The sequence below is a fragment of the Mugil cephalus genome, chromosome 14 (assembly GCF_022458985.1).
Source record: "Mugil cephalus isolate CIBA_MC_2020 chromosome 14, CIBA_Mcephalus_1.1, whole genome shotgun sequence".
In the NCBI taxonomy this organism is placed as follows: Eukaryota; Metazoa; Chordata; class Actinopteri; order Mugiliformes; family Mugilidae; genus Mugil; species Mugil cephalus.
The window spans coordinates 2,457,379-2,601,557 of record NC_061783.1 but is presented as its reverse complement, the minus strand read 5'-3'; the positions used below and the strand labels follow the sequence as shown (position 1 = coordinate 2,601,557).

The window sequence follows — 144,179 nt, the reverse complement described above, 5'->3', positions numbered from 1 at the left end:
TGTGTCTCTCTCTGCCAAGCTAGCACAAAAAGCCTCCTATTGTTTTTTCATTTCCATTTAGCTGCTCTTAAAGAGCCTGGTGAGTGTCAGAACAAGGATTGGGGATCAGCACACAGGAGGATTGGCACCTCTAACAGTGCCAAAGGCTGGATAAACACTACTGAGATTTCTTGAATATTGCCATCCCAGCTAAATTTTCTAGGTCGCGTGCTGACTGGAAAAAACAACCATTTAAGCAAAAGCTATGATACTGGACTTACCAGCTGAGCTGATCACTTGATTAGTTCGGAATAAATCTGTGCAAACTCTGGTCCGGAGTGCTTTTGCAGTGTGATTTGGATTATTACTCTTAAGCTGTACAGTTTATCCCTTAGTGGACCTGGTCTCCTGTCCCCACCTGTTTCCTTTGTTTATCCCTTGCATCTCAGTTTAAGTCTTTATTTCTTTCAAGATGTTCTCTACAGGGCTTTAGACACCTCCAGTGAGTCAGAAATGAAAAGCAGTGGGTAACTGATTGGAAATGCAATTGATTGGGTTGATACCCCCAGAAACTAGCTCCCAGATTGGGTTTGGGAGGCAGACACTCTCTCCGCTTTTAAGGTTAGGATTGAGGTTTTCCTTTTTGATAAAGCTTATCTAATTCTTATCTAACTTCTTTCTCTGTTACATCTCCTGAAATTGTGTGCTACTACAGTATATCATATGTGTCCTTCTTTCCATCTCCCCCTAGGTTAGGGTAAAACTGTAATAATATTTATGGTCTTAGCCCTCTGTTATTCTGTGACTTAGTCGTAAGTTAGGGTTAGGGTTTCCCTACACAATTTTAAAGAGCAATTTATTTGAACTTGTCATATTGACAATTTTCATTGTTCATCTGTAATGTAGAAATGTAGGGAACCAAGCAGTCATGTAAAACACTTAGTGAAAACAGAAATCAGCAGCATGGAGGCCGCTCTGTGTCCACCCTTTGCATTGGCTGCCATCCTGTTCGATATGATCCAGGCCGAATCAAATATTGTAATGGCGATCTATCTATCTATGTAATGTATCTATGAGTTTGTGAACATCTTCATGCGTCCATGCCTCTGTGAACTGCGACATGGGAAAAGTGACATTCTTTCCACTGTATGCAAATCGTGGGCAAATTAGATTGAAACTGTGCTGACATGGTGACGAAGTGGAGCTAAACATAAAACAACCCTTCTCATCAAAAACACTCTGTCATTGTAAGAAAATACTGTCAGCTTAAGAGCTCCAGCATGATTGAAACTCACCACAAACTATTTGCTCATGGAGAGCGTAACAGTGCATGTGACTCTTACAGTGTCATTTGTTGGGGACTTATGATCAGTTATTCTGAAAGACAGCATAAGAAGTACATCGAAGAAGTCGGCAGAGGAATAATGCAATGCCCCTACAGCAAATGATAGCCAGAGGTCTTGTACTCCATCTGCGAGAGGAAAGACGCCTGGGGGTGTGTGCTGTTTTGTGAGTCTTTGTGCTTTCTGCCTTTGTCAGAACCCATTTAAGTGAACTCTTGGATATCAAGATTGTTCATAAAAGATAGGAAAGAGAACTGTTTACCTGTTTACAGGATAGAAGGCGATTGTGGGAGAGCATGTGTTACGGTGCTAGGGGTGTCATATTGCTACACAGAGTGATATTGATAGCATTAAAGGACAGCGGTGGCTAAATGTCATTGCTATCAAAAACACTCAGCAGTTACATTGATAATAGCATTTCAACAGAGCTGACAGGCAGAGCCGAGCTGCAGCTGAGTGTCCTCTTCCCATTTCCATGCGGGTCACAGTTGTACAATAACCACACATGTTTTCTACTACAAAGATATTTGATTTTCAATGAGGAAGAATCTCAATTATGTTGTTTTTCTCTCGGCCCACTACTTCCCTTCAAGAGAAGGCCGCAGAAAAAAATGCACACTGCATGAAAACAAACAAAAGCAGTCTGTCCAGTGGTTCCTGCTGCCAAAACCTACAACGACAGAGCTACTGCTGCCAGGTGACAGTCTATGCATGTGAGTGAAGAAAGGTTCGACAGTCAACACAGATTTTGATTTGGGTACATATACATTTTTATAGCATCTTTATAGTTGACCATTAATTTGGGAAAAAATGTTAAGAATTGTCCTCAGATACTTTAAGAGAAGGGCGTGTCATGACACCTCAGGTCACATTCTTATACCCGACATTCACTGATTTTAACTCACCATTGAAACAGCTTACATCTTTTGAAGTTTCCAAGCATGCGACTGCCATACCACAAATGTTTCAGTTGTTAGATATGCTAATAAATGTGTGATGCTATTAAAATTCCTTTCACAGTGTCACATTTTAAGAAGCCTAATCATTAACACATACAATTAATTTTATAAAATCACTTAAATATACATAGAGTCATTGGAAAATATCTATATCTCCCTCATATGCCTAAAGTAAATGTGAAGCTACACTGATCAGCTGGTTAGTTTGGCTAAGTCAACTTAGCACAAATCCCTTAATTTAAAACAAAGGGCTAAATTACTTAACTTACCAGTAAACAAAAACAAAAAACTGCCAACCACCCAAAGCTCAGGAATTGACACACAATAGTTTTTTTTTTGTTTTGTTGTTTTGTTTTTTCACTTGACTTTTATGCTAGTTTAAGTTAACGGTTGCTAGCCTGTAGTTTTATGATTACAAATGAAAAATACAACAGTAAAAGTTTAACTGTAAATACATATATAATGAGTAGTAGGATAATATATTCCACAACACAACAAACTATTACTTTAATTTAATTTGTGTGTCATCTATGGTTTTAGAGACAAACAAGTCATGGGAGAACTAGTAGTGCATGCTTTACAGTATGTTGTTGCATTTGGACCTCACAGATATTTGGACAATAATATTAAAATATGGAAAAAAGGACCTCTCCCACACATGTCTCAGCTTTGACCCAGGGTTTAACAAAACCGACACTTTTAGAGGCACATTAAGGCAAAAAGCTTGGTGTTGATCAAATGTTCGCAAGGGAGCTGGCCTTCTGACTCTGGCTGATGGAGATGTTTATCACATTTAAAGATGTTGTATGAGTCAAGCGCTTTTCGGCCATAAGGTGTGACTGACACTGTTTATATGTTTGTGAACCAGCTCTGACAAGCATGTGGCAGTAAGTCAGTAGACTGTTTGTTTGTGACAGTGATAAAAACCACAGGGCCAAGCGTGTCTGTGGCCACAAGGGCTGGAAAACCAGGGACCAAAAAAACAAACAAACAACGGGTTTGTATGGGAACTGTCACAATGTGGCAAAGAAAGCGAAAATATCCAAAAATGTTTAGATTCCTTTCATCAATACCATAAGGATGGTGTGTGATTGGTTCAAAATGCAAAGGCTAGGCATGAAAAACTACCCTACGGAGAATAAGGAGTCAGCTTATCTCAGTCTACGATGTTTGGAACCTTCCAGTGTGAGAGTGTACCTTGGAGAACTGATCCTTTTTTTTTTCTTTTCTTCTTTTTTTTTTTTTTAAAGCAGAAAACACAAAATAGTGACAGTATTATTTACACCTTGTGAAGCAGTCTCAATTTTACAGCTTTGGTAGAAAAGCACATCACAGCTGGTGAGATCCCATCACAAGGTGGTCTGTAGTTGATAACATAAGTTGTCATAAATCTGTAGTTCTTCTCAGATTGCAGATGAATTTAAATTCACAGAAATAATGCCAAAGAGTAAAAAGGTCTTCCTAGTATACAAGAGAAAGACCTAAGTAAACAGAAAAAGACATGAAACGACGTTTCTGTGTGGCTGATTTACAACAGCAACAAAGGTTGCGGCAGAATTACATTTCCCATTAACTTTAAGACAAAACCTTTATGTTCAAATATGCTAATATTCAACATTATCACTTTTTTTGTTGTTATGGTTATGCTTAAGCAGGTTAAAGTTAGAGAAAGACCACACTCAGCTTTAATCCCCAACAAGTAGCCCTATAATATACTTAATCTACTTAATCAGAACCACATTCTTCTCCTTATCATAACCCAAGTGCTCTTGTTGTATTAACTAGAGTGGACTGTGGATGCAAAATTCAAATGTCTGATTAGAGAACTGAGTGCTTTGTATGCCCAACACTGACCCCAATCTCCTCCTGCCATTCTGACTGCTCATTCATGAAAAATAACATGAACTCTGAAACCAGCCACTCATTATTTGGAATGTAAGTATTTTGCAGTTGCATGTGAACATAATTTGTAGACTGGTTGGTTGCTAGTCTCATTTGTCTCCTGAAACCCATTGTTCTGCATACATCACATACCAAAGTCTGGAATGTGAAATCACCTTGAAAACTGTGAAAGGGAAAGCACAAAGATAGAAACACTTACAGGAAACCTTTTTGCATGTCTGTTAAGGTTAATCCATTAATTAACTCACTGTAACGTGCAGTTTCTTTATCTTTTAGTTTACCTTGGTCTTAAGACCGGATGCAAAGTTTCCGCCGAGCTTTGATTCTTTCATCAACGGTGCTCTAAATTCATGTTCTTTTTTCAGTCAAGTGGAAAAAGCACAAATGCACTCATGCGAACGATGCTACTCAAATGTCCCTGTTCCCTTGCAGAGCTCCTAGTTGCAGTGCGTCTGGAGGACAGTGACACACATAGCCCTTATCCTTATCCAAATCATACATCAATCAGCTGGATTCAGAGGCTAGGTAGAAGGCAGAGGATTGGAGCCCTGAGAGCTCTTGAAGGGCTTCAATGCCACAGCGACGAAACTGGGTCACTGGGAAAAAGAGCCCGGCACTGGAAACCCCGCTGTCTCCATGGAAACTGCAGTGTTGACACAGCTATTACCTCCTCATCTCAGTAAATACACCATGATAAGACAGGGGAGTGTTGTATTGAATGCAGGACGAATAATGTAATACCCTCAAAGCGTGGCTAATTCACTGCTACTGTCACCCGGCCAGTGGCAGTGCGTTTCACCTTTCTCCCCCAAATGGTTCTGGTGAACCAAAGTGGATCAGTTCACCATGGAGTTTTTGCTTAACACAATTCTGTAAAGTGAACTGTGAAACGAGCTTTGCGAAGAAGAAGTCATATGTGGATCCCAGCTTTGGTTTTGAATACTGCGAATGAAATGGGATCATGTTTGTGATTGTGCAATTTTGGGAAAATTATTATTTTGAACAATTTTCTTTGGATGAGACTGAATGAATAAGAGATTAAATAATCCAAAAATTTTAAATGAAGATAAAGTCAGTCAAATTAACTAATTAACTAAAGGGGTCAAATGCATTAACTGTATGTGTGTATGTGTAGATTCACAATAAAAACTCTGGGAATGTAAAGACAAAATAATGCAAAACTTTGGTTTTGTAACACAGTCATCAATTGCTGCTTAAATGAGTGCAACATTTTTCATCCATTATTTGCATGCAAGGTTGCAAGGCAAGGCATTTACCCACCATTGTATAGGCTACAATTAAAGATTAGCACTGAGACACACAGATATGCTCCCAATGTTAAGTATGAGGAAGCATCAAACTAATCGCAGAAACATTTCATTGCGTCATGGGAAATGCAGGATCTAGGATGTGAAGCTTAATGCCCACTACAGACTAAAAGTCTGAATGTCTCAGCCTCTCTTAACACTTAAGTCGCCTTTTCATCAGTGCAACACAGGACTGTGGCACTGGCCATATTCACAGATGTTTGTGTACATTCATTTGACTGTTCTAAGAAAAGAAATGGTGCAGATAAAGCTGAAATTAAAGTTGGGAAGTAATAAAAGTGGCTTAAAACATGAGAATTAAAGATCAGTCTTCTGTCTATATGTGCTCTGCCTTTAATCTGTTTGTGATATACGTTGCTCAGGCTGCTGGGAAGAGTGACTTCAAGCATATCTATCATTTAATTGATCTACACCAGGAGAAGATGGCTCTCGTTTCCACTGCACACATGGACACAGAAATAAGCACAGATAAACACATTCTTGTATGCAAGCATGCAAACACACCCACACACACACACACACACACACACACACACACACACACACAAACACACACACACAGGATTAAAATCTAATTTTTCCCCTCGAGAATGGTGTACGAAGTTGGACGATGTTGCTGTACAGTGATGTCCTTCTGATCTCTGACTAAGCGACGACAGGATTTCTGTGTGTGTGTGTGTGCCTGTGTGTGATATGCAAGGCCACAGGACAGAGGAGAGGGTGAATCTGGCTGGACTTGATTGAAACTGGTGGTTAATTCCAGGGCTTCCCACCAAGATTAGAAGAGAGACGGGGAGACAGAGAGGAAGAGATTGACAGAAAGAGACAGAGAGGGAGGGCAGGGTAAAGGTTAGAGCAGATCAGATGGGAGCAAATGAAGTGGTCTATCTGTCTGTCTCCATGGCTGTGAACAAGAGGAAAAGATAAGATGGAAGGAGGACTGACAAGAAAGAGAGACATACAAAGAAGAAGCATAGAAAAAAGATTCATGGACGGCAGTTAGTTTTAAGACTAAACGTTGGCTAAGTAAATTATGCAATTTATTTTCATTATACAGTATCATGCCAAGTGATGAGCGCCTCATGACCCTCTGGACCTCCTCAAAATTCCCGAAAATGAAGAGAAACAGCACATGGATGTCCTGAAAAACCCCAGAGTCGTCTAGGAATTGGACGTTGAATTCTTTTGCCGAGAGCAAACTCCCATGATCCCTTTAACAGCTGGCAGCCTAAATGATGCTTAGTGACCAGAGGAAGTTAGAATGAGGGGATGACAAATTACAGGATGAAACACCCAACTAAATTATGGCCCTCTGAGCGCCCCACGATTCATGCCTGATGGATGAAGACAGTGCTAATCACTACTGAACTGACAAGCTGTCAGGAAAAGTAAAGCGTATGATGTAATGCACTGACTGGTTTCAGGTACTGTAAATTGAAAATTGACAAATTATTTAGTAATAAGATAATGGCATCATTTGTGTGTAAATTGAGCAACACAGTGTAATTTTTTGGAACTTTTTGCACTTGAATAACGTCTGTTTTTAACAATGTGAACATTTTATTTTATGAAATAAAAATGAAAAAAAAAAAAAAAGTCCGTCCAGACAATTAAAGACCATATTAGTTCAAATGTTGTTGGTCCGAACCATTGAATGTGTATAAATGCGAACTGACATTATTTTCCCGGGGATATGGGCGGCGCCATCTTGCATCTTTGGGAGCCACGTGGGTCTGCGATATCAATGCCATGTCCACACTTATGTAAGACTGATCACGTTTTTGTTTAATTAATACTGTGTTCTGTTCTATCTCCACCAATTATGTTCAAAGAAAACAGTGAATTATACACTGAACATATTTTTTATTTATTTATTTTTCAACTGACACAGTCCCACAGGGCCACTTCATGCAGCGATTGGCATGGAAACTGGTAGTCATCATAAACTTAGACAGACTTTAATGATCCACTTGGACATTACTTGGTCACAGTAGCTTAGTTGCGCATAAAAAATCTCCCTTTAGGTCCCAACAAGCTCACACAGTTTGTCCATCTTGCCTGCTAAAGACTTCCCATTCCCCATGAGTTCAGAAGTTCAATGGGAAGCTCAGGCTTCACTATGGACAGCACAGGGGGCATGGACAATGCTAGCAGTTGACCTCTTGAATATACCAACGGATGGTGACACCACTGAATGCCACAGACAAACACGAAAAGTCCAGAAAAAATAAATAAGCAAAAAAACTAAACAAACACGACAAATGTCAAACAAACGAATGATTTGGAGTGATTCTAGTGAATCGGATAATTTAACGTGCAGCGTCGGTCCCCACCATCATGTGATATTGTCAACAGACCAACGTGTAGTGAGAACATCAGCACTCAGGAGAGGAGATAATAAACAGAAACGGACATGGGGTGTTAAACGTCTGGGCCATAATAACCTCGTTCTTTACCGATAAACCGAGCGAGGAAGTTTAAAAAGTGACTGTAACCGGTAGATTAAGAACCCCAAAAAGTGAGCAAGTTAGTTATCTGTTGGTGGCCCGCCACTCCTGAATGAATGTAAATGAATGAAATATTGGCCTCTGTCATCATCAGGTAACTCTTAATGCTGAGACCAAGAACAGACAACCAAACTATCTTTGCGAAGGCGAGGAATTAAGAGGGCTTCCCTCTGCTTGTTTCAGATGTCATCTTTCTTCTGCTGGTTCCATGTTTTCAAGAGTATGACTGTGGGAGACACTCCACTAGTAATGATTAGAGAGTCACAGTAAGTCCTCTCACTCATGGTCACATCTCTGGTTGACTTTTTTGCTCTCAATGCCACGTTTTATTCGGGCTTATAAAAAAAAAAAAAACTTTTCAAAGGTAATTCTGCCAGGTATGGGTGAGTAAAACATCTTCCCCTTCACCTTTCAACATCCTCCACAGGCCCTTGGAGGTGAAAAGAGTTTCAAATGAATCGAAGGAACGTAGAGGGGAAACTGAACGAAGGGAACCGCCTGGAAGTGGAGAGGAGGAGAGGAAGCTCCTGCGTCACCATGGGACAGAGGTCGGCACGCAAATCTGTATGTATGTGTTTGTGTGTTGAAGGAGCATTGTCCATTTATTCTCAACTAATATCCTGACGCAGACTCGATCAATATGGCCTATTATCTCCCTGAGGACAATACGCCTAGTGTGTAGGTGCCATCACTGTGTGTGAGAGTGTCTGTGTGAACGTGAGTAAGTGTTGGTGCACGTCTGTGAACGCGTAACTGTGTGTACGCAGACATGGTTTCATATATTGATGTATAAAATGTGCATGAATGCACATAAATTCTCTTGGGGGGAGGGCATGTTTATGAAGGTATAATGATGAGTGTGTGTCCATTCAAGCATGACTGCACATGTGCACACACAGGCTAACAAGATCACAAGGTACTATGTGTCTGCAGGCAGATGTCTTCTTTGACTCTAGTGATAGACGCTCCCTTAGTTAAGACTGAACCGAGATCGTTTATATGAGCGCTTGAGAAATATTGTGACAGCTCTATCGGCGCTAAAGGCTGTGATGTAAAGATCTGATGGGGTACATGACTCCTGGCAAAGTCATGCCAAATAAAAAAGCTGTATCTCTCTTCAGAGGATACTCTGTAATGATATCAGCACAGCAAAACACAGCATGAAAGCTCATAAGTCACACAAACTGGGCATGCAATCCCTTTGTATGCCCCATGTCATATCTATATGGGTTGGCTTCCCATCGCCCTCCCTTATGCACAGTGTGAAAAATTCATGCGTCTTCCTCGCAAAGAGCTAGAATGATTAAACATTCAGATTCCAAGTCTGAAAATGGAAGCTGAAGTGGTCTCTCCCTGTCTCTTTTTTCAGAGTGTGTGTTCAGTCCACGGAGGTCAGACTCTGAGCTCAACTGCCTTGCCCTCTTCTCACTCGGGACTGAGACTCCCTTATGCAATTCTTTCTTCAAATGATGTTATGTGTGTGAACGCAGAATTGAAAAAAATAAATAAATAAATAAAAAGAGTGAGAAGGAGAGGGAAATAGGTTGATCGAAAAAGGGTGAGACAGGGAGATAAATAGACGAGCCGGAGGGGGGAACAGGCTTGAACTTTCTCTGCCCTGGTGATAAGAAGTGAAGTGGACAAGGTGGAGGAACACGAAGTTCACACATTGAACACCTTCCCCTCGTTGGCAGCAGGCAAGTCATATACCGTGACATTTAGCCTTGTGCTGGGTCTGAATTCAAAGCACTTATTGGCACAGTGTAAAATATAGTACTATTTAATACAATTATACATAATTCATGTGCTTCAGATTGCTGGGAATAAGTGTAAAGGTTGTTGATTGTGCCACAACCTTAGTACTTTAAGTGTTGGGAGAAAATATCATTGCTAAACAAAATACTTCCCAGTTCTTTTATGTCGTATAATAAATGCTTTTGTCCTGTCTAGATCTTTGTTGGTGCATTTGGGAACACTACTACTGGGGTGGCTGCAGCTCAGTAGGTGGATCCTCAGCACATGGAAAGCATGCCGAAGTGTCCTTGAGCAAGACACCGCACTCCACGATGGGTCCTTGTCACTGGTGTGTGTGTGTGTGTGTGTGCGTGAACAAATGGGTCGATGGGTCATCGTGACTCTAAAGCGCTTTGAGTACCATTTTGAATGAATAAATGAATAACTCTATTGAAATCCTTGCCAAAAGTTAGACCTGCCATTAACACGCAAGTGCAAGTCATAGCAAGTGATCTGACAGCACACAGCCAGGCTGAAGTGTGTGTGTTTAAGCCCAGCATTAGAGTGCATCTACCAGCTGAGATCTGAACAAGTTTTGTGCTCTGTATGCAAATAAATGCCGCCATCATTTGGGTCGCATCTGATGTCTATCTACATGATAGACATTTTAGGACCATTCTTCATGTCATTGTAGAGATCTGCACAAGTCCCAGATAATAACTTGGAATCTGGAAGCGTCCACACCCACATTTATGTCACTGCTGTGTGGTTTGCAGCAATGAAGGAAGGATTCTCTGGTAATAAATAATGTCAGTAATACATTTTATTTATGGGCGCAAGCGTATATACAAACAATGCAATATAATATAAATACAATAATATAGAAGTATGTGGAAATGAGACAAGAGGGTTCAATGCAGTAAGCTATTTTAAAAAATATGTGTTTTGAGTCTGAATTTGAAGCACAGAATTAAACTTTGGAATGTCGGGTGGGAGAATGTCCTAAAGGCATCGAGCTGAGCAACTGAACGTGCTAGAAACCATGGAGGACGTAAACATTAAACTTGTGTGTAATTGGCAAAGTACGCAAAGATATGATGGAACTTGGTTGTGGAGGGCCTTGAAGGTAAGTAGCAAGATCTTATACTCATTACATGATTTTATTGGAAGCCATCTGGAGATTTTGAAGAACTTGTTGGCCATGGAGGGAGATTGGGCGATGGTATGGCCTCCAGCGTTTCAGACCAATTTAAGTTTATAATAAACAAGGACCACTCACCTTGATTGAGGAATAACACAATGCAGAACATTTGTGTTCCTAAAAACAGCATCGTTAATAGTGGTCCACTGAGGACAGCAGATGTCAACACAATATTCTCCCACTCCCCAAATGAATATTTACTTGCAAATAGAACGCGGAGCACGTGCCTCATTTAACTCTGGGCTAGAAATTAGCGTGTTTAATTATTCCTTTGATAATACTTTTGAGAAATGCTCGCAACTGCACTATCCCATGTTGATAACATAACGAGTTTTAAATTACTGCAATATTTTTTACACAATACAATTCATTTGCAACCCTTACACTGATATGGTTTTACTGAATTATGTTTTCACCGCCCGTTGAGTAAAAGACTTTACGATCCAATTATTTTCCTGCTCAGCTACGGGGTAAAACCATATCGATTCACCCTGACCAGGGACAAGTATCTGACTGAATGTTTGTTCGTTCCATTAATAGTGAGTTTAATATGAGCCATACTCAATGAAAAAAAAAACTAGTTACCTAACAGCAGACGGAAGCAAAAGCAGACAAGGCTTATGTATTTGTGGGATTTGATTTGACATGGGAGAATTGGGTGATCTATTATCGAGCTGGCGCTATTTATCGGCGCAGTATTAAATCCTGACGTCACATGAGCTGCAGAATATTCTCAGATTACTAGGAATTAAGATTAGCCTTCCGAGTTTAATCTCATACAGGTGTAAGTCCGTTTGCTCATCACGGGGGCTGTGATGTTTCCCTGCGCATTGTGATGTCCCGACAAGATGAACTCACAAACACACTGACAAACACGAGCACGGGGCGCGCTGAAGTCAATACATGACTTCATCCTCGCAGTACAGAGGATGTGTGAGCACACATATACACGAGGAGATTACAATGAACTCTTACACACACAGCGCACATGACATCCCACATCAGTACTCACTCACTCACTCACTCACTCACTCACTCACTCACTCACTCACTCACTCACTCACTCACTCACTCACTCAGTGTTAGAGTCAAGATAAAAAGAATGCATATTGCATTTATGCACTATGATGTATGTGCGCTCACCTGCCAGTTCATTAGGTACACTAGTCCTCCCCCACAATTGTTCTAATGTTCAGATGATGTTGAAACAGAGCCAATGAGGTGGCGACCCAACTGGATGATCGTTTGGAAGGATGTGGCTTGCGGTGCTATTAAACTGGTGTGTTTCTGCTACTTAGCCTAGCACTAAAATGGGGTTACAGAAATAACATGTTTCGGTGCTACTCAACACAATTCAGTAGTGCTACAAACCACAGTATGCATGTACTGCAAGCGAATAAACAGCTCTCTTTGTTATTTTAAACTAATCCTTAATACCAGAGCCTTCACGAAGCAAATATTTAGTGCAGGATTGTTATAGTAGAATGGATTATTTTCACTATAGTGTAATTAATGTGTCAACATGGCATGCAAGTAGAGGGAAAGTCACGCCTTCATCGGGGCAGGGGGTTTATCCACAATTAAAATGTTCCCAGTTTGCATTTTTTTTTCCAATTATTATTTTATTTTTGGGGATTTCAGATGAGTGTCAAAGAAAGACAGATGATTTGAAAATGTAAAAATATGACATACTGTATGATATGACATAATTACAACAAATCCTAATACAACAACTACAACAGAAAGTCAGTCTCTAATTACATTTCTAGTCAAACATATCTACCATGTTAAAAGTCATTTTAGTGTAAATTATGTTGTTTTCAAAAGGAACTTGTGAGCTCATGGTGCTGACAGGGGCGTCGTGCGCACAAAATTCTTTAGGCAAAAGAGAACACTGGTGCAAGGCTCAAAAAGCTCATGACCAAGTAACTTGAAAGAAGTCATAATGAGAGGACGAAGTCATGGAGAATGCCAACAATGTCCTCAGATACTATAAAATTACATTTACTGTTACAGTAAATTACTGTTTTTTCAGCAAACACATCACAACTCTATTCACTGGGAGCTTTCTTGCAAACACATTCTGAAAAGTTAGATGAGAGGAGGTCAACTTTTATTTGGAACATCTGTGCGTGGTGCCCTCCTGAAAGTCACATGATTAGAGCCTGCTAACAATCCAATACTAACAATTAAAGGCCGTTGTTCAGATGAAGCTGACTGGTGCTCCCTTCTTCACAGTGAGTGCTACCGTACCCACCTATTAATTGCTCCAGAAAGTCCAGACTCGACGTTTAAATCAGGGTGGAATGTTTCATGAGGGGCAGATGTTCAGACTGTTTCAGTCCTCCTCTACAGTTTAGACTACAGTGGGGTTTTCCGATTTTACATACATGGCTTCCTTCCTTCACTCCTCTTCCAGGAAGTCATGTAAAAAGTTATGTAAAATTGGAAAACCCCACTCAAAATAGAAAATTTAACTTTTGACTTTTTAAGTGTCTACAGTAGTTGACAAGAGAATGCACAAAAATAAGCCAGGAAAAAAGTGTTGAGTTTAAGATCAGACATTGATGAGTCTCTACTTCCTACAAAGCCCATCAAAGAGTCCTCTTTAAGTTATGTCTAAATGTTAGATGTAATCATCAGCAATTGCTGATTCTTCTGATAACTCACACGCTAACATGTCAATGAAAACATGTTTTAATATGTAAACAGACCAGTGGATGAATGTGCCTCTTTTACGGGAGCCAAGTCCTAGTCACACTAGTTCCTTGTTCTGTTAGCCATGTCTGGTCTTAAATGTCTATAAAACTTTACGAGGAAGGCAAGCACTTTAATCACTTTCCCATGTATGATTTCAGATTTGCGATCAGATTAGAGTTACTAAAAAAAAAAAAAAGAGTGGGATGATATAATAATCTCAGAGAGATGATTTATCAGGATGATTTGTCATCCCTGACATCTACCACCAGATAAAAAAAGTATATCAGAGTGGTTGACCCAACACTTGAATGTAATAAATATGAATAAGTAATAAAGAAATTAAGCCTTTGAACATAATGCAATAACATTCTCATAAATCAACCATGTCCCACAAATCCTACATGTACAATGCGGCTTCTGAGTGCCCTCCTGTTCCCTTTTGGCTGTGGCTGATAGAGTAGTGACCGGCGGCTGAAAGCAGGGGTGAATCGACCACTGTGACTTACAGACAGAGCTGCATTGTTCACAGCTGATCATAACAATAGGAGCTCTGTCGGAAGGGATCATCTGTTTTCTTGGCTAGTTGGCCTGTTAATGGGGCAACTAATAGGACTGGAGCCAGGTCACACACGAACGGGCGAATAAACGCACAAGCAGACAAATAAGCAGCCAGATGCATGCGCGTGTTGCGCCAGACAGCGGGTGTTTGTCACTAAATTAGAAGGTACAAAAGTATAGGTGTGTAGTACAGGGTGCAGAAAATGTAGACAGGCTATCAGCAGAAAGAGAATGAAGATTCCAGCGACACTGCACATTCACTTTTATGGGTAGTAACGTAGTTTCTGGGAGTACACTTGGAAGTCTGTTGATGAGGAAAGGTGGGAAAGAGACAGATGAAGAGATGGCATACAAGCCAGAGAGGGACAGAAAAGAGAATGAGCGCACCCAACATTTTCCAGGCCAGCCCAAACGCCCCAGGCTGAACTCGCGTTCTGTTACTGTTTTTCTTCTCCATTTTCCCCCTTCTCTCTCTCTCTCTCTCTCTCTCTCTCTCTCTCACCCAGGGGCAAAGTCGAGCTGCAACAGGATTCAGCCGTTCCCACGGAGACCGGAGAGACGGTGCTGCCATGGCAACCAGGCATCGCTTGCTGGAGCGGAGAGCCACTCCATCTCTCTCCGTCTCTCATCCTTTACTTCTTTCTTGTAGCACTCCACCTCTCACTCCATCCTCCCCTCTGTAAATGTGAGAACCTTTAACTTTAAATACTCTCTTTCTTCTCTTTGTTCTTTTTTCCCTTTACCCCTCTCCACCTGTATCGTTCTACCCGTCTATGTCCGTGTATTTTACGCACGAAAAAAACAAAAAACAAAACAAAACACAAGCACAACGCAATTAAACGGCACTTCTCAGAGAGAGATAGTCAGACCCTCACTTCGCACTCCTCACCCCATACCTTCACAGAGAGGCTGAAAAGAGGAAAACATTTGGATCGAAACGCTAATCTCAATTACATCCTCTCAATTAATTCAGCAGTCCGAGGGTTAAGGAGCTGCAAAGGTTGCAGTCTACGGGGAAATTGAGTTTGTGTAGCTTTTCAAACACGAACCCAATTATCAGAAAATCACTAGGACTGCCACCGCATGAACTTATCTCTCAGCTCAAAACCCAGTTACAGCTTGGGATGGACGATTCAGATCTGTTATACCGGTGTCAACTCCAGTACTGAGCGCACTGCGGACGGAGGGATGATGAAATTGTTGGTTAGTTGGAGAGTTGTTTAAGGTGCAATAGGATTGGGTGAGAGTTAGACTGATCTAATTTACAGGTTCCTGTCAATTTCTCCGCTCAATAAGCTCAACAAACATGACATTTTAGAATAATACCAGCTGTACAATTAGTAAGTATCTATAGTGCCTGCATAGGGATATAAAGAAAATCGATAATAATACTGGAAAAAAAGGACGCAGTAAAAGTCACATGATAAATATGGTCATAACAGAGCCAATCGTGACTACGAAAAAAGTGTATTTCTTCCATGCTCAGTGGTGCTCCCCGTGGCCGTAAGCGGAACTGTGGCAATGTAATGTGATTTACAGCTAAATTGATCTCTTTCTGCAAGTGATCGATTGTAGAAGGTGGTTTTCCTCCTTCTGGTCTGGTCACAACCTTTTGACCAACAACAGAAATACAAAAACTGATGGGCCGCTGGGTAACTCAATGAAATTTAATCAACTGAATGAATCAAGAAGAGGGAATGTTTATGAAAATATCACAGAATAAACCCAGATGCCTTGCATTGATCCCCTCTCTTCCCTTGCCGCCTTACACGACTTACTCTTCTCCTCTCATCCATCGTAACTCATTAGCTGACTGTGGAGCTGGACAGAGGCATGAGGTGGAGACGTTTGAGCTTGACGCTCGATGTGAGGTCGCTTAAAGGAGGTTTTGGCGAAAATGCACATGACAGCGGGAGTCTGAACTTATAGATTATTTATATGGCTGTCAGGGTCTCTCAGCGTCACACACAGTGGGGGTTGTGGGTGTAGGGGGAGTATCTATGTGTGCGTTTCTGTGTGAATCTGAGTGAAGAGAGAAAGAGACATAGAAAGAAAAAGAAAATCAGCTGAAAGAAGTGCGATTGAGCAAATCCTCAAAACCAGAATCTTCACCTTTGCTTGCAGCCAACACTGTCTGTAGCTTATCGTTAAGTGATATGTGTACTGACATGCCCTGTAGACGCGACATGTGGTCTTTGCACACACACACTCAGGTGTCGCTGAAAAGGTCGACTTTCTCTGTGTCACTTTCAATCCATCAACCCTGAAGCATTATGCTTACTCAAATACTCCTATAGCTGATACAGTATAGAAATCTCAGTGGTGTGTTCATTTCCTTTACTGTCCCTCACCTCCACATACACCACTAATGATATTTATGGATTTCAACATACACTATGCCTCTGTCCTACTGGAGCCATTACCAGTGACACATTTATAGACATGCTTCAGGCCTCAGTGAAAGCCAAAGGAAATGTGTATTTGTGTGTTCCCATATGCCGCCCTCAAATGCAACTCATAAGCTTGTGGCTCTGACATGGTCAGTTGTGTACACAATTTTTTTTGCTTTCGAGTGATAAGATTTTGTGTGATGTCATGATAGCACTGCTGCTAGGCAACTGTCAGCGTCTAGAAGACAAAGAAGCTAAGGCCTGTGATACGCCAAGCCATTCTCCAGTGTGTATGAGGGTCTGTGGCCCTGCTTTTTCCTGTGTGTCCTGCACCACTGGCACTCATTGGACTCCTGTTGCTGGCTTTTCAGAGGATACGGTGCATTGATCTAGAGGGGAAACAAGACTTAGACTCAGACAGACTTTATTGATTCACAGCAGAAATTAATTGGTCGTAGTAGCTTAATTGTTACAAAAAGTGGAGAGTAGTTTATCCAGTGTCTTCCTGTCCCTCACTGAGACAAACGTCTCCAACTCCCTACCGATCGCATGTCCAGCCTTCTGGATTAGTTTGTTGATCCCATTGATGTCTTTTTTGCTGGTACTACTCCTCCAACAAACCACATCAAAGTACAGTCACTTGCTACAGCAGACTGGTAGAAAGACTCTAACTGCACACACTCAAAGACCTGAGATTCATGAGAAAGTCTCCCAGAAAGTCTACTCAGGCCCTTCTTGTACACAGCATCACTGTTGTCCCTCCAGTCCAGCCTGTTGTTTATGTGGACTCCCAGGTACTTGTATTGGTCCACTACTTCTACCTTCAGGCCCTGGATGGTGATTGGCTCCACTGGTGTCCTCTTCCTCCTGAAGTCAGTGACCATCTCCTTGGTCTTGTCCACGTTCAGAAGTAGATGGTTTGCCTGGGACCACTCCGGGAAGTCCCCGATCAGTGTCCTATACTGGCAGGACCCAGAGCTGTATCAGAAATCAGAAGTGTAGAGGGTGGACAAATGGAAATGGAGATAGGACAGTCCCCTGTGGTGCCCCCACATTACTGACAACGGTATCTGACAGGGAGCCCCCCCAGCCGCACAAACTGGGGCCTGTCAGACTAGCAATCCAGGAGACAGTGGAGGAGCTGACACCCATCCTGAGCAACTTCTCACTCAATCGAAAGGGCTGAATGGTGTTAAAAGCACTGGAGAACTCAAAGAACATGATCCTCACAGTGCCCCTCCCACCATCCAGGTGAGAGTGAGATCGCTGCAGCTGCTAGATAACAGCCTCATCCACACCAATATGAGGCTGATACGCAAACTGAAGAGGTTCCAAGACAGGGGCCTCCAGGGGTCTCACCTGAGCCAGGTGGCTGAATCTGTCCACCTTGATAATGTGTGATGTCCTCGCAACTGGTCTGAAGTTGTTGAGGCCAGATGGGTTGGGCTTCTTCAGCAACAGCACTTTGCAAGATGTTTTCCATAGCAATATGGAAAACAAGAGCGTGAAGGAATTACTTAACTCAGCAAGTTATTTTATCACAAGCTAGCAAGCTTGTTTTCTGAGTGCAGTAGCTGACGGCAATGTATTACCGGAATGACACACCATGTAGATCCCGCTATGATAGCAAATTGGTTAGGTAATGTTTATTGCACACCAAAGTGCATCTGAACTTTGCTGTAATTTGCTAAATATAAAAACATAAGCTACTGGTAGCTGTATCAGGGCAAGTAATGTTGCAGCAGCAATGCCATTGAGTGCATTAAGGTGAGCAATAATGCATTTGATGTGATGCAGAATTCAACTTTTTATCTTTAAAATGGAGATTAAAATATATTAATTTTTAAAAATTACATCACATCACTAAGGGAATGTCTGACTTGGTGTGTTTCAAAAGTGTGTTTCAAAAGCTGAGGGAGGTAAATAATTCAGATGAACTTCATTTTTAGCGGCTAATGTTACATAACACTCTAAGTAACTTATCATGTCTAACAAACAAAAGAAGCATTTGCAAATACAAGCCCACAACATGAGAGCTGCATTTCCTCAATACAAACATATGAACATGTGCGACACACTTACAGGCATGGAGCACTCGTACACCATACGGCGAAAGGTTGCACAGCTGTTGAATGCAACCACAAAGACACACATGTATTTACTGTACATACACATATAAATCCATAAACACACAAATGTCGACACATACGCAACTGCCCCCTGCTAGGCGTCTAAATAAAAACCCGCCGACCACACCGGATGTGCATCACTGGTTGTCATGGCCACCGGAATATTCTCCAGGGTTGCCAAGGCAACAGTTTGGGGAACGCTTTGCCAGCCTGTCACTCGCCCTGGGAGAAAAGAGTGGATGAATGACTATGATTATATATGTGCTTTTTATTGCTCTTTATAACGAGTCTGTGTGTGTGTGTTTGGTGTGTGTGTGTTTATGTGTGTGTTTGTGATTGATCTGAATGATGGAAGGAGAGTAGTAGTGACATATGAAGCGTATCGAATGGATGAATAGATGGGCTTTGGAAAAGAAAAGCAACAGTGACACAGGAATTATGTAAGAATTTATGTCTACTTCATATTTGTTGAGTGGAGATGCACGCACACACAAACATGCACACGCATAAACTTGCAGAGATATCTCGGTCTTGGGGTCTAGTGCTCTACGTTCATGTGTATGGGAATGTTTGTGCTTGCGTGTGTTTGAAGAGAAAGAGTCGTAAATCAGCGTGTTTATGTGAGAGTGCTACTCATGCTCATATCAAATCGACCGCCACTCAAACTGACGGGGACATGAGGGATGCAGGAAAGAGAAAGTAGGACCCAGTTGCCATGGCGATGCAATCAGCTTTCAGTCGACGCGCTGGTCTCCTGGGGTGCTGTCAACATTCCATACTGCCTGCCTAATGAACATATATGAACACACACACACGCAGCACAATCAGGAGTCAGAACACTTCACATGGAAACATGGATACATTTGCATTACATCAGTCATCAGCTGTCACTTATGACACAGTCAAAACAGATCCCACTGTAAATTCATACCACCTTAAAAAATATGTGTTTAATAGAGTATTCTTCCCCTCTCCTTCCATTTGGCCGCTCTCCCTTTCTCTTTCTCCTGGCCTAAATTCATACTCTAATCTGGTCCAGTCGGAGTTCTTGTCTGACTCCAGTAATCTTGTCAGGACAGATGGCCCACACACAAACACACGCACACACGTGCACGCACTCGTCCCTCTATATCTCTGATAGACATTCACTGCACATTTGCTCTTTCGGTGACCCAGATCGGCTTGAAACTCTCGTTGTGTCACGTTTCCCACCCTAGCACACTTGGATTTTATACCCTCCCCAGTGCACGTACTGTCATGTAACCTGCTCAGGAGTGGGCTGCTGCCAATCAACAGGTCAAAAGAGGAGCCAGATCAATGTACAGTGTTGCCACAGATACCTTGAAAAAGTAATCTGTTTACTGATTACTCGCCAACTTACTTTTTTTTTTTGTGCCAAAGTCTTGACTTAGAAACCGCTATATGTGTGTTGTCCTCATGCTGACAACGTGCCTTGTCACATATGTGACATCACACCTCGAAACGAAAGAGAAAAGCAAATATATAAAATGGAAAATAGTAGTGCACAGTAACTTGGACAAGTAACTTAAATCTGCTTATTGGTTTGGAAATAGTAATGTGTTAGATTACTACTTGAAAAAGTTTTTTTGTTTTTTTTGACAAAAGCACCTGAAAGTGTGGCTGCATGTTGCCAGTAGCTCCGTGAAGAATAACCTGTCTGACTTGTTGTTTTTCTGTACCTTGAACCAATCAAATGGTTTTTGGTATTTTTTTTTTTGTCATTTTGTGCTGTTTTTATTTAGTTTTTTTTTCTGCGGAGCGGCCATTGTGTCCAGTGATGTGTTCCAGAGATCTGCTACTAGTGCTGTCCGTGTCCCCTGAGCTGCCCGGAGTGAAGATTGAGATTCCTGCTGAGAATCAGGAGGAGTCCTTCGGATGCCAGGCTGGAGTTGGAGGTGGTGAAGGTTCAGGTCAGCGGTGCCGTCTGTCCTCATGTGGAATGCGAGGTCTTTGGCAGCAGGATGGATGGACTGTGTGCGCTTGATGGGACCCAGAGGGAGTGTGTTACGTCTGTGCCCGGCTTCTAGATTCTATTGGCGGACACACCCTGTTTGAGTTTACATCCCTCCCTCAGCGACAAGGAAACACCATGACATGATCCATGCCGCTGTTGGTATGCAACTGACCAAACAACCACGTCACCTTGGACAGTGTTTTGTACATTTGTTCATAATGGTAATTCTGTAATTTTTGATTACACTGTTTGTTTTTTATTTTACTTTAATCTAATTTTATTTTATTTTATCTTTCTTGTGGTTTTTATGAGTGTTTACTTTTATGAGCAACAAAGCTATGGTGACAAAGTAATTTCCCTCGTGGATCAAGTCTAAGTCATTGTATTGCATGTATTTCTTATTTTTTATATTATATGTCAAGTGTGAAGTAAACCATGACATTTAAGAACAGATTGCATTATCATCACTCACGGCATCACATCTTGTCAAATTGTGTGCTTGCTGTAACCGAACTACAATGACTCAAGCAATCAGCATCTTACCAAGAACAACTGGCAACAAAGGCACCAAGAATCATCTACAAATGACATAGCAAGCTACAATCATTGCTTGCTAGTTTTCAAAGCTCATACTGCGGCTTGTTGCGCGTCGCTCCTGATAGACGGTGATAGACAGATGGTTCGTCCAAACACCTGCCAAGTATTTCTTTGAAGGTGCCTGCTCTTTTTCCGAACCGTTTCCAAGGGTGACATCCCAGATGGTTCTGTGTAACAAACCATCTGGTGTGTCAGGTTACCTATAACCGATGGAAAACCTGTAAACGCTGTTACCTTTTGGTGTAATCAAATATGTTCCAAATGTCCACACTGAAGGACAGGTGAAAAAATGATGAATCAAATGGAAATTACCATGCCATATGTAACCCCCGGTCACCAGAACCCTGCAAAATAAATTAGAACACACAAAAACCAAGGGAAGATTAATCTGTAGTATAAAGATTTGAAAGACCATAAAAAAATAAATATATAGCTCATGTCTCTTAAAAGAGTGAAAACAGCTCCTCCTAGAGAAACAGCTGTGCCTGAGTAACGAATGAGGTTGTGTGATCCGAAACACATTTTTTTTTTCCCGGTTGAGCAATGACCGAGACAGATGTCCTGACCGGAGAGCAAAAGAGCACAAAAACACAGATTTGATTCAAAAAGGCCTGTAGTATCCTGCTGCTAATTGCCAAAAGAAAAGTCTGAGTTGACTGATAAACTTGAACTGCTAAACCGTAATGAAAACTTTAGCGTTAGCAAAGTTGCTCTAACATTAGTAATGATAATGACAACAATGTTATCATGCTAACGTTAGCAATAGTTAGCTGTACGGGATTATTAAGCTTGTTAGCACATTAGCACTAGCTAGCGTTGTGAGCTATGCATGGTGGTCAGCCGACATTATTAGCAATGGCTAAACATAGTTTGTTTATTATAGGCCTGAAGCCTACTACTGTTCAGCTGACTAGCAGCTATTCACTGTGTTGAAAGCACACTTTGGTGATAACACTTTGAAAAAAGGGGATTAATGTTAAAACGTTTTATTAGCCATGATATGATGAAAATTACTTAATGCTTGTTCAAGCTGAAGTGAGTTGGAACTAAACCTATTCAACTGTTGTGCTTCGTCCGATGTGAAAGGGAGTCGACCCAGGTCGAATGACCCAGCAATCAAACTGGGATTTTATTGGCTCGACTCGGCTTCAATGTGAACAGGAACGTTGTGTTGACCCGCTTATTTACACGATGACGTTTATGTACCTGCACAATCTGATTTTGACATCGGACGGGTTTTCTGATTGTATCATTGCAGAAGCTCCAGGGCTGCGAGCAGCTCAAAATCAGAGCAAAGTTTCCTCCCATCAGAGACCGATCTCTTAAGGGCAGAGATTTTTGTCCAGTTTTTCAATCAAACACATATCAAATGTGTTGTTACGTTAATGGAATTGCATAGATGAATTAGTCCTACGTCATGTTTGGGAAATTGCACCGATCTGGGAATGCATGTGCGATTGTGTTTATGTACAGCTTGTATAGCGATATGGCACTTTTTTTGTATTAAACATTTGTTGAATATTTGGAGTGAGTAATAACATGCTGTAGTAGTTCCAAGAGGGAAAGAGTACATTTGAACTGTGTAGTAATAATTTTTATTTTTTGGCTTTGTGAATACAAGGCCAGGCCTCCTTCCACCTCCTATCTTCCGCCTTTCATCGCAGACCTTTCTCTTGGATTCTTCCCTTTGATGTCTTCAAGTGAGAGCTTGTTTCTGTGGTGAGAGGTGTAGTTGGTCCTGGAGTAGCGCACCAAACCCATGAGCTGAGTTTAGAAAGTAAGGACGAGAAACTTCAATTACTGATGTTCATCGAGAAGTGGTAGGACAAACACATTCATTTGGCCCAGGTCAGGGAGTTAAACAGCGTTAAGATGTAACGATATGAAAATTTCATATCGCGATTACTCTGACTAAAATTATCACGGTATTGTTGAAATGTGCTCAAAATGTTCAAAAAGCACTTATAAACATACTGAAATCAACACATTTTATTTAAAAACTGAGACACTCACATATTAACTTTACTCCTACAAGAACAAAACACATTTCAGTGTTTCCTTTAGGATTTGTTTTTAACATGGAACATTTTCTTCTTAAAATTTACCAGTTCTGTGTCAGACTTCCTGTTTGTATGTTGTTTATTTTAAGGATCCCCATTTGAAGTATATTTAAATATTCATATTCATATTCAAAATGGAGCAGAGGAGTGCCAGGACAGAAACAGACCAAACATGTATAATTAAGTGGCAGAGTTTGTCCACAACAGAAACACATGTTGCTCTGCTGTTGCATGTGTCGGGTCAATAACATGTATTTTTACAGGGGTAACACTTTAAACATCAGCTTCCTTTATTGGCAAACTATAGGAAAGCAAACCATTCTCCACTATCTGTTAAGTCCTCACATCATGCATTCAGCTACAGAATAACTTACCTTGCACTTGCTGTATCGTTGCGGGTGGTGCTCATGGAGATGGCTCATCACATTAGAAGTGTTACCTGCGCCGTGCAGGTGCCTTCCGCCATGTTTTCAGAGCAAACTGCGCATGTGCATCGGCATCTGAGAGAGTGAGTGCTGCTGCCTCTCCAGAAATGAGCCGTATCAACGTGAATTATTCCATGCAGTAATCAGACATGGTTTCAATTATAATAAAAATTGGAACAGTAATATTAACCATTGGGAATTTCACTGTTTACCATGAAACCAGTAATTGTTTTATCCCTATTAACAACGCAGTCTGAGTTGAATTGTTTTCCATGTATGGGCTTACACCATAACCTATTAAACTGAGCTCTTTGGTCTTTTGCTTTATTGATATCACAACAGAAGTTCAACAGTATTTTGGAGTTTTGTGTTTACATCTGAGTAGTGAATTCACTACTACTAGTTAAGAGAAATTATGTTTTTTAGTACATGTTTTATTTGCATGATATCTCAATTGTTAAAACAAAAGAGTGAAAAATTAAAGGGATCATCTGTTGTATAGAGGCACTATGAAGTGAATGTGAGTGTGAATGGTTGCTTGTTTCTGTGTTAGCCCTGGATGGGCAGGGGACCTGATGACAGCTTGAGTAGGCTCCAGCAACCAATATGCATAGTGGTAGTAGAAAGTAGTAATTGAGATGAGATAATGAGATAACTTAATAAGCCTTATTGACCACAGTGAACTCATAAATTCCAACATGGAAACAAAATAGGAAAAAAACGATAAACTAAGCACTTACCTGACAGGTGAATCCTATCTAAACCTAAAAGAAGAACAAGGTGACTGTTACAAAAAAAGGAGGGGTTGTGGCTTGTTTATTACTTTGCACTACTACCTTACAGACTTGAATTACATGTTATTATAAAAAATGTTCATATTTGAAAAAAGAGAGTTGAAGCAGAGCACATAAATGTTTATTTTTCCTTATTTTTCAACCGTAACAGTCAAGTCTGAGTCTTGTTTCATCCTTGCTGCCTGGTTCCCATTTCTCAATTAGTTAACCTGATGTTAACTAGTCATCACTTCATGGGTTCATGGGTCACTTCAGGGTTCATCAGGGGTGATGTTTCTTACCACCCTGCAAGTGTTTTGCTTTTATTTTGCTAGCACACCCCAAACATCACCTGCAAATTCAACCCGTCTGGCAATACCACCTGGTAATCCACAATCCTATTCAACATGGTGTATGTAGTAAAAACCCAAATTCACCTGTGAGTTTAAGCAGAGCTGAATCAAACTGTTTCCATTTATATCTGCAAACATGCACATTACTCATTTCAAGTTCATCACTGCCAGCGACGTATTTCCCATTACACACATCACTGGATCCAGTGTTGATGTAAAATTTCTGATGGCTTTAAGCTGTTAGTATGACAGGTCAATAAAACAAACGCTAAACGGTTTTATGTAACCAGAAGGCAAGTTGGGGAAGGGAAGGAAAAGAGACATTAAACAGGCCATCTGAGTGGAAGACGGAGCAGCAGAGTCAGCCAGGTAAAAGACCTTGCTAATGGATGACAGACAATTAGTCTCGTGGTTACACTGTCCAGACAGAACCCATCAATCTCTGGATCATTTCTGTATCCTTTGGCACATTTCTAATGAGCTAATCCTTTCGACAACCTCGGGAAATGGTCCCATGTACAACCAGTGAAGAACTCACCGCACGACCCATTGTTATGTGTTGCACTGATTCGCTGAGCGTGTCACTAAAATTGTAACCTTAGTAATCACAGCATGTACAGCATGTGTAGGTTGGAGTACACTGTATATTAAACTATAGCCCTCTTCACATCAGACGAATGACCCAGGTCAAATGACCCAGCAATCAACCAGGGATTTTATCGGCTCTGCTTTGATGTGAACAGGAGTGCTGTGTTGACCCGCTAACTTACATGATGATTTTGATGAACCTGTCTGTCACATTCTGATTTTGTCACTGGACTGCCTGTCAGACAGTGTCATTGTAGAAGCTCCAGTGCTGCAAGCATTCAAAAACAGAGCAAAGTTTTGGTCTACTCTCATAAGAGACCGATCTTTGAAGGGCATAGGTGAATTAGCCCTACATCATGTTTGGGAATTTGCACTGATTGGGGGAATGTGCGACTCTGTTTTTATACAGTTTGTATTGCGATATCCCACACTTTTCTTAACAATCATGGCAGTGCACTGGCAAGACTGTGAGGTCCGTGAGCTGCTCTGCATCCGAGGAGAATAGGAGATTCGGCGGTGGACATCAGGCACTGTGCGGGACACGGTGATCTATACAAATATTGAAATATCAGCATATCGGTCCATTCGGCTCGATCTGGGTCTGAAAATCCCATGTCAATGCGTTATTGATGTGAAAGGTGTATTGGAATACAATTATTGTGGGAACGCCTTTCATTTTTAGTCATAAAAAAATAGCTGTTTTGCTGTTGAGATGATGGAGTTAAAAAGTAAATATACAGGACATCATGCTGCTGTGCAAACCCACTCATGCCTCTCCAAATCCTTGTTTTCCCTTCAAGTCTAGATGTTTGATTCCCTCTGGCATTCAGGTAAGGGCTTGGATTGGAGAAAGGAGGGGAGATAAAAGCAAGGGGGAATGCAATGGAGAAAGAGAGGGTGAGAACACAGATGAAAGAGGAGGTCCAGGGGATCGCCTTTACCACGAACTGTGATGGATCATGAAGCTTGAACCTGAACATTAAGACGAGCAGGTCAAAACATTTACAGACGAGGAAGGGAGGCTGGTTTGTGCCTCGTATTGACTAAGATGAGTCACTAGAGCCCGCTACTGCTTTCCGCCAGAGAGAATAAGGGGGAGCAGACAGAATGAAAGCGCAAAACTAAATTTGAAGCCATGGAATTGGAGGTGTTAATGCAAGAGTAACGGCAAAGAAATATTAACATAACCAGGAGAACTGCAATATGGGAAGCAATCTGTGACAAGGTCAGTGCTGTGGGGAAAGCAAGAACACCGTATGAAATTAAGAAAAGATGGCAAGACATAAGGAGAACATGACAAATGAAAAAATAATTTCTAATAAAACGGTCATATCTGACGCCGAATCTCTTCTGCTTCTCAGATGCAGAGATCTCTCGGTTTTACCAGGGCACTGCTATGATTACTAAAACAAAGTGTGGGATATAGTTATACAAGCTGTATATAAACACAGTGGCACGTGCATTCCCTGTTCAGTGCAATTTCCCAAACAGTTGTTAAAATCCTCAAACAAAACTGCGTCGAATGACCCGGCAATCAACCCATTCACATATGGGAGTGGCTAATGACACAGCGGCGTTGTATGAGTGCCGTTCTTACAGAGTGAGTCAGACTGATGAGTACGTAAATACAATAGTATACATTAGTTATCACATGTTAGAAATAAGAGTGGGAGAGTTTTATGCATTATTTTATAAACCTATTTCAGATGGTCCCGGGGGAAACTCTTTTTTGTACAAAAGTACGAATGTAACCGATGTGTCTGAATAGTTTGAAATGAGCCTTACGTTCTTAACAAATTGCCTTATACTCTACTATGAACTGGTTGCGAAACCAAATAAGCATACAAATTATTATTGCATACAAATAATATGTAAAGCATTTGTAAAATGAAAAGTATTTACTTGTTGATGTAGAATTAATTATTTTGACACAAAATAATTGGCAGTTTTAATAAATTATATTTCAATATAATTCATTTAATGAATCCATAAAGACTCAATGACTTTAACAGTGTTGCTATTACCAATTTTCTGCATCAGCACATTCAGTTTAGTTTAATGCTCTCATCATTATTCTTACACAATAATAAGACATATATATTTTTTTTTACAGTGTTATAGTACATTTACTTTAATAAGGGATTAAATAAGATGGTTATTATAATTATTATTATTATTGTTACATACAGTAAATTGCTCTCTGGGGACAAATAAAGTTTTCTGAATCTAAATTATTATAACAGCACAGCTCATCATGTAATTAGAATTATGAGATATTTGAGTTAGCCGGCACAGTGGGGTGCTGGTTAGCACTGATACCTCTCAGAGAGAAAAGGGGTTCAGGTTTGGGCTTTTCTTACATGTTCTCCCTGTGTCTTCGTGGGTTTTTTCTGAGTACTGATTTCCTCCCACCCTCTAACGTTAGGCTAATTGGTGATGCTAAATTGACCCTAGGCGCGAGTGTGTGTGTGTGCAAACGGTTGTTTGTCTCTGTGTTAACCCTGCAATATGCTGGCGATCTGTCCAGGGTGTACCCGGTCTCTCGCCTGATGACAGCTGGGATAGGCTCCAGCAACCCCCAAAATTACCTAATACTGTGTAGGTAATTTCAGTCATTGAGTTGGCAAAATAAATAAATGCGTCATGTAATATGTCTTAACCAAGCTCCCAAACAAAGGCCTGATTCACAGTCTGACTAAGTGACGTACTAACATGCAAATAAAAACCACAGTGCACTCCAGGATGTGTCCTAAACCAACATGACTTCAAAACAGATGGTGCTGTTTACAGTTGGATTGTTAGCAGATAAAAAAGATGAGAACATGTGGGCATGTCATGGGGGTCACCAAGTGGGTACCCTTCTTCTCTTGTGTTTTGTTGAGTTACAGAAAAAAATCCCTTTGGAGCCCCCTGTTTAATTTAAAGCTCCTACACACATAGTGTCCACCCACACAGGTGTTTTTACATGCATAGACCTTTTCTCTGGACTGACTGTGCGGGCATGTGCAGAATATAACCTATGGACTCCTTGTTTAGACCTTTGATGGCATCACAGACTATTTTATACTAGCTCCACCAAGCTTTATCAAGAATCATCAGAACACCTGTGAAGACCTGTGTGGGCAGCATGCCCACATGAGACCTTTCAGTTATAGGCTATAAATAAACTGGGCAGTTAACATGCATTATAATAGTGTCAATGTGGTTATAGAACTGCATGCAAATGTTATCACATTAAATCCTCCCCATTCATTGTGGCCCCGGTACTCTGGTAATAGCGAGAAACCATGGTTGTAGTTGAGAAACATTAGCTCTTTTCTGACATTTTTACATACCTGACCATGACCTATGGTACTCACTATATACTCACTATATACTCACTATATACGCTGATCAGACCACCTTCCTAATACTGTGTAGGTCTCCCTTGTGTGTCCAAGACAGCTGTGACTTATCAGAAAATTAACATGTACCTTCTGAGGGTGTCCTGTGGTGTCTGGTATCAGAACGTTGTTAGTGGGGGTCACTGGGTCCTATGAGTTGAGGGGAGCGGCCTCTGTTGATCATCCCACAGATACTTTATCAGTTTGGGATCTAGTGAATTTGGAGGCCTAGTCAACACCTGGTGCTGTTCTTCATGTTTTTATGAGTTGTTCCTAAACCGGTGGTCAGGCTGCATCCTGCTGGGGATGGCTGCTGACATCAAGGAGTGTCACTGGTCCCATCATCTTTTTTGATATTCAATAATATTGAAAAGAAACTATAAAGGTATATAAAAATGTATACGACAGGTCTTCACTTTCTAACAGTCCATCCAAACCAGCCTCCAGGTGAATTTCTGTATAATTTCAGTTAAACTCTAATAGCCTGAATCCTGAATGACACTAGTTACATAATCATGGCTGCTTTGTGAGTGAAATGCACACTAGTACACTGGTTTGTAAGCCTATAGTGTATGTCTGCAGCAGTGCAGAGCTTTTCATCTGCTTGACCAGCTGTGACTGGCCAGTGATTTCCTGGAGCGTGCACTGATCATTAGCTCTTACATCATCCTGGAAAACTACTTTCATAGGTGCAGCATCGAGGCAGCTGAAGTAATATGAGGTTTCCCCATCAGTCTCTTGGGACCACAAATGTTATCACTTTATGCCTCGGCTCTGCCTTAACCCCCTTTCCTAGTTCCTTATCATCAGTAGCCTCAGGTCCTCATCTTCATCTCCAGCACAGCTGTCACCAAAACCTGCAACCAAACCTGCAGCACCCTTCTGTTAATGTGTGCCAGACAGACACGCTTCCAAATCATTGTCTGGGTTTAGTTATTATAACAGTGAGAATAAAAAAAAAAAAAAAAAAAACATGAGAAAATCCTACAATATTGCTCTTCAGTTTAGTCCAACCCACCTCCTCTGATTAGAAGTGACTCAGTACATTTTAAGATGATTTTTCCCAGTCAATAGTTCTGCTTTTTTAAAAGGCTGTCTCTCTTTCATGGTTTATGCTCATGGTTTACGCTTGGATAGGGACAGGCACATTAACAGTTTATGTCAAAATGTCTATAGTGGGCAGGACGTCAAGGTTTCACTGCAGTCTTGTGAAAGTCCAGTTTGGTGTTGTGACATTTGTCTTGTTTGCGCACAGGGGAAATAGCAACAAAAATGAGTGAAGGAGTGAATTTGGACATTTTTCACTTCACTGGAGTGAAAGATGACTTTTTTCAGTGTAGTGTACAAAGAGGCAAAGAAGTCTCAAGTGGAAGTAATTTGAGGTTTCATGGATGAAAAGATTGATCATTAGTTATGTTCTTCAACTGTTAAGACTGCACCCAAAAGTAAAGAGGCCTATCTGTGGTCCAAAGGTGTGGATCTACGCATCAGAAGTAAAGGAAAGCACAGTTTGAAGTACATGTAGAAACTACAACGTATAGAGCTTAATGCTGGAAAACAAACAAACAACAGACTACGTGTTCTTTTCAATGGAACCCAGCAATATGAGGCAAGAAACTGACTCTGAAGCTGAAGTTTTTGTTTTTTTGGGCTACTCCTAAGCTGTATTGACTATTCGTATGTGTTTGCTGGGATGACAACTTGACAACGTCACCAAGCACTAAAGCAAAGTTTACATTTGTCAAGTGCCCACAATCTAGCCACTCACACCTTCATAAGCACTTTGTTGAGTCACTCTTCTTCCAGCAGGACAGGTAGGTACAAATAGATAGCTAGGTACAATAGGAAGTCAAGAGGAAATTGATGATCCTGTTTGGATTGAACCACAAATTACACACAACATATCTATTTTAAAGTGAAATTTGCAAGTCAATTAAGTCGAAGTTTGTCGTGAAACTATTGATAGTTTGGTATAATGAAATTACCCACAAGCTACCCAGAGCCATCAAAGCTCCGGATGCTCAGGGCACACTTGGATCAGCTGAAGTTGATGAATCTTGTTACTGCCGTCCGCATGAATAGATGGATAGACAGATTAGTGGGTGTAATACATGTATCAACACTGTCTCTTAGTGTCCTTCAGATGATGCATGTCGTTACACTAAATATTACCAAGTCTGATTATTGGTCATCTAACTATTGGTCATAATACTGATGTACCGTTATGGTCCCTTGAAGAGGAACGAAAGAAAGGTAATGAGGGATGCAAAGAGACAGAAGCCCTTTCTGCTTGAGTGAATTTGTATCATTTTAGTCTGCCTTCGCACCCCATCCCCCATACACTGACTTTATGTCTCTCACACACACACACACACACACACACAGACACACACACCATCTAAACACACTCAGTGTGTGGATTCTGTAATATAGCTAGAAAAACCTAGCTACAGCTAGATGTGGGGAAATTTGATGCACAACATTGGGGACGGAAAGAAAAAGCGACAGCGGGGGTATTTTGGGAAGATGGATGATGTTGAGAATGGGAAACAGAGGAGGAGAAATGGAGGAGCGTGTAGACAGGCAGCAACAGAGAGAGAGAGAAAGAGAGAGAGTGGGGGTTAGTTCATATTGGGGAGGGGGGTGGTGGCGGATGGTGGGAGACTAGGCTACATGACGTTTGTTTCCATGGTGATGGTCTCTCTGTCTCCCACACGTAGGGAGATGGTGCTTTAACGTGTGTGCATGGGTGTGTATTTCTGCATCTGTGTGTGTGTGTGTGTGTAATGGCATTTTTTTTGTCAATAGATAACCAAGCTCTTGTTGCTGGCACAGTGGCCATTTTATTGATACTACAGTAAAACCGCAGCTATGAATGATCCCAGTTGATGCTCCCAGGCTTTACACTATGTTATACTGCACACGCTTGTTTGGAGAAGTGAAAGCTTTTTGTTTTCTGGATACAGATGCCACAGAGAAACCAACACATAGGATACAGTTGGAATGCGAATAAGCGCTTCTTTTACGCCTAGTTTTGCCCAGAGGGAGCAGCTCTTGTGTCCGTCACGAGGTCTTAGCATCCAGCTCTTGCATTTTAGGCACCACTTTCCACAGCTTAGATGAATTTTACAGCCAGTGGATCCATTTAATGCTACTGTTGCCATATATGTTCACTATGGAATCCCTAATTTAGGAATGCTACATTCGTGCCAATTCATCCTAGGTTTAAAATCAATCAAAATGTGCAACCAAGATCACTGATCAATTACCTCGAATCGTTCAATGTTCCACCTGTGTTTGTGCCATCCAGGCTTTCTCTCACTGTAATAAAGGAATAGGACAGTGTGGGCCGATGTCTTATCATTTGACTTGGGCAGCACATGCTGCAGTGTGGTGGCAGGCTTTTGACTTTATTGAAAATGGACAAATAAGTGCTGAATTGAATTTGGGGTGTGTGAGTGGGAGGTTAAACGCAGGACTCTGTCCAAGCCCTAAGATGTCTGCGTGTGATAGTCGGTGTGCATGAGCAGTATGGGTGCCCACAAGTGTTTCAGTGTTTCTTAGAGATGTGATAGTGTGTGTGTTGGAGAAACAAGCTGATATCTGCGTGGGGCGTGACCGGCATGGCGAGAGGATCCGACCGTCGAGATGGATCCACAGAGCTGGGGGAAGAGAAGGAGGAGGAGGGAGAAGAAGAAAGGAAAGTGGCTGGGGAACGGTGCTGGATATTGAAGGCAACACTGCCATCTGGTGTTTGAAGAAGTGGAGAGTGGATGAAATCTAAGGAATCACAAACAACAGAGATTTGATGCCCAAAACATTGTTTTCACACACAAATATGTATATGTATATGTATATGTATATGTATATGTATATGTATCTAACTGCACACAGACACAGACACCCTCTGTTGCTTGCTCATCCACTGTCAGACAGACATTCATTTCAGCATGCAGGACCAGCATCATTCATTCGGTGGATTGGCAGACTTCCATGCCTAACACTGGAGCAGATAATTGAGAGGAGACATTCGTTTCACTCCATTGATTTGATCTATCTGTGTTAACACCCACAAGAGTATCACTCCCCATCTCTCTGTCTGTCTGTCTTTCTCTCTCAGACACAGACAGACACAGTTTTTCCTCATATTTTCAATTCCATCCTTTTCCAATCAGGTTCTGTTCGAAGCAGTGTTTTGAAATTAACACATGGCCATCGGTATCCATCACAATACCGAGCAGCTTTGTTGTGGTCCTCCACAAAGGGTTCAAGGCCTGAATGAATAAGATTAGATTAGATTCAACTTTATTGTCATTACACATGTACAGGTACAGAGCAATGAAATGGAGTGTAGCATCTAACCAGAAGTGCAATAAGCAGTAAGTACAGGTATGCATGTAGAATCAATTTTATGATACACTATGATACAACATAATATTTATTTTTATGGACATATGGACAAAACCAGGTGAGAGCATATACAGGTGAGTAAGCAATATATACACAATTATTGATTGAGGTATGAACATATTATTAACATGGATTTGTGCATTAAATGTAAGAAGACTTTAAACAGGAACTATAACATAATTTACAGTGGGGGAAATAAGTATTTGATCCCCTGCTGAATTTGTAAGTTTGCCCACTTCCATAGAAATGATCAGACTCTGGTTTTTATGGTTGTTTACTGGTTACGGGTATAGACAGAATATCAATCGAAAATGCATAAAAAACACACAATCTAAAAGTTATAAATTGTTATGTATTTTATTAAGGGAAATAAGTATTTGATCCCCAAGCACAACACAAGTCAGTACTTTGTAGAGAAACCTTTGTTGGCAAGCACAGCGATGAGACGTTTCTTGTAGTTGGTCACCAGGTTTGCACACAGCGCAGGAGGGATTTTGGCCCATTCATCTTTACAGACAGTCTCTAAATCCTTCAAGTTTCTTGGCTGCCTCTTGGAAACTCGGAGGCTCCTACAGATTGGCTGGTGCGCATGTGGCACGGAGCTGTGCTCAGTCAACTAATTACCAATACTCCTGATCTTAACTCGTCATGTATATAAAGCACACCTGCTCTAAGAATCAGTTTCTTACATTCCAACTTCTACAGCACCATGGGCAAGACCAAAGAGCTGTCAAAAGATGTCAGGGACAAGATTGTAGACCTGCACAAGGCTGGTATAGGTTACAAAACCATCAGCAAAAGGCTTGGTGAGAAGGTGACAAGTATTGGTGCCATTATTCGCAAGTGGAAGACCCATAAAAGGACCATCAACTGTCCTCGGTCTGGAGCTCCCCGCAAAATCTCGCCTCATGGAGTGAGGATGATGATGAGAAAGGTGAGGAGCAGCCTAAAACAACACGGCAGGAGCTTGTTAATGATCTGGAAGCAGTTGGGACCTCCGTCACCAAGAAAACAGTTGGCAACACACTGCGCCGTTATGGATTGAACTCTTGCAGTGCCCGCAAGGTCCCCCTGCTCAAGAAGGCACATGTACAGGCCCGCCTTAAGTTTGCCAGTGAACATCTAAATGACTCAGAGAAGGCTTGGGAGAAAGTGCTGTGGTCTGACGAAACCAAAGTTGAGCTATTTGGCATTAACTCGACCCGCCGTGTTTGGAGGATGAAAAAACGTGAGTATGACCCAAAGAACACCATACCCACGGTTAAGCATGGAGGTGGAAACATCATGTTTTGGGGCTGTTTTTCAGCAAAGGGTACAGGGCAACTTCACCGCATTATGGGGCCAATGAATGCAGCCATGTACTGTAACATCTTGGACAAAAACCTTCTTTCCTCAGCAAGAACACTGAAGATGCCTCGTGGGTGGGTTTTCCAACATGACAATGACCCAAAACATACTGCCAGGACAACAAAGGAGTGGCTCAAGAAGAAGCATATTAAGGTCATGGAGTGGCCTAGTCAGTCTCCAGACCTTAACCCGATCGAAAACCTGTGGAGGGAGCTGAAGCTCCGAGTTTCCAAGAGGCAGCCAAGAAACTTGAAGGATTTAGAGACTGTCTGTAAAGATGAATGGGCCAAAATCCCTCCTGCGCTGTGTGCAAACCTGGTGACCAACTACAAGAAACGTCTCATCGCTGTGCTTGCCAACAAAGGTTTCTCTACAAAGTACTGACTTGTGTTGTGCTTGGGGATCAAATACTTATTTCCCTTAATAAAATACATAACAATTTATAACTTTTAGATTGTGTGTTTTTTATGCATTTTCGACTGATATTCTGTCTATACCCATAACCAGTAAACAACCATAAAAACCAGAGTCTGATCATTTCTATGGAAGTGGGCAAACTTACAAATTCAGCTGGGGATCAAATACTTATTTCCCCCACTGTATACTTGAACAAAAGGCAGATGATAAATTAGGTGAAACAAAATACAGATTAAGTGAGGATTAAATAAATAATAAGCAGAAGCTACCTAATGTTACTAAAAGAAGAAACATTAGCCTGATAATAACCAAGGCAAACTGCCACGAGGGCAGCAACGGCCTCAAAACAGGATTAAGAAATTCTAAAACTTCTCTCAGACAATAGAAGATCTGTGATCTGAGCATTTGCAAGAGATTTTTTGAAATCAGTTTCATGCCCTGTGGAATAATAAATGCAAGGGGAATTACATTTTTTTTTTAAATCCAATAAATAAAAGGATTTAAAGCTGAACTATTCAGTATTTTTATGAGAGCAATCAGTATCAAATAACTCTTCAGTTCTCTTGAGATATGTGAGGGGTTTTAAGTTTGTAGCAGCTAATTCTTTTGGTTTCATGCCCCACGACTTCTCCACTTCTCACATCAGTAATTCAGTGAAAATATGACTTGGCCACGGACAATGATTCTCTCAAGATTCGATGGGAGACATATCAGAGCTTTGAAAGAAAATAACTCTAACCTCATTGTGTACCTGTTTGCTGTGTGCTGTTGTTTGTGGATAATCAGTTGGAATCGGCTGGAATAATCAGCTTTATAAAGCCAAAATGAATCAATATTGTGACTACAACTTTCTGTCTGCCCACAAATGACCAGCATCAGTTTCCATTCATTTATTATCTCATTAAAAAAAATGTTTGTGCTTAAAAGCAACGGGTGTCCTTGTTTGGCGTTGCTGTATTACAAATTACAGGTTATTATAGGAACAGAAACTTGCAACTAAAATCCTCTGAATATAATCTCTGAAGTATAGTGTGAAGCCGCAACGTGACCAATAGAGGGAGCCTGAGGTTAGTTCATCAGCCCTAAAAAGACTCCTCAGCTCAGATGGCCACTTTTCCTCAGAGACAGCTCGGCCCATCTGTTTAGCGCCCTTCAACCTTGAGATTGAGACCATCCATAAGTGGAAGCTGTCAGCCTCTACTCACAAGACGAATAGCTGAGATATCCCAGGACTAAAAGGTCACACACTTGACTTAGCCATGTGCCCCTGCTCAAGTGCAGATATTACAGGCCAGTCCCATTTATTTGATGTGTACATGGTCCTGGAGTGCAGGTAAGTGTAATTACTTAAGACAAGTGCAAAGCATGCAGGCTCTTTAGGAACATGGCAAGTGCTTGAAATTAATGTGGGCTGTTGTTTCAGATCTGCTTCATACAACGTCAGAGCTGCTGTTGATGTTGTGTATTTTTTCAGCGGTGGTTCTCATAAAGGATATGAACTGTCTGTCACCTTTAGTTTGCTTACGTAATGATCTGAATGACCCTGGAGCGGAAGGTCACACGCCTCATTTCATCACCTGATAGTTCATGGAAATGAGAGTCTGAGCTCTGTTCACGCTGCCAGTGAAGTGACGAGGTTGGTTTTACATAATTACTTTGGGATTTACTAAACCACTAAGACCAAGCAAATAAGTTCAGAGCTGAAAAAAGATACACAGTTAAAGCATGTACACTCTTTAGATGATGTTTGTGTGTCATGTCTGGTGACTCTCAAGGCTTTCCTCCAAATGCTCCTGGTAGTTAGTGGAAGACTAATGGTCTGTGTGAATGTGGTTGTAATCATTGCACATACAAAGTCATACAGAAGCACGTGTGAAAAATGGAACATTCATTATATTATGCCTACATACAAAAAGGATCCAAAACATATTTCTCCTTTGCCACTAACCACCAATCACATTTTACCAACGTAAGATCCTATGCTGATCCACCAGAAGGAGGTGGACTTATTTCACACCACATACTGCAGCATACTTTTTCCCACTTGTAACATGATTTTAGTGGAATAGTTGACTAGATCCTTTACTGATTATCAAGTTTTTTAAATTTTTTTATCAGAGACTGTCGATTATCTTCAAAATGTAACATGCAAATAAAAAATAGTTCTATAAACTAAAAGATTTATTCTTTTCTCACTTTAGCCAAAATGCCCAAGCGAACCCTTTTTCCTGTGAATCTGTTCCAAAGTCATTAATTAATGTGTGACATGTGGGATTGCTCATGCTACACTACATGACCACTGACTGCCAAAACTGAGATTAACCTAAAAAGGTATACTCTTAAACTCCTAAAATACTGTATGCCTTTATTAAAAAATATTTTGATTACATTTACCCTTACACCTGATATTGTGGAGCATTTATCACAACAGGGATTTGGTTGTTTTTCCTCAACAGTAGTTTTACTGGAGATGGGGATAAACACTGCGATTACATTTCAAACATTTCATGTTATCAGAGGTAAATTGAACAACAAGAAGTAACAAGCAATTTTTAGACACACTGGTTATTGTTCACCCTGTCTGTGCCTTCTCACAGCTTGATTTAGCTGTGTTGTTAACATTATTTCATCATGAATTTACATAATTACTGCCATGAAACCGATTCGCAATCCTATCATCTTTTATCCTGTCACACATTACTCCTAATGATCCAAATTTCACAAGCTCAATTTCATCATCTTGATTTGTATGTCCTTACCTCCTGTTCTGGAAGCAAATGAATGGCATAAGGTTTGCATAATTACCTCAAAGAAGGAGGGGAGAGACTGCATAAAAGTGAGTGAACTCTTTCAAAAGTTTTGAGAGGTGTCGGGTGAGAGCACGGCCCTGGCAAAACAACAGCAAGGAGGAACTAAAGCTAGAACTTTCCAGGTAGACATCACCTCAGTTGTCTCTGTCTACTGTATATCAATGAAATATAAATGTCTTCATTATGTTTGTATTTTTCAGGATGAGGAACACACTGCTGCTTGTTCTCGGTTTTTCAGGTAAGGCAGTGTGGCAGAAACTCATATTTAAAGTGATAAAAGCTATAATGCATGATACATAATGCAAAGCAATGCAAGACCATCTGAGGGTGTTGCCTCATTAACAGGTACATGCACAGAATTCATTAGTGCTTTTGTAAATTCTGATCATTTCTTGTCTGTTAGGTCTGTCCATTCTGTGTGTAAGCCCGCTCAGGGATTACTACCATGTGAAGAGCTTAAAGACGTGGGCTGAAGCTCAGAGTTACTGCAGGGAGAAGTACACTGACCTGGCCACCGTGGTCAACCATGACAATAACAGCAGGCTGTTGAGTGCAATCCAGGATGCATCAAACTTCCCATGGATAGGACTTTATGATAGCCAGGGTGGGTGGAAGTGGGCACTGGGAAATGTCGACTTCAGTGGAGATTTCCATAACTGGGACCCAGCTGATAGTTACAATAGAGACTTCAACGAGACCTGCGTGCTTCTGAGAACAGATGGACTTTGGCGTGACAATACATGTTTGGAAAAGCATCATGTAGTCTGCTTTGGTAAGAGAGTTTTTCAGTTAACCATTGCCCTATTCCAACTTCATTCTTCAGACACCTGTGAGAATAGCTCGGATTCAAATATTACATTAAATCTTATATGATCTCATCTGTAATGTGGACACTCTCAATTTTGGTTTAGGTTTCCTGTCATTCCAGTATATGTCCAGAGTTAAAATATTTACATGCGAAGTGAAGTTATACATGATATAAATAGATATTTATACGATGCATCTGGCAATAAGATATAAGAACTTCACCTCATGGTCATTTTTAAACTCCCCTTTCAAACATTTCAATAATGAAGAGCACACCTTAACTGATGCAAGAAAGCTTATTGGCAGACAGAACCTAAGGGAAATATAAGGAGGTATCAGAAATGTTCAAGGGATAGAAAATGGTGATGATAGGGTGGATGAAGGCAGGTGAAGGGAAAGGATAAGGAGTGGAGGGGAAAGGGATGAGAGGGGTCAAATGCAGAGATGGAAGATGGACTTAATTTTTTTCTCTTCAAAAAAAAAAAAAGAAAAAAAAACAGAAGATGGACTTCAGATGTGAATCAAGCCAGGGAGTTAGACTCTGGGAATGAGACTGAAGAGGATAGGAGAAAGCAAAGAAAACAGAGAAAGATGAGGAGTTTGGATATTGAGAACCTCGAAAAACAGTGACAGAGGTTAGACAGTGGTGTTGTTGAGCTTAAGCTATGATGCCTTCATTAACAGTGTGTTCCTTCAATCTGCTCAACTCTGATAGTTCTGTTTTTGTTTTTCCTAGAACAAGATCCGTCCAGGTACGTTATAGTGACAAAAGACATGACCTGGTACAATGCTATGGACTTCTGTAGATCTCAGTCCGCCGATCTAGTCAGTGTGAGGAACAAGTCTGAGAATGATCACATCACTTCACTAATCGCACATGACAGCTGGATCGGCCTCCACAGACCTACGTGGCCTGTCTGGTCTGACCAGACTCCCACAAACTTTAGTAACTGGATGAAAGGCGAGCCTAACTTCAGTGGCAACAACATGACATCATGTGCTGTGGTCGACACAAGCACAGGAGCGTGGCTGAATGTTGACTGTGAGGAACAGCACTATTTTGTCTGTGAAAATGCATATTACCCAACAGCCAGCAGTAAAAATTCACTGAAGTTGAAATTCACGTCTGAGGCTGACCTGAACGATCCTGACATCGAACGCCAGATTTTAGATCAGGTACAGTAGTTTATCCATGTGTTCTTGTCCGTACTCGTGTTCTTGTGAAATGTTGAAATTCAAAGTCTGCAACGGATGTATGGTCTGCCTCTTGTGTGAATTTGGGACAGCCAGGTATCTCAGAATGCATTAATCAAATACACCGCTGTTCTAGTTACAAAATGACAGCCTTCCTGCATTCTCACATCATCCATAGTTTGTACTTCAGAGTCAAACTTGTCACAGTCTGGAGTTTGCGCACCTGGTAATGATGCTAGTTGGCCACGCAAACCTTGCAATGCATGCAGCAAATTACACAGCAACCCATCTGCACTGCTGTCATTTGTACAGTACACAAAAAAGTGCATCTAAAGTTATATATTTTCAGTCTACAGTTTTTTTTAGAGTTTCTAGAAAACAAAAAGAAATGTGTGTAAATGGTAGCAATGATGTCATGTCAAAGGTTTTTATTCTTGTTTTTAATGCAGCTGCGTGCAAAACTGGGGAGAAGTGGATTGACAGACTTTAAACTCCGCTGGACACAAAAAGATGGGAAGACTTTCCATAAGGAAGAAAATGAGAATTAAGATCAAGGTGTGTGAGAGAGAAATAGCTTATGAGTGTGCTGTTTGAAGCAGTAGTTTGGCCTATTGTGGATTTGTGCATAAAAACAAGAGACAACAAAAAGCTCAAGCATGGAATTCAAAGGCATGGTTAAAGGATGAGTTTACTGAAAACATCTCTGAAAGTTTAAAAAAAAAAGACAAATGTGTCACTACTCATGAACTTCCTCCCTTCTCATGAGTAAATGAGTACAAGTCTATATGAACATAGCTTGTTGTGTTATTCGCGCCCTCATAACTGGACAGGTTCTAGTTCACAAGTTGTGACATCAGTGCTAACATTTTCAGAAATAGTCACAGTGGATGATAAATTAAAATATTACAATTTAGTCATGTAGTTTTATCATGATTTTGTGTCTGAGTAATGTCCGAAGAACCATTAGTACATTCGATCATTTTATTATACCTTTGGATTTCCTACAGTTAGCCACTCATTAGCTTCCCGAAATGATAGTCTCTGGTGGTTTCTAGATGCCAAAGGTTTGCTAGCAGAATTTTAATGTTAGCATTTGAATGTCAAGAGGTTTGTGTCTTCAACGTCCAGCATTGTAACAACAAGCCCACACGTTTCTTTTGAGGGCAGTGTTGGCCCTTACTGAAATTTTCACCAACTTCCTTTCCCAGCTAATTACAGTAAACACAACACACAACTCCAGTTGAGGGCAGCAAAACTAAACCACAAAAACTCTTAATTGGGGTAACAGTCAGGACATCTTTGGACAAATGCAACCAGGTCTGCCTATGAACACTTGAATTAACACATCCTCTCATTCTCCCTTGTTTCTGCTCATGAACCACAAGTACCACTGTAACACACGCTGTGTGACACGCTGACCACAATGTGTTATTTTTACACTTCAGTTTTTTGTACACCTTCAGCAGTTCCCTTTAAGATTGCTGTTTCCATGTTTAATGGACAGATATAAAATGGTATATATTTATAACATTTTGTCTTTTTTTGGTCTCTTTAAAATGTTGAACTAAACCACAGTGTGATCTTCTTAGGGTCAAGATGCTGAAGCATGCTCCGTATAAACACCTCAATCAGAATAGACAGAAATTTCATTCGGTTTCACAGGGGTAGAATATTCCGTTTCCTAAACCAATCGAAAGTCATGGTGAATCAGAATAAAGTCAGGCTCTGTTCTGTCTTGAGATAAATGCGCAATGACGTTCGAGTGACGTTTCCTCAACTGGTCTGCATTTCCGCGAAGAGCTTGTTTTTAATGACATCTGAATGAACTACACATTATTGCACACTTAAAAAGGCGGAAAAAATAGAAATATTGAACTGTTTAAAAAGGTCCATCAAAAATTAATAGGAGTTGAGATAGACCGAAGCGCTGAACCGCTGGAAAACCATGAAGACTCAAGTTGTTGTTTTAATAATAAAAGTGTAAAAACAATAGAAACTACTGCTGATTATACGAGACATCAGTCATGGGATGTTTTCATCGATCTCAGCATGTCACACGTCTGTAAAACGGTCGTTGAGTAAAAGTAGTGGTACATGTAAACATCAGATCAGAATAGATCACCTCATCATGTAAACAACTGACCTGAAACCTTCAACTGGAGTGAGAAAAAAAGTCTCCATGTAAACCCTGCTAATGTCTGAAGATGTCAATATATATGTTAATGCTCATATGTTAATGTTTTTGATGTCTACTGCTTAACACTAGTTTAATAGATTATGTCCTTTGTTTTTTACATTTGCAAATGTCAGTTTTGATTAAAATCAAACATGTTTGTACTCCTTAAAATATTTATTCCACTGACTGATTTTTGTGTGTGGTTGCAAATTTGAAAACTTAGATTTGTGGTCATAACAAAGAGTGAGGTTTAAAATGATTTGATGAAAATATATGTATAATGTGTTTGTCTTAAGTAACATTTAAATGTATGCATTTTAAAATCATTTTTTTCTTTCTCCACACTTGTAATGGTTGATGTTCAGCTAGATGTGAGCTTATGTATGATTCCTAGCAATGTATCTTTTGATGTTTGTATGGTATTGTATTTAACATGGAACACTGGAAAAGATACTGAGTTATTGATACTGGCTGTAACCCTACAACAAATTATGTTGATCGTGCTGCTAATGAATTAAAATTTTAGTATCGTCATTGTAATGGCTTGTCTTTTGTTATTAACGAGTGACTTGTGACTTTTGATGGGTGTTGCTCCACAAAGCACATGTTATGAAGGAAGAAACATGAGGGTATACAATAAAATAATGAAGTTTGGACTGCATGAAAAAATTGGATCTGGACCCTGGAATCTCTCTACCCTGGAAAATGGTAAAATAATTCTGGCTTAATAAATCTGGCTGCAGACTTCTCTTTAATCAGTTAGCAAACTGACTCCTGGTGATTTACAGAGATTACTCTGTTTGCATTTTGATGTTATGGTGCCTCTTCCCTAAATCTTATAACTAATGAATCTTTATCTAAAACTGACTGCCTTGTCAATAAAAATAATAGTGTGATCAAAATTTGATAGATTTGACCCAAACTTTCTAGATTTTGTACAAGAGATAAAAAGATAAGTGATCAGGGTCTTTCATCCTTGCTAGGGCTTGATGATTAATCGAATTTTGATCGCGATTTTGATTTTGGCTTCTCACGATCATAAAGACACTGTGATAGAAAAACGATTAATGTGCCGAACGGCGTGTATGGAAGTTCCTGCTCCGTGAATCCACCTCTGTTGCGTGCAGCTGCAGCAAGCGTGTGACGTGTGTGAAACAATTGTGAAAAGAGCGATTGACAACATGGCAGAAAGCTAGCCTGAGCCTTTAGCTGAAAGAAAGGTAGGACAACTTCGGTCTTCTTATGGACTGAAATTGCTGGATGTGGAGCAGAAGGAGAAAGCAACATGACAAATTTATGTAACCATTTAAAGTTCTGCCATAAAGTGGTCTATGACAGTATTGAAGGAGCAAAAGCCCCCAAAAAGTGCATCAACTTCAGCCACCACAACACAGTCCTCCATTGAGGACGCTCTTTATAATGAGATATCTCTTTACAAAGAGATAACAGAGGCTGTGACATTTATGCCATAGAAAGTTATATTTAAAGTTGAGTTTTGGTGGTTCAATAAGTACTTTTTTTTTTTAATCAATGAATAATCGTGTTGGTCAACCGTGATTTCAATATCAATGAAAAATAATCTTTATTATTATTTTTTCCTTAAGCGTCCAGCCTTAATTCCTGCTGTTTTCTAATTAAGATGCCTCTCTGAAGGAGCGATGCTACAGATGGACTGGCTGCCTGTCAAGCAGTTTGAAGGACTGTGACGTCTCTCCCATTGGATTTCCCCTTGAACAACTTACTTTCAGCTGCTATCACTGCCCATACTAAGTGTGGGGATCGATACTGAAATTTCTATACTTCCGATACTAGATCTTTGTGATCTAAAATCGATTCTCAAATCAAAATATCGCCACTTTTGATACTCCGTTCACCTGAGGGCGTTTTATTTAACTTTTTACTATTGGATGGTGATAAAATCTCTCTATCTTCTTCCATGTATTTGTCTGTTTAGCTTGATGATTAGAATGATTTCTAGCCTGTCTGCCACTCTTTAGCCTATCATCATCTCCAAATGAAGTGGAAGCACACATATTTGCAAACATAGATCTGAAATATGCATTATAATATGCATGTATGATGTATGTAACTCACTCTTGAAGATCGTATTTTTTTTTCACAGATTTTTTGAATTCCCACCATTGACCACTAGATGGCACTGGGGAGACCTTGACTTTTTTCTTCTTCAAACTTTTTTGCTTCATGTCTAGCGCACATGGTGAAAGGTGATCAGTGATCAATTTTCTTCAGTTAATTTTGTTAAAATTCCCGCATTTACCACATAAATCTTATTATATATTTAGTGCAAAAGGATTTAACATTGTTGAGAGTGTACTAACTGACTATAGCTAACTGGAGGCTAGTTATTAACATTGTTAACTACGGCAGTTTGATAATGTCAGGGGGTATCAACCTTATTTAAAGAAAAGTATGTATGTATGTGTGTGTGCGTGTGTGTTTTAGCCAATGACTTCTGGTGAGTTTTGTGGAAATTAGAAAAAATATGGGTCAAGCCTTCAATAAATTAAAAATATCTGCCACTGCATTGAATAAATGGCTAACACTGGTAAAATAACTGCTGTTGTGCATATACTTATATGTTAGGCCATTTAATATACTGAGCTTACAGTTTAAAGAAGAGCATAATACCTTGATACCTTAATCTATAACACAATTGCTGTATTTCCCAGATCTGGAAAGATGAGAATACTGCAAACTATCTTTGGAATTTTCAACAACCAGTTTTGCTTTTGTTTGAGATAAACGTACATCTGTCATAGACAGATACATCGGATTAAAGCATGTGGAATCTGATCATGATACAAATACAAGCTATAACTGATGATGTGTCCCACTGAACTTGAGCTGAATTGTACGACTACACTGGACCCACCTCTTTAGATTGGATTGATTTGGCTAGTTTTTATTTATTTATTTATTTTTAAATATTTTCATGGAAAATCATAATTATTTATAGTTTTTTCAAGTTTTTTTGATGTTCACAGAAATCCAGGCTGCTCATTGACAGAACTTTTTCCAAGCTGTTGTGGAACTACTTTTAAAAATGTGAACCCCTACTGTCAGTGTGCCTGGTAGTTCTCCAGTTACTGGTGTCCTCAAAGACATTATATTGAATGAATAGAAACAACAACCTTCTTGAACATCCTGTCCAATAATTAACCTTCATCTTCATCAGATTTAATTGACACATCAATTGCCTTCTACAATAAAACATACACATGATCAAACATTAACTTGTGAAACCAGCTGGAATGTGTTGCAGTTGTATTTTATTGTTAAATTGTTTTTAAAGGTTTATTGTGATGGAAAGAAGTGTTGTGTTTTTGGGGTCATGGGAGGAAACCAGAGTTACCCGGGGAAAAACCCACAACAACATGGGGACAACACGTAACTCCACAAAGAAACACCCAGATGGACGGATGGACATGGAGATGATGCTGTGAAGCTGCAATGATAGTCATTGAGCCACCGTGCTGCCCTGATAGAAAGAGGGACCAGAGCCAGGTTTAGGTCATGGAGGGAGGCTGGAGAGTTAAGGTAGAGGGGTCATGGAGGGAGGGTGGAGGATGGAGAGTTGAGGATGATCAAGATGGCTGAAAGAAGGTGGTTAGAAGGAAGGTGGAGTGAGGGTGGAGGTAGAGGGAGCTGAAATACTCTCAATTAACTTATTCTTCTATGAATTTGTGATATATGACAAATCCCTGGTTTTAAACAAAATAAGGCACTGAATGACATCTTCATCTCACATTTTACATTAATTGAAAGCTTTGTTAATTTTGACCACTATTTTGTATTTAGTCTTATACGTCGTGGTAGAGCTACGTATAGGTACATCCTGACCATAATAGATGTATATAGTATATACACCTGGCTAAGACCACTGAAGAGTAAACTCAGCATTGAGATTGCTCAATGGGCTTTTCTAGAGTGGAGAATAGCCATTAGCAAGCTGTGTTGGCTGTCAGTTGTTAACGCCACACAAGACACACTGCGTATAGCGTTTCTTCCTGAATTTGGTCCTGTGTTTACTCCAGAGTTCACTTGCAAGTGAACCGAGACCCCCGTTTCCAAGTGGACCAGAGGTCACTTGTTTGGTCCACGCCAGAGTTCTGTTGAGCTTTCACACCTGCTCAAACGAATCGCACTATTGGAGGAAACAAACAAACTTTAAAGCACACCAAACAGCTCTGGTGTGAAATTGACCTGTTGTAACATCCAGGTCCAAAGGTTTCCCCAGAACATTTAATTGTTACAAGATGGTCAACGTTGTTCACTTGTTCACCTGGCAGTGGTTTTAATGTTGTGGCTGACTGATGTATGTCATGACATCACAAGGAGCTGTTTTTGAGTTTTATTCAGTGAACTGAACTGAAACGAGCAAAACATATGATATGCTTTCAGTTATTATGGTTTATGAAGTGAGTACATTACGTTTGCCGCAGTTTGGAAATTAATTGCACTGCTCCTCCACTCTCCTTCAACACCTCAGTAGGCTAATACCACCCACCACATATATGCCACCAGTCTCCATGGTGATCCTAGATCCATCTGTGTCATGCACACACAGACACAAAGACCACACATGCTGAAACTTAATACAAACCAAGCATTAACGTCCTATTGTCAATGATTTCTACTGTTAAATTCAGAGAAACTCTGGAGCATAGGATCAATCTTATGTTCGTCATTACTGCTTTATGATAATGCGCAAACGTTGTGTAATTGCAAGTGCCTGTCCCAGTTGCAGAGTTTTGAAAATGGCAGTCATTCAAAGTATTTCTCTCCACCTGCTGCTTTTCCTTCAGACATACGCACAGGCAGGTGCAGTGCGAGTAGAAGAGCAGCAGCATGCTAGTAACTCAACTGCACTAGCTGGTGCGAGACCATCTCTGGCAACACCCTAAATGAGTTCTCATGTTCCCCCCCAGCAAGATCGAGCACCGCTGATAAAGAAGAGCCACGGGCCTCTGCTTTCTAGTTTACTCTGCTACTAAATCACTGCTCGCCTGTAAGACTACAGGTTCAATAGGAGGATGAACTGGAAACAAAGGGAAGGGAATCACATGGGAAAAGCCTTTGCTAATGGTTTGTGCTTGGTGCAATGAGGGTGATAGGTGAGGTGCACAAAATGGCTCCTACTAAAGTGACAATGAACTGAAAATTAAAAGAAAGAAACCATAAAGTAGGAGATTAGTGAGTGTAAGTGGGACATTCTGTGCAGCCCTCTGATATTTAAAGGACTGTGAGATGGGTTAATGGTGATGTGTCGTTCGTGAACGAGCCGGCTCTAAGAACCAATTCTTTGGAGTGAACAAGAAGAGCCTACTCCTATCAGTTGGATCAGAATCAGTCACTCATTGACTTCATTTTGATAGGCACACCATGCGGCCAGTCGCATACACGGACAGACTGAAATACCATTAAGAACGTCAGCAAGTGTGCTTGTACAACCTATGGACAGAGAGTGCAGCAGAAATATGGGGGTGACAGATTTAAATGCAAGCGTGTTGGAGAAAAAAGGTGAAGAAATGGAGGAAAACTGGACATCCAAGGTGAGGTATCTGGTAATTCTAAATGCCAACGTGGACTAAAGACTTTTATCTAAAATGTTAAAACTTTGGCTTTTATTTCATTTATTTGCCATATGTATCAAAATATTGAAAGAAAAAATATTTACCAACTCACAAACCATTCATAGTTGCTAAAAAAAATAATAGTAGCAAAGTAGGCTCAAATAGAAAGCTCAGAATGAAACCAAATGAAGAGCCATTAGAGAGCCGTGAGAGCCGGCTCTTCTAAGGAAGCCGAGCCAAAAGAGCAGATTCTTTGAAAGTGGGCAGACCTCCAATCACTAGAGTGGTTATTCCTCCAGGTCATCACCACTGCATTGATATTAGAGCCGTCTATATGCAGTATTTAATTGTAAAATCACACTGGTTTATTGTTCACTCCTGATCTGTTGTTTTTAACGGATGATGAATATTTAATGAAAAAAAATGTTAGTATGTAAATGGTGTCAGTGTGTTGTTTTTAGGCGATTGTGTAGATTTAAGCATGAATTTCATGAAACTCGGGACAGTTGTATTTTATATTTAAATAGCAGTGATAAAGTATGGTTCACCATGTTTGTGACCATGTCACAAATTCACTTATTTACTCAACTTTGAGTTTGCATTTTTTAAGTAAAGTCAGTTTGTTAGATTTTAACTTGTAGGGTAAACGAAAATCCGTATGATCTTAAAATACCTTACAGAATGCAGAGTTTGGAAGCCCCAGACCAAGCACTAAGAGTGCTTGAATGCCGAAATAAAACCCCCATACTCTTTTCACAATGACACTTCTCCCAGAGCACAGAAAAGTTCCCTTTTCCCTGTTCCTGCCATAAGTCACTTCCCCCACATGCTGAAGTTGATGCAACTGATTTGTTTTCTCCCTGTCCTAGTACTTATTTCAATAAAAAGCCTTTAATGGAACTAATAATGGACTCTGGCTGACTCCAGCTCAATCACCATTAGATATAAGCTGTTCCCCAGCACTTCAGTCTTTGTTTCATTTGTGTTCCATGATTCCATTTTTCCATTTTTGGGTGCTAACGTTGCGGCTGATTACAACTTTAATTGAATATTGGTTCAGCGCACATGCCCATTAGTGAGTTGAGTTAATATGGTGTGAATCGGAAAGTAACTTTGCCAAAAGTCAGCTGGCAGCCATCAGCTTCAGAATGTTGGGAGCACTGGGCTGCCAAATCACGTCAGCAGTGTGTTTGAATTCAATTCTCAATAGCAGCGGCTTGTATTTTCACTTCTCTTGGTTAATATAAATTAATGCAGTGAGATCCATCAATGAAAGTGCTTGAAATAAAAAGAGTAAATTGCTTGCCACCTGTCAAAAGTCACATTTCTTAAAAATTCAAATGAGCCCTGATTTTGTCTCATACATCATCGCTGCCTTTGTCAAACCCACAAAGACTAAACACAGTTCTCTTTCACACATTCAGGTGCTGCTGGGTTCATTACCAAGCATTAGCCATGCCGCAATTAAGCCTCATTTCACCGCATTTCGCACAATCACATCTGATGAATGTAGCTCAGAGCTGTCAGCATGCTCAGCCTCCACACTTCAAAAGACACTCTGTCATCGTTTGGTAAAAGTCAAACTGTGAACTCCTTTTGATGGAGCGTAGCTACGTGGCGTGCAATCTGCTTTTGTGCCACCTTTCACTCACTGCCTGTTTGATGAAGAAATCACCTTCTGAATGTAGGAGAGAAGGGGTATTTCCAAAGCAATGCTTTTTTCCCTTAACTACTACATGCTGCCAGAAAAAAAAAAAAAGATGCTTAAAGGGATTTTGAGCTTCTGAGAGGATATTTGATGCTTTGATTGTTGCTTGTGTTAATTTCATTTGGATATCAGTTCCAACACCTGTGTTTGCTCTTGCTGAAATGTCAGTGCATTTTTAAGTCTATTTTATCAAAGCATGACTGAATACCGTGTTTTTAGAAGGATTATTTAAATGCTTTAGATGCATTATTCTTAATAGCCATTGATATCGGCAGGTGGCAGTTTGAACAGATTTTCCCAGGGGATGCAAATGTGTGCTCCTCGACATGCTGGAGGAAGAACTTTGAGCAAGCACAACCTGCCCATATCCATCCCCTAAATTACTACTGTACACCAATCAGGCATAACATTAAGACCACCTTCCTAATATTGTGCAGGTCTCCCTTGTTCCCCAAAACACTGTCATTCATCAGAAAATGGACATGGCCTTCAGAGGGCGTCCTGTGGTGTCTGGTGTAGGACAACATTTTATTTCCTCCCTGACCCACCAGGAGGGGTCACTTCGACTGTTGTTTCTTCCTTTTTGCAGATTTCTGAGACCATAGAACAAAGCCATAAAACAAGCTTTTACGCACATTCCTGTGCCAACGAACAAGGATTTAAAACTTTTTCTCCCAGGCACCACAGATAAGAACGATCAGACTTCTGGGTGCCTGGACCATCTGTGGCAGATAAAGATCGTAAATAATTCAGAACTGCAAGATCTCTCTCTCTGACTAGAACTACAAACTATTAAATGTACACTTGTAACCAAAATTACAATATTTAATCTATACTCAGCTCGTGATTTGTGTCAATTTTGCAGTTGTGTTTGTTTTTCTAGCTAGAAATTTGATAAAGTTAGCCCCTGAGTATTTTAATCATAAGTCTCTACCATGGAGCCATACTGCTATCCAGAGGCTAGTTAATGAAATTTCTTTGGAATGTACATCTATACATCTATGTTCTACAAAGCAAGACTGGTTAGCCTAGCCTGAATATTTCATGCCGACATGATGTTTCATTGAAAGTGTTTTATTTAATGTCTCTCTTATCCTACTTCTGAGTTTAACATTGTGAGAAGTACAACTGTTAGTTAATACTCTCTTATGAAAGCACTGATATGTAAATCATCGGAGGTGCGAAAACCAGTTTCGCAACAAAAGGACACACCCTGCAGAGATGTGGTGATAAATTAGTGCTTGGCCAGTCTTAGTTCAGTTTTTAATTCAGTTCTCTCAGTCCAATTCTGTTCTCTCTTAGTTCTTGTGCTCTTCTCTCTCGCAGCTCAGTGCTCTTCTTAGTTTGTTTTTGTCTTCATGATACTTTTGCATTTTTGAATTATTCTCGCCTTATTTAACGCACAACAAGCTGAATTTTAACTGTCAAGACAGTCACGGATTAATAATATTTTTGAAGATATTTTCGGCCATCGGAAGTATTTTTCAATTCCATCATTGACAACCAATTTTCAACACGCCATCAGACTCTGCTACACGGCAACTTCATAATTGACACTTTTGTGTACGTAACACTGAGGAAAGCTTTGCTGTAACCAATGCTGTTCCAGACCTGGTTGACTGTCCATCAACCTGCTCTCATCGCTTCCGTACCGCTGGTTTCCCCGATGATACTGCCGTGGATGATCGAACTCACCAGGTCACCTGATCCAATTGTTCGGAGCGGCATCCAACGAGTTTCCATAAGTAGACTATCACCTTCATTTTTGAGCAGAGTTGATTGTCGTGTTATAACTAAAGAAACCTTAAACAAATCTAAATCCTCAATTTAAGAAATTATGTTCTGTTTGCATCCTCATTTTCGTTCATACTTCTTATTTCGGTATTCTCATCATATTTTGCATCATATTGTTTATTATTCACTATTCACCATTGTAAATACACCACTTATTTCACTTAAGTCATTGTCAGAAGGTCCTTGTAAGCTGGAAATAGATGATCCCTGTACTGAGAGCTGACGCCTCAGATATGATGAGATTGATTAATTACTAACAATTAATATTGATCCAATATTAATTGATTAATTCTCACAGTGTATGCTAAACCTGTGGCTGGAGCCCCCTTCGACAAGGACAGCTATTACACTTAATTGTTTAATAACTTATTTCCCCCACACTGGTAATTGTCATTGACTGTTCATTTGCTTTGTGTCCATATTTCTGGTTATACATGTAGCATGGTGGTTCTGTTTTCTTTGCAACAAGTGCAAAAAATGCCAGGAGTCTGTTTGCTACACAATTCACACCACTCTGGCCACACATACACCTATCAAGTATAACATTATGTCTCCCTTGTGCCTCCAAAACAGTTGTGATTCATCAGTGAATGGACATGGACCTTCTGAGGGTGTCCTGTGGTGTCTAGCAACACAGTGTTGTTAATGGGGGCCTTCAGGTTCTATGGGTTGAGGGGAGGGTCCTCTGTGGATCATCCTACAGATACTTGATCAGTTTGGGATCTAGTGATTTTGGAGGCTTTTGCTGTTCTTCATGTTTTTTGAGTTTTTCCAAAATTGTTTCTGTGTGTGTGTCTGTGTCAGGCTGCATCCTGCTGGGCATCTCTGCTGCCATCAAGGAGTGTCATTGCTATGGGGTGGGGGTGTCTGGTCCAGTCTAGGTGGGTGGTACTTATTTACTGATGGAAACCCTTTAACATTGTTGTTATTGTATGCTGGTTTTAAAACTGCAGTGTGCATTGGTGTTATGGTTCTATGGTGGGTGTTTTGCTTGAAACACTGGGATTGTTTGTGCATCTAAAAAATATTGCTTTGTCATTGTCTGCCCAACAGCGTGTAAATAGAATATTAAAGATAATGAGAGATTAAAAGTACCTCTAATAAATAGCATAACTGCTACAAAAAACCTTCAAAAATCTTCAAACTGCCTAACACATGACTTCCACATTTACAGCACATCTTTGAATCTATCATCGTATTAAAAATGTTTAACAGAAACATAGACATTGCACATGGACCGAGCATTATGGTGAAGTCAGAAAAAAAGTCACTGTCAGTTTCCAGGTGTACTTCAGGACATCAGCGGTCACGCTTGATACAGCCCTAGCAATAATGGAAGCAAACTTTATAATAAAGTGCACCACTTTGTGTAATCCAATTAATCTTTAAAGCAGCGCGCAGCATGTAAACACTTTTATCAGAAGCCATTTATTGAATCGTGACATTTGCATATGCAGTGGCTTTGAGTAGTCAAAAGGATTTCTGAGATGCAAATATGCAGAAAATGTTGTTTAACCTGTGTATTTATAAATTGATTTGCTTAGAACGTCTTCCATCACTGTCTTTTGTGTCAAGAAAATATACATTTAAACATCTAAAGTGTCAGAAAATACATACTAAGATCCCAGCCTCATTTTGCTTGTTATGCCCAAATGGTGTTTTTTGAACTCTTTTCCTTGTTGGCTAATTTAGTTATTATATACAAACATTAAGTCATTATTCATCACATTTAAATACACTAAAATACTGCTGTAGAGAAAGATGTGTGTGTGTTCTGGATGTCTTTTGACAGCATACGTCCCACAGTTCACAGAGTCTTTGTTGTGAATTAGTAATGGTTCCAGCTCAAGTCCCAGAGCTGGTAACTTATTTGGAAGGCTTGCTGGCAAATACAGGGAGCGCAAAGAAGAGGAGTGTTGCATAACCATCATTTATCATTCTCCATCACTGGACAGTATGGAAATGTTAAATTGGGCTGGACTACCTGTCCACCTTGTCCACCTGTCGTTATTTACTGATTACATCTGAGTGTTTAAACCTAAAGTGATAAACACACAGATCCACAGTATTCATAACCTCTTGAGCATAAACATAATGTCACCCTAGTTTTGGTGAGAACAACCAAGAACACAAAGACAATGCAAATGGTCTTGCTCTTATATAGCGCTTTTCTACCTACTCAAAGGTACTCAAGCACTTTTACAGTCAGAGGAACATTCACCCACACAAGCACACACCAGTGCCAGTTGCACTGGGAGCAACTGGGGGTTCAGTGTCTTGCTCAAGGACACTTCGGCATATGGCACACTTGGGGGTTTGAACTACTAACCCTTCGGTTCATGGACAACCCACTCTACCTATTGAGCCAAAACCGTGCATCATTAACCAATACAACAGATATTCATATACAGGAGAAAAATATTGACCTTTAGAGATTTGTTTAGTTAAGGTGATATTTTTTAGTGTGTGTTGGAGTACTTCCACAGTTAATTCAACTTAAATGACCTTAGAGCAGGGATGCCCAAAACGCCAATCCAGATCTCGGTCAAATCCGCAAACTGCTGCAAAATTCTAGAGAGCTGAGTAGTTAGTACGGTGTCCAACAAGGGCCAAATGGACGGCAATGACCCAATACATCTCCATTCAAGAAAAACAGCTTCAAGTACAGAAACGATGCAAAATCACAAACTCAAACACAGGTCTCAATGATGTACAAAAAGAGGAACGTGGAACGAAAAAAAAAACAAAACATGAAACGGTCTGCAAACTAGGGCTGGGCGTATCGATCTAAAAATCGATAGTATCGATACCAAGGCCAGCATCAGTAAATTACTTGTTACAGAATTTGTGCGAGTGCAGCTTCTCTCCAAGTCTATGCACGGCTGGAGCTTCTCCATCTCCACCTGTACTAAAAGGTGGATATGGACAGAGTTTGATACTCAAATCCTAGCATCACAGCAGTATCGCACAGCTGGAACTGATGCCGTTATTAAAATGCATTGAAAAGTCAACTACACGGGAATCAGACTCACTTCTGTGGTGGAAAATTAATGATCCAACATTTTCCTCTCTGTGCAATTTTTAATATTTGTTATTACATTGTTGCTTTTGTTTACTTATTTGCTCAACTAACTACTATTACTGACTTCATTTTCCATTGTTGTTGTGTTGTCGACATTGGTATATTTATATTTTTGTTACATTGTTCGTATCATATGCAATTTTGTCAATAATGCAAACCATTGTGAGTTATTTCAAAAACTGCGTACTTTGACAGATCGTTAAAGATCCACTCGGTTCTGAATCGTTAAAAAAAGATCAGAACAAGGCACTCATGAATACTGGTAAATTCAGGTAATTCAGACACATTATATCAGCCTGTCCTCTATTTTGCCTTTCATGCTGGCCTGCACACACGCTCTCTCAGCTGACCGTAGTAACCGTATGTAGTAAAAGGGGAATTATTTAAATTTTGTACTGTTAAGTTGTTTTATACTGTAATTAGTTAAGAAAAACTATTTATTTGTTATCATAATCAACTAATCAAAGGCAAAATTACGAAACTATTCAATGATAATGACGTTTCAAGAAAAGTATTGGTATCGGTGATACAGTGGGAATGTTCATGGTTTGCAGATCGTTTTATGGTTTGCATCGTATCTCTATCTGCACTGCATTTCATGATGATGCATCTGTTTTTTTTCATTTGCACCACATTACTCTTTTTGTACCTCAATTAGACACGTGTTTGAGTTTGTGATTTTACAGGGTAAACACAAGGATAAGGATAAAGGACAAGGATAAATGCAATTAGTTAAAATCCTGCACCATCTTGTATATGCTGTACCTGCTAGTCACTGTTAGCCATCAAACCAGCCCGCCTTACCCTGGCCACCAACTTTATTTTGGGGTCAAAGTTTGGGAAATGGAAATGGGAAAATGGAGATGATAACTGGCCTCGTAACCCACCATTCAAAGGGTGGCTGAACACCAGGAAGTTGCACTTTCTGGGGGGAAAAAAGCTACCATTACGGTAATGACGTACCGCTACTGTTGGCTACACGTTGGGACCGACACAAGATTGGGGAGACCCAGGAAAAGAGGGTTGTTTGGAGGAATTTGTTGGTAAAACCGAAGTTAGTTATACCCTTGAGATGTTACAAAGGGTTTCCAGAGAAAAGCACAGCTTCCCAGTGTTCAGTCACACTTTGAATTTTGTCAATAGCGTAAACCATTGTGCGTTAAGGTAATTCAATAACCTGGCCTTATTGGATCGCCAGTGTTCAGTTTTAAAGGGTTAAATTGGACCATTATTTGGGCAGCAACTGATGACAGTTCTTAAGTCCACAAAAACACAAGTAGACAAGTTTACAACAAAATGGCACTGATTAGTTGTGATAGTAATCAGTTAATGATAATAAAATCTCAGTGGTGTGTTACCGGACTGAGTCACTATTAGAAATCTGAAGAAAGGACTCTCTGTCACTCTCTTATTGTTTTGAACGTAGAGAATGACAAAAATCTCAAGTAATTATTGACAGAATCCATCTCTGTGTACTCCTGTTCTCATTTACCTGACTAAGCACAACACGCCTAGATGATTCAGCACATCCAGTCGGGTAAATCCACAGTGGAGGGAGTCATGACAGAGACATTTTTTATACCTTCTTTTCCTTTTCTTGTTTTCTCCCACAGGCTGCCAGCACCAAAACAAACCAAAGTAAAATATACAGTGCCAGAGAAATCTTTCTATTTGTATTCTGAGCAACAAGGCCATGTAACCATATTTTTGTCCTGTCCTGCTTTTTTTTTTTTTTTTTTTTTTTTAAACATACACCACTGAACAGTGATTTCCTTTCCTGCTGGTGGTCTGCAGGCATTTGGCAGAAGATGAAATGATGTGTTCAAGTGCAGCCAGAAGTGATGTCACGCAAAGTTTTGAAAGTGAAAAACCGCTAACACAATGATTTACAGAATAAGAGTCAATACACTTCATTGGCACCGCAGTGCTAATGAAGGAAACATCTACTATGGCAGGATCATGTCTAGCCTGCTGTCACCTGGCGTCCTCATATGGGGACATTATGTTTTAGGTTGGGCAGCTTATTCTGCTTCATTTAGATTTGTTGTCCTCATGAGGAGACACCTTTGTCTGCCATGTAGTGGTAGCGAAGGGGCAATGCACTTGTGTATTTATGCTTATTAACTTTTCTAGTTTGATGACATGCAAATTTAACAAAGTACTTGTTTCCAATTCTGCTTTTGCATTAAAATAAACAGTTTTATATTTTGGTACACACTGGGGACTTAAATTGTAATATACAGTGAAATAATCCCAGTGTCCACATATTTTTTTCAAAGACTACTTCCAGTTTGAGGATGGTTATTTATTTATTTTTTTTAATACTTTTTAGGTCCTACTAATCCCAAATACCCAAAGATCTTAATCTTATCTTAAAAAAATTACGATGGTTGTGTATGAGTGTTTACTGGATATGAAGGCTCCAGCATTTTCTCCATTCAATACAGCAGGGACGGTAAATGTGTCCCGATCCCTGCTCCTAATGAGAGGACACTGGCAGTAATGTTGAAGCCTGGAGCCAAAAGAAGAGGGAGAGGGAGAGAGAAGGGAGAGAGAGAGAGAGAGGAAGAGAAAGAGAGAGAGAAAGAGAGGTGGTGTACTGTATGTGTTTGTGTGGTTCATGGAGGAATCAGTGGTGCGTTGTAGATTGGAAAACAGGGCAGTGTAGTGAAGAGATTAGAAAATCAAGAGTGCTCATTGTCAGCCAGAACCGGTGCCCAATTCATGAGAGAGAAAGGTGGAGAGAGGTAGAGATGACAGAGCGAGGGTCGGGGCTGAGGCAGAGTCCCATCCATCAAACACACTGCCTATCGCCTGGTGCTACTGTTGAAAATTTGTTTAAAACCAGATACGACAAAAACAGAATAGACGCTGATGGATACTGGATTTATGTCTGACAGACAGATGTAGTGGTGACATATAAACACACACACGAACACACCCAGGGTCTGGGACTGAAGTGTGCTGTCAGCATCAGTACCGCAGTTATTCATCAACTCCTCTCCTCCCCTTGGTCTCTCCTCTTCTTCTCCCCTCCTCACAGCCATCCACGTATATGATGCTGCAGAAGCTGACCTGAGGACAACTGCATTTAGATAATGTGAGATTAGAGGTGACAGAACAAATTAACCTTACTCTGGGAGGTCTTACAGGAGATATACTGTAAATTCACTGCTCAGTGTGCTCTACCGTTTGATACAACGTCTCTCACCCAGAAACTGCTGTGATTGTTTTTTTTTTTCAGTCACATTTTTCACTCTTTGATTTCAGACAGAAGTACACAGAATCAAGCTTTTCCATTCTGGAAGCTGGAAGCTATCTGATTAAATTAGTGTTAGCTGTGTGTCTCAATTTCAAACAGCCCTAACTAGCCCTTTCATCTGACAAACAGGGAAGCTTTGTGAGTGTAAGTATGCGCTTGAACACTATGCACATACTTTTCTAAAATACACAGATCATAAAGTTGTTGTTACAGGATTGTGCCAGTTATGGCACTTTGATACTATGAACGTCACTCAACCAATCTGTGATGTCATTGATGGGTGTGTAGAACTGGAACAACAACTACATAAAATGACTGAAATCATCCTTAAAAGAAAAATATTATAATATATAATATAATATGTACTTTAGTGTTTTAGTTTGGTCCATGTACCATCCACTAATCAGCTCCCCTGGCTGAAGTATAGGTCATAAGCGCTGACCAAACTAAAAAACTAAAGTACATATCAAATATTTTTCTTTCAAGGATGATTTCAGTCATTTTATGTAGTTAATATAATGTTCAAGTGTCTATTTTTCTGACAAGTTTCATTTTAGTTCATTATTTGAAGCTATAGAAACAGGATGTGACATCATGATGTAAAGTCTGGATTCAATGCTTTTTTTTAAGTGATGAGTCAACCAATTATATACATTTGCTCAATGTGAATTCCAACTCTAATTGATGACAATTTTACTGACTGTAAAAGCACTTTGAGTATCAATAGGTAGAAAAGCCCTATATAAAAGCAAGACCATTTACCATTTAAACTTTTTCTGTCATTGTGTGAACACAGTATTATTCATTCTGCCTCAGCATGCACCAAATTTTAAAACGTTACATGTCTGCCATGTTCGGAATAAGTTTAGCAGACAGTCACAAAGACATTTTAACAGATGTAGATATAAGTGCAATCGTGTTTGCTAAAGGGTGATCTCAGCATCAAAAGGACTACTAAGGGGTTCCCCCCTCAAGTGAGTTTGATTTCACAATAATTTCCTCCACAAGCGCATATCCCATTAGAGTCTGAATCAGGAAAGATGATTTAATAAAACACATCACCATTACCGCTAATTTGTCCCTGGATACACAGCAGACTGTTCTACAATTTAACAAGAAATGATTATCTGCAACAATATGATGAAAGGGTTCAGAGACAAATCCAGACAGTTGAGTCCATTGGGCCCAATCTCTCGTTTAATTGAAAGAGAGCTTGAGTTTAGTGTTTTTTTATAAACACATTAGTTGACAGATATGCTACATCTCAATTAGTGAAACACACAGCTTTAAATTTATGTGGGTTGAAAGTGACTTTAACTGCTCTTTGCAGTACACCACTCACATGTCTGAGATGTCACAGCACCTGAGCCAGCAGCACCTTCTTCCTGTTAGGTAACAGATGGGTTTGCACCCTCAGCAATGGACATCTGTCCTTGCGGGAAGAAAGATGTAGAGGGATGCTAAGAAAAGGAGCTGACGTCAGATCAACGGCCAATCCCTCTTTCTCTCTCTCGTTCTTACTTTGCATCTCCTTACCCTGTCCCTCAGTCCTCCTCTTGTGTTTCCTCCTCTAAGGACAGGCTACCCACCGGATGCCAGCACTTAAATCAGAACCACTTAAGAAAATAAGCTGCTGCCATCTTTCAACTGCTCTTTGCTGCCACCGTCCTGTGCTGCTACCCTTCAGGGAAGCAAAAAGCAGAATTGCTCAGTGTGAACATCCACCTTAAAAACAATACAAATACAAAGTACAGACGATTTTACAAAGAAGTCTGAGGATATGTTGAATGCAACATAAACGTTTGTACAGAAGTAAGTATGGTGTGTGATAATTGGATTAAGTACATTCATTTAAGGACAAAAGTGGAGGTCTGAAGGTCAGACTAGAGTTTCACATGGTTCTTTTTATGTATGTTAGTAAGCTGATAATATCTTTTATGAAGTAGGGAGGAAAGCTTATTTCATATCAGATCAGTGGTTCCACTGACATAAAAACAATCTGTCAGAGACAGGGACAGCTTTTGGAGTAGAAAGAGAGACCTTATCAAGTTATTTATGCCTCTAATACCAAATAACACAGGGAAATGACAAGTTGTTTGTCGCTTCTGGGGGAGATCAAGTCTGGGTGAGCTAAATTCCCGGAGGCTTCCCCGTAATGTGAATGCTGCATTAAAGGTATTAGCATCAATTTAGACCTTCACCCTGCTGAGAAACTGTCAGGAGCATCCTCCAGCAAGACAATGACCTACCTAACTGCTGCTGGAAAGTAGGCTGCTTTGGTCCCAAGTACCACAATTGTCCTTTAACTGAGCATCATTAACTGCACTAAGCTTAAACTTAGAGGATGTTGGTAGGACATGTTGTTCTGTTGTAGGATTATAACAGTGCCCTTCAGTATCAAACTTAAAATGGATGTTTTAGAGGTACGTTTTGCTTTTTGACAAACACTAAACCTTCATTACAGCTGTTTTTCCAACTTCACAAAGGAGACCACAAAACGCAGATTAGGTGGCAGGTAATGGTTGGTAATACACAATATACTGAAGTTTTCAAACTGACGTCTATAGTTTTACTTCAGCCACCAACGATTAGTTTGCCAGAGCTGAACAAGGGATCAACCATAGTGTCAGAGACGGAGTAGACAACAGCAAGAAGGAAATAGGGGAAAAACCTAGGAAATGATGAGTTTTTGAAAGTCCAGGAAAAAAAGGATTACAGAAGAAATTACGAACGGCAAAGACACCGGAGCACACTGGAAGAATGACTATTTAAAGCACTGTCGCAGATGTAACCCCAGTGCTCTGATATATGTAACTATTACATTTATGCCATCTATTAGTCTTGGAACAGTTGAAATGTCAAGAGCAACTAGGCATGTTTCATACTCATTTGACAAGTGTGTTTGTGTAATTACTCTTTCTGCCAAAAGAGGCATATAAAAGTTCCTCGCTGCAGCTTTAATGTAATCTTGGGGGTAATAAACTGTGCAGTAGTAAGTGGATAGACAACTACAGAGAGAATTGTCAAAGAAAAAAAGTTTGGTCTGTTTCTTCTTCCGTCAAAAGATCTGGCACTTAAGCAGCTAAATCCTCCTCAATCCTCCTGATGAACCCGTGTTCAACAGCTGGTCATTAACTTTTTCTGTCTAGATTTATGTGCTGGCAACAGCAACCAAATGAACATTTCTTTTCTTACGTTACACATTATGTATTTAAAAAGCCAAGTAGTTTAGCTAGTACTAACATTGCAGAACATGTCAGAAAAACTGGGGTTATAGATGTTCAGAAAAGGCTTGAGCTACAAACCATCGGAACCCAATTCGTTCAGGTGTTCTGGTTCCTTTAACTGCAGTTCGAAGTATGAAAAACCTTTAACAGACATTCTACTTGTATGCGATTATGTTTTATTCATTTTGCAGACTTCTCAGTTAACAAGACTGCTTGCTGCTTGTGCACATGGCTTTTGAATGTCCCTGCATCGCCTTGGTCTCAACAAACTGCGTAGAAACTGTACTCTGATTTCATATTCAACTATATTATACACCGATCAGGCATAACATTATGACCACTGACAGTAGAAGTGATTAACATTGACCGTCTTGTGACAATGCAATGTTCTGCATAGAAACTTTTGGACATGGCATTGATGTGGATGTTACTTAAATACGTAGCACCCACCCAGACCAGACCTGACACCCCCACCCCATAGCATCCTCGCTAGGATGCAGCCTGACACAGACACACACACAAAAATATAGGACTCAAAAAATGTACGGCTTGCAATGCTGAAGCAGTATTTTCGCAACAGTCCATTCTCTCAAACCAAGAAACAGGAAACTTACCATTTTGTCGTTTGTCCCTTTGAGTTATTTTAACATCGTTTGGCCGATGTGATCCAGTCTCTTAACTTCCAACTTTAACTCCAAAGACATTGAGGAAAATGGATTAGAAAGCAAGTAATCCACCTCTTCATAGTAATACTGCCATAGCTAAACTTCTTCTCCATCTTCCCACTCTGGCACCAGCAGCACTTTTGACTAATGACCAGCAGCCTGAAGGCTGACTGGATTTAGCCCAAATGATCAGTGATGGGGTGTGACACGACACCTGTCAATCATTTACAAGAATTATGTTCTGCACTGGGGCTGTAAGAAATCAGCCCATTTAGAGATATTCTATGATTTTCTTTTGACTTTTTGGTGCTGTTGCTATCCCTCATTGCACCAAAACTTAACCAATATGTTGTAAGTCATTTAAAAAAGAATTTTCTCATCTTTTTCTGTGTTAGGTTGGGAGGCTTAGCCCTGTTAGTCCATTGATACCAGCCATCCCTGGTTACCAGACACCACAGAACACCCTCAGAAGACCCATGTCCATTCTCTGATGAATCACAGCTGTTTGGGAGGCACAAAAGGAGACCTACACAATATTAGGCAGGAAGTTTTTAAATATTGTGGCTGATCTGTGTACCAATTACTGTGGATTTTAATTACTCACCTACAGTAATGACCAGGGGAGGGATGAGAAGGATGAATCACTTAGGTCTCATGAGTTCTGCCTCAAACTTGGATTGCACGGTCAAGGAGAAAAGGGCCAAATATTCCTGAATGAGAGAGCTGATGAAGTCAGCAACTCTTTGGCATTTTTCATTTCTTTAGGATGGCAGCATGTGTGGGCAATGCGCACGTGTTAGGGTGTATATGACATTGCAGTGGTGCCTCTGTGCAAAGTTGAACAGGTTCAGTTTGGCACCAAGGGACTTGAGCAAGGCACATGCTGAAATTGATTTTACTATCTCTATATCATACCCATAAACACGTTCGTCCTTTTTATCCTTCTCTTCACCTCGTCCCTTCATTGGACTTTTCTCTTCTGTCTCCACTTCTCTATAATTCAGTTTTTGGGGGGTCCAATTTCTACTGTAATTTCTCACCTCATTTCACCCATGATGGATGAGAATCTGTCCTCATCTGCATGACTCAACCATAAATATTCTTCTGCCCAACTCACAAACATACGGTATAATTAAAGTGCTCCAGAAGCAGTCTGGGGGTTAGTAGTGAAAGGCGGCAGGGAAATAGTGAGGGATAAAGCCACTTCAAAGTGGCTGTGGATTCTCTGATTCCAGATGGATTATGACCACTTCAGGCTCGTTTCTTACCCCATCAGTTCCCCTTCACTCCCACACAGGACGAATGTTTAGTAACTTCATTCTGCATACTCTCTAATGTTGGGTATACTGGAGTATCATTACTCTTTGAGGGTAATGTGTCTTTTTCTGTAACAGAAGGACCTGCTAGACACATTTGTCATTTTTTATTCAACACCCTAAGATTAATGCCATACACATTACTGCATGTAGGATGTGTTGGATGCACATTCACATCCAACACAATGATCTCAAACGCAGGAACACACTTTGATAAAACAAAAGCATGCCATATTGACAGTCAAGATGAAACAGACACCCCACACCCTGGAAATCATTATCCACTTAACATATGCAGGTTTGATCGATTAGTAACACCATCACAAAGTTAGTTTCAGCTTTCTCGCATACATCAATGGCATGCCAGTATTTCCTTGGAGGCACAGGTTCACTTTCACGGCATATCTAAGAAAGATGGAAGTTCAATGATGGGTTTGTTACTGTATTATTTGTATTTATTAGTGCGCATTGGAGTAATATCTCTGGATGTCTTAAGGGAATTTCTTCAAATGTGGCAGAAATGTTACCTTGGATTTAAGGATGAACTGATTTGAAATTTGTGGTCAAAGGTCTCAGTGGCTGAACAAGATGTGTTTGGCCATAACCCAGGAATTCACATACCAATTCTCTCTTTTCTCTCTGTTTCTGTCTCTACCCACCCAGCCTTAGGCAGTTAGGTCCCTCCATAGGTGCTGGGTTCTGCTCAAGGTTTTTCCTTGCCACTGTTGCCTTCAGGCTTGCTCTGGGGGACTCAGACCAGATTTTTTAAAGAGTGCAATGTGTATTGTTTTTGACGCTATATAAATAAGATTTAATTGAACCGAATTGAAATTATGATACAAATGTCACCCTTTTTACTCCTGTTCTTCTGGCAACACTGAATTCTCTCTTTTCTTACTTTTCTTACTGAATCCCATCAGGGTCTTCTGAAGAGTAAACTAGACAATGTTTACACCAAATAGTGTTAACAATATGGCTTGTCAAAATAGTCCACTACTATAACGATGTTATTCTGTTATGGTGACATTACAAATAATTGCAATGATACAAAATATAGTATTTCATATTTTCTGGTACTTTTAGCAATGTAAGTTATGCAGTTTGTCTTGTCTCAGTGGCAATAGTACAACAATCTCACAGTAAAATACATTGTCAACATGTAAACAAATAGTGTATTATTGTTTCTAAAGGTATTTGTATTTTTAGATTTAGGTTAGTACCCTGTACCTGATATTATATTTTGCAATTTGTAGTTAAGTTTCTTTAAAGTAACTACTAATTTCCAGGGATGTATATGTGTCTCCGCGAAGGTGACCTCTTCTGTGGTTGATAAGGTATTCCACTCACATCAGATCAGCATACAACTTCTTATCTTTGCTTGAAACACATTAACCTCTTAAAGAAGTTCTCCAAAATATATAAATCTCTCAGCATCGTGTCCCATGAAAATAATGGACGAGGTTAACTGTAGGTGAAAAAGCGATGTCTTTTTTTTCCCTTGCATGCCGAATCCAGAGGTCATTGGAGGAGATTTTGCTCGTCTGAATCTGAGTCAAGTGATAAAACTGTCAGTGGTGGCGCAAAGAGATATGACTGCCGTCGTCTAAAATCGCTCTCGTAACCTTCAAAGACAGTGAAGAGCAAGAGCTGAGGAGGAGGGGACGAGAGTGGCACCTCGGCCTCCTCTCATTGAAATGAAAGAGACATTAAGGGGCCTCTGTTAGGAATGTTAATCGCGTATCGATCTGTGTAATCTATGGCCTATTCGTGTCCCTGGGTCCCTATATATGGGAGCAATGAACATCATTCTGCCACAGTGCAGGAGAAACGGTCGTCCCGGTTTACTCTTAATAAGGGGCACATGCAGCGTTGGGCCCTCTTTCCACTTTATTGACCTGCTGCATATTGCTTTTGTCACCCTTTAACAGACATATAGGATTCACATTTTCCTATTACCAGGTAAAAAGCTGCTATTTCACTTCATCGACCAAATGTGAGATCCATAGTTGCTTCGATTCAAATATGACCCCTTCAAACTTGGCTGGTACCATTTTTCCACTTCATGAATAATGGATTGATTAAAGCTCATTTAGGATACTGCAGGACATACTGTAGATGTTGTAAGCCTACACATGTAGCCAATGCCTGTGTTAGCCATAATACATGCCGTGCTCATCAAACATAATGCCACCCAAACACTAGTTAGTGTCGTGAATTTTGGTCAAAACACTGATACCTGTAGTGGAGATTTTGGTTTGGAAATTCTGGTGGGGCCATGCACTAAAATCTTATAATGCAATCCAGATAACATAAGCAATACCCTCCCAACAAAAGCACAGTAGCAATTGAGAGAGCAGACCATGGCACCTGACAACAAACAGGTGACGACAACAGTGCACCTAACGAGAAAACTAAATAATGCCATCACACAAACCAATCTGACAACATATCATATCAACAGCACCATCAAACAGAAGTGCTCAAGGTCTTACTATATTAAATACTCAAGACGGCGCACATCCAATACACAGCAATCAATAAACAAAGTCACCACACACAATACACAACAGCCAAACAGCCCAGATAAGCCAATTAGAATCGTCTGGGGCACTGAACTTCAGGCCACTACCCAAATTGAAGTGTATGCTGTACGTGAGCTTGTGTGCAGCAGTTCACCATTCCACAACACTGCAGGCCAGGGCCATCTCGGCTGTACCTCAGCTGAAACAGAGACACAGCATCAGGCTCAACCAGCCATTCACACATAACTACACTACAAAAAGTGTCTTTCGATGAAAATGTGTTCATCAAATACAAACTGTGGACATTTCGTTGGGGACAAAGTTTAATTTATTATTAACTCAACAACAGCTCCCCTGCACAGCAGAGCCCTTGTCATTTAACTGATTTATAGCTGATAAGCAAAGGATTACTAAACTGATTAGGCCTGAGCAAACAGGTTAACAATAAAGATGATTTAAATAAATGCTGGAAGTTTTTCTCTAAGGTGAAAGTAGATAAGAGCTGCCTCAAATTTGAATACAAAACAGTCACAAGTATTCAGAGGAAATATTGCCTCAAATCACAACAACTATCAATTTGTCTATGATGTTCAATTTAAATGCCCTTAACCCTTTATCAAGTGAGGAACTATAGTTAGCAACTTCTGCAGACATTATTAATATATTTTTCATTATTATTATTCTTTTGCCACTTCAGGGCAAGAAACCATAGGTGGTAACTTAATTGACCTTCAATGTGAAAATGTAAAATGTCAGTAAGTAGAGTAAAAGTAAAAAAAAAAAAAAAAAAAAAAAAGAAGAAAAAAGGTGTTATTATGCCCTATAATAACCACGTAGGTTTGAAATTTAGAATTTCTAAGCATTTTAATGTGCTACCCGGTTAGTGTAAGGCTAATTGTTTTTGTTGTTGATTAATCTTTTTTAAAAATAGCCCTCATCCATGGAGGTCAAGCCAGTGAAGGTTTAGCTCTTCACCGGCTGATGAACTTCGCTTACCCGAATTTGTGAGGATAGACTCGGTGTCAAACCAAGTGATCTTCGATGATTCACACAATACTTTGTTAAGCAACATTACTGCTGCGTGTGTGTGTGTGTATGTGTGTGTGTGTGAGAGAGAGAGAGAGAGAGAGAGAGAGAGAGAGCACGTTGCACTCTGCAGCACTTGCGCACTCCTGTTACGCTCCGCTCTCCTCTCCTCGTAGTAAGAGCCTCTCCAAGCCGCTGCTCTGTTGGACTGAAAGTCTGCCGGTGGTCTGAGGGCCATCGCTGAAGCTCCACCGGCATCAGATCGAGCACCACCACCCCACTCCACTCCCCTCCCCTTCCCTGCCGTCTCCACCCCCTCCTCCTACTCCTACTCATCCTCCTCCTCCGGCTGTTGTTGCGCTTCTGCTGCTGCAGCGTCCAAGTTCAGGTGAGCCACGTCTCCGGTACAACAAGTCCCCTCTCCGGTACGTAGGACCGGGGATGCTCGGCGGCCCCCTTCCCGTCAAATGCGATGTCATAAATGGGCCACGTAGGATGTGAAGCCTCGCTAGAAGAAGCAGGAGGATGGCTAAACCAGGCTTGTCTGCGACGGTGCTGCTGCTCCTGCTGGGCTTCTTCTCGGCGTCCTCCGTTAACGCCGGTGAGTTTTTAACCACAGGTTGGTGAGCGATCGCCAGTAAACAGGTTTGTTGAAGCACCGGCTCAGAAAACACAGTCTGTTGGTTAGTACTTGTGAGTCTGCACCACAGCTCAATCTCTCTCGGTCTCTTCATGTATGCTGTGCATTTGCGCGCATCCGTTTGGGAATACACCTGACATGACACATGGATGTGTTTGCATATGCGTCAACATTTGCACCAGCAAGGGCAGAAACAATAAGCTGTGTACAGCCAAAAAAATGGCTGACCTCAAGTTAGTCCCACGCTGCATCAAGACTTTCATCACAGTTTAGGGAACATCTCTAGAAAGAGGAGTCATGAAACAATCTGGGCTGCACTGTGTGGTTCGTTTAGTAAGGAAACACAGAAAGGTGCTTTTAACTTAAGAAAACCAGACTGTAAAACTCCACCAAAGACTAAATGAAGAGATAGAGCTGAGACCATTTGTTGACTGATTGGTTTACTTTTATTGTCTTCAATGTGAGTGCCGGTCTAAAAACTTGAAAAACTGCGGTAATCGTGACATTTCTTTAGTCACCGATGTGTTAAAATAATCTTTACTTGCAGCCCTAAAGTGCTCCCAGCTTCAGCATCCATCATTGTCCTGAAGGGATGAGATTAAACCAGAATGTGCTATTCCTCTTCAGATCTCCCACAGCTCTAATCATCATATATCATGGATATTGGAGATAGTGTCTCATCCATGTTTCATGACTACTACAGCAGCTTATATTTAAACAGAGCATGCATGTCTGGCGTAAGATCTTGGTTACATTGTGTGATAAGCCGGGAGATGACAGATAGTTCTTTGAAAAAGCCCAAATCTTGGCGATAAGATCATGTGTGATTTATCTCAGGCTCCAGAGATCCGATATTTGTCTTCCCGAGCCTGGAGATCTGATGGACCTACATTTAAGAGGATTTCTTTCTTAAATTCTGCAGCCATGAAGCTTTTGGCTGTTTGGCAGCAAACAGCTTAAGAATGGATGGGAATCCCTCTCTGCTGCTGTATTCTTTTTGTGTGTCTGTCTGTGTGTGTTGGAAGATAAACAGTGGGGAAAACAGCTAGTCGAACAGGGAGCCATGGCAATGGATCACTCATGCACTTAGAACACATGTACTCTGCATCAACACATACACAGAGCCTGTGGCAGTCGCTGAGAGCTTTTCAGCCATGGAAAAAGAAATAAATTCACCAAAACTATGTCGCACTCGCTCCTATGTATTTCGATGATTGTATCAACAGATGAGGAGGGAGGCAGAGGGACAAAATAGAGAGTACATTATTCTTCATATAATGCCATTATTTGACACTCTGAACAGGTCTCAGGATGTGGCTGCAGTATTTGCAGAGGTGCAATCTAATTTACAAAGAGTGACATACAGCAGTTTCTGCTGGTGCTCTGTCAGGTAGACAGGGAGAAAGACAGATCACTGTAGCTTAAAAACATCACGCACTTTTAAAGTAGCAGCTTGAAAAGTGTTTTTCCTGTTAAATATACAGTAATGGATCGAATGCAAGTCAACATGCATTTAACTGCTAGCAAACATATCAAGTTGGAACTACCATTCAAGAAAAAAAAGAAAGGGCATCATGAAAGAGAATCATAGAACCATTTTCTCTCTCTATGAATATTTTTTCTTTTTGGTAGTGCAAAATCGGTGAACCTAGTATGCGACACTTAAAAACAAAAGTTACCGGAAATGAAAAAAAGGAAGTGTTTGAGTATTTTGAATTTAACTCTGCTAATGTTGTATAGAAGTGAAGGATGAATGTAGGACACCAGCATAACTCTGACGCAGCGTTGCAGTGAGTTAAATCTCTTTCTTTCAAACATTTGAAAGTTTTTTATTAAAAGTGCAGCAGCTGTGTAACTACTGACAGACTGACAGAATTTACAGATTTTCTTGTTAATCTACATATGCTTCTGTAAAAAACACACCAGAAAACACTCCAGTAACACAAAATCACTGTGCAAACATTACATGGCACTTGCGCCATGTAACTCTTTAGTCTTTTATATTTTGTATTTACACACTCAGCAAAGAGCAATAATGACATTAGGAGTAAAGTTTCTGATTTTAACTCCGGTCTGTTTGTCTATTTATAAAGCCCAAAATATAATTACCTAATTCTGTGTTACATATGGTTAGCCATGGACACTTCTTTACAGAAAACTTGAACAGTAGAGCACATTTATATCAAAGTATGTGATATAGAAATATTTAAGACAGGTCAAATTTGCAATCTGTAAATATCTAGTTTCACTCCGCTTGCTAAATGGTCCACGTGATTCCACAGCAGTCGAGGAAAACCAAAACAAACAGCTGAAAGTTGCTAAAATGTTAAGTGAAGCCTTAAGGGAACTATAAATAAATAGCGGTGTGTGAGAGAGGGGGAGAGAGAGAGAGAGGAGAAGTAGCCATTACAAGCACAATGTCAAGGTCTGACTCTGATGTTGTTTTTACAAGATGAGCTCATGGGAAATACAGCTTTGAATCTGATCATAGAAGACCTTGAGTTGGTCTTAGCTCACACACAAAGTCATATATTTTCTCTGTAAGTCATGATGCACTTTATGCATCTTTAAAATTAATAAGTTAAGCAGGATCGTTCATTTGCCAGATCAACAAATGCATTATTTTTTCACACAAATGTTAACATCCATTGGCATTGTGAAACATATCCACATGAGTCACACGTTAATGAGGGGTGCGTGGGAGAAAGAAGTAGTGAGAAGGTAAAGATGAGAAAACGTGTGTGTGTGTGTGTGTGTGTGAGGAAGAAATACCAAAACAGACAGATGAGTAAAAGCTTCTCTTCAAGGGAAACGCTGAGAGACGTGTATGTGGTTAATAAGGCCTGGTAATAATGAAAGAAGAGAGATTTGTTTGCGGGAGTTGAGGAGAGGATGTTAGGGAAGGCGGGTTGAGAAAGGGATAGAACACGGGGTTGAAACAGAGAGAGGTTGGGGGGGGGGGGGGGGGGGGGGTGTATTCAGGCCTACAGTGTAGCATCCATTGCATCTATTACAAGATGTAAGGATAGAATATTTATGACCTGTCTCCTTTCATTTGTTTCCCGCGGCTTGATTTGTGTTAGACACCTTGCTGTCAGCTCCGCTCAATGTGACCATCAGAGAACTCGAGGTCAACTCTGCTGTGGTGACGTGGGAGATCTTGGAGGGAGATCCCGTTATTGGATTCGCCATCACCCAGCAGGTACGTCAGTGGGTGCCTTTATGTGAGTGAAGAGGCAGTCAAGTCATAGTCGAATCTGAATCACAGATAATCACAGATGTGATACGGGCATTTTAAGATGATTTACCCTTTAGGAGAATGTCAGTGCTTTTGATTTCCAGACTGAATAAATGTTAATGAAAACATTTAGAAATCATAAAAAAACAAGACAGTCTTTATGACTTCTGTACTTGCTTTTGGTATTTTGCAGACAGGAACTGCTAATGATTAATTTGGATTTATTTTAATGCTCACCTAAGATGCCAGATGATTTGTTATGTAGAACTATTTGGGAAGGTGCCTTGGAATCACTTTAGAAAGAAGAGGTGAAAAATATTTGGCGATCAAGTCTAGCACAACAAACCATATGATAAAGCAGGACAGCTCCAGTGATGAAGCCACAACCCAAAGAGCTTGGACAAATGGTGCTTGCCTTTTGTCCAAGCTGTGCTATGCAGTTGGCATGTTGGTAGATGATTCTCATCAGGAGGTGGTTGTCCAATAACCGAGAGGTTGGCGGTTCGATTCTGCCCTATCCCTAGTCTGTCCGTTGTGTCCTTGGTCAAGACGCTTAACCCACCTTCCCCCCAGGTGTGTGCTCCCTGGTGTATAATTGCGAGTGAGTGATGTTGGTGGTGGTCTGAGAGGCCATAGGCGCACATTGGCAGCCATTTTTCTGTCAGCCTGCCCCGGGGCAGCTGTGACTACTGAGGTAGTTTACCACCAGGGTGTGACTGTGTGAGCGAATAAATAATGCATTCAATATAAAGCGACTTTGAGTGTCTATGATAAAGTGCTATATAAAACCAGTGCATTATAATTATCATTTTTATTAGAGTTTGTAAGGAAATTTTGAAGAAATTTTGCACGTAAGGGCCATGACACACCAAACTGGTGTTGGGCTGTCTGTGAGTGTTGGCGTCCCTAGCTTTGGTAGTGCCGTCAGCACTGTTGCCACTAGCTGGACCGTTGTTGCCATCTTTTTAGCTTTTTTTTCAGCATGCTGAATTGACTGTTCTGCTATATAAAGCAGAGCCAAGAAGAATGGAAGTGATGAGCGCAAACAAAGTGGAAAAGTTGAAAGGGTTCACAGACATGGCCACCTAGAATGAATAAGCTGTAGGCCAACTGATCGGCATTCAGGAGAGGCCAACTCTGCCTGATGGTTTATAGCTTGTCCTACCTTTCCAGTCTCCCATCTAATAGGATAGCCCAGTTTCGTGAAACAGTCATTTCCTTTTCACACAAATACAGAAGGCAAGTTCCAGTTGTCCCTTGACTGGAGTCTTTATGGTGTGTTCAAGAGCAAGTTTTTCACCAACACACATACGAAGTCACATGTGCCTATGTTGCTAGCAGTTCTTTGTTTTTGGTCACAGCTTGATACAATGTAGGTTTGTGGGTGTGTCCGAACTTAGTCTTGATTGCCTTGTGAACACAAACTGAACAAAGGTTAAATGCAACGTTGCAACCAAACTGTATCATTTACTCCCTGAATCGGATGGAGATATAGGTGTGAAAGCGCCCAGTGCATAGCTTGAAGCCTTAAAGGTGGACTGTTATGTGATCTCATAAATGTCAACCTGCTTTGACAGCTAAACCAAATACCGTGCAGTACAATACTTTCAAACCCTTGATTTACATAAAAATAAACAACATGCTAATTCGTTTTTTATAGCCACATAGTTGTAGATAACTATGCGTGTCTAGATGTGTGTTTTCAGATGTACATTTTGTCTACATTTAACTACTTTACATTCACTACTTTAATTGCCTGGTAAATAAAAAGGGCCCCCAAAGAGCCTTACTCTTAATCTTATTTGACCTGAGTAAGCAGCCCTAGCTGGATAATAATGTAGATTTCTAGCAGAGAATACATGACCAGAGAAGCTTCCTCCTCCTTTAAGCTGAATTACATTATAGAAGAAATTCCCAGGAGGCTTTATTTAGCTTTTCCTTAACTGTTCACCAGGAGAGAGGTATATGCATTTGCACCATATCAGCACTAACCAGGAAAATTGGACTTTGCAACCAGGTTTCAGTATTTAATAAAACATGTGTCTAGGGAATTTCTGCTAACTGCTAAGTGGCTTGAGAGAGGAAGGCTGAAGCTAAAAGTACAGTTTAAGTTGTAGTGATAAAGTTGTTGATGTTGTCACTTTCACATCTTCAAATGTTTTTATGTCCAAGGATTTGTAAGTAGTCGCAACTACAGCAATAACATGATAATTTTTTCTTCTCCTTCTTTGTTCTTTGCGTGGCTGCAGAAGAAGGACGTACGCATGCTGAGGTTCATCCAGGAAGTGAACACCACCACACGCTCCTGTGCTTTATGGGATCTGGACGAGGACACCGAGTACATTGTCCATGTTCAGAGTATTAGCATGGGGGGCAGCAGCCCTCCCAGTCAGCCCGTGCTCTTCAGAACGCCCAAAGAGTCCGAGAAGATGGCGTCCAAGAGTCCTGGTGAGAGATACTAAGACATGTATTTTTATCTGGGTAATTTGTCAGTGTTTACTTTGGTGGTCAATACAAAACTGCAAGAAATCTGATTATCATATATATTCAAAACTCACTCTCTTTGCTTACATTGCAGTTGATCTCATTCAGTGCTTCTCTTCTTCGTGTGCAAATGTATGCAAAAACTTTGTCTTTAGACATTTCTCATTGAAAAACATCATCAAAAGCCACCATACACATATATGACTTTTTACTTGCACAGCACACAAAACGAACACACCCACACACAAAAAATAATAAAAGTTTAATGCATACAAGAGCACACAGATTTAAATGTAAAAGCACACAGAAAACAGAGGCAACCATGCATTAACATATGGGAGTAAACAAACATTCTGCACTGACAGATTTTAATAGCAGAATTTAATAACCACAGACGATAACGCAGCAGTGGACTAATGTTGTGTTTGCGCTTCAGCTTTTTCTTCACAGTTCAATACAAATGAGACACAGAAATTGCCATCTTTGTGAGAAACCCTCCCGTCTCCCATTCAGCGTATTGTTCTCGCTCTCAGATGCAGAGGCTGCTGTTATCTGGAGCGGCTTGCAGTACTTCCAATTTTATCATGTCCGACCCAGTTACAGTGCCAAAAGCAGCTGCTTCAGAGGGACACGGCAAATGCTAAATGCTCATCAGCTGAGAAGTGATAAGAAAGGGGACATTTGGGAGCAGTGTATTCCTTGGAAACACCTCCTTGTGGGAGCTGGTTGAGGGACATGTGAGGGAGGGAGAGTGCCCGATAGTGATATATACGTAGATAGCAAAATGCCTATTAAGGCATTTACAATCTTCAGCAGCCTCCTTATCATAGCAAAAGGCCTTTCCTCTTCTAGCTGCTCTACATCCTGTTTAGTTTTCCCTGCATTTCCTGTTTCTGTATTGAAATTTTGTTCCTTGGTTTCTCCTTGTGGGCTCCTTCCTCAGTTTCACTTGTGTCTCATTAACCCATCAGCTCTTGTGTGTGTATATATATAGCCTTGTCTTTCCCCATGTCCCTTGTCAATCTGTTGAGTAACCTTCTTGTTTCCCAGTTGTTCCAGTCTGTTTTCTCCTCAGTCCGTGTACCTTGGCTTTTGCTTTCTTGGTGGATTAGATTTCACCTTTTGGGGGGCTTAATGCTGTTTTTGGATTTAACCTTCTTACCTCTGCATCACCTTTTGTTAGTCATCATTAAATTTACTTTGAGTAGCTTATCCTGCCTCTGGGCTCTGTCTTGCACTTGGGTTCTCCCTCCCTTGTTACACTTATGTTATTTCAGATTGAGGTAGACTAAAGCAGACATCAGTTTAAGTCTGCTTGCAGATCTAAGGCATTCACATGCTCCATGGATTAATTTTCTGAAATGTTGGGTTCTTTTTCTAACTTTGGTAGGAGCCCAAGTACAATGTTCCCACTATCTGTGGTGCAACAAAGAGCAATTGAAAGCGATAGGGGAAGCCATGACTCATCATTAGACATATGCATGTTGCATTGGATTTAGGGTCACTTACATCCACAACACACAAGTCAACATTTTCAGACTTTCCGACTGGCTCATGTGAATTTTCCCACATACAAACTTCGATTTCATCCAGTGTCACTAGCTAACTCACAGAATAAAATGTTTCTAAAGCATTAGCCAAGTAGGGAAGATAGAAATAAAAAAAACGAATTGCTCTGTTATTGCTGTATAGAGCTAGTTAGTTGAGGGATTATAAATTTTGGGATAAAGTAAAGTAAATTTAGTGTGGAATGTAAAGCCAAAGCTAAAACAAAATGCTAAAGTTAGCTGATGGATTGTGTTGTGCTTGTACTTAACATCTTTTTCATCTCAAACTAAAAAACACAAAGTAGTGTAGTCGCTGCTGTCCACCATTGTGTTAGTGGTAAGGCCCGGCTACTAGTTAAGGTAAGCTAGGTAGCCAGACACGCTAACGATGCTTATACCACATAAAAATGTGTCATTTTTTCCTTGTGTTTCTGGAAAGACAATAAAAACTACATTTTAAAATCTGAAAAGTACTGCAAATCTTGATCAGCTTGTTAGTGCTAGTTAAAGTTGTTAAGTCAGGATTGGTCTGTCCATGAATAGTGGGGCTTTAGTTAACAGTCAGTTGGCTGAATTAGTACCTATTTAGGTATAATACAATGACGGTAAGTGATGGAGTTTATGATTACAGCTAGCTAGTAGCTAGCTACTAGCTGTGGAAACCAGCTTGTGTAAAGAAAGTGTGTTTATATTTATAATCAATTTTTATGTCGTGTCAAAGGCAAGCCCAATTGTCTCAAGACACTTTACAAAACCAAGAACCGGAAAACTGCAGAACAAGCACTAAGAAGATGATGACAAGAAAAAAAAGTAACTCTTTAAAATAGGAAGAAACCTTTAGCAGCTCATATGGAGAGACACATCCAGACAGGGCGGGTAGACACACAAACCAAAGAAGGAGATGGGGAAGAAGAGAATAGAGGAGGCACACGTACATGATACTAAGTGATGCATGAGCCACTCATCAAGTTACTGCTAGAAAAATAAAGTCTTTATAGCAATGAATATTTTAGTTCCGTTAGTTGTGTGTTGCAGTGACTATAGGGCAGGTGTTCAGGAAGACAATTTGTCTTGATGCTGAGGGGCTCTGACTTTGATAGAAGTTCCCTAAATGCAAACTGTGTGTGTGTGTGTTGGTGGAAGCATTCATTAGCTGTCCTGATTAAATCTCCCAGCCATTACTGCTCTCCTCCCCTTCTAAGCAGGTATTAATCAGCCTAACACCATTTAGTATTTGTCGGCGTAGTACAACATAACACAGCCCGTGTCAGTCTGTCTGTGAGTTTGTAGCCCGTATACAAAAACGGGCACTGAGGTTTTCAGAATGTGGTAAAATCATTGATGTAGGCATAATGTTTTTATGTAGGTTATTACATTATACAGAGACCTGAAAATGGGAACTTTTGTGAATCAATCTTTTACTGCAACAAGATATTACAAAGCCTCCTTTCTGTCTGAACTGTTTCAACCTTTAATATGTCTCGGAACAGTCTGCCATGCTCTGCTTGGCTTTACAGTTACACATTTGCACGTACTCACTCACCATGTACACAAAATAAGAGCTTCTTCTCTATGCATTTTGTTCTTTTGTCCATGTGCAAAGACAGTTTGAGTTGACTGAAAATAATAGAAGATATTCAGAGAATGTGTTTGCACTGTTGAGGGGGAAAACTGGGTTTTTGGCCGAGACCTCTTAAACCTCATCTTATAGCTTCGTGTCTAATGTACCGGAGCTCTGCCCTCATGGCAGAAACATGTATTCTACCGTGACCAACTTATTTGAGTAGACCTGCCCTCTGTTAAGCCAGAGGCCTTTGGTTTTTGCTCAAAGGGATTGCCATGGCAACGGGAGACAAGAAGAGCAGGTCGGTGCAGAGAAGCATCTAGGAGATCATTCTGGACAAACAAAACTGTGCCACATGAACTCCAGACACAGGAGTAAAACTCACATCTACATGAACCCATGAATCATCATATAACAAATAAATAAACCGTTACACCTACAACACTGACAGCTGACAGAAAAAATTTAATTAGAAACCTGGTAAGTAAGCTCTTTTTATTCACCTTGCAACACAATGTTATGGCATCTGCATACATTAATTGTCTATATAGAATGTATGTATGAGTACGGTATGCACTGAAGACCAACTCCTTTTCACTCGTGTGTGGTTGTGGTATCAACTCAAGATGCGGGCACAGACAGAGCTTTGGCGTCTTTAATCTGCTTTTGGTCTGTTTTTCTGTCGACCAGGGGGAACATGGTTGGCAACTCACAGTGAGAGGTTGTAGTCCAGATTGTGTTCAAACCTTTACCCCTGTGATTGGTATTACGCTGCGGCTGCCAGAGTAGTGTCAGTGAGAGAAACACTGTGAGCAATCAGGTAGAGATCCAGCTCTCTTGGTCTCAGCAGACCTCTGCTCTCACTTAACTTTAATTACACTGACCAGGTTGGAGAATTTACACCACTCAGCCTCCTTACACTTTTGGCACCCTGTTTGATTCTTTTATCTTTCCCTGCAGAGTTTCAGAGTGATGGCAATTTCAATTTTGCTCTCTGGGACAATGCATGACAGTGTCCTCGGTGGTGCTTTGTTGACTGTGTGTGTGTGTGTGCATTCTCTTTCCAGATGAGGTGACGATGGAGGAGGTTGGTCAGGCTGCCCAGCTGAGGGCTGGGGAACTCATCATCATTGTAGTGGTGCTCATCATGTGGGCAGGTAATATTCTTCTTCAGCAACACCCATTTATCACCACACACCTTACAGGAATCCACTGACTCTGGGGCAAATAAGCTCTATGACTGAGTTCCTGTTAAGAGACAAACACACTGGCAGCAGTGCCATCTCTCCATGAAGAGTGGTTTGTTGCCTGCAGTGCCGCGGGGTGATGTAAAGAGTGTGCATTTTGGGTGATCACAACACATCAAATCCAGCTCTCAGCTATGTATTCTCATCTAAAGAGAACAAGTGTTGAAGTGAAAATAAATGCTATCAGTTTAAATCGTTCTCATGCCTTCTGAAATGATTAAATAGTTCTTTTTAACATTGCTCAGAGCTACACTTGCACAGGGTCAGTAGTACTCGATTAGAAAAGCAAATATTGCACATTGAAACCACATGACCTGTTCTTTTGTACGTGTCCATACGTTTTATATAATTGCATGTACTGTATGTTACACACTCATTGGCCAGTTATTGCATTGTAATATAACTGTAGTAAATCTTAGCTTTGTAAAGATTCTGGTATTCAGCATTTACTTCAAATGACTGAGAGTGCTTCTGATTGAGCTGTGTTTTTATATACAGCACCTCAAACTACATCCTCCAAAACATGTAGTGAACTTTGATGAGTTTAAAACCTAGAACATTTCAGTTATTCAGTCTCTGGGCCTGTTCAGACCTTGCGTTACGATCCGATCTGGGCTATCAGACCGCAAGTGACCAGCTTTAGGTATGTGTGCATGTTAGACCAGGCATCAACCATGCGTCTCCAGATCAGTATGCAAATCAGTGACACCATCTGGTGCGCAGTAGAATATTTAACAGCCACTGCTCCAGAACCATGGACAGCAATGTTTCATGTGTGTGTCATTGTTAGGGGGTGGGGGTGTCCGGTTTAGTCTAGGTGGGTGCTACATGTCTAAGTAACATCCACATGATGTTGTCATAAGATGGTCAGTGTTTTTTACTTCTCCTGTCAGTGGTTTTGACTGATCGTTGTACATGCACACAGTTAACTCTATAAGCCTGCATCAGTCAAAAACTTGACTAACAGCTTTTTGATTTATTTCTTGCCAGATGCAGAATCTCAGTGTCAGTCATATTTTGTCAAGCTTCTTCTCAACAGAGAAGCAGAGTGCTTTGTGTGATGTAAAACATGTGAACACACACAAAGAAAAAGGACAAGGCCAGTCAGCTTTTTGTAGTCACATGCCATTGGTCCATTTGCAAAATATGTCAAACAGTAGGATTATGGTTGCTTGCAACTTCAGCCTTCCAGTCATGATGCGGCTATCATTTTGTGCATCTCAGCACTGTTTTACAGATGCACACGGCTATAAATAACCCACCTCACCAAGCTTAATGACATACAAATGTGGCCCAAATACTGTATATGGTAGATACAGTACACTAATGGGCCTAGATAACCCTCACCAATTACCCAGAGAGGACGAGGGGCTGAGGGAGAAACAGAGAGGGATTCAAAGAAAGTTAGAGACTGAGCAGTGAGGGAGAAGAGTGAAAAACTGAGCTAATCGAGTCTCGAGAAGAAGAAAAAGGAGGGCAGGGTGGTGAAGAAGCAACCGAAAGTGAAGCAGGCGGATTGTATTTTTCAGCTTTTAATTGGGCCTGTGGGGCATGCTGGGGGGATATCACAGTGAGATACCCCATCTCAGCCTTTGGTATGTCAGTGATCAGATGAACAGAGGCTGACATAAGCAGAACAGCCACAGCTGAAGCCCGCTCTGGCACAGATTCAAACATAAACATGCTCCTCTACCATCATGAATTATTCCCTTTCCCCCGTTTTTCCCCTTGCTCTATCTGTCTTCGGATCTGTAACTCCTCTGCCATGACGTTAATCTCTGTAACTGAAGGCAGCCTTCACGTGGCTATCTCTGCATCAAGTTCGTATCTCCGTCTGCTCTGCTCCCACTGCTCAAGTCTCCATTTCTCTCAGTCCAATTTGATTGGCTTTATTGACACATCAGAAGTACGTATCACCACCCATTCAAGCCGATGAAAGGAATCCGCTGCTCTGTGTCAACGTTTCAAGCTGCCCAGGTGTTATCTAGAGAGGTGAACAACAAAGGGGCATTTCAGAGTTGGAGCTCAAAGTCCTTGCTTGTGGCTGAAAGTGGAAAACTAAAAGAAATAACTCAATAACCCCCAATGTCCTATTACTTATTGTTCTGTAGCTTGCAGGTATAGATGTGGAATTGTGCAGTATCATGTAGTCTTGGACAGAAGTATAACCCAAGTTTAAGACAGAGCATTTTCTGTTGGACGCTGTTGAAAATCTATTAATTTCTTGCTGAAAGTGAGATGAGATCAATATCCTTTCATGTCTGTTAGTTAGTTAGACAGTTCAGCTTAGCACAACAAATAACTAAAAAATATTCCTTAAGGAGTAATGAAATTGGACTTATTTGATATTGTGGAAACAAAACACACATCCACATCTGCATAATGTAGATGTTATGAATGTATAAGTCTCACGTCTCTCCACCCTCAGGGGTGATCGCCCTGTTTTGTCGCCAGTACGACATCATCAAAGACAACGAGCCCAACAACAACAAGGACAAAGCCAAGAACTCCTCAGAGTGCAGTACTCCTGAGCACCCACAGGGGGGGCTACTGCGCAGTAACGTCTAAGACCCAGCCCTGCATCGCCTTCTGCAATAACTCTACTCCTCAAACCTCAGGACAGGTGAGAAGCAGGAAGTCATCACTGACTACCATCTTGCAACCTCACACCTCAGAGACACACCTGTTCTATTTTCTCCTGTTAGTTACCAAGCTAAGTAACCAAATCATGAATTCAAATAATGTTCTCTCTCAAATCACTGTACTGTGTTGATTAATTGGTTGTTATGAAGTGAAGTTGGACTGAAAATAGTCACAAATGTGTGATATTCCATGATCCATAAATAAAACCAGTGATATTCAAATTTCCACTGGTCTTCCTTCGGCCTCAGCTCTGTTGAGTTCAGGTTTGGTACTAAATGACACGGATATATCATAGGCAGTATATAAAAATGGACACTGCATCCCCACTTTGTTGCACTGGCCAAACTGATGGTATCTTCCCAAGGATATGGGTCACACCATCTTGTGAGTCAGAGTCTGCGCAGTACAGTCTGAGAGAGGAGCCACATGGATTATCAATGTCCAGATTCACTTGTGTTTTTGTTTAATTAATACTGTGCTTTCCTCTACCTCCACCAGTTACAAAGAAATGTTAGATTATACACTGTACTTTTGTTTTCACTCTCACAGCCCTACAGGAATGCTTCGGTTGGCATGGCAACTGGTAGTCATCATTGTGTTACATCCTGTTTCTAAAACAAAAATTATCAGAAAAATGGACACTTGAATATGAATCAGTATTATATTAACTACCCAAAATGACAGAAACCATCCAGGAAAAAAAAAAAAAAAAAAAATTTGACTTTTATTTTAGTGTTTTATTTAGTCCCAAGTCCCATCCACTAACATGGAGGGAGTGGATCTCATGACCTATACTGTAGCCAGACACCAGGGGGAGCTTAGTGGGGTTCTGAGCAGCATGGGAACAATCTCAAAACTCCACATGCATGCGCATCCTGGGTGTCTGACGATCTGTGTATCGTCAGACATGTCTAAGCATGCTTAGACATTCGAAAGCACAGTAAACCTTTTGGAAGTGAAAATTATGAGATTTGAGAAGTTGAACGATCAGACTTGTGAATTTGCAACATAAAAGGTGCATAAATTAATATTTATTCAGACTGCTGCATCTGCATTTGTGAAATTATTTGGTACATGGCTTGGTAGTTGCGCATGAAGTTGTGGATCATGCAAAAAGCAATTGTGACCATTTTTTAGACAAATTTCACTCCATGAGTTATGTTTTGAATTCGTTCTAATTTGATGCCTGACCCCCTGAACTGTGAATGTCTGGTCATAGCTGGAAGCATAAAGAAGCACAGCAGTCCTGTCAGCTTTGGATTTCTCAACATGCTGAAGTGTTGCAGGGAGAGTTTAGAATTTTATATCTTTATTGATTAGAAAAAGTACAACTGGAAAAGTGTGAATATTGGACTATATGTTTGTTTGTCTGGCTAGCTAGCTTACTATCTGCAACAGTAATTTAATGCTATTCCGTTTGTGAGGTTGCAAGATGACTGTAGTTGAGATTGATGCTAGCATTAGTTATTCGACGCCTTGTGGGGATCATTGGCTGGCAAGGATGCAAACGGTTTAAGCATCAGTGACAGTACGTATTTCATGTCTGTAGCTATGAAGTGCTGCTTTAAGATCCCTCATTTTAACGTGAGTCAGCGGAAGACATTGAAAACTCAGATGGTTGCAGATGGAGTCTTCAGGCAACTCACGGACTAATTAGCTCACTACAGTTGATACAATCTGTTAGTTGTCATTTCAGTCACGTCACTTTGTCAGCTCAGCAGACAACAGAAACATCACCTGGAAGGGAACCAGCTTTTGTGTAGCACTGTCTGAAAATCAAGGGCCCATTGTTTCAGTAGTTAGGCTGAATTTGGAGTATATTATTGGTGCGAACTGCAGGTTCTGCAGAGACACGATGGAAAAGCTAGAGAGATGTGGCACCAATGGCTATGGGGGCTTAGTAACCAAGTACAAACACTATAGCAACAATCATTTCTGATGTGTCCTTTCAGTCTTTGCAGTGTCTGAACTGTTACTGCGTTCTGTCTTTCTTAAACTACAATAACCTTATTTCTTGCAGATCCTGAGAACAACAGAAAGCCATTCTCAGAAAAACACACTGAAGAACAGACAAACCATTATAGAAACTCCTCCTGACACAATGGAAAGCTTCAAATACAGCAGACACCAACGTGAACCTGCAAAATTGGAGGCTGCAAACAGTCAAACTGCTTTCACCCTTGTTGCGACCAAAATGGGACTGTATCCCACTTCCAGCCGATATATATACACGAGACACAGGACGGCTGTCAGTCACCTTCTTTTTGACTACGAGAACTGCTCGTTTCACACGATAATCCTCATCAGTGGCGTGGAAAGTCCCGGGAGCGGATCGCAAAACACGGACGTCAACTTCAGGTTTGCATCACTTGGTCAGAGATCAGAGCTGCCACACAAGAATAGCTGGTCCGAGTGCACCAGTCAGCACACAGCAAAACAGGTTGAGCTCTGTTTTAAACTGAGGACCTTCTCTTTTTCTATCCGTCCGTCCTCCATTACGTCCTCCCTGTGTTTATTAGAGCCCTCTGTGTAGCAGCTCATCTCTCCCCTTGTCTTTCTGTGTGGGTGTCTCTCTAATAAGCACATCGCTGTTTGGTGCTCCTCCTGTCGTGATTGTTTGAGTCCTTACAATCCCAGTCTTGATTACGGTATGATTTTATTGTCGGTTCAGAAGTATTGCACGTTTTTTCTCTCTCTCTTTGTCACCGGTTAAATGATGCATCTGTTTGAAGCTGAACCTTAACTCCCACTTTGAGGATAAAATCTGTCGCTTGTGGGGTGGTGGTGGCATTGACAGAATACAGCTATGTTGAAAGTTCAGGATAAACAAGGTAATCTCTCATCCAAATTGAAATACACCGACAACTCCTTGCATTGAAATCCAAACGTCATCATTGGTGTGTCACGTTTAGAAGAGTGGCGTGAGTGCAACGTGACTGATTTAGGTTTGTATTGAGGTTTAGTGTTCATGGCTGCATATTCAGCGCCACATGCCATCTGTGGTCTGCAGTAGGATGTGCTGGGAATATGGATGGGGAAATGCGGGGCATCATTCCTAATGAAATGTATGCACTGGGCTAAGTTTGGCCGGGTTTCCGTTGCAGTTTGGATGAAAACCAGCGGGGATGCCAGCGAGGAGAAGCCCCGAGACTCTGCTGTGTTTTGAAATTCATTTTCAAAACACAGCAGAGTCCCTTTGCAGGTACACACAAATCATGGGAAACAGATTTTTTTTTTTTAAAAAAAAAACAGTCATTGCATGCTTTGAGTTAGATAAAAAAAAAAGGGAAGTGAAGCAAATAAATAAAAATGGTATATTGCACAGCAGTATAAACGTGTCTAAAATTGGCTGTTACAGTATAAAATAACTCCTCAAATAAGTCCAGATTTATTACTAGCATGATAGTAGTCCAGCTTCAGTTGAGTTGGTCTACCTCCACAAAGATTATCTGTACTGACTGAGCATCATGTGATTCTTGCCAACATGATCAACACATCTTCATCAGTGTGTAATAATTCTAAAGCCCCAAACCAGTGCTTTACTCATCCTAATAACACATATTGTATTGTCTGTGCAGCCAGCTCCTGTGATATGTGCCGTATTCCTCTGGGCCAGAAAGCTTCATAGTTAAACAGACAAACTATTTTTAAAATGGTAATGAGCTCCACTGTTGCTCCTACATTCAGTCAATCCCTGAGCATCCTGCTACTATAAAAGCCAGTCCACAAGCTGTGCATTCATTCAAAAGAGTCCCAGAAGACTGCACTATTTCTTACTGAATGAGTCACATTTGTTGAGTGAACTACTACCCTGGAAGCCTTACTCTGTCTACAAACTCTGTGTGGCGGGAAACTGGTCTGGAATTGAGATGTAATGCTATGAAAATTTCATATTGCAAATTATTGTGACCAAAATTGTCACGGTTGTCATCAAAATGTTCAAAGAGTAGTTAAACACACAGTGAAATCATTTAGTCAAATTTTATTTTGAAAAAACAAACAAACAAACAAACAAAACAAAACAAAACAAAAAAAACGAGCACAATGATCCTGAGGATGTAATAGCTATAGCATCACTGCATTTGCCTCTGTGAATAATGGAAAAGCAAATTCATTATTATTATTATTATTATTACCTGACTGAGTCACACACACATTAGCTTTACTCCTGTAAAAACAAAACGCGCTTCAGTGTTTCCTTTAGGATTTATTTCTAATATTTTTTTTTTCCTAAAATTTACCAGATCTGTGTCAGACGTCCTGTCTGTTTATTGTTTATTTTAAGGATCCCCATCCGAAGCACATTCAAATATTCATATTCATATTGGAAGTGGAACAGAGCTAGGCTACAGCAGCGCTGCAGTGAAAACAGACCAAACATGTCGTGTCAATAACATTAGGTAACACTTAAAACATCAGCTTCCTTTACTCGCGAACTATAGGAAAGTTTGACAGACAAACCAGGACATTCTTCACTGTTCCTAAGTCCTCACATCATGCATTCAGCTACAACTTAACGTACCTTGCACTCACTGTGTAGTTGTGAGTGGTGCTCATGGAGATGGCTCACATTAGAAGTGTTACCTGTGCCGTGAAGGTGCCTTCCACCATGTTGTCAGCAGAAATGTCTGAGGGAGCGAGTGCTGCTTCCTCTCCAGAAATGAGCCGTGTCACCGTGAATTCCGTGCTTTAATCAGACACGATTTTAATGATAATAAAAATTTGAAACGGTTATACCAACCGTCTGGAATTTTACCTCCGTTTACCATGTAACTCCGCTGGCGACTGATTATGCTGTGGCAAAGATCTTAAGGCTCTATGTGGCAACAGACAGAAGAGTAACAGAGACAGAGTTGTACACGCCGTCTGCTACCCCAGGCTAATACAGTAAAAAAAAATACAGTGCCTATTGTGAAAGGTGTGTATCTTCAGCAGGAAAATAGGTACAGACAGAGTAGAGAACAGATTGGTGCATTTAGTCTTTTGAATTTCCTGACAAGAGAAATAAAGAATAGCGACAGTCTAATTTTAAAAAAGGAGGAAAAGATTGTCACTTGCTGCCCTAGGTCTTAAACACACTCGGACAGCCTATTATTATTGAAGGAGAAATCCTTGTGTGCATATGCGTAACCTTCTGACTTATTCAGTTCTGTTTCATCGCAGGTTTTCTGTGAAGGAGCAAAGGGTCCCTTCACAATTATGCAGCTGAAGATAAGGCTTCATTATCATCTTTATAGTTTCCTGTTTAATTATGTTTTCTATCTGCACAGTTGTAAATATATTAGACCCTAACCCCTGGATACTGGATACACTCACTCAGAAAGTCAGACAGAAAAATGCTAAAAAGCCAAATTCAGATGGGTTGCACCCTTATTAGAGATAATGAGTGAATGTCTGAATGCCTCGCTGGCTGAGATGACTGCTAATCAGCAGCAACACGCACATCCAGACATGTATAGGGACACTCGTGCTTGATTTAAACACAGTCTGAGAGAGGCAGCCATTACTTTCTCAATCATCAATTCTGCTATCACACCTCACCCTGCCGTCCACTTTTCACCCTCTCCTGCCTTTATAAGCCTCTATTTCCCCCTCTATCTCCAACCACCCTCGTCTGCCTTCATTCTCCCATTTATGACTTTGCCCTCCCTTTCTGTCCTCCTGTCGCAATGTTCTCTTCCTCATATCACTTGTTTCTCCCCTTCACCGGCCCTGTCCTCACTCCTCTTCCCCTGCAGCTCTCCCCTGATTCTCATTATATCCACTCTCAGACTCCCGTTAGCCACCTTCTCCCTCTTCGCATCGGGTCTCTTCTCTCTTATTCGGCTCCGGCCCGTCGCTCATCCCTTTCTCATTTATTACGTTTTTTTTCCTGCGACTGGCAGGGATGGACGCTTTGCTCGGCAAACAAGTAGGACAAATAGACTAAAAGGAGGAGGAAAATGAAAGAACCGGTGAAATATGAGAACTCAGTGGAAAGTGGGAGGTAGGATGTTAAGAAAAAGAAGCACGTTTACTCTATTTACAAGCACATTTAATATCTCAGTGTAGTAGCAGCAATATTCGGGATTTTAAAAAGTGAAAAACCAAGAGCAAAATTGTAAGAAATGCATTATAGTATGTCTTAGCATGTACAGTTTCAGACCTGCACATACACTTTAATATTTTCCCAGTGTGTGGATGCTATCAGGGTCCAGATTAATGTGAATATGTGCAAGACACAAAAGTGTTTTTGTCTGAGTATGTACGTATGAACAATGAAATGAAATGAAGTCTTCCGTTTTTCCTAATACTGCTATCATACTAGCACTATCAAGCATTACACTTCACTGCAAGGACCTCTGTTGTGTTCTGCGAATCATCAACCATTTGTTTGGTTAGTTATTCTAGCTTTATTGCTATAGTCTAGACAATCGGATGACAGCAGTTTTTTGTTGTTGTTTTGTTGCTGAACTTGCGAAACTGACAGTCCCAGAAAAGAAATGAGAAACTGCTTTTGCCTACAACTTTTGGGAATTTAAGAGGTAATGTGTCAAAATTGACCAAGAATCTCAAGAGGCAGTCTTCCGTCTTTTTTATTAACTGAAACGGCAAGAATGAAAAGCTAATGGTGCCTTCAAATGGGTCGTAGGGGGAGTTCATGGGAACGGTTTTACCGTTTTATGGAATTCACAACTTCAAAATGGATGGTCGTTTTCTGAAAGCCCACATGTTGTGTTTCATGATTTTTTTTTAGAAATGTGCAGGGCTAAAGGAAGCCAAAATTTTGGTAGCTGTATAGTACTTTAGTCATAAATTTAGTTTTATTTCGTAATTTGTCCCTGAGATGTAAATGGTAATTTTCCCATTTTTTCTTTGCATTTCCTACTTGCCCGTTAGCGTGCTAAATTATTAGTTTTGCTAGCTCGCAGATGTGAGCAGGTGCCTACCAACAATGTTCAGTCAACTCTAGCAATTGAAATGCAAGCGTTTGTGTACATGAGTTTTCTTGACATGACCACAGACTCACAGGGTTCATCTGAAGTCAGCACTGGTATGGGTGAAGCTTGGCAACTCAGCAGCTAGGAAAGAACTCAAAAAATGAGCACTGATTGTAAATTTCGTCTTTGCTGCCCTTGTGTGGTTTAATTTCTCACCTTGTGATCTAGAGGTGTGTTGTAGGACACAGTGACATGACAGATTGTGAGGTAATCAGCCACAGTTTCAGTCACACACGGCTGTGAAACACTGCTTTTCGCCTTGATGGTAGTGAAAAAAATAAATTAAAAAGTCATTTGACTGTAGACTATATAGGGAGTACCTACAGTGTTGGTCTACTAACTCAAGCTTAACTACTTCTGAAAGACCTAAAAAGGCCTGAAAGAACCTGTGAAATAAATAAACAAATGAGTAATACTAATAATGTGATACTTGAGGCTATGACAACAGTGTGACATCTTGACCAGAACTGTAGAACACAGCAGAATTAATGAGCAAGCATGTCTAGCATTATAGACGCAGTGGAAGTAAATGTCTAGGTTTTTCCACTGGGACTGTAGCTGGTAGTGTCTGAGTGAGTCTACTTTTGCTACATTCTGAAGTCGGGCTGGTTGGTGCTCCTCAACAAATTTGGAAGCATTTTTAAGTCGGCCCGCCTCTTATTTTCCATTCTCTGTACTATTTTAAAACTACATTTCCTGTGAAGTGGACAGGACAACGACCAGATACCTGTTGCGCAGATGTTGTCATCATCATTAGTAAATTTGCTGCCCAGTTCCCTGGAGTCGCTCCATTTGGAATCCACTATGCCTGACGAAGATCTGCCAAGCGAATCAAAACATCAACTTTTATAGTGAGATGGACGGAAACAGTGATGTATTCATCCACGACAGCTGGGTACCATTGAGTTGGATTTGTTAACAACAAAATAGCTGCCATTGAAGTAGTTTAGATTGCCCTCTTGATACTGATGATAGCAAAATAATTTTAAGGAAAGACCGGTTAACAGTGATTAAGGCATGTATCAAGAACCACACATCATGTAATTTGTCATTCTGATTGGTTGTAGGACTATCAAAATGCATGCAGAGGTATTTTTTTTCCCCTGTATTGGTTGAAACACGGTTCCCATAATCAAAGTAGAGTCTGGGGTTCTTATCAGAATTTGAGTCGAACACCAGGCTAAGTCAGGTTGGAATGATAATACAATGTAGCCTATGTATGTGCACTAAGCTAGGCAGACTCCAGAACTACACATCACAGCACACATTTCTGATTTGAATAGGTCTTGTGTTGTGTTGGCGCTTCTATTTGGAATAACTGTTGAGCTTTGTAGGCACGATAAAGAGGGAAAATATCACTTTCCTAGCCAACTAGTTAATACCTGGGAACAGACATGATCCTTGCTGATCAGCTGCTTCTTCTCCAGGCTAACAACTTTTAGAAAAACTGCTTTTCAGTCAGATTGTCATGCATCTCATCGTTTGTACTGAAGATGAACTTTTTATTTAGAGTGCAATTTCTGTTGGACTAGTTAGTGGCCCACAATACCCTAATAAATTCTCTTTTGCCTTTAAAAGTCAGGATGAATTTGTTCTTCCCTCCATGATAAAATGCAGCAAACACTGTAAATGCTGTCTTTCAGGTCACACAAATTCATAAAAGTGAACTTTGTCATTAAACTGTGCCCACGGTGGTAAGTCAGCCTGATCACCGAATATTAATCTGATGCAAAGGACGATAAAAGTGCAAATGTGCACAGTGACTGTAATACAATTGAGCCCGGAGTGGTAATTTTCCTATATCCTATAATCCTAGCGCACATACACGCACACTTAAACACTCACTCATCCACCAAGTCCATTCTCTGGCTGGCTGCGGTCCAAACTGACACGCTGGGGGTGGGTAAAGCAGCAGAAGGCAGGTCTGGCCCAGACAGCTCAGTCTCTGTCTATCAGAGGCTGCAGGAGGCGACTGAACAGCTGCTCAAGGTGAACACCCGATGAGGCACGTGCAAATGTGCAGCCTGAGACCGGGGGAGAGACCTAAAGACAGGCAGAGAGAGAGAGAAAGAGACAAAGGGGAGGATGAGTCAGAGAATCAATGGGAGTAACGTGAGTGCCAGACACAGAGGGGCAGCGAAGATTATTGCACCCAGTGGGGTTTGCAGTGACAAAGCTCCAAGTTCCTTCATGGTGGTTTGAATTTTAACAGGACTGTTGGATGAATGGGCGAAATAAGTCCGGATTTAAATTTTCAAGTGTGTCATCATTAGAAGTCGGGAAACCATTCCAGGAAAAGAACTGAGGTTCTGGTCACACCGGACAACATCTGATTTTCAGTCATTGCCCCACTCGATGTCCTTAGAGGTTCTGATAACGCATCACAGTGTAGCAGGAGATGCAAGTCATCTTAACTTGATAAATATGCCAGTAGTGCAATTATTCCCAGCATACAAGCACTACGAGCTTCTCAGTAACCCTGGCCTTTAACAAACTTCCTTCTTGTCTTCACGCCTCAAGTGAAACCTACAAAATGGCTGAAGTTGTCCCCTTCCTTCCCACTGGTTCACCTGTACTGTACATGATCAAAGGAGCGAATGTCGAAAACCTTGAGTAATCCCCCTCAGGCCCTACATAGTATAGTAAAGAATAGGGCCGTTTACTTATGGCATATATTTGTACTTTATGTCAAAGCAAATAACCAAGAAGCATGGATTTACAGCAGAATAATGGAGTCAGTGTTTTATGTACGATCACGACGTCTGTGTTGAACCATCTTGATGTTCATGGGATAAAACCTGTTCATGAGGGCTAGCATGACTCTGCTATTGTTCACACCCATGGTAATCATATATACTATTTCTATGGAAATATAAACGTCTAATTATGTATAAACACAAAAGAAATAAAATATTTTCAATGCACCATTTTGTGTCTTCTTGATTGATGTGCTTCCTCCTTTGAATGCAAACACATGGAAATGTGAGGACCAGTCAAGTCAGATAAAAGAATAAGTCAAAGAGGAATAATATAATAGAAGCCAAAAGTCAAAACAATATTGGTTTCAGTTTCTATAATGTGAATATTTCCTTCTTGTCCTCCTAATATAAATGAATATAAGATGAGAAACAACAACAAGCTGTAATACAGGCTTCGGATGTGTCGATGTATCTTACCAGTCACACATTCTGGGTCATTTTTGACCCAGGGAAAAACAGAGTAAACGTGTCATTTGCCCAGTTTTGTCTTTTCAGCAGCCATATCACCTGATCTTCATCAATCACTTTTTTGTTAAAAGGGTTGGACTATTTACAAACTGATGCTTTTTAAGGCTGGACTGCCCAAAAAAATGGAAAATGTTTTGGTTTTTAGGGTGTTCAGACAAAATAAATCTTGTTCCCTCTCTGTGGCGACACCCAAGGCCACAAGTGGTCATTGCAGGGTGTGTTTTTGGACCTCACTTCTCTGTCCATGTGACATCTTCACTAAGCTGAAAGTTAGTCTGTCTCTGGCTGAAAGATAACTTCCAACAAAGTTTTAATGAAATGTTTAATGTCGAGTTGAATATATTCAAGTGGACATTACACATTTCTTAAAAAGACACATACGCCTTCAGTAAATATCATCTGTTTGGTTTCGTGCTGCTTAACAGACATCGTTTCTGCGCTTACAAAGCTAATTTAACCTCTGAATTGTTCAAAAATCATTCAAACTGCAACCTTATGTTTGAATAACCCTAACTATCCCTAACCCCCTGCCTCTCACCCGATGACAGCTGGGGTAGGCTCCAGCAACCCGCTGCTCTATTTCAGAAAGAAACAAAGTCACTAATTAAGCCTAACATTCCCAGATACTGGCAATGTGCTGAATAAATCTAAAAAAAAAAAAAAAAAAAAAAAAAAAAAAAATAGTGAGATGTCATTTCTGTAAGCTGTTGCCACTTAATATACATGCACCATTGCCTGCTGGCATGGGCAGGAGGCTGAAAAGTAAAATATGATAAATGTCCAAACCAGTGACTGCACTCATTTCACTCAGCGTTAATGATGACTTCAACTATCTAAATGTTTTTTTTTTTTTTTTTTTGTTTTTTTTTTAAATTGCGTTGTTTGTTTCTTTCGGCTGGATGAGAAAAAAGACAGATTAACCAGCCCCGCTGAATTTCCGGATAGTGTGCTCTTTCAATTTCTTATTTTTTTTTTAATTTTTTATTTTTTTTCAGTCTACTGTGACCAACTTAGCATACGTAAGTTATTACTAGTGGCATCCGCACCTGATCCGAAGTTTTCTGTTTATCACACAGTTTGCAAAATCTCTTAAACACAGAAATATACCTGGGATAATAAAGGTATAACAGCTCAGTTTTTTTGACCAGACAGAGCCTCAGTTGTGATTAACCAAATTACACTCATGAAATTGTTAAAGTCTAAAAGGTCAGAAGCTCCAGGCCAGTCGCTCCCCCTGCTCAGGAGGACATAATCCCTGGTGCTGGGGCTCTGGGAAAAATGTGACATTTTATGAGACGTCTCGATTAAACTATAAATCGTTCAAAAATGTCAGATTAAAATGGTTCATATGAGGCAGGTGACACTTGGCGCAGGCCCTGGACGGGAGCGTAATGAAAGACTCGCTTCAGATCTCGGTAAGAACAGATGCTGTTCCTCTGAATGCTAATGAAGGGTGTGGGTGGCTGAAGTTAGCCTCCGGCATATGGGGCGTGACAAGGTTAGATTGCAATGGATGTGGCCCAGGCCTTCAAACTCAAGGCTGCTTTATGAGGCTGGATCTGCAGCCGCCGTGTATCAATGTAACAACCGCCAGAACACACACATACACACACTCTCTGCTACTACAAACCTGGGCATCCTGTGGAACCGAAAACATAAATTAGAGGCTCCGGAGGGTGTACGACTGCAGGTGTTCACGTACTTTGGCCCACGTACACACAGGCTAATGGCGGTGTGTCAAATAAAATGGCGATATTAGCCTTATAATGAATGAGGTAAACAGCGGCGGCAGATGATGACTGCACAGATTGTCAGAGGGGGCCGATGGAGCCTAATGATGCAAGTACTTCTGTTGGTTTCTTGCCGTGGATGGCAGGGGGCTTGGACGGTGTCAGCCTGGTGTGACGTGGGTGTCAGAGCTGAAGACAAGGACGTGAAAGTGCACACACACATTATTCCAAACCTCTGTCCACTAGCCGACGCTACCCAGACAGAGGAGAAATGCATTTTGCATTTCTCCAAATTCATTAGATGCGTGGACGGAGACGAGCACTGATCTCTTTAGATACATCCTCTTGGTGGATTATTCTGTCACAGTGTCGATGCTGAGCTAGCTTTACTGCAGTGCTCGTCTCGGGCTGCAGAATAACCCAGAGCTCGCGCCAGTGAAGTTGTGTTTATGACATAACTGCTGCACACCCTCTCTGACCGCTGCAAAGTCTGTTTACCCACGAGATTTTGTTGCTGAGTGAGAGCCAGACACTCCTATCAGTGTCAGTGTTTGCTTGACGCTCATGCCGATGCTCTGCATTCAGTGTCTTTTTGCCCTGATGTGTGTTCGCTGTGCGGGACAAGAACAAAGGAACAGTTTCACACTTAAGTAGATAGTTAGATATGGTGGAGAGTTACATGACAAGTTCCGCGCAACAGCACAGCACCTCCTGCTTGTGTGCCACGGTTTTATTTCCGTAGCTTACAGGCTGAAGGCTGCTGGAGGGCAAGTGCTAGCTTCACTAAGTCTTAAAAGGAGAAAAAAAAAACACACACACAACTACTTACTGTCACCTCTAAATCTGATGGATTAACATAGTTTGAGCATTAGAGGTGCTAGTGCTTAGGTTTCGTCACCTCTGGAAGAAGTGGACGAACACAGTAAAACTGAAAAATTCATTCCAGACACATTTGGAAAGAAATAATACATAGAATCTCCAAAATAATTCCCATACCTATTCCTATCTTTCCCAATTTCTGTATCCTAGGCCTCTACCCTGAAAAGCTTTACCTAAAACCGCATGAAATCAAATTTATAATCATCATGGCCTCCTATTAGTCATTGGCTTAAAGAGTTATCCTCATGTCTGGCATCAGAAAAGTTCACTTGTAGTCTTAAACATGAACTTGGTGAATTGTATGACATCTGGGGCTACCGCCTAAACTAAACTACCTCCGAATACATCCTGTAAGGGTACTCAGTGATCACTTGAATAACTTCTTTTTTGTTCCATAAATGTATCTGCTATTGGGTGTACCGCAAAAATACTTGTATACATTCTCTACACTAGCTTTACAGTCCCTTCAGTAGTGTCACTCTGCTGTCTACGTTTGAGTGACATTGCACTAGGCATTCTTTTTTTCTTTTATTCATGCATTTACTGTTTTCCTCTTTGTAAACCTTGATAGATGAGAAGCAGAGTAGATTTTAATACATGTTGAAAAAAACGAAAACCAGAGCAGTTGTTTTCCCGGTTGTCAGTAGGCAATACTATCCAAAAAACACGCAGAAACAACAAGGACAGCAGGACTTGTAGTTTCTTTCAAGTAGCTTCTTCAGTTCTAAAGAAGTGAAACTCAAGTTAGATCCTAGTTATGTTCCTAATTAAATTCCAACTCCCCACCAGACATTTAGAGAAACCCTGCAAGTCCAGTTGCCCGTGTTTAACCTGGATGACTGACAACCTTCACGCACATGATGTTACTAGGTACCAGTTCTAACTGTGGTATTTCTATAATTAAACAATTCATTTAATTATAGACAGATGTCCTTGTCCTGGCTGTCCTAGGTTAGAAGGAATACTACTTTTGAAGGTGTCTGATTGTTACATAAGTACTTCCTTTAACATGTTTTCAGAGTGGTGTTGTTCAGTGACAAACAGTTCTATCAACACAAAAAGGCAAAGCAGCGAATTCAAGACTTGAATCCACACTTAGTGGCCACCCTCTGCCACTTGACCTTGTTTCCCAAAGACTTAATGGCACTTACTGCCTTTCAGGCGTGTACACATGCCTATAGTATCTGTCCCTTTTCTGACAGGCTCTGGCTGTCTCCCCGCTGTGCATGCCTTCATTAAACTTACACAGAGTGGAGACGGAGAGCTGGAGCTCCCTTTGAGGAAAGACTGTTAAATAATGCAGGTGGTTAAGTAAGCTTGTCGGGACGAATTGTAAAAAAGCCCCCGCTTCACTGAGCCAGAGCCTGTTAGAGATAGAAAGAGGGGAAACCGCGTGACTTTCAGCCCTCCAGAGTCGTGTTCATGACCATTGGTTGAATCCGGAACGTGGCGCGGAACGTGTGTGCATGTGTGTTCATGTCTGCGTGGAGGAAGCCAGACAGGCCGAGGTTTTAGTGCCGACGTCCTCGTCTGCTGCCTTCCTGCCCTCGTGCTGGTGGTTTATAGATCAGTCTGACAAAAAGCATCCTTCTCTCCTTATGACAAATCTCTTAGTGCTAATAAAGTCGCATTTATTGACCTCGGCTGTCACTTTGAATTCAGGACAACAGAGGAGGAAGAGGACGGGCTTATTAGACGAAATTAGACATGTTGTAACATCATCGTCTGGCAGTGCAAGACTACAAATTACTGTCTTGGTCCAGAGCTCGAGATGTGACCAGCATCAAATAGTGTTTAACACTTCTCAACTACACTGTGTGGCCTTCACTTTATCGACCAAGACAGGGATGCCCCCTGCTGGTGGTACACACAAACTGTACGTTCTTTTTACAAGAAAATAATCCTTCATTTAGCCCGCAGTGATATGTCAGCTCCAAATAAGTAAAATAAATATTATCATTGTATAAGAGGTAACAAATCAAGCTGTAACCTTAAACTTGGGACTTAAGATTGGAAACTCAGACCACTGATGTAGTAACGAGCAGCAACTGTCCACAAATAAGAAACAACAGTGGCTCACTCTGTTTTAATTTGATGCACCAGCTCAGTCTGATTCCATACGAAATTAATTCAACTGTTGTCCATGTCAGCAGTAGTTGAGCTTTTACTGCCCTTACAAAATTTTGATAATGCTTTATTTTGTGTACATGGGAATGTACACAATGTTGGTGTTATTGGTTGGTTGATAGATCGGATGCATCGATACATAGATGTGTAGATCTCCCTTGTGCCTCTAAAACAGTTGGGACTCATCAGAGAAAAAGGCTAACAACAGCAGGAAGAACGTTGATATGAAGTGTTCATGTTAAGGGCTAAAAGGCACAGTGCAAACATGCAGTAATTTAGCTTCAAAACGGTTTAACAAATGGTCCATGTTAACTTCACCCAGGATTATGACTGCTGGCTCTCATCTCAGTAAGGACACAAACATAACATTTTGTATTCGTGAATGTTTTTTAATTCTATACAATGCTGGTAGGATTATACAAAGAAGTGGCCCCATTTTGAACACGTTTAGGCTTAATTTTAAGAAAACACTATTAAACTGCTGCGTGTCTTGAATGAGCCACTGGAATATTTCACATAAATACAACCAGTACATAGATTTTCAGACAAAATATATAACACAACAGAACATAAAACAATCTTCAGTTTGCATTCAAGGCAGAGGGAGGCCAACTCCTCTGAAATTAAATCCGCTGATGATGTACTTAAGTTAATTATTTAGTGTTTTTGTTTTTGTATCTTGAAGGTAGAGCACTGCTGATTGTCCTGCTGTTATTAAGGCCTGTTCATCAGTTCAAATGAAGTCCTATTTCATCCATAAAAAAATAATTATGTACTATAAATTATAACTAAACATACAACAAAACTCTGATTATGGCGACAAACTACGGAAACACAGGAGTTTGAGTAAACAAAGCACAACGAATGGTGACAGGAGATGACCTGGTGAACACAAGTTAGTACTAATATGTGCAGTGTCGTAACATTAAAGGATGTTATTATTGCTTTGGTGCGTGGGGACAGCAGCATGTGCCATTTCCACAAGGAGAATCAACTGTTCATCTGAGGAGTGCAACAACAAGAGGCGAATACTATATCTCACTTCACAGGTCCACACTTATTCCCTTCTGGACTTGCTGTAGCCTCATCATAAATATGCACTGATGTCACGTTAACTTAGTTGTCGTCTCTGCACGTTGTGCGGTGCTGGTCAGAAGCCCAGGATGTCACTGCCTAAAGGGCTGAATCCACTGGGAGGGTTTCCATTGGTGCTGTCCCAGTCAGGTTCAGAGAGCCAGTCTTGGGGCGTCACCCCAATGTCCAGGACCTGGGGGTTAGTACGTGACACTGCCAGTCTGAGGAGACAGACAAGAAAAAAGATTTGAAAAAATGTCAACTGTGCAAGACAGAGCTCAAATCCTTCTTTCTGTCAACTAATCCAACAAGCAGCAATGTTTGACTGTCTCTCACTGCTTTACCACAAATTTACAACTGAATTTATGTTTCAGTTCCTAGAAAGCTGATGCTGTTTGTAGCAAAGATTGCAAATGCTGAATGAAAGAGTGTTTGGGTCTGATTAAAACACCTTTTATATGCAAGTGCTTAAGGCAGATTCAAACGAAAAGTTATAATGTGGTTTATTATTATTGAGTTTTTTTTTTATTATTTTGGAAACACCTAGACTTCTGCAGCACAGACCAGTGCAATAAATCAGGCTTTGAAAACACAAGCACAAATGCAAGGATACATCTACTAATGGTTTGAGCATTTTTCAAGCATTTTCTTTGATTGGGAAATTTTGGACATGAGAGTTACCCTTGGATGAGCAGAGGTTTTTCAATGAAATAAAACTAAACTTTTCTTGGAAACAGAAAAGGGCTCAGGATAAACAAGCCCGCAAGTTCATTCATGAGTGACTGATTCATGATATTTCTGCAAACATTTCAGCATTAGAGCTGTAAGGGAGGGAGAATGGAGTCAGAAAGCTCACTAGCTCATGTAAGTAGTATTGGGCAGTATAATAAGTCTTTGACTCTTGCCATATTTCCTACCCACCTCCTATGGATTATTAACCTGAAAAGCAGTTCCTCATTCTGCTGCCATTTAGTTTTAGGTCAGCTCCTGGTTATAATGCTACCTTCATTGCAGATCCGCATCCCAGACTAGTTTATATAACTAAAACCTCAATCTGCTCTAATTTGGGTCCCTCCGGCTGCAAACATCCTTCTCTCTCAGAATTATAACTATGTACACAAAGTCCGACTGAAGGTCTGCAGGATTATTTCAAGACATTCAGTTCTTGTGAACCCTGGGATAAATGGTGTTGATCCGTCACGGAGTTTAACTGACCCACTGCTCCACTTTCACACCAGTACCACAAACACTCATGTGTCCTGACACTCTGTCAGGACACATTAATCCAGTGCTGCGGTCCATTCAGACAAACACAAGCTATGTATGTTACTGGAGAAAAACACTTCCAAGAATGAAAACACATTTCGCTTTAACTGAAACTCAATACTTTGAACCAGGCTTTCAAACCTGACAATGAATCCATCAGGGAGCCGAAGAGGGGGGAATCTACTCCACACTACTTACTGACATTACTGGCCTATAAACGGTGTTATTGGATTTGCAGTGATTGAATGGAATGAGCTGATGTTAGGTTAGTAATTAGGACTACCACACTAAGTGAGGCTGTTAACAGTAGTGCTCAACTTTACCTGGAAATGAACCATAGCTGCCCAGAGCACAGCTGGGGACACAAACACACAGCAGGACATTGAGGACAGTTTAAAGTTCAAATAATTTCTGATTGTGTAGATTATCTTTGCTTTTCCTCAGTTTCTACATAATCAGAGAGGGTTTTTTAGAGGGTTTGTGTTCGGCAGTACACAGAAATCATCAGTAGGTGGCACTGTAAAGCCAAGCTGTTTGAAAATGAACTACGGAATACTGAAAGCAGAATCAACTCAAATGAATTTTACATTATTTAACATATTCATCACACACATCTCACCTGGAGAAGGCTTCATCCAAACCATCTTCCATTTCCTGGAAGAAAAAGCACCAAAGCTTAATATACACCCAAGAAAAAAGATATACATTTCTATACAAATGTATGTGTGGTAAAGTCTGATAGACACTTCACATATGACAAGGTTTTTCATAGCTTTTTCCAGCTCTGACCCTTGAAATCATTAGGACTTCAGTTGAATAAAAATTTTAAACTATCTCATTTGTCAATTTGTTCAAATCAGAGCCAAAGCCAGAAGAGAAACAGTAGACTATACCCAGGCAGGATTGTTATCAGCCTCTGAGGGCCTGTGGTTGTCCAGATGATCCTCTCCTACATTCCCATTGGTCTCCACTACAACATTCACACTGTCTTCAATGTCCAATAGGTTGTCTGTGGCAGCATCTAGTTGGGATGAAAGGGAGGGTCAGTCAATTGATAATGTATGATGGTAACATGTAATTGGAACTTTTAGTCCCAGGAACTAAAAGATCTCTGTGTACTGTGAACAAGCAAATGAGTGATTAAAAAACATCTGTTTTTGATGTTGGTCCCTGCAACGGAAATACAGCAACACAATGTTACACAAGGGTACACAACTGTAAAGAGATTTTGAGCTGATAAAATGTAAGAGAATTCCATGTTGGGCAAATATATATTTTAATGGGCTCTTGTTCAGAGCATTAAAATATCATCGTATTTATGGAATATATTTTGTTATAAATTGCAAAAATCAAATAAATAAAACATGATAGTAATGTGCCTACAATTTCTACACAGTTCAGACCACAGCATGTGTGCTTTTTCACCTGTTCCTTTCAGACTCCCGAAGCTGTTCGATCTCTCTGAATGGGAGCTGCTGCTGGCCTCTCCAGCCGAACCCGACTTCACTCTCTTCCCTTTCTCTACAAAAAAAAAGAGACACAACAAAAGCAAGTCAAGGCCTGTTTTCTGCAACTGTTCAGCAGATATCAACATCCTTGGTGAACCAAGGTCGATTTAGAGCAATTTCAGATGCTGATGAAACATCCCTACATAGATGGGGATTGATGTGTGTGTGTGTGTGAGATGGTGGTGTCATTTCCAGGACTTGAAGGGAGCAGATTGTTGTGCGTACCTTCTTTTGCCACTTGCCAGAGCTCAAAAGCTACTGTGAAGGCCTGGGCTACGGTCAAAGCCACCGCCTGAGCCTGAAGTACAAGAGAACAGTACGCATTGTAACAGATCATGGCTGAAAACAGTGCATAAGAGGTCACCAAACTCAGCAACACTGTTGACTATAGCTTTTGAACTGTGATAGCAATTCAAAAGTCAATTTTAACCAAGGGCAGATGAACAGTGTCTGTGATTAAGGAGGTTCCCTGAAGTGGTCCTCAAAGACCAGTTACTGTAACACAGATGATTTACCATGAACGCAGTTTAACTGAGATAATGCTATTCATTCAGTAAGACTAGACCTTGTGGTACTGGCTAACCGGAAAAGATTTATGAAAGAATAAGCTCATTTCTGATTATTACGACCAGCAGCACCAGCATCCATCCATTTAATTTTGTTTTCTATTCAACACATAAATTACAATTTAATAGATTTAAGTAGAGTTTACTGTAGCAAACGTCCACAAATCCAACTAAAGTACGAGGGTTCAAGTCACCAACATGTGAGCAAGTCACAACTAATGCTTTTCAATTATAGAAAATAAAGAACAGCAGTAAGTAAAATTTGTTTTAACTTTAACTGGAACTAGCTCTTTTGCCTTCAAATGGCAGAGACGGAGGATATGGTGTGTTCAGACAGTCAGTATTTTCAACATACAGTTGTGCTCAAAAGTTTACATACCAAGAATTTCTGCATTTTTTCAGAGAATATGAATGATAACACAAAAACATTTTTTCCACTCGTGCTTAGTGGTTGCGGTGAAGCTATTTATTAATAAACAACTGTGTTTTCTATTTTTAAATCATAATGACAGCAAAAAATATCCCAATGACCCTGATTAAATGTTTATATACCACAGTTCTTAATACCATGTATGGCCCCATCTAACATCAGTGACAGCTTGAAGGCTTCTGTGGTAGTTGTGGATGAGGCTCTTTATTTTCTCAGATGGTAAAGCTGCCCATTCTTCTTGGCAAAAAGCCTCCAGTTCCTGTAAATTTCTGGGCTGTCTTGCATGAACTGTGCGCTTGAGATCTCCCCAGAGATCTCAAGCGATCAAGAGATCTCAGAGATATTGAGGTCAGGAGACTGAGATGATCACTCCTGAACCTTCACTTTGTTCTGCTGTCACCAATGACAGGTCGACTTGGCCTTGTGTTTTGGATCGTTGTCATGTTGGAATGTCCCATGCGCAGTTTTCAGGCTGATAAGTGCAAATTTGCCTCCAGTATTTGCTGATAACGTGCTGCATTCATCTTCCCTTCAACTTTGACCAAGTTTCCTGTGCCTTTGTAGCTCACACATCCCCAAAACATCAGCAGTCCACCTCCGTGCTTTACAGTATGAATGGTGTTCCTTTCATCATAGGCCTTGTTGACACCTTTCCAAATGTAACTTTTATGGTTGTGGCCAAAAAGTTAAATTTTGGTCTCATCACTCCAAGTTACCTTGTTCCAGAAGTTTTGGGGCTTGTCTCTGTGCTGTTTGGCGTATTGTAGGCGAGATACTTTGTGGCATTTGTGCAGTAATGGCTTTCTTCTGGCAACTCGACCATGCAGCCCATTTTTCTTCAAGTGCCTCCTTATTGTGCATCTTGAAACAGCCACACCGCTGGTTTTCAGAGTCCTGTATTTCAGCTGATGCTATTTGTGGGTTTTTCTTTGCGTCCCGAACAATTTTCCTGGTAGTTGTGGCTGAAATTTTTGCTGGTCTACCTGACTGTGGTTTGGTTTTAACAGAGCCCCTGATTTTCCATTTGTTAATCACAGTTTGAACACTGCTGACTGGCATTACCTATTCCTTGGACATCTTTTTGTGTCCATTTCCTGTTTTATACAGTTCAACTACCTTTTCCCGTACATCTGTTGACAATTCTTTTGCTTTCCCCATGACTCAGAATCCAGAAACGTCAGTGGCTGAATGAAACTGATTACAAGCAAACAGATCACAGGTGAGGATGTTACCTTTAGTAGCCATTCAAACCCATTTGTGTCAACTTCTGTGCATGTTATCAGGCCAAAATAACCAGGGTATGTCAACTTTTGATCAGGGTCATTTGGGTAGCTTCTGTTGTCATTATGATTTGAAAAGAGAAAACACAGTCGTTTGACAATAAATGGTTTTACCCAACCACTAAGCATGAGTGCAAAAAAAATGTTTTTGTGTTACCATTCATATTCTCTGGAAAATGGTCAAAGAATCATAGATTCTGCCAGGGCATGTAAACTTATGAGCACAACTGTTTATCTGAATGATGTCAAAGTTGTTCATGCTGGGACTGAAGAGCAGCAGTAGAGGACAGAAAGTGTTCAAAAGAAGTATTTATATAGCCTTGCTAAGAGTAAGTACACAGTAGAGTGGAAGCAGGTAAATGAGAAAATGAGAAGAGGAGTGCCCTTGATGACAGGATGAGGCCTTCTAAGGTTTCTACATAAAGATGGGAGGTGAGGTGAAGGAAGAGCTATGGGGTCACAGAGAAAAGTTAAGGGATAAGTGATGGCTGGTAGGTAAGGGAAATTATAGCCAAAACAGACTGTTTGCTCAAACACAGACAGGTTTACATCCCCTAAAACCACCTTTTAAATGAAAAAGCAAACACAACAACAACACTCTAAACTCACCACTTTCCTCTTGGAGCAGAGGTAGGCGTGGCACTCCAGGGTCCCATTGAGGGTGTTTTGGGCAATATAAGCAAACACTTTATCATGCAGTTTGTCCACCGTGCAGTAGGATATTCTGCAGGCCAGGGGTGACAGGTTAGAGGAGGACACACAGGATACTTAAGCCATGTTCCTGTATACGTACCTGTATATGGAGACATTTTCCAGGACTTTATTGCTCGAGATGTCATACAAGATGATTCCCTGAGGAGAAACCTTGACAGCAACCTTCTGAGGCTTCTTCCCACTGGCTTTAGCCTGTCACAGAGAATTTAAAGAGAAGATTCGTCAATGAAGAGTCCTGCATCAAGAAATGACTGTCTGGCTGAATTGTGTTATGACCGCAGCGAGTTGACAACACAGATACCAACTAGGCTGCTCAACATGTCTCACCATTGATAGTGGACAATGTTGGCCAAAGTAAGAAACACTCTTCTATTCCAGACTAACTAAGTTCTAACACAATAATCTCTTGTACAGTCTATCTGCGATCAATCACTCATATAATGTTAAACACAAGCCTCTAGTATCTATTAGTAGGTATAAGTGAGTAGATACAATGATCAATCAAATATCTATAACCCTAGAGAATCCTAACATTGACTATAAAGCCAGTTTTTATGCATCGGACTACCTAAATATATAGCAGCTTTATAACCAAACTGAATCCATAACTTCAAAGTGCAAATGCACTGAACTCTCAAATACTGGACCATACAGTCACACTAGTGGAACACAAATGGCTACCTCTAATGCTAAAAATGAAGTTGTTTCATTAGTGGTCACTTGAGTCTGAATCCTAAAGCGAGACAATCCCCGGTCCTCATCTTTCTAAGGCTTGGTTAAGGTACAGCAGGACATAGGAACCGTCACCTACGCATGTAGCCTACACCAGTGTGAGTCATTTATACTTGTGCACTCATCAGTCTGGTTCGCTCTGTAACAATGCTACACAAACACCAGTCGGTGCTGTGTCTTTTTTACCAGTCAGGTGGATTTTTGTTTCCCACTTCCTGTTTCACTTTCAACAATGGCGACTGAAACTTTGGCTGAAATTTCGCCAAAGACGAGTTGTACAAATGTTTGTATGTCCTCCTCAGTTAACCTTTCCCCTGTGTGTTCCATCATTATTGAAGCGAAAACACATTTCTGGGGAGATGAATGTCAGCTATGGCATTAGGGTCTGCGTAGGGTCACGTCTGTTGCCATAGCTACGGTGTCAAATTGATGCAGAAGCCTTAACCGCTTTACGGTCAGATACTGCAAAGACAGTGATGGACAGAACCACCACACTGAAGTGTAAAACTACTTCTCAGAAAAGCGCCTCCTCAATTCTTATAAACAGACAATAGTCAAAACCAAATATTAACAATTTGAGATGCTTTTGCTTAATATTATTTAGAACCTAAAAAATTCTAATTGAAATGTTGAGATAGTATAAATAGTTTGCACCTAAAAAAAAAAAAAACACTGGAAACATTTGTGTTGTTGGCAATACATTTTGAAATAAAAGAAATCTTATATGATACTTAACCATAAATGAAAACGATTTTTGCATAACCATTTGACAGCAGTAAAAAGTGTCCATGACACTGTCATTGTTACTGGAGCTCTGACCGTGGCGACGATCCTCTTTACAGCAGCTGCTGACAGCTCCTCTCCCTTGGGCTGATCCACTAGTGTCATGCCGAGGTGTCGAAGGTTAAAAGTCATGCCCTCTACGATAGTCTCCCGTGTGTCAGTCCAGTTCTCTGGAAGCTCTGCAGATGAATAACAAGTTTTCACAGTCAACTGGGTTAATACATCGATCAACATTAATCATGTTCCTCTAAAAACATATTTAGATACTTTTTTCTCCCATTTCCCATTCCAAAATAAATCGCACTAGTGGTGCGAACACTCGAAGCTCTTGAGAAAATCATCAGATCTGAGGAAATGTAAACAGTCTATGTTGAACTTAAAGTTGAGCCATTTCATCTGCTCTCTCCCTGAAGAGAAAAAGAAAAACAGGGTATCTGGGTCAGAGGTTCTGTGCATGTAAAGTAAATATTTTAACTCCCCAACAACTTAAAGCGCTTGACAATAAAAAGCAAAGAGTAAGGACCAAGTATACATGGACTCTGACATTCTGTGATAAGAGCAATGTGTGGTTCAACGTATCTCTCCAAAAGCTAAGCCACAGCCGTCTGTTTAAAAGGCTTTACGGGCTCAATTTTGGCAACCTTCCTGGCAATAATAATATTGGGGAAAAAAAGTTACTACGACGTTTCCTGAAAACGGACGGACAAAGTGTTAAAAGTGTAACTGCTAAAAGAACAGCTGCTACCTGTACGGTGCCTTATCAGGTTTTGTGCGGTGCCGGCCAACCTTGACACTGTAGCAGTGTTTACACAGATTTCTTCGGAGGCAGAAAGGAGGGGTCGAGGACGGCAAGAAGGGAAAAACATCAGCATTACCTCGAAATGCATCCTCCTGGCATGCACCTCCTCTGGGATGTAGTGCATACCACATACTCATGCAGGCACATGTTCACACACACGCACTGTAGATGAAGGGAGGACTGCATGTTGTCAAGTGAGACCAGCAGAAGGACTTTTAAAGGCTGATAGAGGCACTGATGATAGATGGTTCGAAATACTAAACTAAATCCTTGACAAAAGAAAAAGGGTTTACACCATTGCATGAAAATGTTGGTTCAAATCAGCTTTTACATTTAAAACTGCGTGGAGAATAATTCTAGGATGCCGCTGATTCCTATTGTTCACGAAGGAAAAAAAAATCCAGTTTAACACATTCAAGATGTCTTTCTGCACGCTGTTGTGAGTGTGCACTGAAACAAGTCTACAGTCATGCTAGTGGTCCTGCCAGGCTGTAGCGAAGGCACGCTAAGGCTTTTTTTCCACCAGCGCTAAGGCAGCATGCAGCTGCTTTTAGTGGTATTTAGTCAGAGTATCTGAATACTCAAATGACTAAATCTGTCATCCTCTGGAGACAGTGAATGTTTGAAGGAAATTTCCTGGCAGTCAGTCCAATAGTTTCAGCCTGGTTAAAGATTGAGCTGCTAGCGTGAAGAACACACTAAAGAACTAGTGAAAACACTGGCAGTCCTGCTTTAGCCTAACGCTGCCTTGGTGTATCATGTCCACAAGCCGGTTTTCCCGACAACCAAATTCCAGCTTCTTCCCGCAGTCACTTTAGCAAATGTTTTGAAAGATAATGAACAAACAACAAAGAAGCTCATGAAACCCATGAACCCATGAAAAGCACAAATCCATGTGAAAATGTTTGAAACGATCTGTGGTAATGTTGAATGCTCAAACTGTAATCTCTGCCTAACCCTCATTGTAGCCCTCGTTACTGGTAAAACCAATTCTGTGTATGCATTCTGTCAGCACTTTACACCGCTGACAAAAAAATAAATAAACTAAATGATACAGGTGTTTGAAAAGGGAATTAGTATCTTGTCACTTCAGCTGATAATGGCAGATAATCTTTTTTTTTTTTAGGCTGAGCCACCATCTCAAAAAGAAGTAAAAAGTGTTGATTTTCTATACCTGTAAAATAGCAATGAAAACACAAAACTAAAATTCAGAAAAAACTTCCCTCTTTTAACGGATGGTGAGCGAGGCCGCTTTCACTGCAGGCTTTACGGATCAGGTCACGTGGGCAGAGAGAACTGAGCAGCCAGTTTCCCATTTTTAATAAAAGTACCAGCATCGCTTTTCATTTCTGTCTCTCCAGAGAAAACAGCAACGGTGCAGGTACCAGGCACTGCTAAGCCTGAGAATGAGCAGGGCTTTGGGTTCAAAGGTCAGGAACGAGTGCATGCGAAAGAAAACAGCTGTGAGCATGTGGGAACTGAGACAAAGTAAATCCAGATGAGCCCTAATGAAAATAAAACAACCTCAGCGTTTTTTGGTATTAAGAGATTAATTACTGTTGCTAGTTTTCTGATACACAATAAGTGTGTGTAAAGAAAGGTGGAGGGTGGGGGGATGGGGGGTTGAAAGGAAGACAGGAGAAATCCCCATCCAGCTCCACAGTTATCAATTATATCCAACAGTGATGGATGAGTATCCATTTCATGCATCTAAATTCAAAGAATAGTCTTTGTTGAACACTATGACAACAATAGTGCTGATCCAAAAAGGTCCAACTGACAGGCAGTTCACGTCCTGGGTGATTTGTGTGTCTGCACCAAACACTGGATCACTGGGGAAACCACTAACTGTGGCCCTACAAATTCAGACCCCGACCATACTCCGTGCCAAATAGTCTTCTGTCTTCTTTTATACAACCTAACCTCTGTGGCTATTTGTACTTTTTCTGTCTACTCCACTGATCTACATACACACAGCGTTAAAAAACTCATCTGAGCTGATGTGAAGGAATTTCCACTGATGCAGAAAAATGTAAACACGCGATGGTAATGTGTTGGTTTGGAAATATCTGCAGAAGCCAAGGTAAATAAGCATGTCAGAAGCATTTTAGTCTAAGAAATGAGGCCAATAAACAGAGTTACTGGTGAAACTAAAAGAGCTACTGCTGAAACTATCAAATAGTTCCTTACATCAACTTCAGTTATTAGTTTTTTTAATGAAAGCAAATTAAACCAAACTTAAGCACTTACTCCTGCCTACAGCAGAGAGTTTACTCCACATGTCACTTCTGCCAACTACAAAAGCACTTCACACGCTGGCTCATCTAGTCTCAAAATGATTTCATCCAGCCGGTATGTTTGGATCATTCGATGGAGAGGATCCCACCGCAGGGATCTGGAGGTGCAGCTATGGACAGATCTCAAAACTGCAAACAATCATGAATTATTCTGCTGATCTCTCCGTGTCATAATAACACAGACACGTTATTCATAGATGTGCGTCCAGTGCACGCAGTAGCATGAGGTTTACAATAAGGATTAATAACGTAACCCTACGTCCATGATCCTAGGGTTTCTATAGAGAAGTCAAGGACCTTAAGGATATGTCTTTTTAGATTTGAAGTAACAATATAGGCAAACCCAGACGCCAACCTTCCCATATCTGACTGGTGGGCAACTCTACATCAGCAAACAAGGTTGAAATGATCTAATACAAAATGGTGGAGTGAAGCAGACAGCAACCTGTGAGGTTACAAACCTGTCACTCAAATTTATGCAAAACAAGCCTTTAATTGAAGTGGGTGATTTGTTAAAATAAATAAATAAATTTAAAAAAACTGTAAACATGTTTACTCCTGCTGCAAAACTGGGCTTTTTAACACAGCGGTCTATGGGGAATGACTTGCTTTCCAGACTTCCCAAATGAGCATTTCAGAATCTGCTTCAACACTGGCTGCATTTTTCAGGCCTGGAAAAATGTCACTTGATCCCATCACATCAGGTACCATCCACTACATTTACCTAGAAAAAAGCAAAACTACATAAATCTCCTTTGGTTCAAAATGAGATCTTACTGGGTTTTCCACCAATCAACAGTACCACTGTAGATAGTCGTGTAACTGACTGTTAAATCAAAAAGCACCATGGAGGTCAGGACAGCAGGGATTAGCAGTAGAAAGAAGACAAAGCCTCATCTATAAACAGAGTCAGAGATAATCAGAGTGTTAGAAGAGCCAAGTCTTATTTCACCCATGCTTTTGTGAAATAACTACTTAATTATGAGGTGGAAATGTCCCTATCCTGGCAGTGATTTTCCATAACAAGCCTCATAGTGTCCTGGCACTGTCACGTGTTTCCATTTGAAGAGGACCCTAGAAAACAGACTCTTTGCGACAGACAAGCATCCTCTAGGTGTACTTGACACTGGCAGCGGGCCAGCGTAGGTCGTCTACAGCCACCAAGCCGGAGAAATGAGAGTATAGAAGTGGATGGAGGCTTAGCCATTTAGTCCCGATGGTAGCTGAAACGGTGTCTCCTCAGTGCAAACTCACTCACAGTGCAGACAGATGAGAAGATGACTGACTAAGCCTTTAGACATAGGCAAGGGTCACATACAACTCAATTTAATCTCAACAGCACCAGAGCAGTAACATAATAGCATAATAACCTCTAAATGACAACTTCTTGTCCCTTTGATATACTGCAAATATGGACAAGGACATTATAATTACATTTTTAATGAACTATCGTTATACGAAGTATTTAATGAACAACCTGTAGTTTCTTAAGAAAAGTAAGTGCAATTTCGGGACACTGCTGCCATCTGCTGTTTAGTGGTGGGTCTCGGTCAGTGCGTTTACATGCAGAGCTAAATCAAGCTATGTTCAAAATTCGACTTTCTGACTACAGTCCTTGTCCCAGTTTACATGCAGCGGAGAAAATCAAATAACTGTTTTCCTCCTCCACACTAGGTGGCGATATGTGTCTTTTCAGCGGGTTAACACCACGTTAATACGGCTCGCTTTCCGGTTGAACTATTACGTCGTATAATAATAAACAAGAGTCGCACATGCAGCAGACCGGCATTTCAAACAACGACCAGACGCATAATACTACATTTTTTTTAATCTTGTACGTAATGTTCACGTTAATTCTGGTGCAGGTAACATATGCGCTATCCCACAGACAGTTCTTCTTCTACTGCGACCGGCTTTGGGTCACACGCCAGCGCAGTGGCTGTGGAGCATGCGCACATGCTTTATCCGATGGAAAAATGCGACTCACCATATACACGCCAGAGAAAAACGAATTCCAACCGCATTATCTGGGTGTCTCAATCGGATAATGAGAACTCCGATTTTAATTGAAGTAACGTTTTACATGCACTTAAGTTCTCCTGTAAATGTCCGATTAAGGCAATCATTTTTTTTTTTTTTTTCACATGCATGTAAGCGCACTGCATGTCGCTTAATGTTCCCAACTCTAAAACAGTGCGACCCCTAGTGGACAAACTGGGATTAGCAGATGTTTTTACTGCTACAGCTTAAAGTGCTGACTGGTGACAAGTCCAGAAAGTCATAAGAAATTGACAAAGACTTTTAAACCCTTTTAAACTTAACCATACATAGCAGCACGTCTTATGTTCCTTGAGAAAAGCTGAGAAGTTTGCTCCAAAATGAAAATGTGCTATTTCTTGCTCTGGAGGTTGAGTACTTGTCTGCAATGCGTCATGTCCTGTTTCAACAATGTCCTATGTCTTTTATATCATTTCTGCACTTTTCAAATGTATCTTCCAGGCCAGGCTGATCCCTCTGCTGGGCAGGTCTTGGCCCACAGAATGCATGTTTGACACCCCTGCTTTAGTGCCTCATTAACGGGAATACGTTTGAAATTGTATCTCTGGTCAAGTACCCTGGCACTCATGGTTTTACTGGTCATTTAGCTGCATCAGCCTGACATCCTAGTCTGTGATTACATGATCCCATAAGGCTAAAGTCAGAGCTGGAAGTCTGACATGTGGGATATGGGTGAGAACTGGTGAGGAATGAGTGCCCTACAGCCAGGAGACAACGCACTACATCTGTGACAAGTGGGTCAGTACCTGCATTTACAGGAAACTGCTAATTCTCCTAATAATCAGAATAATAGCACAGATTTTATACAAACACTTAAGCCAGAGCAATCTAGCTCTGGGCTGGTTTCAAATTTGACATTACATAAAGGGATGAAATAAGTTGTAAGACATTCTGATAAGTACTGCTTTGTACTCCTGCGCCTGCAGTGTACACGCTGGAACTGTACTTACAGATGGTTGAATGTGGATCATTTAAACAGCTACTCACTTTTATTTAGATTGCTAGCACTATAAATACTTCCAATGTTAGTTAGATGCATTACGATCAGAGGGAACTGCAGCCACTCAGGGCTGTGCAGACGTAACTACATTAACATGTCTCTTGTAGGATTTTATGTCAAATTCCTGAGGCGCTGCCCTTTTCCAGTTGAGCTGCCAACGTTGCATGCCATAATGTAGTGGGTTCATGCGATACAGCACATATTCTTTAATGCCGCTATGGATTTAACAATAGCCTTGTCCGGAATTTAAAACAGACCAGCTTGAATCTGAGCCAAAAGGGGGCCGCGCACTGACTGACCTGCAGCATTCCTGCCTTGTCCTCTTGGTTACAGGCAGGGGAGCTTTGAGGCTCTCTAAGCCACCCGGTCATTCCCCCTCCACAACTTTACAGCCAGGATCAAGTGAGATTTAGCTTACAAAGTGGCCCTTGAGTCCTACAATGGGCGCCAGAGCGCACTTAGAAGAGTTTCATGTCAATGCTGCTGTGTGGGCCAGCTCCTGCACCCGGTAAAGTGCAAGTGTCCTTCAGCAAGAAACAAAGAGAGAGAAAAAAAAATATCACTGAAAGTTCAAGTCCTGGAGCTGACCTCTGCGCTCCCTAAAGCAGTGTGGGTGGAAAGGCTGGAAAACTGGGATTATCCACAAATCCAAAATACTGCAGCAGTGAGTACAATCACAAGGGAATAAAGGAAGTTATTGTGTTGTAAAGATCAACTCTGGTGAACAGACTGATCTTATCACCTGGGAATATTTGTTAAGAAAACACATGGAGCCAGTATTAATAGACAGAAATGATCAAATATTTTAAAGATAACATCGTGAAGTTATTTTTTTTTCTCTCGCTCCAAAACAATAATTATTTCCGGCAAATTCTTGAAACGGGACAAAGCACACTGCAGACAGCTACTCAACCACCAGAGCAAGAAATAGCACATTTCCCCCAAAACACAAACAAGGAGGAGGAAAAAATGTAGCATTTCGTAGCAAACTTTTTAGTTTTTGTCAAGCAACGCGAGACGTGTCGTTAGGTGTAGTTGAGTTTAAAATACGTCAAACCTTCATTTTATCACTTAATTATAACAATAAGCAACCTTATAGGATTTTGGTAGTTTATTCGTTTTTGTGGCAAAACGCTAAACTTTGGTTAAGTCAGCTACAAATGTCACGTTTGACTAGCCGTCATGCTGGTGCTGAAGTTAAGTGTTATTGTTGCCGTAGTCCGGCAACTTCGACGAGGAGAAATTGGACATTTGTAGTTGACAGAGAAACAAGAAGATATTTAAATGCTCTCCTTTTTTGTTCTCTTCGGCTAACTTGATAAACGTATCTTACTTCGGTGTCTGCCGGCAGTCCAGGACTGTTTCGCCATACTTGGGCTCCGGATAATAGCTCTCCCAGCCGACTTGAGGGCATCCATGTCGGCGTTTTGAAGTGCTGAGAGTCGGTGAAGTTTGCGGAGGCTTCCAGGAGAACTGTTGTCGGTCTGTTTGTCTGACTGATGATGATGATGATGATGGGGAACATGGACTTGTGGTGCCTTCCCGTGCAGTCAGAAATCCCGCTATTTAGCCTGACGAAGAAGACACGCTGCGTTTGTGTCACATGGGATATTGCGAAAAAAACGCCCACAATATCACATTTTATTTTTCTTTAAAATCTGAAATTAAATTTGAGCTCTTTTGATGATTGCTCAGATGAAATGTTTTTTGTGCTGGTTGGTGGCCAAAGCTGGTGGAATTCAAAATTGCACAAATTATGATATTACTAGTATTTTAAGTTCCGTAGTATTAGTATAAGCATTTTTAGTTTTCTCTTTTGTTTCTTTTCAATTTTATATGCATTTGATGCATTTCTTTTCTTCTGAATATTTTGTAAATAAGCTGAGTTTTGCATTTTCTATCCGTAAATTAATATAGAGATGGAATTACTTCCCAACATTCATGAGTACTTCAGCAGAAAACTCAAAAACCTGATGATTTTTGTTTTGTTTTGGTTGCTCTCAAGCAACTGAATGTACTTTGTCTTTGTATTTCTTACTCAGAAAAAAAAGTTTTTCAGGCAGCACTCGAAGGCAACATCAAACCATGGCCCATGTATATGCATTCCGATTTTATCTAGCAGACGCAAGGTTTTAGATGGAGAATGTGAACAAAAGCATCAAGCTGGCTTAAAGGTCTCTGAGGTCAAATTCACAACACAACTTTGTTATGTATGGATTGGATTGTTTTTTTGTTTTTGTTTTTTTTTGGGGGGGGGGGCACCCCAGATTTTGTCACCATCTTGTGGTGAGATTTATGTAACATTTGCCTCTGGCTAGTGTCACAAAAAGGAAAACTTCAGACACACAGATCACGTGTACACACACTCAACAGCTTGCATTGCCACCAGCAAGACTTTCTTTAATAGTGATGACCAAAGTGAAAAGTGTGACACAGTCACTTTGAATAAAGAAAATAAACATGGTGGAACAATGAAAAGATAAAACAAAGCACTTTTTTTTTATACCTTCTCTTCCTTCTACATAAACTTATAAAAGCAACTTGAGAACTGAATTCACAACGCAGAGCAATCCACAAACAATACATTTCTCCAGGTATGCGACGTGACAGCACAACATGGTCAAATGGTTCAGGGGTAACTTTTTTTTTCTTTTCCCAACACAACACATTCACAGAATCTTTCCTGGTAGAAAATATAGGAAACCAACCTAATATGATGGGAAATATCAAAGAAGTGCCACTCAATAAAAGTTTGCAACAAATAAATAAATGTAACACAATCAGTCCAACTGACTGTCTGCTGCTTCATCGCGATCAGCCCAGAACCTTGTAAACACGACATCATCCAATTATGTTCTAATGACAAAAAAGTAACAGCACTCTTCTGCAAACATTATGCTAGCTAGCTACATCGATCAAAGTATGGATGGAAACTGAACATCAACACTTGGCACTTAAGAACTGAAATGAAATAAAGAAAACATTCCTCAGTAAGTTAATGTACATTGTTGTAAACAACGAAATGCCAGCTAGAGGGCATAATAGTGGACAATCAGTTTGGTTTGTGTTTTGGCATACCAAGACTGTGTCACTCTGAAATGACTTGTACCATGTCCAGTCTAATGTTTTCCCTTTGAGTCTGCAATATTGTCATCAATTAGCTGCGTCCGATGTGACACTTAATTGTTTCAGCCTGTGAATACTGACTTGAGCGTTTGAGAAATCTTTACCTCGTACAAATGAAAACCAGGCGCAGCAGAGCTAAACAGAGGACAGCGGCTTTGAAGCTTTGAAATCCCAGGATTGAAAAGTATTCATCTTAGAAAGAGAAAACTGCAAGGCACTGTAAAATCTGCAAATAATGGTAACGACCAGTTACCTCGACATCATTAAATCCTGTTAATAATAATATGGCCTAACGGGTTCTAATTTGGTCCAGAGGGGAGAGGAAAGGTGTCTGCAGCAAACAAGTGAATGTTGATGTGACATTTTGGCAGTGCCAGGTCAAATCTAGCAGTAGTATTCTTAAGGACAAAACTACACCTACTTGATCCATTAACTGGTGATCCTGGAGAATCCACTAATCCAGCATGAAGAAACTAAATTGTATTGGAGTATCTGAGGAACACAGCAAACTGTTTATTACCATTATTTCTAAAGAAAAGTACATTGCTGAAACTGAACTGGAACCTTACAAAACAATCACTGATTTAGTAAACGCTGATATCAAAACATGAACAGTATTACATTCATGTATCTCTCACAGGGCTTCACTTTGCAGGTGAGCTTCAAATTCAAGTCTGAACGGGGAAAAAAAAAAAAAACGCCTTCAGTCTAATCCATAAACCATCAAGACAAGTCAATCTTGTTTCTAAATTAATCCTGGGTGTCAGTTTCCTGAAGAAAATAAATATGGCTGTGAGGGGGGTTCACATTGTACACCAAAAGAAGACTGACATAAAGTGATGCGTGATGGCTCTTCTGTAGACATCTGGCCAACCAATTTGTGTATTCCTGTCCCCCGCTTCATAAAGAGCACGCCGTCTCATGGCTCAATCCCAAATCTCCACTCAAAAATCCTGTAAAACCTGTCAAAATAACAGTTCTCATAATAGAACCAAAAAAACAAATACACATATGTATGAAGGGGTTGTGTTTGTGTACGTGTTATTAGAGTGCAAAAACGTTCAGGGGCTGGTAAACTCAAAAGTAACCTGAACTGAAACTGAGAGCAAAAGAAAGAAAGCAAGAGGAGAATTTCCATCTGACAGACGTGTGGCTGTCAGAGTCACTTTTTGAGGGGCTGGTAGACTGAGGCGTTGGGGTCCAGAGAGGAGGGACTATTGTCCATGAACTTCGAGGAGTAGTGTGGCGTGACCGGGCTGAGGTTGCTGCCGTCTGACGAATAGGACAGGCTGGGCATCACAGCCATCACCTCTGCTATCTTCTGCTTCAGCTCTGCGATCTCCTGCTCCCTCTGATGGATCTGGCCTGGATGAGATACGTTGACACAGCATTAGCAACACACGTGATTACAGTAATATTGCTTCAGAGAATCTGTGCAGACTGAATCCCGATGGCTCTAGTTATCGTTTTCTAAAGCATGATCTGAGTTTTGACCTTCCTGTGGTGAACTGTAAAGAGAAAAGTTCATTTACCCGACACCATGTGTAAAGTTAGGCAAGATGGAGAAACTTCTCATTCGATAAACCGTCGGGAAGTTATTTTTCCTCATTATTCAGAGGAAAATAATTATTCTTACTGTATGGATTATTCTGGGAAAATAAAATATAAACATATGTATCGCGAGCACACCCGCGTATCGGCTGATACCAGTAAAAAAAAAGTTTTAAAAAAAATATATATCGACTCAATATTTGGGCCGATATATACATTCTTCATTTTGCGGAGATATTAAAGTTCACCAACGTATTATAATAAACTGGTGCTCTGTCTTAATGTTGATGCTTAAAACATTAACTGGTGGAAATTCCCTGAGGTTTTTATGATGGATTTCATATTGACTGATGCTAACAAAGCCAAACAAACAGCATGTGATCCAAGCTGACATCATGCAAATGTGGTGGGAAAAAGAAAAGAGCAGTGATCAAATAATCCCATGGGACTGCAGCACAGATGCCAAACAGCTGTGGCTCAGTAGGTAGGTAGAGCGGGTTGTCCATGAACTGGAGGATTAGCGGTTCAATCCTCGGAATGTGCCACATACAGAAGTGTCTATAGAAGTGTCAATAGAAGTATCTTTGAGCGAGACACTGATGTGTGCCTGTGTGAGCTAATGGGTAGATGTGTCTGTGGTGCTGTGGAAGGGGCTCTGGTGTATTTTTTGATTCTGCTTGCAGAACCTTACATAAGCTTGTTTATCCATTAGGTTACAAATGACCAACTGTTCTGCCCAGGTATTAGATTAAAAAGGTTATATTACTTTACTCCTTCTTTAATCTTTTATCACCTCATCATGCGCACACACAGAGGAATGCTACATCAATTAGTTTGACCTCGAGACAGTCAGTTATGATCAGAATATTTTAGTCTTCTCTAATCTGTCTTCTTTAGCTCCCTGGTCATTTTATTACTTATTTAGGATTTCATCTTCGAGTTAAGATACAGTTTCTCTTGTAAACAAGCAACCACTTTCATCAAGGCAATGATTAGAAAACGTTTTTCATGTCCTGAGAGTGACTAAGAGCAACATGAACAATTTGCTGCATCTCTGCTTCTTCTACCTTGTGCAATCTCTAGCTGCCTCTTGGCATCCCCCAGAGCAGAGAAGAGGTCCAGTTTGATTCTGGTCTCAGCGCTGAGGCTGTTCTCCAGGTGCTGGGTCTTCTCCTGCATGGCTGACAGCGCTGACATCAACACCTCTGTGTCCTTCTCGTTCTCTTTATACTTACGCAGCTCCTTCATGTGACACAGAAGTAGTGAGAATATTAGAAAAACTACCAGACAATTGACTTTCTGCCTATATTTTAGTCCAATGATCCCATTTGTTGTAGTTGGAGTAGCAAAGCAGTCTCACCTGACATTTGCCTTCCAGATCCCTAATCTGCTCCTCCTTGAGTTTCATGTCCATGCTGAGTTTCTTACACTCGGTCTCCAGCTCTCTGATGCGACCACGAAGAGAATCAGTAGACTCCACTCTGTTGGAGAGAACGGTGATTTTTAGGAGAAGAAAAAGGTAAAATGGCCAAGAATCCACAAACAAGGAGAGTAAAGACTGGCACCTAGTAGCAGCAGCTAAAGCTACAGCTCTCGCAGCAGTGGCCTCCTCTATCTTCTTCCTCTTCCTTTCCTCAGCCAGCTGTTTCTCAACAAGAGCGCGGGCCTCCTGCTCAGCCTTTAGCCTCTTCTCCAACTGGGAAATGGTCTGCTTGTCCTTCTGCTTGGCCTGGACAGCACTGTGGAGCCTTAAGGGCAGAGAAGAATACAATCAACACTCGGTAGGAGAAGGAGCGCTTGATTTATTCATTTTGAACGCTCATTTGTTTAACTGTCATGTTGGTTATTTTTGTAGAAACAAAACATAATTGACAAATACATTACAGGCCTCGGATTTTCGAATAAAAAAAAAAAACTCTGTCAAGTTGTACTATTAGATTTGTAGGCATTTGTAAATTGGCCTCTAGATCAGAGACAGTAGACTTGCACCACCACACACCCTCTTGGAGGAAATAATGTAATTGTACATTTGTGACAACAGATTCAACAAAGTAGTTTAAATTAATAATGCTTTGCTGAAGAGTTCCTGTGTAGTTGGTTGCGTAAACATGAAATCAAAAAATGCAGAGCTCAGATGGTTCCTTTGTCTTTGACATGGATAGGATATATATATATTGACAATAAGGTGTGTCAGCAGTTGTGCCACTCATGTATCAGTGTGTGGAATGAGTCACTTGCATTACCTCACGGTGTAAACTTAGCTTGCAGAAGCGCAGAGACAAATCATCTTTACTTTTTATGAATTTAATATTAACACCTGTAGCACAATGTCAGCAGCACAGATGCTCCACAGCCACAGGACACATTGCAAGAGCAGGACAGTAGCAGTGAGCCTGTGTGGCTCATCTGCTTTCCAGAGTCATAATGAAAAATAAATATAGAAAACTTCTGGACAATGAATGGGGTTATTTCACCAGCTTGAGTGGTGAGTGCTGAGACAGGAGGAACATGACTGGAGATGAATCAAATGAAGCTATACATCACACACATTCTACACATTTTTGTACTATTTTTTGTACATTTTAAAGTCTATGGAAAGTGAAATTTTCCTGAGATGTGCCGTTCTGACCCATGACAACGACCTTCTTTTTTTGAATCGGTTTCATGTAAAGCACTCATGCAGACCAGAGCCATTGCAAATCACATTTTATAATAACTTTTCTTTGGTCATAAAAAAATGGAAAAGACTGTGAAGAGATGTGAAGCATGTTTGTGGTGAGTGTTTTCACTACGGTGTAGTGTACAAGTATACGAGGACCCACTTGTTCTGCAGCAGCTCGTTGTCTTGGCGCAGCTGGCCCAGCTCTGAGCGAAGGCTGCGGTCCTGGCTGCTCAGAGAGGAAAGCTGACTCCGCAGCTCCGACTCCAACTGCCTGTTGGCCTGAAGATCTGCCTTCAGACGCTTCACATCCTGCTCCAGCCTTTTAGACAACATAGGCAAGTTATTCTCATGGAGAAGGTGAAGCATTCATCCTGCCGGTGATTGTTCTGAAATAAGGCTAGACTACTGATTCTGGATGTATTCAGTAAATAAGAATGATGTTGCAGCATCATGACGGTGTGACGCTTACCGCACTAGAGCCTCTGGTTTTCCCAGCTGGTTGTTGGGGATGCAGTTCTCCACCGGGTCTTTCTGCCCCTTTCCTGCGCCCTTCTGCTTCTTCTCATTCTTATTGGTTGAAGACCCGGCGGGCACGCTGCCGTTTGCAGAACTGTGATTCCGTGGAGATGAGTTGCTGCCCCCACCTCCACTGGCATTTTTGTAGTTCTTCCCCGCCCCCCCCATTTCCTCTTTAGAAGTAGTGTGTGTGTTGGTATCAGAATGCATGTTTTCTCCTGCCAGGTCGTTATTCAGTCTCTTTGCCCCAACGTAGTTCTCAATATACTCTGTCTCCTGTATTTTGGAGTCCAGTGCATGTATAATACTGTTGTTATTGATTCCGATTGTGTTTTGCTTTTTGCCCTCCTTTGCAGTACTGTCCTTCCCTTTTTCCCGGTACTCCAGCTCTGGTAACGGTACTGACGTGCTTTTCTTTCCAGGAGGCGCTCCGTTTTGGGAAACTACTGTGGGTTCTACCTCTGAGATCCCTTTAGCTAAAGCAGCTGGATGAAAGCAAGCATACATGGCATTAGAAAAAGACATATTTACATAAATTCCAAAGCAAACTGGAAGCAAACTGGAAACATATTTGGCCATAAACAAGGACTGAGAATATTTTATTGATTGACAACAAAACAGACACATTGCTGGACAGCTAGTAGACAGCTGCATGGCACCGAGGAGCTACAGGAACATTGTCCTGCTAGTTAGGCTGTATCCAATTCAAGTTGTTTCAGAAGGTATCAAAGCTGTTGCCAGACTAAAAATCTGGGCCAAGTCTTGCAGAAGTATGAGGTCCAGGTATGAATCTAGGTTGGCTTGTGGTTTAAAAGTAAAGCAAAGCAACCACAGAATTCTGTGACAGCTCAGACACACAACATTAGCATAAATTCATAAGATTAATGATCTGAGTGTGAGTATAAGTAGCTGGACGCCATGTGCAAGTTGCCACATGAGTGCGGTGATCATTTTTCTGGTCAGTTAAGGTATAAAAAAAATGAAAGAGGAGGTCAAACAGGTGTGGAATAAGCCTGTATGCCAGGTTTACGGTGTAATTAAGTGAAATGTGGCTGCACATTCAACATATGACATTTAATGTTCAGATGTCAATCAATTACAACAACTTTCATGAAACTATCTTTGTTTGAATAACTATTTTGCATCTTTTGTTTGAGAAAATGACCCGTAAATGAATCCATAATGAAACCAGTCTTTAGTGGCAGCCTCCTGTCAGCTGGCACTATCAATACGCATTATCACTTATTTCATCGTGAGCTGCTTGTGACAACAGGTTAGGCAGATAAGATATGCTAAGACTGTCTAATCTCTTGGCACCTTTGTAAACATGAGTGCTAAAAGGTCACAGTGTGTAATTTGTCATCACCTGAATGAAAATTAAACTACAGGTATGAAAGTCGCACCATTAAATTCAAAGTTTATATAAATACACATTTAACTAATGTGCTGCCACACTGAGTTGGTTATTATGGTTTGTTTCTACTGTTGTTACTGGCTTTGCTTCAACCTGCCATAGTAATAGTGATTTGTGTGCCTCACCTTCTTCTGCCTCCCGTTCTTGTCTCTGCAGCATCTGTTGCTCTGGCGGTAAAGCCTGCTGTAGAAGCTGCATGTAGAATTCATTCTCCTTTTGCACTTCCTTCTGTTTCCTCAGTCGCATCTTGTAGCTAACATAGCTCTTGAAGCCAAAGCCTAGAGTCACGACCGGATAGCCGATACTGTGAGGAGGAGGGGAAACACCGAGAGTAAACCTTCAATGTACTTCACATTTTTAGGTAGTAACAGTAAATAACCTTTTTTCACTTTTTATCATTGGATATGTTTGCAAGGAGAAAATGTCTTCAAGACTGACATCATTCTGATTAGAGATTCCAATTTAACTGTTTATGCAGACAATAGATAAAAATGATCTGATAAGAAAATTGTGTTCACATACCCCCAAGAAATCTATCAAAATGCAAATTTTTTGGCCTCTACAAAGTGGCCGTGCCTGCGTAGAATAGCAAATCTGCCAAAAGTACAACAGAAAAGGGCATTTTCTTTACAAACACTGAGATAGAAAACATTTTTCCGTCAGTCCTGCAAACTCCTGATGACAGAATGGGATCCACGTGTGCACAACGTACTATCTGGTGTCTGGCTGTAGTATAGGTTATAAGCTCCACTCCTTCCATGTTAGTGGATGGGACTTGGGTCAAACTAAACCGCTAAAACATTTTTTTTTATCAAAGATGATTTCTGACATTTTAGGTGAAGTTAATGTATTATGGTGAGGTATGTTCAAATGCCCATATTATCTGAGTAGTTTTGTTTAGGTTAGTTATTTCACACCATAAAAATATTATTCTGACATTATTATGATTGACTGTTGCCATTGACAACAACCCTGTGAAGCAGTGCAGTAGGACTGTGAGGGTAGGAAATTTCTAAAAAAATAATAAATACAGCTTTTCTTTATAACTGGTGGAGTTAGAGCAGAGTGCAGTATTAAACAGAAATTCCAGTGAGTCTAAAAGAAGTGTGGGCAGGTCATCAATAACACGGCTCAACTCTCGGACTGTACTAACTGCACAGACTCTGGTTCCAAACTTAAGATGCCGAACAATGGCAGGAAGTGAAGACGCGTCGTCCATTTTTTCTACAGACTATGGGTCAAACCCACAACGTTCTCTTTGTAACAATAAATGATATTTACCAGTGAGCAGCGAAGGGCCGACACAAGTCTACATGAAAGTTCTTCAGATCTTTGAAGCGTATGGCAGCTTCGATGTACACAAACAGGATCCACAGCGATACAGTGGGTAGACACACTCCTCTCTCTGTTTGAAAGAAATAAGAAAAAGGGAAGAGAACATGATCTTGGATGGGAAGAGAATTGAAAGACATGATTTTTTTTTTGAGCACCAAGACTCTAGGGTGAAAGCAGCTGTTTGAGCGAGAACCCACAGAAAACTAACCTGTGTGCCAAACATACTGGACCCATACGTAGGTGCTGGCAGCAAAAAACAGCCACTGGACGGGGATGAAGAGGAGGCATATAATGTCTGACGTAAACGCCACACACACGAAGAAGACAGAGAATGCCTGGGTGTGGGAGAGAAGAGATGCAGAATTTGAGTGTGTGACCTTTGGCGCTCCAGAGCACATTCAGGGGAACGGGAGTGGGTCCGATCTAACAAATGAGCCCGTACCAGCCCCTGATATCTGAAGGAGTCGTAGACGCTTCGGATGAAAAGCCAGAAGGGCCACAGGTACTCGAACCTGAACTCCAGCACAAAGTCAGCCAGCAGAACTAACACCCAGACTACCAGAAACTTCAGGTACAGGAACGTACTATGGACACCAGAGGAACAGAGAAACGAGAAAGGAAGATAGTGAGCTATAAGACATGGATTATGGAGGATTAAGATGGACATCAGGTTTATACAACAGTCTTATTTGTTTTTAAAACATTTCCAGTGTGACTTCTAGTGTTACCTCTAGATTTGAAGTCAGATTTCTGTTATTAAAGTGGGTAAAATAAACATCACTGCCTAAGGCATTAAATCAGGTTAGGGAGAGAGGTTGAGAGAGCATGTATACATACAGGGTCATGTCTAGACACGTTCTCTACTTAAAGCACAGCTGGTTTCATTCTCCTGACTTGAAATCACTCATTGTAAATATAAGGGCACGCTACTGTGAAACTGCAACGACTCCGACGCTCGGCTTTATTTATTCGCGAAGGTAATAGCTTCACTGGCGTGTTCAGGTTCAGCCCTCTGCCAGACAAAGCACAGGTGAGAGCCGCACCGACGGCGTCTTCCCGGATTGAAAACGAGCGCCTCTCTGTCATTGCCGCTGTCATTTCCAACCCCAACGTGAATTAACACAAGTTGAGCGTATTTTATTGAGCAGAAAACATACCCACAAAACGTTATTTATAAATGATATCCGCGAAGTGCCATTGACACCATTTATTTAAATTCGTGAAGTGAATTTGAATTTATCTATCTAGCATAGGGACAAATCCTGGTATGAGCTGCCACACTAGGAACGTTAACCTAGGCCTATAATTGTGACAATATGCGGGTACGCTCATTCGACTCCTAATACAGCTCAAAAACGAAGCGTGCAGAAATATGAATGTAGCAAAGGCTGGCACCTCGGTCTTGACATATCCAGAGAGGCGCCATTGTTATACAATAACGTCCCTCCAACCCCTTTTTTGTACCTGCTATATATACCCTCGGTGATTCGGTTCCGTTTTAACGGCCGTCGGAGTTTGCTGCAGTCCGCATTGCGCCGCTTCATCCTCCCCCTGTTGATTCACTTGAGATATCGGTCGGGTAACGGTGACTGGAAATGTCATTCACTCATCCCAATAATCTCGCTTCTTCAATTATCCACCATTGTTGTTGTTTTATGCACATGAAACAAAGAAATAAATAAAAACAGTCCGCTGAAGGACCTCCCCTTTTCACGACACGCTGCGTTGTCAGGCTGACGTCTGACGTCACGCCGCCACCGAAGGCGTAAGAAACATGGCCGCCTCCTGCGACTCCAGAAATTTCTCCCGATTTTAGGTTTTTAATATTCATTTTGGAACGGTAAGTGAGATATTTGGCGTGTTGCAGAGATCTTATTTTGTTTTTGTCGCAAAAGTGTGTTATGTTGGTACTGCGGGGTCGTAAAATAGATCTACGTACACTTCACTGTGCGTGGTAAAGTCCATGCTTCCTCAACCACGTTTGTTTTGACAATCTTGCTCAGTTCAGGCAGAAATGCGTTATATCTCAGGGCTATTTAGTAGAGGCATAACAATATAGAATTATGTATAATTACAATGACGTAGTATGTGGTGTCTAAAAACGATTTTAGTTCACAGGAATTCCGTGTGATGAGAAACAGTAAAACCTTGGCATTTTGTTTTCTTAAGAATGATAAAATGGATCAGACAATTTATGTTTGTCGTTGCAACCCTTCCAATTCAATGTGGCTTTATTTTTCAAAAGATGTTGTGTACCAAGGACAAAACGGAAACAATGGTGCCATCTGCTAAGGAAGAAGAGAAGGAGGAGGAAAAGACAGAAGTGAAAGGAGATGATGAAGAGGGAGATGACATGGATAAAGATGGAACTGAGAAGGATGGAGATGAAGAGGGAAGTGAGAAGAAAAAAGGCGATGAAGTAGTGGAAGAAACGCGGTCGCAGGCCAAAAAGAAAAAGAAGCCATTTCCCGTTAAAGTTAAGAAGAAAACACCAGACGGTGTCCTGAACCTCAACAACGAGGTGGTGAGGATGAGGAAAGAGGTAAAGAGAGTGAGGGCTTTAACCATCAGGAAACTGACACGTCAAATTGCTGCCCTGAAGAAGAAAAAAGGGAAGGAGGCAGAAATAGAGAAGAATCAGAGGAGAGCTGCGAGACTTCTGGAAGAGATCCATGCCATGAAGATACTCGTACCAGATATGGTAGGTGTATTTTGCTTTCTTCTGCAAAGCACAGAGAAAACTCAAATAGGTCAAACAGAGGATTTTAATATCGAACCCTCTACTGATTATGTGACTTATTTCCACTGACAGGTGACAAAGACAGCCTTGCAGAAGAATCTCAACTTTGAACAGGTGTGCAAAAATCCCAAGTCCACTATTTCTGACAGGGCCACCGCACGCATCGCCACCCACCCCCAGTTCAACAAGAAGATTGAGAGCATCAAGGCTGCTGTGGAAGCCTTCAAAGAAGAGCGGATGAAGGGTGGAAAGCAAGTACAGACAGATAAAGAGCAAAATCAAGCCGGTAAAGCAGCTCTACGGTCACCGGACAAAAGAGTAGAAAGAAAGAGTGAGGAAAAAGAGAAAGACAATGCAGTGGAGGTAAAGGATATCCTAGATGGGGAGAAAGGAGCTGTTCCTCTTGAAAACACTGAAGATTCAACTGTTGTTAACATTGAAAAGGAAGTAGAGAAAGAAACTTGTTCAGCTGGTCCTTCCGAAGTTCAAATACAAGAAATAACAGTAAAAAGTAGTAATGTCAAGCACAATGTGAATAATAAACCTCCAAGTAAACCTGTAAAAAAGAAACCCAATCTTCCCCTTACTCCTGCTGTACACCAGAAAAGATCAGATGAAGATGAGAGCGACCTAGAGCTGTCAGACGATGAAGAGAAACAGTATTTTGATGACAGCACAGAGGAACGTTTCCATAAGCAATCCTCCCAGTCAGAGGAGAGCGACGACGATGACGACTTCTTTGTGGGAAAAGTGAGCAAATTCAAGAAGAAAAAGAAGAAGCAGAAAGACACAGACGGGGAAGAGAGACAAGAAGTGGAAAAGGACTCAACAGACAGTGTAAAAACGTCAGACAAGCTCCAGAGTGAACTTGACGAGCTTGAGTCCAGGCTGAAGTCTAAAGCAACCACGCTGCAGTCGGTGTTCTGTTCTTCCCTGGCTGCAACTAAGGCAGGTAGGGGCGGTAGAGGAAGAGGTGGGGATAAATTTAGAGGCCAGGGAAAACCGAAAGGTGGCAGTGGTCTAAGTAGAGATTTTAGTAAACAATCCAATCCAAAACAGAATAAAGGAGTGGACAGAAATGCAGGGTCCAAATACAGCAAGCCCTGCCCTGAAGGCAGACTCTCTGAGTCTGAGGAGAAGGGCTTTGGGAGAGGACGAGGACGAGGGCGAGGGCGAGGCAGAGGTGATGCTCTAAGGCAGAACAGTCACAGGGGTGGAGGTGCCTTCTCTCATCCAGCACCACAGCAGGCGCTACATCCATCCTGGGAGGCCAGCAAGAAAAGGAAAGAGCAGCAGGGACAAATCCAGGCCTTCCAGGGGAAGAAGATTAAGTTTGATGATGACTGAAATCATATTGGACTGTTTCAGCTGAATGTATATGATGCCTATCACTGAGTGTCTTAGGTGCCATGTTTGGATGATTCTTTTTATTCCCTAGTAAAAAAAAAATTGTTTAAATATTCTGAGTTTCAAATGTGGAATGAGTCACTCTGGCATATACGTTTTCTATGTTTTCCAGTTTCCAGAAACAAATCATTTGCAAGGACTTGCTTTAGTTACAGATGTATTTGTGATCATTCACAAAAGTATTATTGTTAGATTTTGTTTTAAAGTTTACCCAGATCTTTCCCTGACATAGTGAACTTACTATCTTACTAATCCTTATGATTCCATTATTATGGCTCAGTTACGCTGTACACTCTCTGAAACCTTTGTGATACAAATTGAAATCCACTGCAAAACCTTAAACCCGGTGACCTTCTCTCGTTTATGATCCTCCATTATTGTGTTTTATTGTGCTTTTATGTGCTTCAGTAATACGAAGTTCAGATTAGAGATTTAGAGGAGTGTCTTTATTAATCCCTTGTATGAGGACTGGTTCTGGTATTTGGCATTAGTTTCAAATAACAAGGAACTGTTGATTCAACATTGTGGATCCTGTGGTTTGTGGCACTATTGAATTGTATTTTATTTACCGACAACCTCATTTTAGCCAGTGGGCTTAATAACAGTTGGCAGTGGGCTGTCGTGTTTAATTCAAAAACAGTTCGATCTCCAAAATAATCATACAGTTGAATAACTACCCTTCTGATACTGTTTTAACATAAACTGAACATAAAAACAGTCATGAAGCTATAAGTTTTAGTGTAGGACTGTTAAATTACAATGTATTAGCTTTCACTAGCACAGGTTATGCTGTTCTTTGTCGTCCTATCGTTCTTTAAAAAACTTGTTATATAATTGCGTTGCAAAGAAATGATCAAAGTACAGCAAGTAACATCATTTACTGTTTATTGAAGCAGCTTTCCCTTGTTTTCTGCAAATATATTGGTACAGTGTGAGATATTTCTATTAAACAAAGCCAAAGTCTGAATCAATGAGGTAAATGTACATGAAACTAATCTCTGGGATGCAAACACTCAGATCTCACGTGGGTCAACAACTATTCACACAAGTAAAGGTATATTTTTTGGTTTTGGTTTTGATTGTTAACACAGGAACTGCTAGTTTTTGGTTAGCAGTACATTAGGTTATACTCTTAATTGTTCACTGTATATGCAGTGGAGGATACAATTTGTCACTGCTTTTATCACGGATACATATTTATTATGGATGTTGCACATATAAATGTTAAGTACAAACTGTAAAAAGAGATCAGGTTTTTCTATTATGTAGATGTATAAAAAGATTCCTGAATTTTGTAAACTACTGCAGATTTATTCATAGTTGATAGGTGTATGTGCTGATATTTCTTTTCTTGCTTTGTCTTTTTACCCTACCCTACCCTAGTTATAGTTTGATACTCAAGGACTGTGTTTGTTTCAATTAAACAGATCTGCATGGAGCTTTACACTTCAGACATCTGTTAATGAACAAGCATTTGACACGTTGTGATCGGTCACATAACGGATCACATTGGAAATGATGTAAACATTGAAGCTGAAATGAGTATGTGTCAAAAAGGGTCTGCATAGGGACCGTTGTCATATAAATGAGCAATTCTGAGATAGGAGACATGCAAACAAAATTGGTTTGCTGTGTTGACAGTGACAATGCAAAACATAACCAATTAAGACCCTGAAATGGACCCACCAGCCATGTCTTGCACATACAGTTAACCCGATTGTAAGAGATGTTCTGAACTTTATGAAGTCCATTGTTGACAAAGTGAAGATGATATTGGAATTCTTTCACAAGAACACAACGGCCGCAGAAAAGCTCGCTCATGCAAAAATTAGTCCAAGAATAGTCAGAACAGATAGTTACTGAAAGAAGAAACTGGATCAACCCCTCAAAGCTGAGGCATTTAGTTTTCCTTAATGCCAGTCTTAGCTAAATTGTAGCTAAAACTGTAACTTTTTTCTTTTTTTACTTATTGTAATTTATATTTTGGGGTGCGATTATGTAAGCTTATCTGTTGTTTTACTGTTTTACTAACTGTTAGAAGTCCAAAATAGTTATTGCAAATACAAATTAGTGTTTGTTTTTATTTTTGCAGCAGTATATAAATAAAACTATATAAATAAACATTTGATATAGTGTACACTTTTTACACTAATAATTCACTTACATATAATTTTACATTATTGTAAATTAATAAATTCAGGTAAGCAAGCATTTAGGCTCCTTTTCGTGAGCCGACACAAATGAACCGGCTCCCTTAATAGAGGCAGAGTTCCCATCACTACGATGCAGCCATAAATTAATACAACAAATAAATCAATTAACGCAGAAGCATAAACTGCGATTGACTCCCAGCCCTTTGCCATGCCTGCCTGAAAAAACAACACATAACCGTATTTACATTGACAGTTTATTCACAGATAACGAAGCTGTATTTCACGTTATCGAGTTTGTCCACCTCGAAGTGGACACAATGCAAATAAACTTATCCAATTAAAATGGTTATATGTGGTTTATCAAATTATGTACACTGTGTACATAATCTACTATCATTAGCAAGTCGAAATACAACTTTAACAAGAAGCGCCAGTAGGGGGATACAAACGGAAGTTCTAACCGTGTCTTCAGAATAAAGGCATGCCCAAAAATAAATAAATATAAATAGTCCACAAACATTTAAAATGACTGAAATTCGGGATGTGGTTTTGCTATGATGGCAACGAGACATTTATGTGTAAAGTAGTAATGTTTGTTTTTATAAACTAGAGCACTGGGAAACTCACTGGGTTTTTGTTGCGGTGATAGATTAATATTACTATTACAGATTACTTTTTGATAAGTGAAAGATAACAATGTATTGATATGACAATTGCATGCAATTTCATGAGGTTAATATATCAATGCAAACAAGGCTTCCAATAATAACTAGCAGTGTCAACATTCTGCTTCAAAAGTGTCTAACACAATTTTAATTCGTAAAGCTGCATCACTGTCATTGATAAATTCGGTCTACAATTGCCCCGCGCTGTTTGAGTTATGGTATGGCCATTTTTGTGTCGCTTTAATTTATTTTTAATTTGGAATTGCATGCTTTTATTATGAAAGTCTCCCTAGCCTTGGGTATTACCGGTAGCTTAAATAGCCTTTTACCACAGTCAGTGGGTTTTAGCTTCAACTGAGTCATCATAACGCGTCTCGCCATCGCATGCCTCTGCACATTTTTCAGACGCTATAGCAGTTGAATTCCTGTGTGGACATATTTAGGTAAGGACGTGACTGGAAAGTGTTCATTATTGCCAGAAACAAACTAGTGTTCAAGCCTTGGGTGAGCATGGGAGGGGGATGGGAGTGTTCCTCCAACCAGCTAAACACAGGGCAGCTAGCTTCTGCTCCAGCCTTAGCTCCTGACAACCCCCAGTAACCATGGGAAACCAGTTTACGCGACAAGATGAACACATTTAATGCACGTGCACCTTCGTTGTTTGTATTTGCATGCCACTCAAGTCATAAGCCAATGCAGTGGACTAATGACAAGTTTATGCTTTATTATTGACCCAAAATCGCTGTCCTGTGACTAACTAAAGTGGTGTTGTTTGTTAATTAACTAGATAAGTACTCAGCATTTAATTATACCTGCTACTTTTTAACAAGTTGTCATTAATACCCTCAGGCATAGAGGAGACTGGAGCTGGAACTCTGTGAACCACAGGACCTGCAGGATGGTGGCGGAACCATGGACTCCAAGAAACCAATGGCCTCTCTGACCCCCACAACAGGGAACGGTAAAGTTTTGTGTTGTGATATCTTGTGTTTAGGATTTTCAGTGGACACGTGCGCTGAGAAAGAGAAATGGTCTATTTACAAGATTGCAGCATGACAAGTATACATGTTGTTCCAAGTGTGTGTAGAGATACAACTAGTCAAGTTGATGTTAAAGAGTTGTGGTGCCAAATAGGGTGTTCGCTGGTGTCACACATATTCTGAAACATTCGATTCAATCTAGTTGTATTTACATGGCAAGAGTAACAAATAAGAACGTCTCAAGACGCTTCACAACCACGCCTGAAACCTCCAGAGTAAGCACTAACGGGAAGAAACCTTGAGCAGAACCCAGCTCAAATGGAGAGACCGATCTACTTAAGGCAATACAGGTAGAGACGAGACAGAAGAGAGAGAGAAGATGAACAACAGGTGCAATGAGATAAACATACATCTGTCATACATACATACATGCATACATCATCTAACTGAATCAGAAACAAAATCAGAAAAAGACTTTATTTATCCCCGAAGGGCAATTAGGAGGGCGAAGAGCGGTACATAAAATAAGAGCAGGAGAATGAAATAACAAAAAGAATAAAAAAAACAGCATAATATGTACAATGGAAGGCCTGCCGCCAGTAACAGGAGATGAATTGTGGAAAATAATATCAGTTGAAGTGTATATGTAGAATCTCATCGTGATACAAGCACAAGGTGTAGCTGGTGATGTTACACAAGAGACTAGCATAGCAGCAATAGGCTGTTAATGACAAGTCGTTCTGTTACAGGGCGTTAGCTGCTATAATGAAATGGAAGTCTGAGTTTACGCCTATGTTTTGCTCTGAATCAGGAAGTAAAGTTATAGAATATTGTTACAATGTGTGGAGACGGTTGTATGCAGTGTGTGTGTGTGATTGGTCATAAATGTGATATTAGGAAATGATCAAATAGAGAATGAAGCATCCTCAGCAAGTGTGAGCACTGGCATTTATTGTTGTTCTGAAGGTCATGTACCAGTGTTCTGTATAGGAACAACATGTTCTGTTTGATTGAACATCTCAGCTATGTGTAGAAAACAACATTTTAGGGTGCACTCACACTAGGGCCAGTTGTGCCATGTGGCACGAATGACACCGCCCCCCCCCCTTGTACCCCACTGGCCCGCCGTCACATCACCAAGAACCAAGTGGGCCGATGCCATTGACTGTATATACTATGGGAAAACGCATCGTGATGTCACCCATTGGATTCTGAACCTCGAAAATGAAGTCTGTGTGGACATGGGGATTGTGTTGGGAGCTAAAGCAGCCTGGACGTTGAGGCCTGACCACCCAACTCTCCGCTACCTGTTAACTCAGGCTACTGCTCGTCATTCAAAGCGGGAACACCCTTAATTATGCAGACCTTAATAAAACATAAACAGATGAGTTAGAAAAAAAATATCACTCGTACAGCCGTCATACTAAAGTGACAGTTATTTATGCGTAGTTACAGCAGCACGATGGAGAGGGAACCTGACAACACGGCTGCCATGACTTTCTTGTTCTTTGTAAACTATCTCCATAATAGTCAGCCCACTTCCTCCGACCAACGTCAAGCCTTTGCTGCTGCTATGGTTGTTGTGATTGAGGGATGGATGGTTGTTTGCTTTATGCATCATGATGTGGTTAAATTCCGCATGTCTCGTACTTAACAGCGCTTGTGCGCATGTGTGACCAATCATTCCATGCCGAAGTCCACCTCGACCAACCGTGTCGTGCCTGGGTCCATATTTTAAGGAAGAAGACTTCAGGGGAGAAGCATGGCATGGTTGACTAGTGTGAAGCCTCATGCCTTGAAGCTTTCCATCCAGTTGGTTCAAAAAAATTTTAATTTCTCAGGCTATATTATAGACCACTTTACTGCTTCATTCTTCATGGAAACCCTGTCACTGGTTTTGTTGCCTCGGCTCTTTGGGAGAGCGGAGCTGTGCCCTTGAAGTAAATGGAAACAGTTGACAGAGGTTCGGTTTGACTGTTAGTATGTTTACATGCACGTGAAAAAAATGATTAGAACTCTAACAACTTAAGTACATGTAAACGCGTTACTCCGACTAAAATCTGAGTGATACTTATACGATTAAGACACCCAGATAATGCGAGTGGAATTCGGTTATCTCCAGCATGTATACGCTTAATCGGACTACAATAGGATAACATGTGTGCACATGCTCCACAACCACTGTGCTAGCGTGTGACCCCAGAACAGAAACATCCAAGTTGCAGAAGAAAAAGGTAAACAGAGCCAGTAGAAGAACCGTCTGAGGTATAGCGCATATTTTATCTGCACCATAAGTAGTGCACACATAACATACGCGATTAAAAAAAGCTGTACTATTATCCATCTGGTTGTTGTTTGAAATGCCGGTCTGCTGCATGAATGACTCTTGTTTGTTATAAGATATAATAGGTCAACCGGAGAAGGGGTCCTTATTAACGCGGTATTAACCCGCTAAAAAAAGACATATCGCCACCTAGTGTGGAGGAGGAGGACGTGTTCTCTTAAGTCGGTGTGTTTCAATTCCGGCCCTCGGGTCCTGCATGTTTTCGATGTTTTCCTCCTCCAACACACCTGATTCAAATGAATGGCTCCTTATCAGGCCATTGCAGAGCTTGATGATGAGCTGATCATTTGAATCAGGTGTGGTGTGAGGAGGGAAAAATTGAAAACATACCGGGCAATAGGTCCCGAGGACCAGAATTGAGAAACACTGCCTCAAGTTATTCGATTTTCTCTGCTGCATGTAAACTAGGGCAAGGACCGCACTCACAAAGTCGAATTTCTAGCATAGCTCGATTAAGCTCGATTAAGCTGTGCATGTGCACACAGGAAGCTTAGTGTTGCATATTCTACTAAAGATCCTATAGCACTACTAAACCATGATACCTGGAGAAAATAAATAGTAATAGTAAATAGTTGATGTTAATGCTGAAGCATAAACATTGGTGGGAGATGATGAAGACTCATGGCATTTAGCTTGCTATTACAAGCTAGGGTTTGATTCCCTTTCAAAGTTTTATTTAAAGCTCATCAATTTAACAATAAAATGAGATCACATGTAACATCTAGCGTAGTGAACACTCACTGCTCAACATCTTTTAAGCTAGGAGCTATCTTTATTGTATTTAGACACAACTTGAAACTATACAACCATGTAGTGGTTGTAGATTCCAGTCATGCACCACTTCATTAAAAAGTGTTAAAGTTTCAGTAAGGCTTTAATTAGCCATCACTGAGTCCCATACAGAGGGAAACTCTTGTCCTTTTAGCAAGGCTACATGAAAACTCTATGGCACGGTCAAATTGGCAAAACTTCAACACAAACACTAATTTTGTGGTAATCCATTGCGCATTATGTATCCCATCAACGCTTCATAAAAGACTTCCTGGATTTCTCGATGCATGCTTCAAAGCCTTGGCACACTATTTTCCATTACTATCCGTAGTGAGCAGATTTGTGCTCTAGGAGCAGCAGCTCACAACATGATTGTTGATGCGCACTGGACTCATTGACTACATATAAATGATGTAGCAGTAACATCAACCATTGGTTGGTGGACTTTAAAGCATCATGTTTGGCCTTTGGCCAGCGTCCATATTCGGAGGAGCTGGAAAGGAGTGAGGGCTGGGACTGAATGAACATGGGGACAGCTGTCGATGTCAGTTGAGTAAACCAAAAAGCATACCTCTGTTTGAGGCATCTTCTTGAGATGGATTGATTTTCATGACTCCGTATTTAATGAGAGAAGTTGGCAGTGTTTGAATGAGAGGCTTTTGGAGCCCCAGATTTTGGAGCCAGCTAAAGACCTTTTAACAACATCCATCTTTTATACACAATTCATGCCAGAAGACTGATATGGTTTATCAGTGTTGCTTACAGTCCATTTTCTCTATAGAACCTAGCATTACACTATGTCAAAAAGTCACATATTGATTTTTTTCTGTTTTGTTTTAAAAACTATTTCGATAAAGTGCGCTTTGTGCATTTTTCCATTGAAAAGTGTTTTACGAATGAGCTGTGGTGAGATGAGATGAGACTTTACTCTCGTAAAGTCTCATCTCGCAATATCCCATAATTCCCTTAAATTGTCGTCATGCAAGACTTCACTTTGAGGGAGACAACTTCAAGTGAACTGGTTAGATGACCCCTGCGTCATCTAAGAGGAAGAGGAAATGCAGCAAGTGTTTCCATTGCACTTTTACAATAAACTTTTATATTGACATATCTGAAAAACTACCTCATGAGAATGGAAAAATGATTTAGTGATATTTGAGAGTTTTTTTTTTAAATGTAGGCATTTCCATTTCCAGTTTTTTATTGTGGAAATGCAACAATTGAAACTTTGAAAGTGACTTTTTGCCTGATATCATCTAATTGTATATTACATAAAGAGACTAAGCACACAGTAATCAAAAATAATATCTCATTTCAAATGTTAAATAAATCATCATATGTTCAGAGTCCCCGCTTTTTCTTTTCTAGCTCCTGGTTCCAAACCCATAACAAGCAAGTCATATTTGGACAGACCCCGCTGTGACAACTCGCTGGTTAACTTGACGCAAAAGTTTCTGGAGCTGCTGAAACGCTCTATTGACGGCGTGTTGGACCTAAATGTTGTCACCCAGGAGCTTGGAATCTCCAAGAGACGCGTCTATGATGTCACCAATGTCCTGGAAGGCATCCAACTCATCAAAAAGACTTCCAAAAACCACATCCAATGGATGTAAGTATACCACTTGAAGGCAGTTGTGGTTCTGTGTTCAACAAAAATGGTTTCATCTTATGTCTCCGTATGTGTACACAGGGGCGGTGGAGTCATTGGAAAAAGTGATCAAGAGCTAAAGGTTCTCGCAGAGAAGGAGGAGAAGTTGGATGAGCTGATCCGAAGTTGTATGGCACAGATGCACCGACTGTGTGAGGACCACCACAGTCAAAGATATCCTTGGCTTCATTCATCTTTCTTAGTGTGTATGGTCTTGGTTTGGTGTATTCCAAGCAGTACCTAAATACCATTGACGTCCTTAACTTTGTGGATCACGTATGCCTATTTGACATATGAGGATGTCCACAGGATTCCGAGTTTAAAAGAACAGACCGTGATCGTAATCAAAGCCCCTGTTGAGACGAAGCTGGAGGTGCCACACCCTGAGGAGGTACATTCTCTACATTACTTTAGTTGATTGAAATCTCAGTCAAACAATAATGATTGTTTCCTTGCTGCATTTTATGTCTATTATTTAATAATAGATGCACTGTCTGCTTTCCCTATGTTCAGAGCCTCCAGGTCCGCCTCAGTAGCACCCAGGGACCCATAGAGGTTTTCCTCTGCTCTGATGACCCCATGCCAATGGAAGCTGCAGACAGCTTAGCGGCCACCAGTTGGAACTACTCCATTGTCTCTTGGCCTTTCTCATCCGTCATCCAGGTGTCTCCCAAAGGTGAGCTTTGTACTTAGGGATGCTGTGGTCTGTTACAAACAGGTTACCCACATGAAAGGCTACTTTGTTACCACAAAGAATCTGACACACTAACTCAACTTTGAGATTGTTGGCTTAATATGGCCTTGGGGTTATGACCTTTGAGACTCATCTGTTTTCTTCCCCATTACCCATATCTTTCCAGGCAATGCTAGCGATAGTTGCGGAATCACTAGTTTCTCCAACCCACTGTCGGTGCTGACACAACAGTCAGTACCGGTTGCTTTCTCACCAATGCCCACCTTACCCCAATCCCCTACTGAAGACCGACACAGTTTTGTCACCCTCACTCCACCTTTGGCCTGCTCTCTCGATGAGGAGCAGTATCTCCTGAGCCTGCCTGAGGATGAGGGCATTACTGATCTCTTCTCCTGCGTTGACTTGGACCAGTCACAAGATATGCCTCTTCTTTGAACAGCTAGAAAAGGAACAAGGAATACAACGTGGATGCGATTTTTAACCCAGAGGTCGACTGTTTTTTGTTATTCTTCTTCTTTTGGACTGACATATACATTTGAAACATTGTGTTCTTCAATCTGTTTCATGTCCAGGAGACACTTGCGGGCGTCCCTCCCCAGAGTACAAGCATAACAGTCTCAACACAGGACACGTAATCTTGACCCAACACTCTTGGTGATTTATGGGAACAACACTGTTGTAATGGTCTGAAGTGATCACATGTGTCATTTTGGTACTTTGATCAGGAAGCAGCCATTTGATGTAGAGTGTCTGAAGACTGATCACGTAGCACTAACCAGTGTTCATTGAACTCATTTAAAAGCTTCTCCAAAGTCATCCACGAGATATTTTGACGCTTGCATTGGATTCTTTGGAAAACATACAACTATGGGGGCAGTGTATTGTCCTTTCTTAGCTTTTTAACTTTGTTTCCCAGTCAGCCCTTCAAGTTACCAATGCAGGACCTAAGTCATATTACAGCTTATAGCTCAGTCTGGCTTGATGGTCTACTCAGGACTCTGGTAAATATTTACTAAAGGTTGAATTTTTTTTTTTTTTGTATTAAAGTTTGAACCATACTCAGTATTCATACGATTCTCTCAAGTTGGACTTGTATTACAATATTGTTGCAATACTATACCAGTGAAAAGTCTCACTGACTGTTGTTCAAATACCAAACATTTCAGCACTGGCTGAAGTACTATCATAGGCTCTCTTCCTTCTCTTAGTAGTTAAGTACCATGGAGATATCTATGGATCAAAAGAGCATTGATATGCATTTTCTCTGCAATAACAAACTATTACCTCATCTATTAAAGACCTGCACTTGAATGCAGGGAAATGTAAGGAGTCCAGTGAGCACAGCTCTGGCCGTGTCATACTCCATTACCCTGGTATTGTGTATACTGGCTCACATGCTCACCTGTTGTACACAACTAGCTGAGAGTGGCAATGCTGTGGAGACACACATACGCAAAGCAAAGGCCATGCTTTCTGGCTGACAAGAAAACATCACTCACTTTAAAACATTATGATAGACTTGTAGATGGACTGGTTTTTGAATTTTTGCAATGGTGACCTTTTCCAGACAGTGGTTGAAGGAATGAAGTGGAGAGGCTGTGTTTGCACGGTCTGCTCCCACTCAATCCTCTAACTTTTTATCAACATTCTTCTTAACATGCTAGGCTCTTCTGCTGTGACAAGTGAACTGTCTGCCAGTGAAAAAGTGGCATCAGACTCTCTGAGGGACACGACTTCAGATGCTGAATGTAGAAACACGCTGTAATATTTTTTTTTGTTATCTATACTTGAGCATTACTTACGAGTGCCTCCTAAAATGTGATCAGTTCAATGCAATGCTACCTTTGGAAGTAAACTTTTATCACTGAATTGCCAGCAGCAACACATCTGTTTTTCTTACCTTTCATTAACAAGATCAATGGCAGACAGTGCCAGAGCAAAGTTGCGGAAACTGCCGTGTTTGCTGCTATTAGCAGTTGAAAACAGCCAAGTCACTACAAGGCGTTTAGCAGCTAGCAACTGTTGAGAAATCGATGCTGCTGAGAGAATAGCTTCATCTATATCTACTCCAGTACGGTCCTTTTTTTTTTTTTTTTTTTTTTTTTTTACAAACTTGGCCTCTTCGGAGAGGACAGGATAAACTGTGTTTTGTCTGGAAGTGTTGGTTTGATTATTTTCCAGTCCAGTCCACTCTAAACTTGACTTGGCAACCACTATATGACCCTAGTACTATGCACCACACATGTGCCTTATACGTATTTGTACCCAGAAAACTGCGATGACTGCAAGTCGGCTTTCTGGTGAAAGTAAATACTGTAACAAAGTGAAATAAAGCGACACATACCTGGTTTGGATTTCATACATGTACATGTTTACTTATTGTCACTGATTCCCAGTTCCAGTGGGCTTAAAGTTAACTTCTGTTATATGTTCCCAAGCAACTAGTTCTGCTTTTTAATTTCTAGATGTTTTGTGTTAAAGTGAAAAATCATAATTCCAATTTTCCTCAAGCTAGACTTTTAACTATTATAGTCACATTACAGTAACTGTAGCTTTTAAATACACTACATTGACTTTGAGATGCAGCTAGATGATACTGTTAGAGACATTAATCTACACACCTCTCTACCTTTTTGAAATACAGATACCTTTTGTACTGCAATAAACCATATGTAGTCTATTACTGGGATCACCGTTTTGTCTTATGGGGTGAAATTTGAACAATAAACAATAAAAAATGTTTTTGTGACAGAAAAACTTTGTGAAGGAATTTCTTAATTCATGTCTAAATGATTCAACTGAAATTGGGACAAATACTCATCAGAAAATTGTGAAATTCAAATACATAAGCAGTTTAAGTAGTTACACTTCATCATGCTTGCCTTGTCAGTCATTTACAGAAAGTCCGATACATACAGTAGTGACGAGTTTATACAAGTCTGCTGTCTTATCTTATATAGTAAATAATTTTACAGATGGTGCCACTTTGTTAAAGATTTAGTAACTGACACCAGATTATAACCTTTCAGGTCTGTACAAAGAGGTGTGCACTTTTTATTTTGATATTTCTTGCTTGTATAGATGTCACAGAGGAGAGATGAGTTGATTTGCTTTGGTGTGTACCCAGTGTATTCTGCTCAGATCCTAGCTGCATGCCAAGATGTAGCAGCTTGAGGTCTCCTCTCCTGGCCTGCTACACGATAAGTACAGTCATCATGTTCTGTTCTTCACTTTCCAATGTGCATCATATCTGTAACTGCAAATGTCACTCATCCAGTCCAATGCAACTTTATAATTTATACATTTATAAGGCAAGTTAAAAACCACCAATGTGAACAGAAGTGCTGTACACAATAAATAAATAATAACAAAAAAAAAACATAAGTTAAAAAAAAAACATCAGCAGCAGCCTTTCAGTAAAATAAAGTCAACATCTTACAGTGCAGTGTAGATATGGAGCCACAAGGAGGCAGTGAGACCCCACAGAATCCATGAAACGCTGCCCTTTCACCAGCTTGTGTTGTTTTCAAACTGAATGAAGTGCTACATATCTCCTCCCGAAAAGTGGGTTTGATGAAAATCAGTGGCAGAATGTCGCTGGGGGGATGTACGGCTGACAAAGTAAGTCCACATGTCCCCATCCACAACAACAACAACAAAAAAGAAAGTTACCTCTTTATGCTGTTCTCTGAACATTAAAGTACTTTTACAATTGGTCGATACAATAGGTTGATAAATTATATAAATATATTTACCTGGGTTATAGTATAGATTATAGAACATTAAGTATATATTTCAATATAGATTAAGAGCAGGTAGATTCAATTAACAAAACAACCTTTGTGACACAATAGTAAATTGTGAATTGAAATAATCTTCAGCTGTGCAAATAAAAGGCCTCATACATACACCTGTTGTAAACTTTCCTTATTATTGTGCTTTTGTTAAGTCCAACCATGTCCGTCCTCGCTTCTCTTTGTTTGAGCCTCAGCATCTTAGAAAAACACATCATCGCCCTCAACATGATGATGTAATCTCTCGGCTGCCTGCAGTACCCACGCCTGACCGTAGGTGGCAGTGTTGTACCTCCGAATCAACCTGTAAACCCAGTCAACCCAGTTCCCCACAAACAGTCACTCTCTGAGTTCATGGAGAGTCACTAGATCACTGCTATTGGTGATTCATGTGTGTCTCTGTTGTTTTTATTTTTTGTCCTCTCTGTACCGCCGAGATTTGTGTTGAGAAAAAAAACAACAAACAAACTAGTGAATATTGAACTGGGTCACGGTGAGTTAGGCCTGACGTCAGCGGCCTTGGGTCTCAGGAGAGCTCGATTAAAGATCAGTCAGTATAGCTGTCAATCAATTGATCAACTGGTCAATGACTTTCATCTTTAGAGTGCTTTTCCCTGTCACCTACAAGTAAATGGCGTACAGTGGAAGGTTTTGAGTTGCAAAACAAAATACACAGATGGATGGGCTTGAAGAGTGAGTTGGTCTAAATCACCACTAAAGACCAAGCCCCTCAGGGAGTTAAGGAGTGACTCGAAGCAAGTGCAATCCACTCTGGCAGCGTAGTCCGATAGGCTGTCTGTCATCTGTCCCGTTCCCTGAAAATATAGCACTTGTTTCTACGCGGCGTGCTCCTCAGCCAGGCTGTTGTTTTGACTGCTGTAATGCACTGAGACAGGGAGTGTGTGTGTGTGAGGGAGAGAGAGAACAAAAATGAGAGAGGGTTAAAGAGGGAGCGTGCAAACAGGAGAGAGGGAGAGCGCGTACTACTACTCATTTCTGATTGGGTAGTGAGAGCACGGCGTCTTTTTACGTAGGGTCATCCCGGCCAATCGGCTGCCTCCACAGTATTTTGGGTTTATGAATGAAATGAATAGTGAGGAAGCAGGACAGGAGTAGTTTGATTCATCCCCCGGAGCTCAGGGTGTGTGGCATATACCAAACAGATAGGTGCGCTGGCAGCACTGTGCAGTGTGAGCCAGAGGGCCTCTGGATGTATACTGGTGACTGTAAGTGCAGAAAGCATCTACAAGCAAACTTGTACCTGTCTTTGTTGTCTTACGTAGAAGTAGTATGAAAAGGGGACTTTGGTCCATGTGGTGGAGTGGGTCGTCCACTAATCGCATGGTTGGTGACCCCTCCCCGTATCAAAGTGTCTGAAATGCATCAGAAGTTGCTCCAAAAGGCAGATTAGCACCTTGCATCACAACTCTGCCTCAGCTGCTGTCAGAATGGCTGTTAAACAATGATGGAGAAACATTATAAAGCTCTTTAAATACCAGGTGGCTGTGTTATAGTGTTATTTTTATCAGGGCATACCTTTTACAGTGGATATATCAATGACCACTATTTTATAAGTGATTCTGGCTCTAAACCCAAGAGTGGATTCCAGCAGCAAATTCTTAAAAAAACAAAAACAAAAAACACTGAGCTGTGCACTCTTTAACAAATTCTGTAACTTCATGATGTACCTCACATTCCTGAAAGAAACAAACTCGTATCTGACAAGTAAACAGGCTCTGGACTGAGGGCATGTGGCACACGCTGTGCCTCAGACGAGCTTCTTTCTGGACGGGTTATACAACATCTGAGATTCAAGCACTTTCCGTTTTCGCTGCAATTATTGCTTTTGTATGTGCAACTAAATATGATGTTATGAATTCCTTTAGTAATAGACTGCTGGGAAGTGATTATGTTTTGAACTTCTCAGAGATTTCAATTACCTCAGTGAAAGGTTGTGGTTATTCATAACAACTTTTGCCTTCTCTTTTCCTGTTGCTCCCTATGGCCACGTCCTCTAATGCCTTGCTGTTGTTAATTCAATTCACTTCAGTGTAATAATGTCTCAAGATGTTTTACAAAACCTAACCTAAAACCCCCAGAGTAAACCTGAAGGCCATGGTGGCAAGGACAAACTCCCTTTATTGTTTTTAGACAGAAGTCCAGACGTACTGGTGACCTCTGGGTCATGCATGAAATAGGTTGAACTAGAATCAGTCACTTCTTAGAGTTACACTTAAATAAGATGTAAGCTAATAGGGGCAAGCACATTGACGCAGGCAAATATGGAGCGACCCTGGTGTGGTAAAACTGTACAGTTGTCTCAGTGTTGTTGGGGTTTTCAGGTTTGAGTGTGGTTTTTGAACATGTAAAGAGAAACCATTGAAGCCAGGGTGGGTTGTTAGGTTGCTACTGTGTGGTTTGATTCCAGCTCAAGGTCTTTCATTGTTCTTGCGTAGTAGTAAGTGCTAGAAGCTTGGTGACGTGCTGACCACTAGCAGGGCAAAAGACTGAAAGACTTTACCTGCTAAGCTAACATGCAACAATTTACAACAGCAGCTTCTTGTCCTTAAATCTCCTTTCTCTATACCGCATTACTCACACAGTTGTGCACCATTTCAAGGATGCTGCTGTACACTCTTTGCAGGCTCATTGGCTCTGTCGCGACTGGAAAAAAAAAAGAAAGTTCGTCAGGAGACAGGAGACACTTTTGCCAGTGACTTATTGCTGCATTTGTGGAGCCGTTTATGCTTCCTACAGTGGAGGTTAAATAAAAGTGGATGGTAAAACTCACCAGGATGCTATTGGTTAGGCTAGACCCCTGGTCCCTGTGGGGACTAGCCTTCACAAAAACAGTTTGAAGTACTTCCAGTTTTATACTAATGGAAGACTGAAGTCTCCCTTTAAATTGTATAAACGCTCTAGTCATGGAAGAGTAAGGCATGGTACCAGAATTGTAATGAAAGAATGTTTCATTTTATATCAGTATGTCCCTTTCAGAGCATATCGTCTTATTACTCACACTAATAGAGATTACATGGGCTCGGTATCGCTGGATTGTTTCTTGTAAGTATATCAAGAACATTTACTGGAATACAAGTTATCTAAGGTCACATACATGTGGGCAGTTCTTGAGTGTCTTTCAGAGACGAGGTATTTACTGTTTCTGCAAATATCTACCTCGAGCATTAAAGAAACAATTATGGGGTTTGGGATGCTTAAAAAAGCATTTTTGGGTGGATTTATTGTACGACAGCTAAAAAAAAAGTTAAAAGTGCAGCATTTAAATGCATACTGAGAAAGAAGGAAAGATTTACATGTGAAAAGATACACAGCAGAAGCTGTCACTAGGTGGTTACTTTCCACCTTTAGGGATGATTGAGAGGATGGTGAGGGGGAGTGGGGTGGGGGGGTCAATTAACTGCTGCTGTCCACAGAAATCCATACTGTGGGTCAGTGTATGGACTCAGCATTAGAGAAAGTCATTTTCCTCTGTCACATGGCCTTCAGGGGCTTGTCGGTGCAAAGGTTTGACCTCTTCCCAGGAGGGTTTAGCTTTAGATATGCTCTCTGTCAAGTGTTAATACCACCCTAGCGAGATTGCCATATTTATATGTGGGCTTTATACCATAGGGCTCAAGCTCAGGACTTGAATATAGGAGGCGCAGCTCCAGATGAGGTAGGAGTTGGCTGGATCACACACAGCTGGGTCCTGGCTTTGGTAAATGTGGAGCGGTTGGAATGTAATGTCTGGTTCCCTCTTGTTCCCTGGTTTGAGGTCTGTATTTTTCCTCCACTGCACCGGGCCACGCGGTGCGGGGGCGTATAATGCTTCAGCTGTTGTGATGACAGACTTGTGACCTGTTGTGAACCTTGTCCACCGCTCCACCCCCCATCTCTCCAGTGGGTATTTCTTTTCTTTAGTTCCACTTGGATATTTTAAATATTTGCATAGACAAAACTAGATGTGAACCTGAAGCCATAGGCATGCTACCCTTTAGCCAATCGAGATAAAGACCGTCAGTTGTCATTTGCATGTAATTTGCATTGGATCTCCCCTGTGACTGTTTGCAATGTCAGGAGGCCAAATTAACTAGTGTTCCGTTTTAGCCTGATTTACATCTCATTTGCATGAGAGTTGCTTAACTAGGGTTACTTAGCTGGGTGACCCCTGTGGAAACTCCTTACTTCACCCTCAGAGGAGGCAGATAGTGCGACCTGCTAATTTCATTAAGGGAAACAGCCATTTGACTGGGAGAGTGCCTTTGGATGTAATCATTAAAAGGGACGAGGGCTTGCAAGCTGTTTGTAATCAGGCTGTTTTTTGCATGCATATGGACATTGTGTCATATTTACTGTAAGGATGAAAGATTAGGCAAGGAGGGGATAGCGGGCAGCATCAATCTCACTCACCATCTTAGAGCGGGAACATTAATCATCCCATCTATGGAAAATCATCCTCATCAGACTCAGGGCCACAGTGTGCACACATGGTGATGATCACTGGATGCAGCAATGGACAGAAGGAGAGTTAGTGGCTGACTGAGCAGAAGCACCAAAGCCAATACTTCTTCATTGATCCCAGGAACTTGGACTGGGTGTTTGACGGTGTTTTGTCTTGCTAATGTGTTCATATGGTGGCGCTTGGCTGCGTAAAAGCCCCAGCCCGCTGAGTGGGCCAAATCGTTTCAGTCCTGCATTCTCCCAGGTTGATCGGAGATCGCCTGTTTTCATTCGTTTTCACCACTCTCTCTGCTTTTATTTATTGAGGCTAAAGGGGCTTTACAGGTGGACGGATTCCCTCACATATTATATGGTGGATTTCAATAAGGAGAATCAATTCTGGTTTTGTTTGTGGAATCAACCCCACAGTACACACTAGTGCTCAGGCCACAACCGGGGCAAAATATCATCCACAGAAATTTCATCATGATGTGTGTTTGCTTTGATGGGAAAAAGGCATAAAATGGAATTTAAATCAGGCCTGTGTTGCATGAGGAAGCATTGCACCTCTGCTCAGTAGTGTTTTTCTATAAGTATTACTTTGAATTCTAACACTGTTTTTTCATGAAAAGAATGTTACATCCAGAAAAAATGCGATGAATGTTTTTTCTTTTCTTTATTTCTCAAGGATTTATCAAAAGCTGCGTACATGTTGTATACAGTATTTGGGCATGGTTCCAACAGCATTTTCTCTCCTGTTGAGTGGTTTTATTAGGAAAATATGACTCCTGTTTTCTTTATGTGCACTAATCCCATCTATACAGGGGAATGAAAATGCCCTTGTTGGCTAAATCTGCAATTATTCCCTCTGTAAGCAGACTAGGCAGCACTCACACTCTCATTACCAGTGTTTAACTGTTTAGTGTAGTGCGAGGTGCTTAGCAATGAACACGTGCTAGCATGCGTGCGGGTACTTACGCACGCGCTTGTGTCTGGTGGTAGGTCTAATGAGAGAGAAGGCCTTGAATGGTTCCTATGCTGTGATGCATTAAAGCTTAATAACCTGTCCTTTCAGCTCGCTCTTAAGAACATGCTCCAGAGCTGATAATTGGAAAGATATTTGTCTCTTTCTCTCGCTCTCTCTTGACTCTTTTGTCTAATGGCTGCTTTCAGTTCAGTTGGGTCCATTATTCGCCCTTGAAGGAATATTTCTGCTTTTATCAAGTCCTGTTTTGGCTCTTTAGCCAGAATCTAGTTTATGAATTAGGTGGAAGTGGCATTTTTAGCCTCGTAGTAGTTGCCACTCAAACGTCTACCACATTTAGCCTCACAAATGTCAAGGCAAATGAATAGAAGTTGTTCAGGAGTAGTCAATGGGCAGTTTCTGTCTTTAAAATATTGGTTTAATCGCATCAAATTACCAATAAACAATGCTCGAATATAAAAAAAAATGCAGCTGCAATAGCCCTTATCACAACAGAAGATGAAAAAGATTGCTATCCTCTGTGCTGCAGGCACTGTGAGGAGAGGAACTAGTAGAGAGAGATCATCAAAAATAAAACTAAGCATGAAAGAAATGAGATAGTAATTTAATGAACCATCCACTTCAATGTCTACTTAAATGCTGATTACAGGGCTTTCAACCATAAGCCTCACTCTTGTTTATTAGCTACCAAGCGCAAAGTCTATCTCCATGACTGCCTTGGAAACCATTGCTGATGAAGACCAGTGATATACATAGTAGAAATAAATGGACGTTTGACTGTTTGAATAAACTACTATTTCCATGATCAAAAGGCCTTTAAAGTTGCGTAACATTCAATATCAACCTCTCATAAACTGACACATTAGATATATTTCTATGACATTTGAGGTTAACTGACAGGAAGTTGAATCAACCAGTTGATTGACAGATCTCTTTTATGCTCTGTGGCCATGGGAGTGGAGTCATCACCTGGTCAGCCAGGCATGATATTACTTTTTACTTTTTTGTTATATAGTACGCAAAGCCTGCCTTACAATTTGGGGCATAAAGTATGGGTGTCTTCAAAAGGTATGGGATTACCAGTATGTGATAGGCTGCAAAAAGACAATGAGGATCCACCTTGGGAACTGTCCAGATCCAGCTCTGGAACTCGACCCATATTAGAGAGTAAAAGTTTAAATGTTCCAGCCCGGCTCTCTTTATCTCAGAATATCTCAATCCTCTCACTTCATAGAGTGGCAGTAATATCTAATCTCTGCAGTATCTCTATCAGGCAGCTTGGCAAATGGGAGCGCTTAAGTAAGGACCTTTCAGCATGTTATTGTTTTCTTCCACTGCTATCCTGGTAGGATCAACAGTTGAGCTAAATTTTACCACCAGAGACAGAAAGACGGAGCTCCAACATGCTTGTGAGACTGCTCCCAGGCTAAGCCACTGTAGGAATGTGACATAAAAATAAGCTATGGATGCCCTGATGACAACTTAGTGATTCCCATTCCCAGCTTCCTGCATATACAGCATACATTTTTCTGTGTGTGTTACCTTCCGGTGTTTACGCCTTCAGTGGTGTTCCTGGAAGCGTAACCGATTACAGTTAGGGTTAACGTTCGTGCCACACGGCACTACTAGCTGCCGGTCTGCTAGATGTAGTTCTGTGTGTGTCCCTATATGCTGTGGATTTGATTAAAGGGTAACTGTATGTGTTGACGCCCTGAGCAGTGTCTGTATTGCTTGCAGTAAGTGCCTAATGTGTGGTCACAGTTGGTGGAAGCCTGTCCACATTGCTCTGCCGCCAGCGGGCCGAGGACGATGGCCCAGCACGGCTGCTTGTTTAATGCGCTTTGACCCAGAAACTAGCAGTCTGACCTCTTTAGCTTCTGCTTATAGAAAATCTCCCTCC

The 144,179-nt window shown here is 40.8% G+C and overlaps 5 protein-coding genes and 1 long non-coding RNA gene across 8 annotated transcripts; 4 read left to right on the top strand and 2 right to left on the bottom strand.

Moving 5' to 3' along the window:
- Positions 1 to 8,174: 8,174 nt before the first annotated feature.
- LOC125020629 lies at positions 8,175 to 9,948 on the top strand. Its single transcript, XR_007114230.1, has 3 exons — positions 8,175 to 8,284; positions 8,446 to 8,566; positions 9,388 to 9,948. It is a non-coding gene; the product is annotated as an uncharacterized LOC125020629 (long non-coding RNA).
- A 56,468-nt stretch (positions 9,949 to 66,416) lies between these two features.
- On the top strand, positions 66,417 to 89,508 carry fndc5b (fibronectin type III domain containing 5b). 2 transcript variants are annotated; one of them, XM_047605850.1, is made up of 6 exons: positions 66,417 to 66,842; positions 69,965 to 70,083; positions 72,369 to 72,567; positions 76,782 to 76,871; positions 79,390 to 79,584; positions 81,625 to 89,508. In XM_047605850.1, exons 1-5 carry the CDS (start codon positions 66,767 to 66,769, stop codon positions 79,527 to 79,529), a joined length of 624 nt encoding a protein of 207 aa, XP_047461806.1. In that variant the 5' UTR covers positions 66,417 to 66,766; the 3' UTR covers positions 79,530 to 79,584; positions 81,625 to 89,508. The 2 variants fall into 2 exon arrangements, with proteins under 2 accessions (XP_047461806.1, XP_047461807.1); XM_047605851.1 differs by lacking the exon at positions 69,965 to 70,083.
- A 5,407-nt stretch (positions 89,509 to 94,915) lies between these two features.
- On the bottom strand, positions 94,916 to 110,620 carry ldlrap1a (low density lipoprotein receptor adaptor protein 1a). 2 transcript variants are annotated; one of them, XM_047606046.1, is made up of 10 exons: positions 110,388 to 110,620; positions 102,937 to 103,079; positions 101,465 to 101,577; positions 101,281 to 101,395; positions 98,621 to 98,693; positions 98,313 to 98,408; positions 97,781 to 97,908; positions 97,507 to 97,541; positions 97,211 to 97,242; positions 94,916 to 95,842 (listed from the first exon to the last, which is right to left on the bottom strand). In XM_047606046.1, the coding sequence occupies exons 1-10, from the start codon at positions 110,470 to 110,472 to the stop codon at positions 95,796 to 95,798; spliced, it is 867 nt and encodes a 288-aa protein (XP_047462002.1). In that variant the 5' UTR covers positions 110,473 to 110,620; the 3' UTR covers positions 94,916 to 95,795. The 2 variants fall into 2 exon arrangements, with proteins under 2 accessions (XP_047462002.1, XP_047462001.1); XM_047606045.1 differs by lacking the exon at positions 97,211 to 97,242 and having other exon boundaries at positions 110,388 to 110,618.
- A 784-nt stretch (positions 110,621 to 111,404) lies between these two features.
- Positions 111,405 to 121,359, bottom strand: maco1a (macoilin 1a). Its single transcript, XM_047604471.1, has 11 exons — positions 121,123 to 121,359; positions 120,101 to 120,242; positions 119,867 to 119,993; positions 119,605 to 119,728; positions 118,449 to 118,627; positions 116,863 to 117,394; positions 116,554 to 116,712; positions 115,297 to 115,479; positions 115,092 to 115,212; positions 114,799 to 114,973; positions 111,405 to 113,545 (listed from the first exon to the last, which is right to left on the bottom strand). Exons 1-11 carry the CDS (start codon positions 121,200 to 121,202, stop codon positions 113,343 to 113,345), a joined length of 2,025 nt encoding a protein of 674 aa, XP_047460427.1. The 5' UTR covers positions 121,203 to 121,359; the 3' UTR covers positions 111,405 to 113,342.
- Positions 121,360 to 121,367: 8 nt separating this feature from the next.
- srfbp1 (serum response factor binding protein 1) lies at positions 121,368 to 125,249 on the top strand. Its single transcript, XM_047604472.1, has 3 exons — positions 121,368 to 121,498; positions 121,904 to 122,359; positions 122,471 to 125,249. The coding sequence occupies exons 2-3, from the start codon at positions 121,904 to 121,906 to the stop codon at positions 123,743 to 123,745; spliced, it is 1,731 nt and encodes a 576-aa protein (XP_047460428.1). The 5' UTR covers positions 121,368 to 121,498; the 3' UTR covers positions 123,746 to 125,249.
- A 1,679-nt stretch (positions 125,250 to 126,928) lies between these two features.
- Positions 126,929 to 135,419, top strand: e2f3 (E2F transcription factor 3). The gene is made up of 7 exons (XM_047604473.1): positions 126,929 to 127,066; positions 127,473 to 127,584; positions 132,087 to 132,327; positions 132,409 to 132,540; positions 132,643 to 132,757; positions 132,880 to 133,042; positions 133,227 to 135,419. The coding sequence occupies exons 2-7, from the start codon at positions 127,536 to 127,538 to the stop codon at positions 133,493 to 133,495; spliced, it is 969 nt and encodes a 322-aa protein (XP_047460429.1). The 5' UTR covers positions 126,929 to 127,066; positions 127,473 to 127,535; the 3' UTR covers positions 133,496 to 135,419.
- The last annotated feature ends 8,760 nt before the right edge of the window (positions 135,420 to 144,179 follow it).

What these genes read in the sequence shown, in the direction of transcription:
- fndc5b (XM_047605850.1), top strand. Translation starts at nt 66,767, where the DNA reads ATGGCTAAACCAGGCTTGTCTGCGACGGTGCTGCTGCTCCTGCTGGGC. An exon ending in GGCGTCCTCCGTTAACGCCG is followed by an intron (nt 66,843 to 69,964) that starts GTGAGTTTTTAA and finishes GATTTGTGTTAG; the next exon opens with ACACCTTGCTGTCAGCTCCG. An exon ending in GATTCGCCATCACCCAGCAG is followed by an intron (nt 70,084 to 72,368) that starts GTACGTCAGTGG and finishes GCGTGGCTGCAG; the next exon opens with AAGAAGGACGTACGCATGCT.
- ldlrap1a (XM_047606045.1), bottom strand. Translation starts at nt 110,472, where the DNA reads ATGGATGCCCTCAAGTCGGCTGGGAGAGCTATTATCCGGAGCCCAAGT. An exon ending in CTGATAACAATCCTGCCTGG is followed by an intron (nt 97,542 to 97,780) that starts GTATAGTCTACT and finishes TTTTTCTTCCAG; the next exon opens with GAAATGGAAGATGGTTTGGA. An exon ending in TTGGATGAAGCCTTCTCCAG is followed by an intron (nt 95,843 to 97,506) that starts GTGAGATGTGTG and finishes CTGTCTCCTCAG; the next exon opens with ACTGGCAGTGTCACGTACTA.
- maco1a (XM_047604471.1), bottom strand. Translation starts at nt 121,202, where the DNA reads ATGAAGCGGCGCAATGCGGACTGCAGCAAACTCCGACGGCCGTTAAAA. An exon ending in AGAACGGGAGGCAGAAGAAG is followed by an intron (nt 117,395 to 118,448) that starts GTGAGGCACACA and finishes GCTTTCATCCAG; the next exon opens with CTGCTTTAGCTAAAGGGATC. An exon ending in AAACCAGAGGCTCTAGTGCG is followed by an intron (nt 116,713 to 116,862) that starts GTAAGCGTCACA and finishes GTTGTCTAAAAG; the next exon opens with GCTGGAGCAGGATGTGAAGC.
- srfbp1 (XM_047604472.1), top strand. Translation starts at nt 121,904, where the DNA reads ATGTTGTGTACCAAGGACAAAACGGAAACAATGGTGCCATCTGCTAAG. An exon ending in AGATACTCGTACCAGATATG is followed by an intron (nt 122,360 to 122,470) that starts GTAGGTGTATTT and finishes TTCCACTGACAG; the next exon opens with GTGACAAAGACAGCCTTGCA.
- e2f3 (XM_047604473.1), top strand. Translation starts at nt 127,536, where the DNA reads ATGGACTCCAAGAAACCAATGGCCTCTCTGACCCCCACAACAGGGAAC. An exon ending in AGGTGCCACACCCTGAGGAG is followed by an intron (nt 132,758 to 132,879) that starts GTACATTCTCTA and finishes CCCTATGTTCAG; the next exon opens with AGCCTCCAGGTCCGCCTCAG. An exon ending in CATCCAGGTGTCTCCCAAAG is followed by an intron (nt 133,043 to 133,226) that starts GTGAGCTTTGTA and finishes ATATCTTTCCAG; the next exon opens with GCAATGCTAGCGATAGTTGC.